Source organism: Rattus norvegicus, chromosome 14 (genome assembly GCF_021556685.1).
Source record: "Rattus norvegicus strain SHRSP/BbbUtx chromosome 14, alternate assembly SHRSP_T2T, whole genome shotgun sequence".
Classification (NCBI taxonomy): domain Eukaryota; kingdom Metazoa; phylum Chordata; class Mammalia; order Rodentia; family Muridae; genus Rattus; species Rattus norvegicus.
Window position 1 is genome coordinate 10,823 of NC_141547.1, and position 144,179 is coordinate 155,001.

Sequence of the window (144,179 nt, forward strand, 5' to 3'; positions counted from 1 at the left end):
CGGCTCTTTATTGATTGATCAGAAACCAACTGGGGGGGTTGGGGATTTAGCTCAGTGGTAGAGCGCTTGCCTAGCAAGCGCAAGGCCCTGGGTTCGGTCCCCAGCTCCAAAGAGAAAAAAAAAAAAGAAACCAACTGGAGACAAGGACCCCCCACTGTGCACACCCGCATTCCCGAGGATGGGGCCGGATTAAGTCAAGCATTAGCATTCTTTTCCACACTTTTTTATTCCATCCTCTAACACTCGTAACCTGCATTTACCAACCTTAAAACTAACCTTAGAGCCAAAAACTCTTCCTCAGAGCTTTCGTAACCTCAGACCTCACGCAAACCTTAAACTTAACCCTTTCTTCCCATCTGGTTGTTCATCGTGAGACACGGGAGGTCGATAACCAGGATCTCTTACGGTACAGGGAGTTTCTTTAGGTTGTCAAATCCTTCAGAGACCTGAGAGTAGATTTTACCTGAGTAGGCAGGAGTATAACTCACAGGCCTACGTATCAATTAAAGGCAGAGATTGACCGGTTACCCGGATGCCCACCTGACTGGGATCCTGTGGTGTTGATGGCTTCACTGGGGACCAAGGTCCCACCGCAAGGTCAGCCTTGGCTACCAAGCCTGGCAACCCTGACCTTCCTGTTGGAGAAACTCGGGAGACCGACCTGACTTTGTCTTAAGCAACACAAGGCCTGTCCTGTGCCCCATTTGTCCACGGTTTAGGCAGGGTCCTGGCAGTGGGTAAGGCATTGGGGCAGAAATGCCCAGTGGTCAGTGCACCCCAGTCCAGGTGCACAGGTCATTGATTCCACATCTTGGAGGCCTTGAAGGGGTCACTGCTAAGATTTGGGGGTCTCTGTCAAGGTGAGTTTAATCATCTTAAGTGCCATTCTCAGCAGGTTCTCTGACAGCTTTGGGATGAGTAACAACCAAGAGAATCTGAGTTAAACAACCTTTGTCTGTTTTTAGTTATCTGCTCTAAACTGTCCCTGTGTGTTAAAATAAAATAAATACCTTTTAAAGAGCAAAGACAGAGCATAACCATAATTTTTGGAAGACAAAAACTAAGTTCTAACAAGAGAAAACAATGTAACGCCTTCACAATTAATTCCAAGTGGGTTACTATTATGTCACAAAGTTTGACTGTCGGCCACCAAGCGAGGTCCGTTGTTTTTGCTTTTGTTTTTTTTCTGACTCATAACAGAGATGGCTGCCAGCCATGTGGCTCCCCTTAAGTCAGTGGTGAAACTATGACTCCTCCTTCTTTTTTTTTTTTTTAATTAACTTGAGTATTTCTTATATACATTTCGAGTGTTATTCCCTTTCCCGGTTTCCGGGCAAACATCCCCCTCCCCCCTCCCCTTCCTTATGGGTGTTCCCGTCCCAACCCTCCCCCCATTGCCGCCCTCCCCCCATAGACTAGTTCACTGGGGGTTCAGTCTTAGCAGGACCCAGGGCTTCCCCTTCCACTGGTGCTCTTACTAGGATATTCATTGCTACCTATGAGGTCAGAGTCCAGGGTCAGTCCATGTATAGTCTTTAGGTAGTGGCTTAGTCCCTGGAAGCTCTGGTTGCTTGGCATTGTTGTACTTTTGGGGTCTCGAGCCCCTTCAAGCTCTTCCAGTTCTTTCTCTGATTCCTTCAACAGGGGACCTATTCTCAGTTCAGTGGTTTGCTGCTGGCATTCGCCTCTGTATTTGCTGTATTCTGGCTGTGTCTCTCAGGAGCGATCTACATCCGGCTCCTGTCGGTCTGCACTTCTTTGCTTCATCCATCTTGTCTAATTGGGTGGCTGTATATGTATGGGCCACATGTGGGGCAGGCTCTGAATGGGTGTTCCTTCAGTCTCTGTTTTAATCTTTGCCTCTCCCTTCCCTGCCAAGGGTATTCTTTTTCCTCATTTAAAGAAGGAGTGAAGCATTCACATTTTGATCATCCGTCTTGAGTTTCGTTTGTTCTAGGGATCTAGGGTAATTCAAGCATTTGGGCTAATAGCCACTTATCAATGAGTGCATACCATGTATGTCTTTCTGTGATTGGGTTAGCTCACTCAGGATGATATTTTCCAGTTCCATCCATTTGCCTACGAATTTCATAAACTCGTTGTTTTTGATAGCTGAGTAATATTCCATTGTGTAGATGTACCACATTTTCTGTATCCATTCCTCTGTTGAAGGGCATCTCGGTTCTTTCCATTTTCTGGCTATTATAAATAAGGCTGCGATGAACATAGTGGAGCACGTGTCTCTTTTATATGTTGAGGCATCTTTTGGGTATATGCCCAAGAGAGGTATAGCTGGATCCTCAGGCAGTTCAATGTCCAATTTTCTGAGGAACCTCCAGACTGATTTCCAGAATGGTTTTACCAGTCTGCAATCCCACCAACAATGGAGGAGTGTTCCTCTTTCTCCACATCCTCGCCAGCATCTGCTGTCACCTGAGTTTTTGATCTTAGCCATTCTCACTGGTGTGAGGTGAAATCTCAGGGTTGTTTTGATTTGCATTTCCCTTATGACTAAAGATGTTGAACATTTCTTTAGGTGTTTCTCAGCCATTCGGCATTCCTCAGCTGTGCATTCTTTGTTTAGCTCTGAACCCCATTTTTTAATAGGGTTATTTGTTTCCCTGCGGTCTAACTTCTTGAGTTCTTTGTATATTTTGGATATAAGGCCTCTATCTGTTATAGGATTGGTAAAGATCTTTTCCCAATCTGTTGGTTGTCGTTTTGTCCTAACCACAGTGTCCTTTGCCTTACAGAAGCTTAGCAGTTTTATGAGATCCCATTTGTTGATTCTTGATCTTAGAGCATAAGCCATTGGTGTTTTGTTCAGGAAATTTTTTCCAGTGCCTATGTGTTCCAGATGCTTCCCTAGTTTTTCTTCTATTAGTTTGAGTGTGTCTGGTTTGATGTGGAGGTCCTTGATCCACTTGGACTTAAGCTTTGTACAGGGTGATGAGCATGGATCGATCTGCATTCTTCTACATGTTGCCCTCCAGTTGAACCAGCACCATTTGCTGAAAATGCTATCTTTTTTCCATTGGATGGTTTTGGCTCCTTTGTCAAAAATCAAGTGACCATAGGTGTGTGGGTTCATTTCTGGGTCTTCAATTCTATTCCATTGGTCTATCTGTCTGTCTCTGTACCAATACCATGCAGTTTTTATCACTATTGCTCTGTAATACTGCTTGAGTTCAGGGATAGTGATTCCCCCTGAAGTCCTTTTATTGTTGAGGATAGCTTTAGCTATCCTGGGTTTTTTGTTATTCCAGATGAATTTGCAAATTGTTCTGTCTAACTCTTTGAAGAATTGGATTGGTATTTTGATGGGGATTGCATTGAATCTGTAGATTGCTTTTGGTAAAATGGCCATTTTTACTATATTAATCCTGCCAATCCATGAGCATGGGAGATCTTTCCATCTTCTGAGGTCTTCTTCAATTTCTTTCCTCAGTGTCTTGAAGTTCTTATTGTACAGATCTTTTACTTGCTTGGTTAAAGTCACACCGAGGTACTTTATATTATTTGGGTCTATTATGAAGGGTGTCGTTTCCCTAATTTCTTTCTCGGCTTGTTTCTCTTTTGTATAGAGGAAGGCAACTGATTTATTTGAGTTAATTTTATACCCAGCCACTTTGCTGAAGTTGTTTATCAGCTTTAGTAGTTCTCTGGTGGAACTTTTGGGATCACTTAAAGATACTATCATGTCATCTGCAAATAGTGATATTTTGACCTCTTCTTTTCCGATCTGTATCCCCTTGATCTCCTTTTGTTGTCTGATTGCTCTGGCTAGAACTTCAAGAACTATATTGAATAAGTAGGGAGAGAGTGGGCAGCCTTGTCTAGTCCCTGATTTTAGTGGGATTGCTTCAAGTTTCTCTCCATTTAGTTTAATGTTAGCAACTGGTTTGCTGTATATGGCTTTTACTATGTTTAGGTATGGGCCTTGAATTCCTATTCTTTCCAGGACTTTTATCATGAAGGGGTGTTGAATTTTGTCAAATGCTTTCTCAGCATCTAATGAAATGATCATGTGGTTTTGTTCTTTCAGTTTGTTTATATAATGGATCACGTTGATGGTTTTCCGTATATTAAACCATCCCTGCATGCCTGGGATGAAGCCTACTTGATCATGGTGGATGATTGTTTTGATGTGCTCTTGAATTCGGTTTGCCAGAATTTTATTGAGTATTTTTGCGTCGATATTCATAAGGGAAATTGGTCTGAAGTTCTCTTTCTTTGTTGTGTCTTTGTGTGGTTTAGGTATAAGAGTAATTGTGGCTTCGTAGAAGGAATTCGGTAGTGCTCCATCTGTTTCAATTTTGTGGAATAGTTTGGATAATATTGGTATGAGGTCTTCTATGAAGGTTTGATAGAATTCTGCACTAAACCCGTCTGGACCTGGGCTCTTTTTGGTTGGGAGACCTTTAATGACTGCTTCTATTTCCTTAGGAGTTATGGGGTTGTTTAACTGGTTTATCTGTTCCTGATTTAACTTCGATACCTGGTATCTGTCTAGGAAATTGTCCATTTCCTGAAGATTTTCAAATTTTGTTGAATATAGGTTTTTATAGTAAGATCTGATGATTTTTTGAATTTCCTCTGAATCTGTAGTTATGTCTCCCTTTTCATTTCTGATTTTGTTAATTTGGACGCACTCTCTGTGTCCTCTCGTTAGTCTGGCTAAGGGTTTATCTATCTTGTTGATTTTCTCAAAGAACCAACTTTTATTTCTGTTGATTCTTTCTATGGTCCTTTTTGTTTCTACTTGGTTGATTTCAGCTCTGAGTTTGATTATTTCCTGCCTTCTACTCCTCCTGGGTGTATTTGCTTCTTTTTGTTCTAGAGCTTTTAGGTGTGCTGTCAAGCTGCTGACATATGCTCTTTCCTGTTTCTTTCTGCAGGCACTCAGCGCTATGAGTTTTCCTCTTAGCACAGCTTTCATTGTGTCCCATAAGTTTGGGTATGTTGTATCTTCATTTTCATTAAATTCTAAAAAGTTTTTAATTTCTTTCTTTATTTCTTCCTTGACCAGGTTATCATTGAGTAGAGCATTGTTCAATTTCCACGTATATGTGGGCATTCTTCCCTTATTGTTATTGAAGACCAGTTTTAGGCCGTGGTGGTCCGATAGCACGCATGGGATTATTTCTATCTTTCTGTACCTGTTGAGGCCCGTTTTTTGACCAATTATATGGTCAATTTTGGAGAAAGTACCATGAGGAGCTGAGAAGAAGGTATATCCTTTTGCTTTAGGATAGAATGTTCTATAAATATCCGTTAAGTCCATTTGGCTCATGACTTCTCTTAGTCTGTCGACATCACTGTTTAATTTCTGTTTCCATGATCTGTCCATTGATGAGAGTGGTGTGTTGAAATCTCCCACTATTATTGTGTGAGGTGCAATGTGTGTTTTGAGATTTAGTAAGGTTTCTTTTACGTATGTAGGTGCCCTTGTATTTGGGGCATAGATATTTAGGATTGAGAGTTCATCTTGGTGGATTTTTCCTTTGATGAATATGAAGTGTCCTTCCTTGTCTTTTTTGATGACTTTTAGTTGAAAATTGATTTTATTTGATATTAGAATGGCTACTTCAGCTTGCTTCTTCTGACCATTTGCTTGGAAAGTTGTTTTCCAGCCTTTCACTCTGAGGTAGTGTCTGTCTTTGTCTCTGAGGTGTGTTTCCTGTAGGCAGCAGAATGCAGGGTCCTCGTTGCGTATCCAGTTTGTTAATCTATGTCTTTTTATTGGGGAGTTGAGGCCATTGATATTGAGAGATATTAAGGAATAGTGATTATTGCTTCCCTTTATATTCATATTTGGATGTGAGGTTATGTTTGTGTGCTTTCATTCTCTTTGTTTTGTTGCCAAGACGATTAGTTTCTTGCTTCTTCTAGGGTATAGCTTGCCTCCTTATGTTGGGCTTTACTATTTATTATCCTTTGTAGTGCTGGATTTGTAGAAAGATATTGTGTAAATTTGGTTTTGTCATGGAATATCTTGGTTTCTCCATCAATGTTAATTGAGAGTTTTGCTGGATACAGTAACCTGGGCTGGCATTTGTGTTCTCTTAGGGTCTGTATGACATCAGTCCAGGATCTTCTGGCCTTCATAGTTTCTGGCAAGAAGTCTGGTGTGATTCTGATAGGTCTCCCTTTATATGTTACTTGACCTTTTTCCCTTACTGCTTTTAATATTCTTTCTTTATTTTGTGCGTTTGGTGTTTTGACAATTATGTGACGGGAGGTGTTTCTTTTCTGGTCCAATCTATTTGGAGTTCTGTAGGCTTCTTGTATGTCTATGGGTATCTCTTTTTTTAGGTTAGGGAAGTTTTCTTCTATGATTTTGTTGAAGATATTTACTGGTCCTTTGAGCTGGGAGTCTTCACTCTCTTCTATACCTATTATCCTTAGGTTTGATCTTCTCATTGAGTCCTGGATTTCCTGTATGTTTTGGACCAGTAGCTTTTTCCGCTTTACATTATCTTTCACAGTTGAGTCAATGATTTCTATGGAATCTTCTGCTCCTGAGATTCTCTCTTCCATCTCTTGTATTCTGTTGGTGAAGCTTGTATCTACAGCTCCTTGTCTCTTCTTTTGGTTTTCTATATCCAGGGTTGTTTCCATGTGTTCTTTCTTGATTGCTTCTATTTCCATTTTTAATTCCTTCAACTGTTTGATTGTGTTTTCCTGGAATTCTTTCAGGGATTTTTGTGTCTCCTCTCTATGGGCTTCTACTTGTTTATTTATGTTTTCCTGGAATTCTTTCAGGGATTTTTGTGTCTCCTCTCTATGGGCTTCTACTTGTTTATTTATGTTTTCCTGGAATTCTTTCAGAGATTTTTGCGATTCTTTCAGGCATTTTTGCGATTCCTCTCTGTAGGCTTCTACTTGTTCTCTAAGGGAGTTCTTCATGTCTTTCTTGAAGTCCTCCAGCATCATGATCAAATATGATTTTGAAAATAGATCTTGCTTTTCTGGTGTGTTTGGATATTCCATGTTTGTTTTGATGGGAGAATTGGGCTCCGATGGTGCCATGTAGTCTTGGTTTCTGTTGCTTGGGTTCCTGCGCTTGCCTCTCGCCATCAGATTATCTCTAGTGTTACTTTGTTCTGCTATTTCTGACAGTGGCTAGACTGTCCTATAAGCCTGTGTGTCAGGAGTGCTGTAGACCTGTTTTCTTCTCTTTCAGTCAGTTATGGGGACAGAGTGTTCTGCTTTCGGGCGTGTAGTTTTTCCTCTCTACAGGTCTTCAGCTGTTCCTGTGGGCCTGTGTCTTGAGTTCACCAGGCAGCTTTCTTGCAGCAGAAAATTTGGTCTTACCTGTGGTCCTGAGGCTCAAGTTCGCTCGTGGGGTGCTGCCCACGGGCTCTCTGCAGCGGCAGCAACCAGGAAGACCTGTGCCGCCCCTTCCGGGAGCTTCAGTGCACCAGGGTTCCAGATGGTCTTTGGCTTTTTCCTCTGGCGTCCGAGATGTGTGTGCAGAGAGCAGTCTCTTCTGGTTTCCCAGGCTTGTCTGCCTCTCTGAAAGTTTAGTTAGCTCTCCCTCCCACGGGATTTGGGTGCAGAGAACTGTTTATCGGGTCTGTTTCTTTCAGGTTCCGGCGGTGTCTCAGGCAGGGGTCCTGCCGCTCCTGGGCCCTCCCCCACGGGAGCCCAGAGGCCTTATACAGTTTCCTCTTGGGCCAGGGATGTGGGCAGGGGTGAGCAGAGTTGGTGGTCTCTTCCGCTCGACTCCTCCTTCTTTATCCCATAGTCAAGATGGCAACAAGACATGTATCGTTTAGACCATTCCTCCTGCCAGCCTGGGTGTAGCTGTCCGTGCAAGGTCTGAGACAAACCCAATTGGATAAACGTCTCAGCAGACACCTGGCAATCGAGGTTTAAACCCAAAAGTGTCCATTTTCTAGTCTTAGCTGCACATAAGCCTGGGGCTGTACAGTTGGAAATGAGGGTAGCCTGGGGTCAAACATCTTGCCACGGACTCCTGAATGCTGACTCCTGGGATTACAGCCATGAAAACCACCATGCACAGCTCAAAAATGGAGTCCTGAATTTACATTTGTGGGTTTGCACATTTTCTTCTGCTTTTTTTGTTTGTTTGTTGTTTGTTGTTTGTTGGGACAGAGTTTCTCTGTGTAGTCCTGGCTGTCCTGGAACTCTCTCTGTAGACCAAGCTTGCCTGGAATTCACAGAGATCCTCTTGCCTCTGCCTCCCAAGTGCTGAGATTAAAGGCGTGAGCCACCACCACCTGGACTCTTTTTGAGGCTTTATTCCACCTCCTTAGAAACTCTCACATTCCATGCATTTACTGTTTTGATTTCTATATATTCTTAGTAATTATCCTTTTCCTCCCAAGCAATATCATTCTTCATAATTTTATCTTCTGAGTTCTACTTGGTCCAACGTTAGTATAGCGACTTCAGAATTCTATTGGTTAAGGTATGCACCATAAACATTCTTGTAGACAGTACAAAGTTTATTATTATTTTTAACCAGTTGAATACTCGCTGTCTTTTAATTGTGTGTTTAAACAATTCCTGATTAATGTATTTTTATGTGTTGGATATTAAAATCTGTGGCATTTCTAGTTATAAATTGGACATTTTTATTATTCACTTCATCATTACAGTTGAATTATTACTCATTCCTTGTTATTTTCTTTGAAAAGCATTTTGTTAACATTTAATGAATTTCCCTACATTAGACTTCAAGCCACCAAGAACCAGTGACTTAGGATTTCATTGCTGTGAAGCAATCCATGACCAAGGCAATTCTTACAAAGGTGAACATTTAACTGGGGCTGCCTTCAGTTTTAGATAATGTTCAGTCCATTATCATCTTAGCAGGAAGCATGGCAGCTGCAGGCAGACACGGTGCTGGAGAAAGAGCTGAGAGTCCTTGATCTGAAGGCAGCCAGGAAGTGATGTCTTCCGCCCTGGGCGGAGCTTAAGCATAAGACGTCACAGCCCAGCTCTACAGTGACACACGTCCTCCAACAAGGCCAGACCTATGTCCCGGGTCAGCTCTACTCTGACTTCCCAGGAGGCTCCAGTGCTGTCCGTGCAGTAAAGGACCTCATGGTTCTAAAATCCCAGGTCTTCCTTGACCTGGAGGGCATGTTGTGTTCATATGAAAGCGCATCACAATTATGTTTAATACTTCTAGTTGTCCCAGTGTTTACAGTGTACGCTTTTAATGAATCAGAGTCTACCTTCAAATTACATGCACTATGAAGACCTTAGCATAATAAATTATCAATTTTCCTTCCTAACTTTGTGGTGGTTATTAGTGTTAGCACCTGTTTTACCTCTGTATATTCTATAAACACATAGACTATTGATACTATTTTTACCACTGCCAATTTTCTTTTAGAGAATGTTAAAATAGAAATTATTTAAACATTCATTTATTTGATTCTAGTATGTTTTCTGCACAGTATAGTCCAGGTTTCTCTCTGGTATCATAGTCTTTCCTGCCTGAAAAATATTTTATCATGATCCACTGATAGAGTACATAGATGATGTGTACTCGACATTTGTTTGCCTATACAAGTCTTTATTCTCTTTACTTTACTTTGTATGTACAGTTACGGATTCGTAGTTTCTTTCTTCCCGTAAGCCATGTTAAAGATACCTTCAAGCTACTACAAGTTCTGGTATGACAATGACTATAATTTTTATCTTTTCTTTCTGCATTAATGTTGCTATTATTTCTCTGGTTACCTGGTATAGAAACTGATGCATATGACCTGTCTAGATTTGATGAGGAAAACAGCAGTCATTCTGCACATTCCGAGTTTTAAGCGTCTAAGATAAAATCAGAAGTTCTGAGACTTTTACAAGAGCAGGGAGCATGGTTGCCAGGAGCAGAGAGCACAGTGGTCAGGACGGCTGCCTGAAAGGCCAAGTGGGCTAACAGTAGGGAGTACTAGATTTCTGCCGAGTGCACAAAATTAGAGCCCCTAGGAAAGTTTTATAGCTTCTGTGTACACGCAGCCATCAATGTGGAGCGACTTGTGTACACATCTGAGCCACAACATCCAGGACAATGGCCTCTGACAAACCTGCCTTTCTAAACTGCATGAGGTTTCTTATCATTCAAGTCTAACACAAGAAGAAAAATGGGAGGTTCCAACTCGAACACAAGCAACCCAGGCATGGTTTGGACATTTTTATGAGACAGACCTTGAGTTGATTCAAATGTGAGTGCAGAGCACCCTCCATTAAGTCATCTCACCCCAACTTAGCCACAGAGTTCATACAGTCTTCCACATTAAAAATCCACTAACTACAAAATGCTTCTAGCACAATTACTGAGAATATGACCACGGTTCCTGTCAGCTACGATCTATTTTTTTCTTTTGCTTTTGAAACAGAAATGGATTCCAAGAAGTTGGTGGGAATCTATTAAAATAATTAATAAAGCTGCAGTCTACTATGTGCAGAGAGAGGATGGTTAAGTGCCTGACACAGTAATTCACAAGCAAGAAAGGGCATTGTTATTTCTATTTAAAATAAACAGTGCACCAGGGGGTTGCCTTCAGGGCCATTTGCCTTAAGTGTTCTTTTGTAACAAACCTCTTAGGGCAGCCTAAATGCCAAGACCCTGATGTAGCCATGTTCACAGTCTAGATGGCCACTCTCCCATTGTCAAAACCCCAGGTGCGCTTGAGACTCAGGTAAACGATGATTGGTTCTCATTAAACTTGACAATCCCTTATCAAAAGCTGGACTAAGCTTGGCCACTGGAGCCTGGAAGGGATGGGTATCTCCAGTAGACCTGTTGGGAGGGTTTTATTCATTTAGGTGCATTAAAAAGTCCGAGACGGAAAACAGCTTCTCTAAAGCCATCCTTGTCAAGCTTGGATGCCGTCCTCTTGGTGCATAGCTCTGGACAAAACCCATCCAGAGCCAAGCACAGGGAGAAGACTGACTCCTGGTTCATAATAAAATCAGGGATATCAGGGAGCTCCTGTTGGGCCTCGCCCTTTCTCAGGACTCCTAGGGATTTTGGCGAGCATCATCATTTACAGTCATTTAATTAGGGTTATTCTCCCATAGGATCATTTCACCTGATAACAGAGCTCCTACCTATGGCCCTAGGTGTCCTTGGTAATCAAGTGAACAATTGTAATGATGGTAGGAGAACTATTCTACACCAATTGTTAATCCTGAGATTGGCCAGTAAAAACATTTTGAGTCAAATTTAAAGAAATCTTTAAATACTAAATATTGACCAAGGGAGAGACATTGCTCAGGATCATTTCCTGTAATTTCCAGCTGAGAATGGCCTCAAGCCATGCGCTGCAGGGGTTTATAAGGACAAACCTATAGGACACTTATTTTCCCATGGGACTTTGTTGTTTTCTAAAAACTACAGCTTTCAGCTTTCCAGGAAGTTACCTGGTCCCTGGACAGGTGAGGCATACGGGTTAATTTTGGGAATTACACAACCTTGATCTGTTGTCATCATACTCTCTTCACCTCTATCCATTGTTCCTCTAGTAAGCAGTGTGTATTATAAATGAGGTATTGCATATATATATATATATATATACCTTCTTATATTAAACTGACAAGATGATTTCTATTTTTATTTGGAAAACACTGGATTTTCCCAAATTTGTAAGGTTCTACACTAATATGTTAGTTCGATAACATGTATGTAAACCCTTCTGTTTAGGGAAAAAATAAGACAAGGCTGACTCATTACAGCAGCCTATTTTGGTAAGTTCAACTTCTCATTCTTACAAGGCTCTGTGGCCTGAGTTGGAGCCTGGTTCTCTCAATTATAACACGTGGTGACTTTCCAGATCTAGCAAAAATGTTTTAAAAATCCATAACTTACAAAGCAACAAGGGGGAATGGAAGCAGGGGGCACTTATTTAGGAAGAAATAACAACCTTTGAGTAAGGTAGAAGAAAAATTTAAGATGTTGCTGGGATTTCCAACCGCTTAAAAACCACACAATCCAGTTGTTAGAATCATAAGCTCTATGCCTAGATCGGGCAGGTACAACAGGACACTAACTTATTCCCCAGCTACGAGACCCCCTTCCTACTTGCGGTTTCTCCTGGCCACAGGGTTCTGGTCCACCGAGCTTCCTCCCCCTGCGTCCTCTCTCCTTCCCTTCCGTCATCATCGCCCCTTACCTGCCCCCACTCACACCCCGCCTTTCCCCTCCACTGCCCAATCACAGACTCCGGCCTTTAACGTCCAGTCCCGGGGAGGAGGCAGAATTAACATCAGAATGTGAACAGCTTCAGGCCAACCCACAACAGGACTGAACCGGGGAGTTGGAAAGGAGAGGGCAGTGCATGGGCAATTACTGGATGCAAGAGAGGATGGGAGAGGACGTCCTGGGGCTGAGAGGAGAGAGAGTCCAGAGGGAGAAAGAAGGATTGAGCCAGTGAGGAATGTCAGGGCCTGCGGGCTCCTTGTGGACACGGCAGACAGGGGAGGCAGCCCCGTGTGGGTGGAAAACATCAACAGGAAGCAGAAAAGACCCTTCCAGATGGCTCCAAGGGCCTTGAACGCCACAGCAAACTCTCGGGATTTCTATCTGTAATTCGTTCTGAGCCCGGGAGCGCCACGATTTGTTCTGTCTTTCCTAGGAGAGGTCCTGGGAATAGAAGGAAATCATAAAAATTAAGTAATTAAATTAAAAATTTAAAAATAATTGGAGAGGGAAAGAAAGTTAGGTTTAGCTTTTATATAAAGGAAAAGCCATCACTACTGCAGAAAAGAGAATCTGAATGAAAAGGTTGCCATACACGCATGTGGTATGACGTGCCTACATGTCTAGAGCTTGGACGTTAAGGCAGAAGAGTGGAGAGTTTGAGACCAGCCTGAGCTACACATGGAGAGCTTGTCTCAAAAATAAAACAGAAAGAGCAGAAAAGAGAAGAAGGAGACAAGAGAGGGAAGAAAAAGGATGGGAGGGAAGGGGGCTGCTTTCAAGTGGGGGTAGCTCTTATAAATTAATGGTTGGAATTCATTGTAAACAGTGCCAACGTCTACAGAAAGGGTAAGAACAGGACAGCTAAATAACGATTGGGGATTTGAAAGTAAAAAAGCAATTTGACTTGTGTTTGACCTCACGTACTTCTGTATCAGGCTGGCTCTGCTGTTTTACAAGCAACAGTAACTAATGCTTGTAAAGTACAGAATATGTTTTGGAAAGCAAAATACTTTTCTAATGCTTCAGACTCATAAACGTAATTCAGGGAACACATAATTTGACTGTCCTGTTAGTTCCTTGTTGGGAGACATGCGGCTCAATCATTGAGAAAACAATCTGACTGTCTAGGTCTTTGGAGAAGGCTGGCTTAGGGGCTAAGGCTGACAATGCAGAAGCAGCAGATGGGTCCCTGGTCAAGGCTTAGGCTGTGCAGATAGTTCCATGTTTATTCCTAAAAATACACTTCCAGAAAGCTATGTGAGGCCTGGCAACATGGCTCAGAGGGGATAAAAAAGCTTTTACCACATAAACCTAAAGACCTGAGTGCAAGTCCCAGAGCTCATGCAAAGGTAAACAGAACCAATTCCACAAAGTTACCCTGATCTTCACACATGGGCCATAACATGTATGTGCCCTCACATTCACCATACACTGTACACACAACAAAATTAATAATTTTTGTCAAAAACTTTAAAAATAAATGTGATATGAAAACCATATTTTATAACATTGGATCTTATACAAAGTGCACTCAGATAATAACATTAGTGTGGCAATCTCTTTGCATGTTATTTAGAGTAATGCACAATATGATGTGAGTGGTATAATCTGTTGTTCGTATGAGAAAAGTGAAGCTCTCAGAAGACGAATGGAGGAGTGACAAACCAGCATCGGAGGAGTGAACAGAAGAGCCTGAGAAGAAGGGGCTATGAACATGAGAGATGAGAAGCAGAGCTAGGCTCACCTAATGGACAGGAAGTGAGGGCTGCAGAAGCTCAGGGAAGTGGGACCAAGGTGGATGTGGAAGGCAACCTGAGCAATGTAGGTGTCCCCTGCAAAGCTGTGTGAGTTCTGGGCCATGAGCAGCTTAGGAACAGAAAAGCCCTCAGCACAGTTTTGTGCTGTCTTTCTCAGTCTCACACATAAGATGCAAACCATCCCTTTGTCTGTATCCAGTCTGTGTACGTCACCCACCCATGTGTTGCTCCATCACGGTCTCTGTCTCAAATCTACTGTCACTGTAGCTCTGTGTTCAGATAACCCTTCCACAGAAGCCCATTGCTCCCACAGTGCTGTGTTCTCTGGCCACCTTTATCTTACTATGGAGTGGCATTGCCATCCCACATCATCACAGGAAGAGCAGTGCATGTAATATTTTAAGGGTAAAACAGCTGATTTGTGTTACTTTTACTGTAGCATACAGTTAAACATTGGTGTTAACCTGTTGTTGTATTTAATTTATAGGCTAAAGTTTATCATCAACATCCATGTACAGAAAAACAGCACGCATAGGGCTTGGTGCTTTTCCACTGGAGTCCCACCATGCATTTCCCATGGATAAGGAATTGCTGTTGCTACTGAAGGACAGAGCACAGTACAAAAATACATACTGAACGCACTTGCCAGGATTAACATGTTAATGCACATACCCAGTCCAAAGGAGAACATGGAAGTCACCATTTAATCAAAGCCTCCTTAGTAAATGTGTTTTCCACATGATGACACCCGTGCTGCCACAGTACCAAGAACCAGGCATAGGCCTGCAAGGTTTAAGAGAAAACGCATACTCTGATCATTTGTGTTATGAAAATGCCAAAACTTTTACTGAGGTTCACAGAAGATATACCCCAAGCCCACCAGTGAGAGCACAATGGAGAAACAAGTTTACATTCTCAGCAGGAAAACTGAAACTGAAACTCAGCGCTTTCTTCAAAAGATCTCAGTGCCCAGGGGTTAACCAGCCACGGCCAAACAGAAAGGCCAGGACCTTCCTGTGTTAGGAACAAAAGCTTCCACTGCACCGGACAGGCTCAGCAGGGGCAACCACTGATGGGGCCCAGGAGGGTCCGACATCCACAAATGTACAATTTTCAGCCAACTAAAGCTTAAGTACAAAAACATTTTTATTTAAAGCAGTTTTACATGGGAATATTTCTACTATGACATAATCCCTGTAAAGCATGGAATGTGAGTCCTGACACACAGAGCTAAGTAAGGGGTAATAATTTTTAATGTTAATTAAGTGTATTATGTAAGTGCCTGCCTCAGGAATCAGAGTAAAGAGTATAATTACTCCTCTTGGTGGCCCAAGGTCATCATAATAAATATTAATTGCTTAATGAGGCTCTGAGCACAAGGACATCTTGGAAGTGGCCAGGAATTCTGGGGTTGTTGGCTCCTGCACAGCTCCAGTGTGAGAGCTGCCTAATGGTGGGACTGGCAGTCAGCTGATTACCACTCGCTCTATCAAGCTGCCGGTTCTCATGGCTGTCAATGTGCCTGTACTGGCCGTTTCTCACCTCACAATTTCCTACCACCAAGAATCTCAGAGCTGGGACACTGAGCCAATTAAATATTGGGAAAACATGCAAACAAGGACCGGACTATTTAACCTACCTCAACCCATTTCCCGATTGTTCAGAAACCTTGAAGTTTCCAGAGTGAAGTCTGTGAGGGTTTCCAGGTGCGATGCTGCATAGCTATAAGAACAGCAATCAAGAAGCTGAGGCAAGGGGTTGGGGATTTAGCTCAGTGGTAGAGCGCTTGCTTAGCAAGCGCAAGGTCCTGGGTTCAGTCCCCAGCTCCGAAAAAGAAAAAAAAAAAGAAAAAAAAAGAAAAAAGGAAGAAGCTGAGGTAGGAGGATTGTGAGCTTGAGGCCAGCCTGAGCTACATAGTGATACTCTGTCTCAAAAAATAAAATAAAGAACAGGTAAGAGGTCCACCTGTCTCAGAACTTTCCCATGCCCTCAGTTTGAGCCCAGGAAAACCTAACCAAGAAGGTCCCCAAGATCAAATGGGTGGTGTCTTAGTTGGGGTTTCTCCTGTCGTGAAGAGACACCATGGCCATAGGAACTCTTATAAAGGAAGATACTTAGTTAGGGCTGGCTTACAGCTCATAGGTTTAGTCCATTATCATCATGGTGGGAAGCACAGTGGCACGCAGGCAGACAGGTGCTGGAGAGGTGGCCGGGATTTCTACATCTGGACTGACAGGCACCAAGAAGAGAAACGGAGCAACTCGGCTTGGCTTGAGCATCTGAACTCTCAAAGCTACAGTGACAAACTTCCTCCAAAACGGTCACACCGAACAGTGCCACTCCTTATGGGCCTACGAGAGCCATTTTCACTCAGACCTCACAGGTAGGAAGAACATGTGTGTGATTGACAGCCAGGGTCCAGGTAGTGCGGTGGAGGGAGGCGTGGCATGGCGTGGAGAATGTGCAGACTGAGTGTTTCGGGGCAGGTATGACTTCAAGACTAGAAATACTTTAAGTAAAGTTTGCTCAAATGCCCACACGTCTTTTCCTTTGTCCCTATCTTTTAGAATGCAGAAATGACATTTAATCAGGATTCTAGGGGAATTAAAACCCCACACTGCCGAGCTGAACTTGTGGTAGATGCTTGCTAGCCAATCCTTTTCCTCTTATTCTTTCAGCCACACCCTTTAATCGCATTTTCTGAGAAAAAATTTATGCGTTTGGTTCTTCTGATTGTCACACAGGTGCAGGCAGGGAGGAGGAAGGGCCCTGGTGGCTGCCAGTGGAGACCAGGATGTTACTGACGACAGGAATGCCGTGTGTCCTGGTCATTTCTGTTCCTCCTGAGGATGTTATTTTAAATAAAACTCTTCCTCATGACTGAAGGAGATTTCCACAGTAGCACATAGACCAGCAGCCGGTGTATCAGTGACCTGTCATGGCTTCGCTCTGAACACAGATACAGGGGAGTCACAGACTGTGGATGTGGAGAAGGGACTGTCTGGGTAGTAGGTGTGAGAATCGCAGTCTCTTGTTCCACTGGAACTCTACTTCTATTTTTCTTCCAGAGAAGTGAATGACTCATCCCCACTGTCTCATTGCCTCTTTGTTGAGGTTTAACTTTTTCCTGTTGACCCTGCATTCCTAGAGAAGTCTATTTTCCAGTCTCACCTTGTGTCCAGGACACAAGTGGAAGACAGTGCTGAGGGCGCCCCCTGGTGGCTTCTACTGAACGGATTTCATATAACGAGATGATGAAAGACTAATTCTAAGAAAGGTGCTGTATTGTGTACAGTAAATTTCTTTTATACAAATGTTCATGTGTGGTGCTTATTTTATTAGAAAAACTTTATAATAGTTTTATAAATATTTAAATTTAATAATTATATTATATTATATGTAAATAAATTTTAAAAATAAAAGATTTAAAATAAAAATTAAATTTAAAAAAGTTTTCACGGTCTTTAATTTTAAAAGAAAGATTGTTTCTGGGTGAGTGAGTCTTTGAAGCACACTTCAGAAGCCTATTCCCAATGTGATCAGAACTCTAGCTGGAGGACAGGATGCGCAAACTTGCCCAGCTACATGCATTTTACATGACTTTGCCATTGGTAAGCCATTGAGCTGATGTGCACCAGGGCAGAGTAAAATCGATAGGGGTGACTGGAATTTCCCCTCTGCCCTCTGAAGGTTGGCTGGAATAAAATGTCTAAGATAAATTAAAAGGGAGAAAAGTGTGAAACTGCATTAGTGTCCTTAAGTACATCCCAACGTGATTCAGAAGCTTTTGGGCCCCACTCTAAGGGAAGTGAAATACAGGAAATGTCAGAAAACAGCCTGCTGGGTTTTCTCTTGTTGAGATTTTTAGTTTTGTAAACAAATATGTTGGGCATTTTCTTGATTAATTATTGATGTGAGAAAGCCCAACGAATTGAGGTCAATGTGACCCTTGGGCAGGTAGTCCTGGGTCGTATGAAAAAATAAGCTGAGCCAACCATGGGGAGCAAGCAAGTAAACAGCATTCCTCTGTGGTCTCTGCTATGATTCCTGCTTCCAGGTTCCCGCTTGTCAGTGTTCCTGCCCTGATTTCCCTTCATGATAGACCATAAATTGTGAGACAAAATAAACAAAACCCTCAAGATGATGTTGATCATGATGTTTATCACAGCATAGAAAACAAATTAGAACAAACAGTAAAATCCATTTAGGGAAAACCAAAGGCTTGAATATACAATAGTTGGGACATGTATTTGCTCCGCAAATTTGGTGGGGAATACTGTGTCCAGTCTTTGAAAACATACCCCCTGAGGGCTGGCTCCATTACTTCATGTGATGCAAATCTAACAGAAGGCTGAGGTCAGTTAGAGGGCACTGTGTATGTCTTCTAGATCTTTTTTTTTTTTGATTTATTTATTTATTTTGTGTATGAGCACACTGTCGCTGGCTTCAGACACACCAGAAGAGGGCATCAGATCCCATTACAGATGGTTGTGAGCCACCATGTGGTTTCTGGGAATTGAACTCAGGACCTCTGGAAGAGCAGTCAGTACTCTTAACCACTGAGCCATCTCTCCAGCCCTGTCTTCTAGATCTCAATTGCTAAATCACAACCTGTATTTTTTTAACAGCATCTGTTGTTTGTGATAGTCTGTACCAGGTAATGTGATACAATTTTAAAACAAGGATTCCTTTCTTCACTAAGAGAAGCAGTTATGGGGCTGGACAGATGGCTCAGTGGTTAGGAGTATAGACTGCCACTGAAAAGGACCAAGGCCTGGTTTTGTTAGGAGCGATGCCCTGAAAACCCTCCATTATTGATGTTAATAGTATAGTTAGAGTTAAGTATGACTGGGTTCATGGAAAATCCCCAGCCAGCTTCAGAAGACTAATACAAATCTGATGGTCAGGATTAATAATGATAGGATAAAGTTGTGACCTTGCTGAGAAATACATCTGACCTCAAGATGCCCAATGTGATGACCTGTAACCTTTCTGAAAAACCAACATCCTGCTGACCAATAGATATGACAAACCTGTGACCTTTCTAACATCCTGTTAACGTCAGCCAATTGCCTGACCACAAAAGGGCAGTGTCCTTGGCCTGCAAAAATGTTTCACACTTCCCCCCTCATTCTGTTACCCCTGCTATGGTATAAATTCAGCCTTGGGGACAAATAAAATTGTTGCCTTGATCAGACTCTTGTCTTGGTGTCCTTCTTCGCGACTCTTGTCCCCCATTCTCTTCCAGGTACCCTCTGCACCCTCGTTGACATGGTTCCAAGAACCCACATCGGAAGGTTCACAACTGCTTATAACTCCAGCTCCAGGGTACCAGACACTTCTAGTCTCAGGGGCCTCCATACTCCCACACACATACTAAAAATAAGGAAATAATTTAAAAAAGAAAATGCAGTTGTCAGCTTGCCTTAATATTGCATTTTATATAATTTTTGTTTTTTTAAACAAGATAAAAAGATGGGTTGAATATTAGCAAAGTTAAAAGTCAGCAAGACCAAGTGAAAGGGTATCATTGAAATCAACTCAATATCCTAATTGCTAGACTTGTCTTAGTCTCAATCTCTCATTATTGCTAATGGTGTGAAAAAAAATACTTTACCAGTGCACAGTTACTGTTGTCCCCTATTCTGTATAGGCTCTATAATAACAGTAACACCAGTGACAGAAATACTAATATTTATTTGGTGTCTGTTAGGTGACAGGGCCTGCACAGTTTTACATGTTTCGCCCCTAATTTTGCACCAATCCTGAAAGATATGTGCTATTTAGTCAGTTTTGCATATGAAGGTTCTAGGATGCTGCCTAGCACTCCATTGGTCTGGGACTCAGAAAGGAAACTGAGTCCCTCAATACTGAACGCTAAGTGTTGTATTGTTTACTGCTTAACCTGTCTTGAGGCTGCTAGGAGTAATAAACTGACGTTTGTTACATGAAACTTTAGTCTAAATATCTAAACAAGCACTTAGCATATTTTCTTATGCCAACATGAATTTAAACATTTCCCCACAGTGAAAGATGACACAAACACGGATAGTACATGGCACACACATGTGAAGAAAAGATTCTCTCATGTTGCAGGTCACCACCAGTGCAGCCCGGGGTTTCACACACCCCAGCCTCAGGGACAAACCTTAAAAAACAGACATCTGCAGACAAAGGAAGCAGCTAATGCTGACTTCATGTGGAAGCACATGTGATTAATCAACCCAAAAGGATAGGCATAAAATTTCATTCTGTGAACTTTTATAAAGGAAAGTGAACTAAGTAAGTACTGCCTGGGAGTTAGTGCCGTGCAGAGCACTTGGGCTTCTCTATGATTCTGCCTCCTTCTCAGTCCTTCAGAGCCAACAGCTGCCTCCATTACATGAAGACGCTCAAAGGAGTTTCCTTTGAGATTTCAACACATACCTTAGAAAAGACCTTGGTAGACATTTTAATGTTACTTTATTTTTAAGATACACATATATAAATGCAGTCAAGCAGTTAAGAAACTGACCAAAGTAACACTGCTGTTCCTGAATTGCAGTTATACAGAGCCCAGCCTTCCTACCACTTTATGGTGAGGGAGGACCTTTTATTTATTATTCTTATAAAATATACATAATATGAAGGCTCTCATTTTTATCTTTTTTAGTTGATAGTTGAGTGGCATTAAGTACATTCACAGTTGTATGGAATTACGATTCCCATCCATCACCAGAATTCTTTTACCATTTCAAACTGAAATGCTATACCCAAAAATATTCTCACTTCTCCCTCTCATAGCTCTTGGCAACCACTATGCTACTTTCCATTGCTACCAATTTGATGCCTCTAGGCTTTTTATACAAATAAAATGGAATATTTGTCTCTTGGCAACTGGGTTATTTCCTTTTGTGTAAAATCCTTGGGGCATCTATGTTCTGGCATGTGCTACAGCTTTTTGTCTGAAAGATCCAACTGCATACAGTGTGTGCATGCATCTCTTGGCCGAATGCTGACGTTGTATATTGTTCCTCAGGTAACATCCATCTTGTTTTTGAAGTCAGGTCTCTCACTTGAGATCAGTAATTTAGGCTAGGCTGTCTTGACAACAAATCCTAGGGCTCCACCTGTCTCCGCCTCACCAGAGCTGGGATTCCTGGCAGAACATCATATGCTGGACCAGTGTTTTGGAGCTTTGTTTTGTCTTAGTTTTCATTTGTTTATTAGAGGGCTACTGACTTTTGTATGCCATTTTTGTATTCTGCCATTTTGTTGAAAGTATTTATTCATTCTGTAGGTTTCCTGGTGGAGTCTTCAGAGTCTTTGATGTATAGAATTATAGCATCTGTAAATAGGGATAATTTGACTTCTTCCTTTCTTTTATTTGCTTTATATTGTTCTAAGATTTTTCAGTACCATCTTGAATAAGAGTCAGGAAAGCAGGAACCTTTGCTTTCTCCATTTAATATAAAGTCTCCAGTATGCATTCTTTTACGGTTTTAAAAACTACTATAACATGCAAAGGCTTTACCACATTGATCACATTCATAGGGTTTCTCACCAGTATGTGTTTTTTTATGGTTTTGAAGACTATTGTGTCAGGCAAAGGCTTTACCACATTGATTACATCCATAGGGCTTTTCTCTAGTATGTTTTCTTTTATGGTTTTGAAAATTACTATGATATGCAAAGGCTTTACTACACAGATTACATTCATAGGGCTTCTATCCAGTATGTGCTCTTTTATGGGTTTTGAGATAACTATGACGTGAAAAGGCTCTGTCACATCGATTACATTTGTAGGGTTTCTCTCTACTATGTGTCCTTTTATATATTTGGAGACTATTGTGATGTACAAAGGATTCACCATATTGAATACCTTTACAGGGTTTCTCTCCAGTAGGACTTCTTTCATGCCTGGAAAGATAATTGGAATATGTCAAAGCTTTATCACATTCATTATACTGATGAATCTTTTTATCTATAGGAATTAATTTTACAATTCAGTCTAGTTGTGAAGAGGAATCAGATCTTAAGATTTTATCACTTTGTTTACACTCATGGTTCCCACCTCATTATGGGTTGTTTTGCTTCTTTGAAATGGTAGGAGCATTTTTTACATGGCTCACATCTGTAGTGTCCTTTTTCTCTGAGGCTTTTTACATATTTAAAAAATTGGAAGAACTCAGAGCCTTACCACACTGAGTGCATTCATAAATTTCTTATTTTCCTATAGTGCAAAATACACTACATTTGTGTATAGAATTTACAATGGAAACTGGCCAGAGAAAATTTTCCACATTCCTAGTACTCAGGGATTTTCTTCTGTGCCAGTTTGTGGATATATTCCCATTGAAAATGGAAAACTAATTATTAACTTGTATCACACTGAGGAATTCTACTCCAATGGGAAATATCTTCTAATAGTTCTAGCAGAGACAGAGGTACACTGCTCCTTTCAATAGTCCTGTGCTCACATGGCTTGTATCCATTGTGATGCATGATATACCTATTAAAAAACATTCTTGACTCTCATAAACTGCCCCTCTCACTAACTTTAGCACTGTTACTACAGGTATATGAGCAACACCAACTTTACGATGGAATATTTACTTATTAGAGGGTTTTGGACATATTCACCTATTCAATGTTTATATCTTTTGCAATATGTGAGTATTATAAGACTAAATAGATTGTCATGTCTACAGGGTAGCTGCAATGTGGCTAGTAAGTGGTAATTTCTTATGAGGCATTGTTTCCTTGCCTTTTTTCTCAGAGGAATGCCTTGCAAACACAAATCAGACACCTAACACTGAGGTTCATGGAGTTTTGAGAATTTAATAATCATCCATACACTTAAAGAAGTGTTACATATACTTCTGTTTTCCTTTAAAATGTCCAGACACATTAAAAATTCTTCAGAAGCATATTCATACCAACTTACACATGAAAATTACCTTGCATGTCTTCTAGAACTTTGACAATGTTCTTCAATTTTATGGTCTTTCCAGTTATAGCCTAAAATACAGTGGTATGAATTATTATTGGAAATTAGGGAAAATGTAACTTACTATCTTCACTGAACCTGATTTATTCACCTCATTCTTCCTCGTTCTCAATTGAAATTACAGAAGAACACAGTAACAAAGAAACAGTTGTTCTCTTATTTGAAAAACTGAAAGAAAATGCAGTGTCTCACCTACAGCAGTGAGGTTCCTGTTGGTCTCCAGCATCACATCTTTGTAGAGATTCTTCTGTGAAGGATCCAGCAAAGCCCATTCTTCTTGAGTGAAGTTCACATGCACATCACCATAGATCACAGCATCCTAAAGTATCCCACACATGTGTATGACAGAAACCATGGAGCTCTGCTAGTTCCTCCACTTATTTCTTGACCCAGAGGTGCTAATGTAAGTCATCTCAGAAGTAAACTGAATAATGAGGTTCACCTCTGTCATTGCCTCACTCTTTGAATAGGAAATATAGCCTTGCAAGAGAAATGCAGAGAGAGAGAGAGAGAGAGAGAGAGAGAGAGAGAGAGAGAGAGAGAGAGAGAAGAAGAAGAAGAGGAGGAGGAGGAGGAGGAGGAGGAGGAGGAGGAGGGGGGGGGGGGGGGAGGGGAGGGAGAGTGAGGGAGCCAGAGCGAGGGAGATTGATTCTGCCTTTAATCCTAGCATTCAGGAGTCAGAGGCAGGTGACCTGCCCTAACCCTCACCCTCTGACCCTGACCCCAAACCCGACCCTTGATTCCTGACTCCTGACCCTGATCCTAATGCTAGCCCTTGACCCTAACCCATAAACCATGACCCTGACCCTACTCGAAGCTGACAGGAGCCTGGGGTATCGCTATTCCCTGAGAGGCTCTACCCCCACTTAGCCAATACACATGTGGATTCTCTCAGCCAATCTTTGGACTGAGCATGTGAACCCCAATGGTTAGGGAAAGGACTAAATGGGCTGAAGGTTTTTCGACCCCGTATCTCCCAGGGACTGAATCACCAAAGAGCACACAAGGGGGATCCATGGCTTCTGCTGCATATGTAGCCGCGGATAGACCTATCTCACAGCAATGGGAGGTAAGGGAGGCCTGATGACCCAGGATAGGGGGATGCTAGAGGAGTGAGGGGGAGAGTGGGGGAGTGGGGGAGAGGGTGGAGCACTCTCATAGAGGCAAAGGGGAGTGGGGAAGGGGGATGAGATGGGGGAGAGGTAACTGGGAAGGGTGGGCATCACATGACTCATACGAAAAGGTGACCTGTCTCTTTAAGAATCCAGAGCTTCTCACGTACACCACCTCACCACCGTTCTCTTGGATTCGTCATAAACCAAGACTGGCGTCTATGTCACAGACGAGTCCAGCATTCGACTTCCCGTTCTTTAAATCCCTCACTCAGTGTCTCAGCCGGCGGTCCCTCGGGTTCGAACTCCTGAAGTGAGAATGAGCGGCGTCCATTTCCTCTGCCAATTCTCAGCGCTGTTTATTCACTGCCTTGGCCGTAAGCTGTGTAGACTTCCGGTTTCTTTAAACCTTTCTGCGCGAATGTGCATTGACTCAGCGTCTCATTTTCGCTTTCATCCACTGTTTAAGTCCCTTCCGGTGTTTGAATCCCTCCGTTACCGTTTACGGTGGATCATTCTTTTCTGTGATTGGTTGAGGTTGACCCTAAACTTATCCCATATTTGGTCACGTGGATGATCTCACGTCACTGTTTCTAACATTTTCATTTCGTGTGACGTCACTAACCTCCGATGAGTAATGTTTCCCGCTGTGCCCTCCTTTCCCGTCCTATACAGCATTGAACACTCAGAAGCCATGGCGACCTTTCACCCCATTGCCAACATGGCGGAGACCGTTCACTCTCCTGCAATCGGACTCATGGCCGACGTTCGACAACATCCCTTGGGTCGCAGCCATTGATGACACCTGCCAGGGAATTATCCTTAATCCATGGTGGATCCTGTCCGCAGTCACATGTCTGACTCGACTGTGAGTATGGCCAATGCCACGAGAAAAATCAATAATCGATACCGTTCGGTCTGGGTTTGTCATTATTATTTATTATTATCATCATCATCATCATGTTTGCTTTCATCATCATCATCATCATTATTATTATTATTATTACATTTGCCATTGTTATTATTATCAGGTTTGCCTCCATTATTATTATTATTATTATTATTATTATTATTACGTTTGCCTCCATCATTATTATTATCAACAGTTTTGCCTTCGCCATTATTATTAATAGTAGTAGTAGTATTGTTATTACATTTGCCTTCGTCATTATCATTATTATCATCAGGTTTGCCTCTATTATTATTATTATTATTATTATTATTATTACATTTCCCTTCGTCATTGTTTGCTGTCAGCTCACTGTGTTTTTCTCTAAAACTCACATGAAAAATATTCAGATTCTCAAAATTCAAGCATTGCCTGTGAGCTGACGTCACCCGGGATCGGTGACAATGGCGTCGCAGTTTAGACTTTAGCGATTTATTTACATTTATGTCAACGTCTCGTGCATTGGGGCCCTGGGTCACACACAACCCCGACACAGGGGATGCAGAGCAGAGGCAGAAGCCACTGCATGCAGCTGCGAGCTGTATAACCCTTCTGTAGACGTGAACGTGCTTTACCTCAGTTTCCATTTTCATGAGATACCCTAAGATCGTTATTCCCACGGCACCAGGAACAACTGAGGCAAAGCTAAACAAAGAAATACAACCAAACAAAGGCTTCCTCTCAAAATAGTCACACAACAAATCACCCCTCTTCCTATTCTCAAAATAAACTCGCCATTAGCAGGAGAGCGCGAGAGCCACTTCCACAGTAGCAGGGCACAGCAGAACAGTTTAAGGTCAAGCGAGGGAAACATTTCCTTCTCAAGGCATTGCAGCCCCTGCTTGCGCCTGTCACCTGTCCTTCCTTGACCCCGCCTGGGAGCCACTTCTATGTGTCTCCACAATTTCCTCCTTTTTCTTTTGTTTTAAAAGAAACACTTTCCATAACATAGCTCAATGCCCTCCTAGGGGTTCAATCATGCAAAAGTAAAGCAACAGAATACATAATGCACACAACATTATGGCAAAACTAACTCCTCCCAAGCTATGGAAAATACCTTGAAGCCAAGCTTTGGGATCTAATCCTGTCAACTGCTCAGCCAATAACTTAGCTATTTCCTCAGGTGTAGAATCCTCAGGCTGTTTACCAAAAGACGTTGGAACATCATATTTCAAGGCATTAATTACTTTTGTAGCACTATCGTTACCTTCTAAATAGGCTTGAATTAACTTCCAATCATGTTCTGCATCATTATACATATATTCAGTAACACAAAAAGTAGAATTCCAGTCATCTCTTAAATCCACATATTTTTCAATAGATAGCATCTTTCAAACCAACCATTCTACTGTTTGTTTTAAAACGCCTACTTGATGTTGAAGTCTAGTATCAATTTTAGTTTGCTCGATCCATAACTCACGTGCATGTTTATGCCAGTCCTCAACGAAATACTTTGTCTGAATCGAGGTTTTTAATGCTATGCTGGAAACTGCTGCCAAAGTAGCAACAGTAAAGGCCTAAAATAGTAGCTACGATGACTCTAATAATTTTTTCACTTCTCTTCAGCAGATTATTAAAAAACTCAATAATCACATGATTAAGAGGATCTTGAGACCAATGACTTCCCAAATTAACAGGCATCCATACACATAATTTTTGCTGAATAATCATAATAGAATCTTGATTCATAATAAACTGAATAGAGGAATTAATACATGGATACAAATGACAGTTAATACAAGCAAATCAATCAGTAAAATTAAATCTATGAAAAACAAACATGGCTTAGGAATACAAGCAGTAACCTTTTCTTTCTTAAATGTGGTAAAATTATACTGAGAGGCAGATTAAGCAGTCCCAGCAAAGTTTCCATTAGCAAGCACACCTTCTTTTAGTGCAGCGGCCGTCTTCCACAAATGAGTTTGAAACCCAGTAGGATCTTCCACAGAGGCCGGTTGATTATCAGCAGTGTCACCATCTCCCCAGCAAGGATCCATTAAGGCCTTCATTCTCCTCTCCTCTCATCCTGGTGACATTAAACATATCACAAGTGGTAACAGTCCATTCTGAACATGTATTAATAAATTGGCCATAAAACCCCAATTTATCCATTTATCCTGAATAATTTTTCCAAACGTGCCAAGGCAATTTTTCCAAATGAATGGGTGAAAATTTAAGCCTATATAAGTAAATTGAGCACAAACAGGATATACTGGCTCCCTAACAATGTAATGTTATTCCAGTTTTGGTTTATAGCCCAAGCTGTCAATCGCTGCAAATGAGTCCTGGAGCCTGTAACTTTTACTCCTGGTAATAGCCAATTTTGAAAGCCCATTTGGAGGCACGGTCTCTGTCCTAAACACAAAGGCATCTTTGACCCAGCATAAGTAAAATTATACAAAGCCCCTTTATGCTTATTCAAATAAGTCAAATTATTCCAAGGAGATGATAAAATGCTTGCAGTGGTGTATAAAACCACATCTATTTCCCCTGAGTAGCAGGCTCAAATAATGGTGGATTAGGAATAGAAGACCAATAACTCACATTGACCTCAGCAGACCATACCATGAGTAAAGCACACATTGCTAAAAACAAATGCTTTGCAGTAAAGGATTTTCCCGTACGAGACAACACATTTTTTGTCCTTCAGAGGTTAATCGCTTCACCTGACCTCACGTAGGTAATGGTGTTGCCACTGCACGTATCCTTCTCCATTGTCGTTTATCAACCTTAAGAGAAGCCATGGCCTCAGTAACAGAGGACACCTTCTTCATCTCTGAGGATCTCCATCAGGAGAAAATGTAGCTGGTTTAATTGGATTCCTGCCAGGGTAGGGTGTGGTTCTCATCAGTCCATGCTTGGATCCATCTCCTGGGTACCCAGAATTGTCTCCCATCCTGTAACAAAACAAAACCCTATCCCCTACCTAAATACAGTAATGTCCCTTCCTGCCATTCAGCATCTCGGACAGTTTTTATCCATACTGGCTGTCCCATGCCTTCAGGGGGAAGTTCAATAAAGTGTCTGTCTGCTCTGATAAAACTTCACCTTGTCGTAAATTAAGAAAATTAATAACAAATAATGCTTGTGTCAATATAGTTCTGCGATTAGTCTGCAAACTCCGTTCAGGCTGTGTAATGTCATCTCTTTTCCTCCTTTTTAATTTTATAATTTGTTGTTTCAGGGTATGGTGAACTCTTTCAACAAAAGCTTGTCCTTGTGGATTGTATTCTGTACCAGTAATATGTACAATATGATATCGTTGACAAAATTGTTTAAATGTATAAGAAATATATGCTGGTCTGTTATCAGTTTTCATTTTAGAGGGCAGTCCCATAACAGCAAAAGTTTCCAATAGATGTTGTATAACATAAGCAGTGCGTTCTCCAGGCGATGGCGTGGCCCATACAAATTATGAAAAAGCATCTGTGCTTACATGTTTATATGAAAGGCGACCAAACTCAGAAATATGGGTTGCATCCATTTTCCACAATTCATTAGGTTGCCTTCCTCTGGGATTAGTGCCAGACGGAATACATCTTCTATGTAAAGGCTTACGAATAGGACAATTAGCAAAACTTCATTTGGCTTGAGAATAGGGAAGTTTATATTTAATATTTAATTGGCATGATTATGACTATGTCCTTCTTCTGGGGTAGCAAATGCCACTAATTGATCTACCATATGATTGTCGAATGTTAAAGGTCCTGGCAATTTTGAATGTGATCTAATATGTGTAATAAATATTCTAGAGTTTTGTAATAACAATAGTCCTTTAATATGCGAAAATAATGTATTTTATATAGGCTTAGATGTAGAAACAACAGTAATCATAACATTGTATACTACTCCTACAACATAAGCAGAATCAGCTCTAATATTTACATCATGAGTAAAATCCTGCAATACATTAATTACTGCTAATAATTCATTTTGTTGTACTGACCCAAAAGAAGATTCCTGTACCCAAAATTTATCTTTGGTACAATAAGCACTCTTTGTCTTACAGCCATCAGTAAACACAGTAACAGTAGATGGTAATGGGTCAACAGAAATTAGTGTATTATCACAGATTTCTGATTTCTAAAGCAACCCCACAATTTACTATGGGGAAAATGAAATTCACTATTTCTAGTATAGGAAATCATGGTTAATTGAGAAACTTCAGACACCTGCGTTAAATATTCAACTTTATCTTTACTCAATGGGAAAATAATAGCAGCACAATCACATCCCGACAGTGTAACAGCTCTTTGTCTGCCTTGTTGAATAATTAATAATTAAAGAAATTTGTTCCTCATAAGTTGTTAATGTTTTGCTAACTGTATGTTTAGTATACATCCATTCTACAGGCAACTCATCTTGAGCTAAAATGCCGGTATAATATTCAAGTCTTTGAAATATATAATTTAATAACTCTATCTGGATCAATACGTGCCAAAAATGCATCTTTCCATTTTCAGAAAAGATATCCTTGCATGGCTTCATATAAGCACTAATGTCTCCCATTCCCTTTGTGGGTAACGATGCTGTCTTGCCGTCCTCATTAGCATCCGCACAGCAGGCATTTTCAGCAGTCGTCCTCCCGCGTCCTCTCCGACCACTGTTCTGTCCAATGTTAATTTTAGTGTAGATAAAAACTCTATATATGGTTCATGTAAAGTTACCGCCTTTTTCAACCGCCCAATGTCATCCTTTATGATAAGTCGGTTGGGCCGCACCGTGACCCGTGCAGTCCTAATTATGGAAAAGAGAGAAAGCAGGTGATTCGTCATCGTCGCCCGAGTCTGTGGTTAACGTGTCGTCCTCAGGAAAGGATGCAGGAAAAGCTGCTTCAAGGAGCGGTGAAACTTTAACTTTCGCTGCCGTCCTGATGAAGACGCAGCTTCCCGTTCTCCGCTCGCCGTCGCCCTGGCTTCATTCGCGGCCTTGGGCACAGCGACCATCACAGCCCGAGCGGACCGGAAACCGTGGACCTCGCTGCCCCGACTCAGCCTCTTCTGCCTTAGCCTTCGCGTTGACCCCGACGTCAGGATCTATGCAGCCCTTGGGGGACCCAGGATGATTCTCTCCTCTGAATGAGCTCCCCGCCACGTTAACTAATGGGTGGGAAGAGACGCTTCCAATCAGGTCATTTTATTTCCCATCTTCCTCTCCCTTTAGGAAACATTTCACCTCTGACCTCCCAAAAGCAATACACGAAGACGGAGTTTCTGGTGGGGATGAAATCTGCCTCCACCCTGGAATTAACCCCGGACGAGGAAAATACAAAGGTCACGACGTCATCGTTCATGGCATCGTCATCAGTCGCCTGCGGGTCCCAGTGAGGGGCAAGGAAATCTCACTTCCTCCATCATACATCATCGTCAGGAAAACCTGTTTGAACTGGCTGTGCAGTCATTGCGGAGTCTATCAATCCCAAAGTAAGCCGATGCCATCATCCTCCTAGATCATCACTCCTTTGGGTCACGAGTTTCAATGCTGTCACTCCCCTGCACCACAGGGTTCAATTGGTTGCTATTTTAGGGGTGAAATTAGTGGTAAAGAAAACACAACTCACAGGCACCGCATTGGAGCGATGGGAAGATGGATACGAGGACAGACGGATGCGAGAACGGACGAATGCAAGGACGGACAGACAGGTGTGAGGAGAGACAGATGTGAGGACAGATTTCTGTTGTCTCCGGCATCGGTGACGTTGTTCTCTGTTTACTTTGATGTCAGCGGGCGGGGCTTCGCCTCTCCCGGGTCTGCGGGTGCAGCATGAAGTGACGTTGGACTCTGTGAAAGGCTGTTTTTAGCATTAGTGAGGCAGCCCTGTCACTTTCTCCCTCCGTTTGTTTATGTTGCGGATGACGTGGGATGACGCGAATGATGTGGGATGACATCAGAGGCAAGGTTTTTTTACGCTGAGTCACACCCGCGTCCTCCACACAACGCAATCATGGTGGACAGCGCCGTCAGTCATGGCGGACTGTGTTTGTCTGTATTCCTGCATTCCATCACAAGGATTCCATTCAGGATTTTCCATCAGGGGTCGAAATGGAAATAGTTGTGAAATTGTGATTCGTTGTTGAGTCTCAGGGTGGCTCAGTGACCAGGGCGATGATGACGCCATAGAATGCGGCTGTAATGATGACACCATAGGATGTGGCAGCACTGACGGTGCTGTGAATGTGGCCCATGACGATGACGCCATAGGATACGGCCCACGCTCTGGTTTATTTTGTGGATATTTGAGGAGTGCGGGTGTCTGCTTGTCCCTGAAATCCCGGTGGATTCCATACTGATGCTGTCTCTGATGGGTTTTATTGTTTTGTTTTATTGTTGTTGTTGTGAGAGTCACAGTTCTGTTTCCTGTCGACTTTGTTTACCCAACTTCAGCATTAAGAAAATTCCCACAGTGCTCACATTTCCCAGCTCTTCCGAACATGGGCTCTCACCACCGGGCTATCTTTCCACTCCATCAGTGCCTGTCATGAGGCCCCACGTTTCATCTCTGACGTTGTTAACGTGAGACTTTGTGACTTCCGGTCGGGTTAGCTACGGGAGAACCAGGTCTTCTCTTTCTCTTTGAATTGCTTGTTTATAATTCATTGATTTCACTCCTAGGGGTGATTATTTCCTGCTGTCTCCTCCTGTTGGGTGCATTTGCTTTCCTTTGTCCTAGAGCCTTTGGGTGCACTGTGAGGTCAACAGCATGCCATCATGTGTGCTGTGCAGTCACTGGCATGACGTCAGGTGTGTAGTGATGTCGCTGATATGAGGTCACCGGTCGTTAGACGTCACGCATTTCTTTATGAGAGAAGCTCTGGTTGCTATAAACCATCTTTTCTTTCAGCACCGCCTCCCTTGTGTCCGGCGGGGTTCCTTGTCAGGAGCATCTCGGCGCCTGCGTCTGCGGGAATGGAGTCTGGTGTGGCACAGCTGCTCAGTGTGTGCTGTGCCTTCGGTTCCGTTCAGTTCTCGAAGGCTTTAATTTCTTTATTCCACTTGGACCAGGTTGTTGTTACCAAGGGTGGCTTAGCCCAGCGTTCGCGGCTTCCGGTCGCTTAGCAACGCACGTTCGTGACTACCGGTTGCTCAGCCCCACGCGCTCGCAGGCTTCCGGTTCATGACGTTGTCCGAGTCCAGCTTCAGACCACGTCACACGCAAAGGTTGTGGATCCGATCACTCGCGAGGGTCGTTCTGATGTCTCTGTTTCTGTTGAGAATTCCTTTGTGGCCTCTGATCAGTTTTCCAGAAGGTTCCACGAGGGGCTGAGAAAAGCGTGCCTGTTCCGTGGGTTTGGTGAAAATTTCGACAGGTGACTTCTCAGGTCCGTGTGAGCCATGACCTGTCAGTTCCGTCGTTAATTCATTATTAATTAATTAAATTAATTATTTACTAATTTATTATTAATCTCTTTGATTATTTGCTTATTTATTATTAATTGCTGTGATTAACTCATTATTTGCTTATCATCAATTTATTAATTATTAACTTCTGTGATTAATTATTCATTTATCATTACTTTATTGTCAATTTCTGTGATTATTTATTTATTTATTTATTTATAATTTTCTATCCACCCTCTCTGTGAAGTGGTTTCCTGTGTGTGACGATGACGGGGTCAGTTTGCTCCTCTGTTCTCTGAGCCCGCGTCTCTATTGGGGGATTTAATTGATATTGAGAGATAATAGCGACGAATGATTGTTAGTTCCTGTTATTTAAGTGGTGTGTGTGTGTGTGTGTGTGTGTGTATGTGTGTGTGTGTGCATGTGTGAGTAGAAGTGTGTGCGTGTCTGTGTGAGTGGGAGTGAGTGGGTGTGTCTGTGCGCATGTGTGTCTGTGAGAGTGTGCGTGTGTGAGTGTGCATGTGTGTCTGAGTGTGTGTGTCTGTGTGTGTGCGTGTGCGAGTGTGTGTGTGAGTATGTGTCCGTGTGTGCATGTGCACGTGTGTGTCTGTGTGTGTGAGTGTGTGTGCACATGTGCAAGTGTGTGCGTGCGTGCATGCGTGTGTGTGAGTGTGCGAGTGTGTGTGTGCGCATGTGTGCATGTGCGTGCGTGCATGCGTGTGCGTGTGTGTGTGTGTGTGTGTGTGTGTTTCTCTTCCTGTGCTTTGAATGGTATGAACTTACTTATTTCTTGTGTTTTCTGAGTGTGTTTAGCCTCACGGAGTTGGGCTTTCCGACCTGTATCATCTGAGTGCAGAGAGATTGTTTACCTTTGTTTTGCTCACAGAAGATCTGGTTTTATCCGGTTACAGTGATTGACAGTTCCACTGGGTAATCGCAGTCTGTGCTGAGTCTGCCCAGGCCGCCCTGGCTTTCCGTGCCTTTGCTGAGAACTCAGGTGAAATTCCGGTCTGGTCTCGACTGGTTTTTTCCTAGGCCGTTTCCCCTTGCAGCTTTTATTTCTCACGTCACACTTTTAGCGTTTTGATTCTTTTGTGGCAGGAGGATTTTCTTTCTGCTCTGTTTGGGGTTCCATGGGCTTCTCTTCCTCGAGGTTAGGGATTTTTTTTTTTCCCTATGATTTTGATGAGGATGTTTCATTGCTCTTCACGTTAGGGATCTCCTCCTCCTCTCCCTTCCCCTCCCCCTCCCACTCCCCTCCTCCTGTCCCTCCCCCTCCCCCTCCCCTCCCCCTGTCCATCCCCCTCCCCTCCCCCTTTTTAAATGGTTTTAGGTTTTGGTTTCTTCAAAGTGCCCCAAATTTTCTGAACATTTTGTGGTACAAACTTTTCAGGTTTAGGTTTTTCTTTGTCCAATGGATCCGTTTCTTCTATTTATCATATTATACCTAGGGTTCTCGCTCCCATCTATTGTATTCTGTTCATGATTTCTGCGTCTGTGACTCCTCTTCCCTTTCCTATGTTTTCTGTCTAAATGGATTCATTTACTTTATGTTTCCTTTATTATTTCTATTTCCATTTTCAGTTTTTGGACAATTTTGTTCATGTCCTTTCCCAGTTTTATTGTATTTTCCTGTATTATTTTACATTATTAATTTTCTCTAAAAATATCCTTTACCTTTTTGAATGTGTTTTACTTTATTGTAATACTTTAAGGAATTTATTAATTTCCTCTTCAAATGCTTCTATCATATTATTTACATTTTTGTTGGATATTTTATTTGTTTACGTTTGAAATGTTATATCCTTTCCCCCTCTTCCATGTCCCCCTCCACTTGCTTCTATAAAGTTGCTCCCACTCCCACCTCAACTCCATGGCCTAGTGTTGGAGTTTTTCATATATTATCCTTTGTAGGCCTGGATTTGTGTGAAGATATTGTGTAAATTTGGTTTTGTCATGGAATATCTTGGTTTCTCCATCTATGTTAATTGAGAGTTTTGCAGGATACAGTAACCTGGGCTGGCATTTGTGTTCTCTTAGGGTCTGTATGACATCTGTCCAGGATCTTCTGGCTTTCATAGTCTCTGGTGAGAAGTCTGGTGTGATTCTGATAGGTCTGCCTTTATCTGTTACTTGACTTTTTCCCTTACTGCTTTTAATATTCTTTCTTAGTTTCATGTTTTGGCATTCTGACTATTATGTGATGGGAGGAGTTTCTCTTCTGGTCCAATCTATTTGGAGTTCTGTAGGTTTCTTGTATGTTTATGGGCATCTCTTTCCTTAGATTAGGGAAGTTTTCTTCCACATTTTGTTGAAGATATTTACTGGGAGTCTTCACTCTCTTCTATACCTATTATCCTTAGGTTTGATCTTCTCATTGTGTCCTGGATGTTTTAGGTTAGGAGCTGTTATCTTTGACACTTGTGTCGATGTTTTCTATGGTATCTTCTGTCCCTGAGATTCTCTCTTCTATCTCTTGTATTCTGTTGGTGATTCTCGCATCCATGACTTCTGATGTCTTCCCTAGGTTTTCTGACTCCAAGGTGTCTCCCTCTGTGCTTTCTTTATTGTTTCTCTTTCCATTTCTATATCCTGGATGTTTTTTGTTCAATTTTGTCACCTGTTTGTTTTCCTGTAACTCTTTAAGCAGTTCGACCTGTTCTGCAATTTTTAAGGGAATTATGTATATCCTCTTAAAGTCCTCCATCATCATCATGAGATGTGAATCCGAATCCAAATCCAAATCTTGCTTTTCCAGTTTGTTGTGGTATCCGACTCTTGCTGTGCTGGGAGACCTGTGCTCTGGTGATGCCAAGTAGTCCTGGCTTCTGTGGCTTAGGTTCCTGCACTTGCCTCTTGCCATCTGGTAATCTCTGGTGTTCATTTGTCTTCCAGACTCTGACTGGAGCTCCCTCTGGGGCTGTGAGCTCAGGAGGGAGAGCACTCCTGGGAGACCAGCTCTCTCCAGGCAGGTTTAGGGCCTGGATGGCTGTGGGATATAGCCTCAGCCCTGGACACAGATAGAGACCGGAAGGCACTTGTATAATTTTTATAAGATTGATGATCCTCCTCATGAAGGCAGGGATCGCTGTGGGCCAGACAGTGGGGTCATGCACAGCTCGCCAGTGATGCCTCCCAGCTATGGCGATTTAAACATTATTTTAAATCTGTTGAGAAGAGAGACTGCAGAAGTTATCTATGCCTTATAGATTTTTTCTGGCTGCCACTCATTCTCTATGGAGCCTTTAGGGTTGGGCGTCTATGTCACTCTTGTCCGGTTGTGACGGTGAGACTTTAGCTATATCTGACATTAGTAGGAGACACAGCTCTGAACTGTTTGTCCTCCTGCCTGTTACAATGTTTCTACAAATGTTCATCAGAAAAGTTTTTATAAAATCAGATAAAAGTAAGTTAATTTTCCAGTGATCAGTAATCAGTTATATAAGAACAAAAAACGAGTAAGAACTGTGCACAAAACTGTAACATAATTTTTAAATGCATTTGTAAGGCACTGTTAGAGTTCACATATAATGGTAAATAAAAAACTCATCAAAAATAAATGATATGCTCCAAAGTGGCTAAAAAGCATAGTCAACCATTTGTTTCCCCTGTCTATTATATTTCCTTAGAGTATAGTTTGTTTGAGAACAACATAAGGAAGTTGTCAATTGAATTTCTGGATATTTCATTCTGCCATCATCAACATAACAGCGTGTCTAAAAGTAATAAACTGTGCATCTGGATTCATCAAAAAGAAGATTGCTTGGTATAAATAAAAAACTATAATATTTAATTTGGTACTATAGTAAAACACATGCAAAATTCTAAAATACTTCTTACATAGAGATTATTTTATGATTGTTTTTACAAAAAGTATGAAGAGTTTACATAATATGAAGTTTAAAAATAATATTAACTTCATGATATATATATATGTATATATGTATACACACATATATACACACAAAGAAGGGGGAAAGTTCAAAAAATAAAGAGGCATTGAAAATGTAAACTGCTGTTGATGTTTAAAATATACAGATATTAATATGTATATGAAAAATGACATTATTCATATTTAACAAAATGTAAAGCTAATTATTTTAATAAAATACATGTGATTTAATAAATTAAACAAGGTGTATTTGTTAAGTATGATGTTTTTTCCAGTAATTAAAACTTTTATTAAATTTTCATATTATAATTTTATAATTTAAGGTTCTTAGAAAAATTTGTGTTTAACTCATGTTCTTCAGCTATCAATACACATTACATTTGATATTATGTCACTTCATGTTATGGTGAATTTTTGTGGCAGACTGCAGGGATAATATGTTCTAGTGAATTTATCAAATCTAAGATTTACAAGTTATTTATAAATGGAAAAGTACTTATAAATGCAAATATATGAATACATTTTAATGTATTGTATAGCTTACTTTTATGCTTTTGTGTAATTTTTATATTGTGAAAATTTATTATGTATACTATGTATGTCATAAGTATGTGTACATTGTATTTGTTTCTTCATCCAGATACAGCAAGGTAGCCCTGTTCTCTGTATCTTTGGCAGTCACTGGGAAGTCGTGGACCTCATCAGCGAATCCTCAAGGACATGTGATGATACTGTTCTCATCATCAAGATGGCCCTGAACCTATCATGGACGAGGCAGTTTATTACTATAGATGAAAAACCACTGGATTGGATTTTCCCTTTGCTTTGCAATTTTTGCCCTGGAATAGAAGACAGTCTTAATAAGAACATAAGCAGTGCTGCTTTTGTCCCCCACGGATTCTCTTCTCACTCATGGAGTAGATTAATTACTTCCTCACAGAGCAGATCACGGTGGAATCCTCCTCCATTTCTCTTTGTTTCAAATAACAAAGACTCTTTTGCAGGCAGGCAGCACTTATATTTTCAAGTTGGACGTATCTTTTCAGCTAGCAAATCCTCAACATCACGACCCTGGACAATTCCTATGTTCAAAACTTTGGGTATTTATCATTCAACTGCTTCATGCAATAACCCGTTATCTAGTCATTCTGAGTGTTTTAGTCATTGTGAGACCTCGATCCCACCCAAAGCTTGTATGTCATCTAGCTTTCCCTGGAGAACTGGACTCCAGTACCAAAGTGGAAAACTTGCGGGATCAGGTAGATACCGGACTGATCTTTCAGGTGCTATAACTGGATTTCACACAATATCAATTAATTTCATTGGATCTTTGATTCCACTTCCAAAGCAAATAGATGGATTCCAAATCAGTTCTGAGATACATTCTCTTTATCCTCAAATTAAACCTCGTATATTTTCTTCTCCTGATCAGTGTGTCATTGGATCGTGGCTGGGAGTTTCTCCTGATATTAGATCTGGGGCACAGGCACAGGCTGCGCCATATGAAACTGAAACAGTGATATGGAGCCCATTTAATAAAGAATTTGATCAAACGAAAATTTATTATATTGTGGAAAAAGTTACTATTGGTGCAGAGGAAGAAAGTTATGATGTAAATCTATGGTCCCCTTTATTAGTTAGTGAAATCGAGTTAAAGTGTCCCATGCTCAGTGACTGTGGGTATCAGTACTCTTCAGCAACACCTACGGTGAATACATTGTTCAGTGGAGCTTGGTACTCAGCGAAATCCCAAATCACCTCTACAGAACCAGATGGAAAAACGATGTCTCCTGTATCTAAGACAAATCTGTTATCCTATACAATTACTATTCCTTTCTCTAAGCCTCTACCTACAAACAATCCTTTTCTGTCTTGGGCTTATTATAAACCAAATAAGATCATAGAATCAAGCCACCTGTGTACAATTAGCCTACTGAATACACATGAGGCCAGTGTAATAAAACAAAAATGGTTTGAAGTTATAACATGGCCTTTGTTCTATTCTAATATTGTTAAACCTCTCACTTATTCTAAAATGAATTTCAAGCGACAATGGATACAAAGCGATTCAGACATACCACAGCTTTGGACGTTTTCAAAAGTCAAGCCAAGGAAGTATTTGGATACCTTTAAAGCTGATAAAGCAAGGCTGTGGTTGCAGATTAAGAATAAAGAAACAGAATTCCAGAAACATCCCAAATTTCCGTTTGAGAGTCCCAGAATTGAGAGCAGAGAAGGTAAAATAAAATATTGGATGAAGGCAAGAGGAGGTGCAATTATATCATTGGACCAAACAGAAACTTGTACAATTGTACCACAGAACCGACCTGATCCTAGTGCAGTCGGATGTTGCTCTAATTCTTATCACACATTGCTGAGGATGCAACGAGATGTTAAGACTTTTACTTATCTTGAAATTGATATGGCCAGACCATTGGGCAGCCCCACTGGAAATACTGAACATTCAGAAAAGTCTATACCATTTACCGTTAGGTCTCGGATGCACGCCGAGGGTGTGAAAATCACACACTGGACAAAGTCACACACTGAAGAAAAGGTTTGGTTCCCTGTGCAATCAAGAGGGGCCCAGCATCCATGTGACTCTCAAGTGAATCATTACTTGTCTGAGCTGCAAGATGAAAAAATACGACCTTGGTATCGACCACAAGTCAATACAGTCAAAACTGTGATTAACACAGAGTTTCCAATGCTGCCTTCCTGGATCAAACAGGAAGGTGACCAATCAGGACTCTGGACTCAAAGCCAAGACGATTTTGCTAAATATTGGTTTCAAATTCGAATTAAAATGATCTCACAAGGGGCACAGCCAGTATCTCAAACAGAACACAAATGGGCAATGTTGGAAACTGAAACAGATAGACTCTGGGACCCACCTGTGGTTGACAAATTAAGAAACTGGATCCATCATGGCGTTGATACAGTGAAGACCTTAAATGATTTAGATGTTCATAAAATTAAACCACAGGTACACAAAGAGGCCAGGACATTAATAAAATGGAGGCAGACTGACTTGCTCAAAATAAAAACCCAGGCACCATATGAAGCTGACATAGCCATGTCATGGAATCATGATGGAAAACTATTAGTCCACAACTGGAAGGACTTTTTGGAAGACAGAGACACAACATGGATAAATTCTCAGCTCCAAGAACTGAATGACTGGGCACCACCTAAAATCGATAGATTCTCAAGGTGGACAAAGACAGACACACCACTCTCAAGCCTCTTGATCTCGTCTGAAATGGACACATTTGTGCAGTCAGCCGTAAGTAAATCCTCAAACATAAATCTCCTGATAGATTCTATAATTTATGCTATGCTATTGTGGACCAAAAAGAAACCAGCATCGAAGTCAAAATGTACTCATACTATACTGATTTTGTGGATGTCAACAAAAATGTTACCAGGAAGTCTCTGCACGCAAACCCTACGGGATAAGTACGTGCCATGGCTCCAGGATGAGTCTCAAGAAACAAATAACTGGATGATTTCTGAATCTGATTTAACGTCCTTGTGGCCTAAAACTCACTATCCAGAAATAAACTCAGTACCGTTTAAGGGTGAAACATTTACAATATGGGACCCAGAGGAATACCCTACACCAAATCTATGGAGAGAGATTGAAGCAGAGATAACCACTGAACTGACCCACACTGAGTCACCACTAGGAACTTCATGTGCATTTCAAGTTCCCAACATGACAGTTTTTAACCAGGCTGACCCTCCGCCAAGAATTCGTCCGCTGAGGGAGGACTATGATGAAATAACAACGTGGCTCTCATACAAAACACAACCAGTAAATCCGTGGACTCCACCAGGTAGGAATTTAGCCTCGGCTCCTCACTATGAAACGTCAGTGAACAATCTCTTCTCAGAGACAAAATATGATACAGATATTCCATGGTTTCACACTGAGTTTTTTACAGAAACCTCACTGACGGGGGCTGAAACTGTTTCAGGAGTGGGCGTGAATGACGCTGAAACTGTAAATATGTGGACACAGACTACGGATGCTTTGGAAAAATTACGGACGAAGGATAAAATCCAAATACCCACTTCCTTCACAGAGGGGAGAATGGATAGTTTCACACCATGGATTCAGATGGAGTCTCCAACATATGATAAATGGACACTCCGTGTATCCGATAAAATCACTTTATTGACTCAAGCTATGCATCCAACAGGATATCAATGGACAGAAAGCATAGCTCCCACTGCCTCAGTTTGGCTGAAAGGCAATCCTCTGTTAGTAAATCTGTGGCTACAGAAAATATCTGACAGGGCTCTATTGCCATGGCCCCAGGCCGAATACCTACCATTAAACCTGCAACCTCCAGCTGTGACTTACACAATCATACCACACCTATTTCAAGCTGAATATGCACCAATCAGTCTGTGGAGAAAACCCACGTCCGATGTCATCATCATGCCATGGAATCAGCCTGAATTATTCAATCAGAAAACATATCTTGAATCTAATACCAGAGTCCTGCCGTGGCCGGAGCCCGAACAGATACCTGAGCACTTATGGCTCCTACCAATAAGTGATACCTTTATATCACAGTGGCCATGGCACGAATCTTCTAAAATAAATATGGCATCAGCAGTAAACCCTGATGCATTGATAATGTCTATACCACGATGGCCAGAGAAGCACACACCTGAGGTGAATCTAAGGTCACTACTTGTATCTGACAGAAAGGCAGCAGCTTCGTTATGGAGTGAATATTCAGCAGGAAATGCGCTTGTATCACCTATGGATGACAGAGTCACATCTTGGTCCCAGTTTCAGGCCCTGCCAGCCTACACACAGGCGTGGACTGTATTTGATATGATGATGCAATCACATACCCACAATAAGTGTACATTAATAAACCAATGGCCACACATTTTCTCTGGTGCAATGACATCACCATGGTGCTTGGATGATTTTCAAGCAACAAGTATGTGGAGACAACCTGTGTCTGATGAATTTGTGCTATCAAGGACACCGGTTTCATCTCCAGAAGTAAATCCGTGGGGCTCTGTGATGTCTGATGCAATCACAGTCTCGTGCTCTGGATCCGAATATTTGCTAGTAGACAGGGGGACACTCCTCAGATATAATACAATTGCACCTGCATGGCTACAGCAGAGACTCCCACTGGATTTAAGAATGTCCCCCATATCTGATATAATCACGCCACATTGGTTACAGAAAGAATCTACAGATGGAAATCTAAGGCCGTGGAGTGTGTCTGATGCAGTGACACCGACTTGGACCCAGATAGAATCTCCAATATGGGGTCTGTGGGCGCTGCCACCTCCTAATCCAGGGCCTCCAAATGCATTTCCAACAAGAAATCTATTGCCAAACTACTCAGCTGACAAAATCACACAACCGTGGGATCGCACTGAAATTCCATGGATACATCATGCATCCATCACTATTCCGCCATTACGTCAGACTGAGTTTCGAGCTGAAAACCTTTGGACATCGCCTTTGTCTGACACAGTGGCACCATTATCAACCCATGTGGGTTCTTTGCCACTATACCTGAGGACACTGTTACCGTCTAACTTTATCACTGCACTGTGGACCCTCCCAGAACCTTTGCCATCGAAACTATGGACATCATCTGTATTAAATGGACTCAGACTGTCCTTGCCCCAGACTGAATCTAAAAACATAAATGCACAGGCACTGTTTGAGGCTGACCCATTAATCCTGCCATGGACTCAGTTCAAGCACAAAACACTCACTCCATGGACAGCGAAAGCAGATGATATGTTATCACAATGGATGGCGTCTGAAGTTCTTTCTGTACAATCTCAGATTCGATCTGCATATGATCCAGATCAGAGCCATCTCCAAATTCCAGCCATCAAACATTGGATGCATGCAGTGCCTGACCACGCTTTCTTAAGAAACCAAGCTTCTTCACCTGCAATGTATTTCTGGAAAAAACACGGCATTGATACATTTATGGAGTGGGCCACTTCACAATTCACAAACACAAGGCGCCCGACAGAGACTCTATCTACCATACTCAACCATGATGAAATTTCAACAACAGATTCTTGGACAAATTTTGAAACAAATACTGTCTCACAAATGTCCCAAGCTAATTCCAGGATCCTCAATCTCTGGACACACAGTTTTGCCCACTGGATGCAGTCTAATTTTGATGGAGTTACTCCATGGGCTCAAACACTATGGGCTGTAGAAAGTCCAACTATTCATATGCGTAGTACAGAACCATTGTGGAAATTGGCTCATATCAAGGTAATAAGATCTTGGAAACAATCCACGACAGAAATGGCCTTACAAGTGATAACAAAAAAGTCCACTACAGTATATTCCTTCACAAAATTTATATTAGATAATGCCTTTATTTTTGATCATACAGTCAGTCCAATAGGAAGTCGACAGACACAGACTGAAGATGATGAAGCGATATGGACACAATCCAAGTCCCTTAAAAAATATATTCAGACAAATCCTTACTCTAAAATACTCACAAAATGGGGACAGGGTGAATTTTCAGAAGACATTATTTGGGCAGAACCTGAAGCTGGCAAAGCTATGGTTTGGCAACAGAGCAAATCTAAATCTTTTATTCCAAGGATAGGAGAGACAGTTAATGTAGTAAAAGCAAGGGCAGAAACTGAATCCTCAGTCAAAACTTATTTTGCAAAATTAGTACCCAATTCATTGAGTGCACAGATACAAGCAAACTTCCTAGCAATGAATGCTGATGCACAACCTATACATGATAAATTTGTATTGGGGACAAATGCTAACTATCCATTAACAAAAAGTTGGAGAGAGGAAGGAAATAGAGCAGTCAACACCAAGGGAATCTCTGAAAATCAACCTGCAACAGAAATTGTCAACTTGTGCACAGACATGGTGTATCCAACATTCAATTCTTTGTTACAAAGAGAGAATGTAGCAACTGTATGGTCACGAGTTGAACCTCAACAAATAAAATTTCCATGGCAGAAGACAAAATTGCCAAACATAATACACTGGACACAGAGTGACTCATTATCAATATATCCATGCATGAATAATAAATTATCTAAACTCATGCCTTGGACCCTTGTTCAATATATACCAGAATATCACTTAGCAGATTCAAAAGCAATACCTTGGAGTGAGACTGAGCCTTTTCTAGCACATATATGGAAAGAGACCACATTTTCAAAAGTCATATATTGGACTCAAACTGAATCCCTGTCAGTAACCCAGTCAACACAGGATTCAGTAGTCACACCATGGATCCAGAGGGGATTTCCGCAAGAAGATATGTGGGTAGGTTATACTGCTCCTAAAATCAATCAATTGATTCAGGAGGACTATGAGTTAGAAAGTTCTCCAACAGTGACTCTATCCTCAATAGTTTTTACTTGGACACACCCTGAACATATACCATTAGTTCCATGGACAGAGTCCATGGAGCTTAGATACACAACAATAAACAAAGGGGTGTGGCCTTCATATAGTCCTATTATATTGGCCCATCCTGAATCCCCAGAAGTATTTATGCCAACAAACTCTGTTTCTGAAACTTTCACACCACTCAAATGGAACGACTTCCCAATAAAATATCACTGGGCACAGCCTTTACCTGATAAACTTATACCACTGACCAGGGTTTTATACATACCAGAAAACCTTTGGACAGAAGTCGTATATTCTACATTTGTACACATGACAAAGTTTATATCTTCATCAGAAATTATTCCTATACAGCCTACTTATTATGCAGTCACACCATGGGCTAAAGATAAGGTTTCAGAAATAATTACCTGCACATTGTCTGATTATCATGCATGCATATCATGGAACCAAAGTATGTATGTAAATTCCATAATAACAGAGGCTTCTAGTTCTGTACTTAAAAAGGCCCTCCAAACTCAGTCTTCTTTAGATTTTTTGGCACCAATAATAACCACCAAATTTACAATGTGGAGACCAAGTGAACTGCCATTATTGGAAGCTGAGTTGAAGCCCATAGCTTCCATAATTGTTGAATGGACCCAAGCTGAGGTTTCACAAAACTTAATAGCAGAAACTTCAAAAACAACCGACACATCTCTGAACTCCATTATATTTCCACCTATACTGTTTTATATGAAGGCAGAAACTGAGAAAGGAACATTTTTAACAGTGACTGAAAGTGAAGCTAAGAAAATTTTGACAGTGTCTAATATTAATACTTTAATAATTTCAGTGCATGCTCCAACTTATGTTATCCAACATTCAACACAAATTAGGTGGACATCTCTTTTGTGGGCACCTACAGAAACCCTAGACAGAAATACATGGTCTTTTTCTGAAGTGGGATCACCCTTATCCTGGAAGGTGCCTATTCCTTTAGCAGCTAGTTATGAGCTTCACCACAACCCAAAACATTGGTTTAAAACTCAAGATGAAAGAATAAAACCATGGACTCAGTCAGACTTTCAGATAATCGATGTTTCCACTCTACCGATGACTAACAAAGTAGAGTCCCATGATCGACATATAGTGGGTATGCATTCTGCTACTGATATATTTGATGCCTGGTCCCAGTCTAAAACAGAAAGTGTAAGATTCTGGAATATTTCAAAAGACAGTACATCAAGGCCATGGTTCCAAATCGAAGCTGGCATAGACAATAATCAGATGCCGCTGAAATCTACCGCAGTGAAAGTATGGCCTCAGGCTGAATCAGAAGTGTTTCGACCCTGGACCCAGAATGTATTTAATATCCCACTGTCACAGGATGAAATAGAACCAGAAACATACTTGAACATGTCCAACATTAATGCTTGGTTCCAGTTTCAAAAAATTTCAACAAGACAAAGAACTAAATTTGCCCATGAAACTGTTACTCCATGGATTTGGCCAGAATGGCAAATCACTCATTCCTGGAATGAACATGAGATAAAGGTACCAAAAACTGGGTCACATTTTAGAACAGATACATCCCAAATATTCTTAACCTATTCAAAGTCTGATGAGATTAAACTTTGGACTCAACCTGAATCGCAGCTTGTTAGGAGGTGGACTGAAGATACCATAGTCACACTTTGGTCCCTGACTAAAAATGATGCAATTAAGCCATGGTTAGGACTGGAGTATGAAACAACACAAGCTGTGGCACAGCTAAGTGATGGTGTAATCGATCCTTCCGTTCAGTGTGAGGCTTCTACTGAAACGCTACCAGTGATTTCCTGGATTCCTTTTGATGCAGTACCATACTCAGTACAGACTCAGATGGAGTCTACATTTCAATCCCCGACTCAAATCCACGCAATTAGGCAATGGTCACAACCAGAATATGAAACTACAAAATATTTGACACATTCTAATGTTGGTGTGGCCTACCCTTGGGTTCAGCATGAGGGCTCTACTAAGACTCTAGAGATCATTCCCTGGACTCGTTCTGATACACTAATATACCCATTACAGACTCAAATCGACTATGAATTTCAGTCCCCGACTCAAGCCTATTCAATTAGGCAATGGTCATACCCGAAATATGAAATTACAAAATATTTGGCACATCCTAATGTTCCTATAATCAAACCTTGGATTCAGCATGAGGACTCTACCAAAACTCAAGGAATCATTCCCTGGACTCATTCTGATATGGTAATATCATACCCATTACAGACTCAAATGGACTCTACATTTCAGTCCCTGACTCAAATTTATGCAGCTAAGCAATGGTCACAACCGAAATATGAAACTACAGAATCTTGGAGACAGCCAGGTGTTGGTATGGCCTACCCTTGGATTACGCATCAAGGTTCTACTGAAACTCTAGAAATCTTTTCATGGGCTCCTTCCAATACAGTGATATCCTCACTACAGACTCAGATAGATTCCACACTTCATTATCTACCTCAAAATTATGCCATCAGACAATGGTCACAACCAGATTACAAAACTACAAGATCAACACAAACTAATGGTCACGAAATCAGCCCTTTGATTCAGCCTCAAGGTTCCACTGCAACCCTAAAAATAGTTTTCTGGACTCACTCCGATACACTATCATACTCAATACAGACTCTAATGGATTCATTTAGGTTTTGGAACCAGTTTCAACCAAAAACACCCCAAATTTGGGCCCCAACTGCAGAACAAGCTAGAGAAACACCAGTTTTGACTGGAATTGGTACAGTAACATCACCCTTTCACTTTCAAGGTAATACAAGTAGTCTTATGTTACTCATTTCTATTCTAAAACTTGATAATATAGGTAGGTGAATTCCATGAGATTGACAAAGACTGAGTTTCTGGAAACAGACTGCTATACCATAGTTGAAAAATAAGAGCCAACCATCTGTAAATACAAATTACCCTGAAATCTACCACGAGACTCAACTATCGAGGTCATAGTCCATGGTAGGCTTTAAATCTCCAGGGTCGAGCTACAGAAATACACGAACACAGACTACCACAGGCCCTTTTAGAATTTCAGGTATTTGTTCTCCAAATTACTCTAAAATTGTTACCTATCTACAGATGCACCTTAATACCAAATGTGTTAAACCCTGGACTCAGTTTGAAACTTTAATATTCAGATTTTTAGCCCTACTTTATATCTCCAATGGTCAAGCTACTTATTATCTATCAGAGTGGATAACCCACAGCTAAAAACAAGACAGATCTAGAACTCTGTGTAAAACTGGTTTTATCTCATTTTTTTCAAGTACAAAATTGATCTAATAAGTGGGTCCAAACTTGAATCAGATAAATTAAGGTCCAGCCTTTATGTTTTAAAATTGATGCAATATCCATATTTATTCCTTTTGAGCTTGAGATTTGTGGGGAAATCATACTAATAAGTTACTGGGCATTCATGTTTTTATTGCCAGTACAAGTATCACCTTATCAACGCAGATAAGTGCTATACAAGGCAAAAATAGCAGTGACTCATTGTAACCTAGCAAGCTTACTAATAATCTCATATCTATATCAAACTGATTTTGGAGAGAATTCTTCGTGAAAGCTTTTGTAGCAAATAAGAAATCATCGATATAAAAAACAAAAACACAAAAAAAAAACCAAAAAACAAAACAAAACAAAAAAACTCTGATGTCCTGTGTGGCTCTTTTAACTTTTTACTTTTAGCCTTTTTTTCTTTTTTATTTACAGTACTCTCCATCTCCATGGACACCCTACTCACACAGCGAAAACATATCTTTTTTTTTCTTTTTTTTCGGAGCTGGGGACTGAACCCAGGGCCTTGCGCTTGCTAGGCAAGTGCTCTACCACTGAGCTAAATCCCCAACCCGAAAACATATCTTCTTGAACTGATTCTCTGTTTTCTAATTACTCATCCTCATTTTCTTCCATCCTGAAGTCTCCTTTCCTTTCTGGTTTTCAAATACTTCTGATACGTTGCTCTAGGAACTAAGGCTCTCAAACTTATTGAGCATCCTGTTGTCTTAAATTTTTATTTCTCGACCCTTTTCCAGAGACGCTTTCAAGGGAGAAACCTACCCTGATGCCTCCACCTCAACTTGGCCCTCAAGATAAGCACTTAATGGAACCACTGTCTTTTAAGGAATCGATACTTAATGTTTCCTTGTCGGGATGTCACCTTAGTATGGTATGGAAAGATAATCTTCAAGCTCTATGGCTCTACAAAACAGCAGTTCTTTCTCATGAAACCACAGGCAAGCTTTCTGATAAACAGATATTGGAATTGCATTGTTTAGATGAGATGACATTATCCTAAATTATGAATAAAATTTCTGAGGTCAGATATATAATCTTTTTATCAATAAAAATCTTATTTTTCGTGGGCATTTTTTTTTTTGGTTCTTTTTTTCGGAGCTGGGGACCGAACCCAGGGCCTTGCGCTTCCTAGGTAAGCGCTCTACCACTGAGCTAAATCCCCAGCCCCCAAAAATCTTATTTTTCATGTTAGTCACTGTCTATTGTATATAGTTCTTTCTTTTCTGGGGGCAAAGGCCGTAATTGACAATGAATACTAGGAAAACTGTTTATAAATTATTTAGAAGCGATTTCTTCCAAAATTATTGTAAGCGATGTATGTTAGTAAATTAGTGATTGTTCATACATAACTTCACAATAATCACAACTTCACCACCACTGAATATGAGGAGTTCTCTATATTTTCCGTACCAGACATGGTTCTTTCATGTTCAACAAGACTTAAATTCAGATGGAGAGTTATAGGTTGTGGCCATATGTGCACGAAAGTGTGATAGTATTTCAAAACCACTTAGTGCTTTGGACTGGAATATTATTTCACTTGAGAAGCAGATAAGCAGAATTGAAAATATTTAGGGAGGGACAGAGTTTCTCTTCATATAATGAAAATTGGAATAACTTAGTAACAAATGTCCTGTATTTAGTCAAAGTTAAAGATGTCAGATCCGCAAACATTTTTCTTAAGCATAAAACTAAAATAGAAATGTTTCAAGAAGAAAGAACACTAACTCAAACTTTATGCGGGTTCCTTCTAGAATGTGGTTTACGCCCTGGCCTTGTCCCCCACTGTCCCAACTGCTGGGAAGCTGAAATAGGTGAATTTCCTTGGATGGTTTCTGTGCAACTTTCTTACTCCCACTTCTGTGCAGGCTCCATACTTAATGAAAAGTGGATCCTTACGTCTGCTCGATGTGCCAATTTTGTGTAAGTCTGAATAAAACTTTTCAAGGTGGTTCCATATCACATGTGGATGTTAACTGAGATAGTTAATGAATATCTTCCTTTGAAATGCAGCTTCTTCAATATTCATATTATTTCTTATTTAAATCTGATATATCAACTCATTCTAAGTGATACATTTTTTCATTTCATATGACAGTATTCCTCAAAAAATAGATGAGAACAATTTTTAGACTTTGGCCATGACATGTATGACATTCTGTTGTATTTGATTTACTTCATGCTTTTGCCAAAATTATTGTTTATTTTGAAGATGCATTTAATATCCTAATGATATATTTGTGGGTTATGAAAATATATCCCAATTTTATATTGTTTTTACCTATAAGAATATGGAAAGTGCTAACTTCAAATCAAAAGTTCCTCTATTTTTATCGGTTATAATTGAGACATTGTTGGCCTTACAGCCAACAATATACATTCATTGTAATTAACTTAATTTCAAGTATATGGCAGAAATAATTACTGAAATTTAGTAATATAATATTTTTTGCATCATTGTAAGATTTACTTTTAGATTCTGATGTTGAGTCCTATAATGAACTTTTATGATCAACAATGCATTATATACCTACTAGAGGTAATGTAAATAATTATAGCAAGAGTGCATTCTGTGTTCAAAAGCTAGTTATCCTGTAGTATCAATCAAGAGGCAGAATCAGGAAGATTGTGGCCAATATGGGTTATCGCTTATGCAAGCAACTTAGTAAGGTAACTAGATTGATTAGACCTTAAACCAATACCTATTTCTTCCAAAATAAAATTAGATAATTTGGTATAATATTTTACTGTCCACTTGCATTTCATGTGACCTCTAAGATTTTTTTATATTAAAATGTAAAATTATATCTCTTGATGTATTTTTCTCCAGAAAACGGTCAGAAGCTCTGGCTTTAGTCCAAGTGGGGCTGGTTGATCTTCAGGACGCTACACAGGGTGAAATCGTAGGGATTCACCGTTCCATGCCATATTTAGGTTCCAGTGGACCATTGGGACCTGGCCTGCTCTTGTTGAAGGAGCCCCTACAGTTTCAACCTTGGGTGCTTCCTATTTGCTTGGTGGAGAGTCTGGATCAGGAGAGACATATCCAGCTGTATGACTGCTGGTTACCCAGTTGGTCCCTTATGAGGGGTAAGTCATGATGAACACAGTAGGTTAATTCAGTAGATTTTTCCTAAGATAAATTGAGGTTTTATCTTTTTATTTTCATAATATTTCTCCTTCTGTATGACAATAACACACACACACACACACACACACACACACACACACACACACACAAACCTTTCTGATTTCTTTCAGGAAGTCCTGGTATCCTGCAAAAAAGGCACCTGAGCATCATGCAAATCAGCCCTTGTGACAAATTTTGGCCTCAACTGAATGAGTTCACTTTCTGTGTAGAAGCCAAGAAAGCTATGGGGGAATCTGGCTGCAAGGTGACAAATTGATGAACCACGGACGGCAGGGATAAAAAGAAGTACAATTTAGTAACAGATATGATCTATTCTCATCCTTCAGTTTGTCGAATAATACTGTGTTGTCTATTTTTATAGGGTGATCTTGGGGCACCTTTGGTCTGTCATCTGCAACATAAAGACACGTGGGTGCAGATGGGGATTTTAATTCACTTTGATGAACAGTGCAAAAAGCCCTATGTCTTCAGCCACGTTAGTCCTTTCATTTCCTGGCTCCAGAGAGTCACACAGCCCAGCCACGCCCCCTGGTCCAATCAAGAACCTGTGACTATTTCAGTTTCTAATTCCGTGACAGTCTTTACCAATAGAAAAGTCTCAAAATTTACAGCTTCAGTTGAATCTACTCCACACTTCATCTCTCTGTCAGAGCCTCAGGGTAAGGCCCAAAAATATCATTGTAAGGGATCTAAGAAAAATTGAGAAAATAGAAATATAAAAAAGGGAAAGCAAAAGTTGCGTCCACAGGAGGTCTGTTATTCTTGTTTGCCTCATATTCCTGTGTGTGTGTGTGTGTGTGTGTGTGTGTGTGCGCATGTGCACATGCACAGGCAAAGGCACTTTACAATTATCACACTACTCAGCTTTCGTGATGTTACAATTTATATGTAACTGGCTATTCTTACTATAATCACAATAGATGAGTACTTTGAGGCCTAGAAAAGTAAATAATTTCTTACATTCTTAGAAGCCAAAGTGCAGAACTGACTTTGGCAGTTTAATTTCTAGAAGACTTCTTTCTATTAGTGTATCAATTTTATATTTAGGTGTTAAAATTATTTTCAAAATAAATGCCTGGTTTTATTGTTAGGTAATACTGACTCTGTAGGTCCCCATACAGAAACAACTCTGCAATGTGTGTCTGTGATTGCCATATTTTCCTCTTTAGTTTTTGGAAGCAAATCACCATATCACTAATAGATATTTTACATGAATTTCTTCTGAAATGTCCACTAATGCTACATATAATCAAGGTTATAATGTTACATATGCTTCTGCAATTATATTGAAAAAATATTTTTCAAACGAGTGAAGGTTCTTTATTTATTTGCAGAAATACAAAGCTAAAAACTTTTCATAGAAAGGTGAATAAAATGCATACCAGTAATGAGAGTCATGCTTCCATTTTTCCCTTTATTTCCTCGCTTTTTTATGAACAGACAAATTATCTTCCCCAATTTGTATACGTATATTAATCAGCCATGGTTAGACAGTGAATAAAGTTTGATTTATTTTATTTAACATGAGTACTTTGCAATATTCAATCTTGAAATTTCTTACTAAGCATTTCATAGCTACTACAAGTTGTTAAAATTAGTAAGCTTAGTCTCCGATACTTTGGAGTCTATGGTCTTATATCCAAGATCATCATTCATTTTATATACGTTAAAATGAAGCTCTCTTATTTACTACCCACACAAATAGTTACAAAAGTCTAAAGTAGTATTTACATAACTTTGGAAGAGGAAAAGAATATACTATATACAATGGTTTCCAATATTTTCCCCAGTGAGATAGGAAAAATAAGAAGATAATTTTTAAGGAAAAAAACATATTCATAAAGATTAAAGAAGCTTTCATTTCAAAATAAAATTTAACAATGCCAGGTTTTTTTACTACTTAGATTAGGAATTAAAAAGTTTAAAAGTGGGATCAAGTTATATTTACACCATATTTATCCTGCATTTATAATTTTGTTTTTTTTTAACCCAGCTTTAGGGGATCATATTTCTCTGCAATATACGATGCCATGGCAGGCTCTGATCTCCAGCTGTGGCAATCAGATCTGCAGTGGCTCCATGATTAATAGCTACTGGGTTCTCACCGCTGCCCACTGTGTCAGGCACATGTAAGTTTATGTCACATATTTTCTCATATTTTATATTACTTGTATTTTGTTAAGATTATTTTGGGCAAGGTGCCTATAACTGTTTAATCTTTTCTATTTTTCTCACGTGTGTGTGTGTGTATGTGTGTGTGTGTGTGTGTGTATAAATGATTTGATGTCTGATTGTTTATGAACTCTGACCTCATGTATAGTTTTCATTCCTCTACAAAGAAACAAATAAACCCAGTTTAAGGAGGTAAACATAGTTTGTAAAGTTTACAGTTTCCTGTAAAACTCATTGTTATCGATATCCACTTACGCCTAGGAATCCCAAAGACACTGTTGTGATACTGGGCTTTCGGAATCCTGGGACAACTCTGAAAATTGTTAAGGTGACTTCTATTTTACTGAATGAAGAATTCCGGTTATCAAATCAGGGTGTGAGAAATGACCTAGCTCTTGTGAGAATTCAAGAAGGCCAGGGTTCTGTTCCCATAGTGGCGCCTTTGGGCAATATTAGGAATCTAAACACCTCAGAATGCTGGCTGTCTGGACCTCAGATTGTCAACCCAGGTTAGTAGCACAACTCTCATTTTACTTATTAGTTGTTATATTTTCTTTTAACTAAGGAACATACTATTAATATGACACTTAAGGAAGAATTGTAACTGTAATTGTTAAGGTACCTAGTAAAAATATCTTTAAATTTGTGTAAATTGGAAACCTACCCTAAGATATATTTTTGCTTGTAATGTTAATAAGGTATTATTATCTTACAATAATAAGGTAAATAGGATGGGTATAGCATGCTGAAAGGGACCGGATATAGATCTCTCCTGAGAGTCACAGCCAGAGCATGTCCAATACAGAGGTCAATGCCAACAGCAAACCATTGAACTGAGAACAGGACCCCCTTGGGAGGAATGAGAGAAAGGACTGAAAGTGCTGAAGGAGCTTGCAACCCCATAAGAACGACAATGCCAATAAAACAGAGCTTTCAGGGACAAAACCACTACCCAAAGACTATACATGGACTGACCCAGGGCTCCAGCTGCGTATGTAGCAGAGAATAGCCTTATTGGGCAACAAAGGAAAGAGAAGCCCTTGGTCCTGCCAAGGTTGGACCCCCAGTGTAGGGGATGTCGGGGGACAGGAAGGTGGGGTGGATGGGGAGGGGAACACCCTTATAGAAGAAGGGGGGATGGGATAGGGGGATTATGGACAGGAAGCTGGAAAAGGGAATAATATTTGAAGTGTAAATAAAAATATTCAATAAAAGAAAGAAAAAATAATAGGTTTTAATTTTATCTCAAATCTGTCTTTTTTTTTCTTTTTTTTTTTTTTCGGAGCTGGGAACCGAACCCAGGGCCTTGCACTTGCTAGGCAAGTGCTCTACCACTGAGCTAAATCCCCAACCCCAAATCTGTCTTTTCAATAGCATTTATATACATGACATTTTTCCTTTTTTCTTTCATTGGATATGTTTTTATTGAGGCCTGTTTTGTGATCGATTATATGGTCATTTTGGAGAAGGTACCATGAGGTGCTGAGAAGAAGGTATATCCTTTTGTTTTAAGATGAAATGTTCTATAAATATCTGTTAAATCCATTTGGTTCAGAACTTCTCTTAGTTTCTCTATGTCTCTGCTTAATTTCTGTTTCCGTGATCTGTCCAGTGATGAGAGTGGGGTATTGAAATCTCCCACTATTATTGTGTGAGGTGCAGTGTGTGCTTTGAGCTTTAGTAAGGTTTTTTTTATGTATGTAGGTGCCCTTGTATTTAGATATTCAGTATTGAGAGTTCATATTGGTGGATTTTTCCTTTGATGAATATGAAGTGTCTTTCCTTATCTTTTTTAATGACTCTTGTTTGAAAGTCAATTTTATTTGATATTAGAATGTCTACTCCAGCTTTTTTCTTTGGACCATTTGCTTAGAAAATTGTTTTCCAGCCATTTACTCTGAGGTAGTGTCTGTCTTTGTCTCTGAGGTGTGTTTCCTGTAGGCAGCAAAATGCTGGGTCCTCATTGCGTATCCAGTTTGTTAGTCTATGTCTTGTTATTGGGGAATTGAATCCATTGATGTTAAGAGATATTAAGGAATAGTGATTGTTGTTTCCTGTTATTTTCATATTTGGATGTGGAATTATGTTTGTCTGTCTCTCTTCTTTTGGTTTCGTTGCACAGAGATTATTTTCTTGCTTTTTCTAGGGTGTAGTTTCCCTCCTTGTGTTGAAGTTTTCCATCTATTATCCTTGGTAGGGCTAGATTTGTAGAAAGATATTGTGTAAATTTGGTTTTGTCATGGAATATCTTGGTTTCTCCATCTATGTTAATTGAGAGTTTTGCTGGGTATAGTAGCCTGGGCTGGCATTTGTGTTCCCTTAGGGTCTGTATGACATCTGCCTGGATCTTCTGGCTTTCATAGTCTCTGATGAGCAGTCTGGGTAATTCTGATAGGTTTGCCTTTATTTGTTAGTTGACCTTTGGACCAGAAAAGAAATTCCTCCCATCACATAGTCAAAACACCAAATGCACAAAACAAAGAAAAAATATTGAAAGCAATGCGGGAAAATAGTTGTCTCCTCTGAGTTCTCAGGATTGTCTCACTTCTGAGGGTTCAGCTCTCTCCCCCCATAGGATTTGGGTGCAGGGAGCTGTGTGACCAGTTCAGTTCAGTTCTGGACATTGGAAGAAACCAGCATATATTCCTCTCCACTGCTCATATATTCCTGTATCCAGAGGGCACTATGCAGGTTCCTCTTGGGCCAGGGATGTAAGCAGAAGTTTTAGTCTCCCTTGAGGTCTCAGGATTGTCCACACTTCCAGGAATACATGAAATTTTTATCTCATCTATTTTCCTAGGGGATATACTTGAAAACCCAGAAGTTCTACAGATACAATTGATGGGAGCTTCCAACTGTGCCTATCTCTACCCAGACATAGGGGGTTCTACTGTTTGCTATGCTTCACAGGCCAGGGGACCTGAAATAAATATGGTAAGTAGACCAGATTTAATTTTTGTTTTTTATTTTATATCATAAATATATGGAATTTATTTCTTGTTCAGATATAAAGAACGTATATTTTACTTAATCAAAGGACAATAGTTATTTTTAAATATTTCAGTTCAATGCAATGTATTATTATCTACATACATAAAGGAATAAATTTTATTCAACTAAGTTAAACAGAAATTTCCAAAATATGTGATCTTATGTACAATATATTATTTATTATTTGTCTGTGTTTGTATTAAATCTAGCCATTTCATCTTCTTCCTTCTCATATTTCATTTATCCCATCAAATCTTGAACTCTGTCCTTTTAGAAAGTATCGAATTCATCCATTTATTGCTCCCCTGGATTTACAGTCATGAAAATTACACATGGGTCTCTCAGTTCAACCATTTCAACTTCACCTTTGAAAACTCAGTCATGTAGTATAATCCGTGTTGAGTCCGGTATTTGGGAGTTGTATTTGAGATAAGAAAGATTCATTTCTTTCCATGCTGTTCACTTTTTAAATGATGCTAATATAATTTCTGAGTTTTGAGAATAAATGATCTCTTTGGATAGCAACTAACATGTCTTTCTTTGTTTTATTTTACAGGAGTCAGTGAGTCCTGGAAGCACTGTTATGTGCAGGCCGATATCTGGCAATGGCAAATGGATACAAATAGGTCTCACCAGTCTCAAACATTTAGCTACTATAGTGAGCCCACACTTTTCCTGGATCTTGTCATCCACAGCAAAGGCAGGTTATCCCTTAAACCCGGATTTCAATCCTTGGGTAGAAAACCCGAAATCCTCTAGTCTTGTTAGACGTCCAACCACACCGCTATTTTACTTTGGAATGACTCTTGCAGTGATGAGGATGTTTATTTTGTAGTTAATTAAATACATTATGCAAGTCTGTTGAACTGTAAATAGGAAATCAGGAAAAAAAATCAATGAAATACTGTTATTCTCTGTAGCTTCTCCTTACATATTGTTTTAATAAACAGGATTTTCCTCAACATTGGCTACTTTATATTTCTACTTGAGTTATGTACACTCTTTGGAATCTCAGGGTTGTTTTGATTTGCATTTCCCTGATGACTAAGGATGTTAAGCATTTCTTTAGGTGATTCTCAGCCATTCAGTATTCCTCAGCTGAGAATATTTTGTTTAGGTCTGTACCCCAATTTTTAATAGGGTTATTTGTCTCCCTGCAGTCTAACTTCTTGAGTTCTTTGTATATATTGAATATTAGCCCTCTCTCAGATGTAGGATTGGCAAAGATCTTTCCCCAATCTGTTGGTTGCCATTTTATCCTAACAGCAGTGTCCTTTGCCTTACAGAAGCTTTGCAGTTTTCTGAGGTCCCATTTGTTGATTCTTGATCTTAGAGCATAAGCCATTGGTGTTTTGTTCAGGAAATTTTCCCTAGTGCCCATGTGTTCGAGATGCTTCCCCACATTTTCTTCCATTACTTTGAGTGTATCTGGTTTGATGTGGAGGTCCTTGATCCACTTGGGCTTAAGCTTTGTACAGGGTGATAAGCATGGATCGATCTGCATTCTTCTACATGTTGCCCTCCAGTTGAACCAGCACCATTTGCTGAAAATGCTATTTTTTTCCCATTGGATGATTTTGGCTCCTTTGTCAAAAATCAAGTAACCATAGGTGTGTGGGTTCATTTCTGGGTCTTCAATTCTATTCCACTCTTCTATCTGTCTGTCTCTGTACCAATACCATGCAGTTTTTATCACTATTGCTCTGTAATACTGCTTGAAGTCACAGATGGTGATTCTTCCTGAATAATTCTATTTTTTTTCTCTTTTTTTCGGAGCTGGGGACTGAACCCAGGGCCTTGCGCTTGCTAGGCAAGTGCTCTACCACTGAGCTAAATCCCCAACCCCAATTCTATTATTTTTAAAATATTTTTTATTTTTATTTGTTTGAATAAGTATATACATGTGTACAATCTTGGGTCGCACATGGCATTACAAAGGCAATGGATTCCATTGACGATACTCTCAATTGTGGGATGCATAACAGATAATGAGAACCAACTGTAAATCATATGCAAGAACAGTGAACATTCTAACCACTGTGCTGCTTGGATCCCCTGTCTCATAATGACTTGTGCATATTGAAATGTCCACATAAGAACTGGTGTCCATGAAGATGAGAGTACTGAATGTCTTAACACGCAGAGATTATAGGTATTTATAAGTAACTGTGAGGGCAGGAAAAGAGCAGCAAGCAATCTTAAGCACTGTATTATCATTCTCTATTTTCTAACTTTTAATGTTAAACAATTCCAAAATCATATTTAATATGAAAAATATACAATGGTTTGGTTTAGCATCATTTTATTCTTTAAAAGCCAGTGAAATTTACCTCATAGTGAAATGTGCTACTTAACATCAAATGTGTATTTTCTCCTCTTCCTGGCTATACATTCTTGTTCATATGTAAGAAATAATTCATTATCATTTAAATTGGAATAAATAAAATGTTTATTCTACAAACAATATTGTTTTTAACAAATGGACCTCAAGACCAGCACATACGCCAAGGTAGAAGTACTGTCTCCCACCCTTCAGTACAATGACAACAAGAAATGTAGAAACTCATACTATGGGCCTTCAGAAGAGTTTTCATCGCAGGTCATAGTCAATGTTTCCCTCTGTCCAGAACCCTAACAGGCATCACTTCAGCATCAGTGTGGAGACTCTCAATACCCCCTCAATGCTACAGTAGAGTTCACATCCCATCTTGCAGACCATGTCTTATCTCTTCTGAAGGAAAAACACAGTGTTTTATTGCTGTGGTCCCTGGGTGGGGCCCCAAGGACAGCAAAGGAAATTTCCATGCCATTTTAGTAGTGCAAGAGCCTGTGTCCCCTGCAAATCAAATGACACAGGACAGAGAAACCTAGCAAATTAGTGAGCCTAAGACTGGGCCAAGAACAGGGAAGCAAATGCTTCCTCTTATCCGCGTGAGAGTGGTCTCAGATGCTGGCAGCTTGGCACCTCCTCCTGTGAACAGGAGATGCTTGATGACTGCAGAGTCCAGGTATCTTTCTCATCGATTCAAAGGCTACATAAAATGCTGGCTTCTGTAAAATACGTTAGATTTGGACCTCGATGCTGGTCTCCTGAATCTCTTTCCTGGGTTTGTGACTCTACACCCTTCACCCATTACTGGATCCAGATTCTCGCAGCTGGTATCATGAAGATGAGCCATTGAGAAGTGCAAAGTCAGTGAACCTCTCCAATATGGGTGACAGCCCCCCTCAGATGGAGCTCAGAGTTCTCAGAGGGGGACTCTGGAAATCAGGCTGATGAATGTTTCTACTAAACAACGTAATCTCATTGATGGTAAAAATATGGTGAGGTCACACGCCTCTGCCCTTGGCTTCTGGAGAAGCACGTTTGAGATAAGATGTTTGGGAGACAGAGAGCTCCCAGGCCAAGAGAAAGGAGTTTGAAGATGAACTCCCACCCTGTTTTTCTTTGTTGCAGCATCAGTGCTCGGCTACCTCAGAGGTCTACACTCTGGCAGCTTGAGACCCATTCCACTAGAATTGATAGATTAAAGCCAGAGATGAGCTGTTCCTTGCCACAGGTAAATTATACCATAGACAAGGGAGAAGCCTTGCAGCAGCCAGACAATCTTGTAGATAAAAAATATTAGGTCCAATGAGGGAAGTCGTTATCCTGTTTTACATAACCTCCCAGCTTATGGCTCTGATGAAAAGGTAGAATATTCTACCCCTTTACACTCCCAGCCTGTCTGGAAAAATTCTCAGAGGCCTGGGTTCCCAAAAGCACCAACATCCACTGGCCTGCCCCATCTTGTAGCAGCCACTTGGCCAAACATGGCTCATCCTTCTGCTCTCCTCCTTGGGGAGGGTCAAAAATGCTTCCCTTGTATGAGGAGATGCTAAATTCTGGACCTGTAAGGATGACAGGGATAGCGTTTCCATACATGCTTTACCAATATTCTTTACATCAGCAGGTCTATGAAACTCCCTTCCTACAGCTAAATTTTTCATTGTTGATAACCAAAAAACCTACAATACAACTTTTGAACTCACGAGAATAGATTCCTCAGCCAAGGTCCTTGTCATTTTTCCCAACTTAGTAGCCCATTCCTATCCTGACCCTGCCCTCAGTTTCAATTTAATTATACAAATACTTATAACTGTTAAATATTTTAAATATATAAATTAATTATCAATTATCTTATCATACTCTTTAATATAATCATATATACACTTTTAATTAACTATTAAAATAAGGCTTATTTTTCTTCCTATGCATATGTTTCATATATTTGACATTCAGTTTTCTCTATGTACTTGGAGATATACATACATACATACATACATACATACATACATACAAACAAACTTGGGTCCAACTCTCATTTAAAGAAATATATATCTACTACAACCACAAAAATTTAAACAACAAACATATGTCTCTCCATCTGGACTGCTGACCTCAGTAGGATTTAAATGACCCCAGGCTTTCAACCTACAATGTGTCTTCACCATTGTAAGAGGACCACCTGATGTAAAGCAGTGACACAAACCTTCTTATTCACAATGAACAATGTTCATTCTTGTACCTTAAGGCCAACAAGGCAATCGTATCTCCCAAATATTTTAAATATAAATTTTGTACGATGTTTAAAAATCCGAAATTATATTCCTTATGACATACTGTATAAATTATTTAAGTATAATTTAAAAGATACTGTATATAATAAAATTTAAACTATAAAAATCCATTTAAGTTAACAAATTATAACAATATATTAATTGCCTATAGATTACTATTGCATGGGGTTCAATGTATAATTTGAACTTTAGCAAAGTTTATTTTACAAATTTGGATTTCCTTGCATTCTGGGCATAAATATTCAAAATTCAGACATCATCATGGTGGAATCTTCCTTTGATGTACTTTTCTACCTCTTTCGATTACTTTTGATTGAAAGACTCCTTTATTGGACATTAGAATGACAACTCCAGGTTCTTTCTTAGGTCCATTTGCTTGGAAAGACTTTTTCCAACCCTTCACTCTAAGGAAGTCCCTCTCTGTGTCTGTGAAGCATGTTTCTTGTACACAGCACCATAATGGATCTGACTAACATATCCAGTCTGTTATCCTATTTTTTATTGGTAAATTGAGCCCACTGATATTGGGAAATATTAATAACCAATGATTATTAGTTCCAATTATTTTAATATTGGAGGTATTACTCTCCTTTCTCTGTCTCTAACTCTTTGTCTCTCTGTATCTCTCTCTCTCTCTCTCTCTCTCTCTCTGTGTGTGTGTGTGTGTGTGTGTGTGTGTCTTTTATTTTTGCTGGAAGATGATATTTTTGTGTGTTTTTGTGGGTGTAGAATTTCTCTTCTAGTATTCTCTGTAGGGCTAGAGTAGTATAAAGATATTTTGTAAATTTGGTTTTGTCATGGAATATCTTGGTTTCTCCATCTATGTTAATTGAGAGTTTTGCAGGATACAGTAACCTGGGCTGGCATTTGTGTTCTCTTACGGTCTGTATGACATCTGTCCAGGATCTTCTGGCTTTCATAGTCTTTGGCGAGAAGTCTGGTATAAATCTGATAGGTCTGCCTTTGACCTTTCCTTGACCTTTTCCCCTTAATGCTTTTAATATTCTTTCTTTGTGTTGTGCATTTGGTGTTTTGACTATTACGTGACAGGAGAAGTTTCTCTTCTGGTTCAATCTATTTGAAGTTCTGTAGGCTTCTTGTATGTTTACAGGCATCTCTTTCTTTAGGTTAGGGAAGTTTTCTTCTATGATTTTGTTGAAGATATTTACTGGCTGTTTAAGAGAAGCCAATGAAATAGGGACCATCAAACCTCAGATCTCCTATTACAGCAAGTACTGGATATCCTAACACACCCAAAGAATAAGATTATGTTCTTAAACCTTATCTCATGAAAGTTATGAATAGGCCTTTAAAGTGGATATTAATAATTCTTTTAAAATATAGGAAAACAATCAAACATGTAGAGGCCCTTAAAGAAGAAACAAATCTTTTAAAGAAACACTGGAAATTACAAACAAACCGCCAAAGGAATGAATAAAACAGTCCAAGACATACATATGGAAATAGAAAAAATAAAGAAAACACATGTGGTGGCAACCCTACATATGGAAAAACCCAAGAAAGAGAACAGGAACTGCAAATGAAAGCATCACCAACAGAATACAAGAGATATGAGAGAAAATGTCAAGTGCAGAAGATGCAATAGCAGAAATTGTGCCAAATGAAAGTGCCAAATGAAAAAGTTTCTAACTCAAAATATCTAAGAAATTAGGGACTCTATGAATAGACCACCCTAAGAATAAAAGGAATTGAAGATACTGAAGATTCCCAGTACAATGAGCTAGAAAACATCTTCAACAAAATCATAGAAGAAAACTGCCCTAACCTGAAGAAAGAGATGCCCATAAACATACAAGAACCTTACAAAGCATGAAATAGAATTGACAAGAAATGGAAATATTTTTGCCACATAATAACTGAAACACTAAATATACAGAGAATGTTAAAAGCTGTAAGAGTAAAAAGGCACAGAAACATGTTCTTGTGCTTGCCTTTCACCATTGGGATGTCTCTCCTGGTGGCTGGCCTGGGTGTGTCTTGGATGTAATCAGGCCTCCTGGGGTGCAGGCAACCTGTGTGGACTTGATGAGGTGCATCCATCAGTGACTGCTGCAGAAGTAGTTGTTGAGCAGAAGAGGAGGAAGCTCTGACAGAGAGGGGCATGGCCTATGATTACTGGACTTGCTAGGGTCCTACCAGATGGCAGGGTTGGTGGGGTCTCACCCCGTGTCTTGAATTAGAGCCAACCTCCTGGGATGTTGTAGAATTGTGGGGTGCTGTGCACTGCATCAATCCACGATTGCAGGTGGATATGCAGAATAAAAGGAGGGGAGAATCATCTTATTTTAAGCAGTATATTATTAACTTGTAGTGACAAATCATACGACTTGCAAATTTCATTAATCCGGATAACTCAGACTTAGGAATTATTGTTGTTATCCTCTTAAAATTTTGTTTAAAAGTTCTTTTTTCTAAATTAATTAACACTACAGAAAACTGGTATAAACCAATTTTTCCAAAAATGACAAATCCTATTCTTACGTTATTTTACATCATTCTTGCATCACGTAAACATGTTATATTTTGTTAGTCATTCTACTTTTATTGCTGGATTCTTACTAGTTCTCACTAGCTGAATATGTGTATCTTTTATCTTCTAGGTTATAATTATCAAAAATTCTATATATACTCTAAAAGGAGTTTTGAACTCTGATCTCATGTCTCTTGTCTTGCTGAAGCTTGTCAGCATCCTTTGTCTAAGTTCATATTATTCTAATTATTTTGTTTCATGAATTTTCTCTTCTATTTATTTTTTATTATTTACATTTTAAATGCTGCCCCCTTTCCTGGTTTCCCTTCCAGAAACATGCTATCTAATCCCTTCTCCCCTGCCTCTATGCTCCCTCACCCACCCACCCACTTTTTCTGACTTCCCCACACCCCCAACATTCCCCTACACTGCGGCATCGATTTTTTTAGAGAACCAAGGGCCTCTCCTTCCATTAATTCCTGACAAGGCCCACACTCTGCTCATATATGACTGGAACAATAGCTCGATCACTGTGTACACTTGGGATGGTGGTTTAGTCCCTGAGAGCTCTGGGGAGCTCTGGTTGGTTGGTACTGTTGTTCTTTTTTTTTTTCTTTTTTTCGGAGCTGGGGACCGAACCCAGGGCCTTGTGCTTGCTAGGCAAGCGCTCTACCACTGAGCTAAATCCCCAACCCCAGGTATTGTTCTTATGAGGTGGCAAACCCCTTCATCTCCTTCAATCCTTTCTCTAACTCCTTCATTGGGGACCCTGTTCATAGTTCAATGTTCATCCTCCTCTGTATTTGTCAGGCTCTGGCTGAGCTTCTCAGGACACAGCTATATCGGACTCCTGCCAGCAATATTGTCTGGGTTTGGTGTCTGTTTATAGGCTGGGTCCCCAGGTGGCGCAGTCTCTGGGTGACCTTTCCTTCAGTCTCTGCTCCAAACTTTGTCACTGTATTTCCTTCTGTGACCTCCCTTCAAAAAGGACTGAGGCATCCACATTTTGTCGTTCCTTCTTCTTGAGTTTCATATGAACTGTGAATTTATTTCTTATATATTCCAAGCTTTTGGTCTAATATCAGCATATCATTGAGTGCACACAATGTGGGTCCTTTGTAACTGGATAATATTTTCTAGTTCCATCATTTGCCTATGAATTTCATAAAGTCATTGTTTTTGATAGCTGAGTAATATTCCATTGTGTAGATGTACCACATTTTCTGTATCGATTTCTCTGTTGAAGGGCATCTGGGTTCTTTCCAGCTTCTGGATATTATAAATAAGGCTGCGATGAACATAGTGGAGCACGTGTCTTTGTTATATGTTGGGGCTTCTTTTGGGTATATGCCTAAGAGAGGTATAGCTGGATCCTCAGGTAGTTCAATGTCCAATTTTCTGAGGAACCTCCAGACTGATTTCCAGAATGGTTGTGCCAGTCTACAATCCCACCAACAATGGAGGAGTGTTCCTCTTTCTCCACATCCTCGCCAGCATCTGCTGTCACCTGAGTTTTTGATCTTAGCCATTCTGACTGGTGTGAGGTGGAATCTCAGGGTTGTTTTGGTTTTGATTTCCCTGATGAGTAAGGTTGTTTCTTTAGATGCTTCTCAGCCATTCTATATTCCTCAGTGGAGACTTCATTGTTTAGATCTGTAGCCCAATTTTAAAAGTGTTATTTAAATCTCTGCTGATCTGCTTTTCTGCACCACAAACGTAATGGTTGTTTCTAACCAAAGCTGTCTTACTCTTAGAATAGTTTTGCTACTCAGGATCCACAAACTATTTAGAGTAGTCATGGAAACATAAGAATGTTTAGTGTTCCTTCTCAGAACTGAGCAGCCATTAACATTTTCTCATCCTGAGAGACAGCTTTCAGAGCCTTGAGACTTCTGGAGGACCGGTTTAAACAGCTGGCAGCTCCAGAAAGAACGTCAGCACTACTGGATGGTGTGTCAAACGTGCTCATCTAAACCGATGGTGCCCTTGATATACAGCAGTCACTCCGAACGCTGTGATTTTTATCATCAGGTAAGTGGTTCTGAGTGTCTCTTTAAAAGGGGGGCGATTCCCACAATTATGTAATATGATGTGGAGCATCATGCATTTGTATATGTAAATTGTCATATAATTACATATGGTCTAGGAAATAAAATAGCTAAATCATGACTCAGTAATCCAAACCAATGTGGTATCTTTCATTTTATATGTTAAAGCCATTTCACATCCTCATAAATTTTGTTTTAAAATATTTTTACCACTTTTTCATATATTGTGATTACATGCCACTCCCTTAATTTCTCTAGATCCTCCCTACTTCTGTAGCTTTTGGTGCTGCACTTTCACTGGGAGAATACAAGTAACAGAAAACTGACTGTTTTGGTTTTTGGAACACACAGTTCGGTTGCATACGGTCATTTAATAGTTTGTAGACAATTCTGGCACATTTTAGTTTTACTTTTATGAAGTATACTCACTCTCTGAACATTGCCTGGTTTCCACCTTTATACTATTCATCTCTATGAATTTCATTCTACCATATGTCTCTCATGTGTGAATGTTTATAATACCTGTTCGTTTGTGATTTTTCTCCTTCCACTTTTGTACTGAAGATCGCATGTAGTATTCATGTTCTGGGACAGCTGCGGTTCTTCAGCACCACTCTCTCCCTAATGGTGTCTAGGAGGTGCTGCAAAGCAGGCTAAATGGATGAAGTGGAGCTGGGACCAGATCAGGTCTATAGGATTCCAGTCGGGCTGGGAGTGAGTGGCAGGAGAAGACCTTCTCCAAGGATTTTAATGAAACAGCTTTTTAAAGACAAACTTAAGTTGTGTGCATAGCTTTATTCATGGTGAGTTTGTATGTACACATTTTATCTGGGGTCAACCAGGACTGTATATGAACTTGGAAAGTGGGAATGTTTTCCAGGTAGAGGAATCCACAAACAAGTTCAGAGAAGTTGAAGCCCTGGTGGTAAAGGGATCCTCCACTTTAGATTGAGCTCAGAGATGCTCTCTGGACATGGTGGACTGTGACCTTAATTAACAGGGTTTCCCAAGCATCTCACATATTAAATAGCATTTCAAAATCTCCTTCTTCAGATTTGAATTGCTTTCAGCCATAAATGAATATATTTCAACCAAGTATGAATATATTTGCTTATTGTGAGTAGCACCATGAACATTGCTTCATGAACATCTATTTAAGGTGTTCCTTGAATTCTTTTTGTAATAGACTCTAAAACTGAAATAATAGATAACATTGGAATACCACATTTTAGAATTTGAGAGATGACTTGGTTTCTCCACTGTCTACTCCATGGGAAATACACAAAGATTTTTAACTATCTCACATCTTTCTTGAAGTAGTGTGTTTTTCTTCTTAGACAAATGTAATTTGCACAGGAAGGTTTTATTCAAGCAGAGATAAAGTGGCAAATAAGCAAATATTTTATATTTTTTCACAAATTTCTGTCATTTGTGATTCTTATTTTTATAGGACTAGAAATGGCCAATGTTGGCCAATGCTGTATTTAAAATAAAATTCATCTGTTTGTTGGAAATATTTCTGTGTAAATAAAAATTCATCCAATATGAGGAGAGCTAGTGAGCACTGCATTTAATGATGAATTTTCCTGACATGGATTGTTTGTTATACCTCAATAACCTAGTAAATTAAAGTATGTGATTTTACTGTATTAGTCGTTGTTCATATTGGAGATCACACCTTTGGGAATATTTTTGCAATTTCATGAATATTTCTTATTGAAATACTAAATTTCATTCATCCTGTCACTAAGTTGTCCCTTCAACATTTCCACCTCCTTCCAGATTTACCCAGAATCTATACAGAATCATACCCATTCTACCTGTCACTCGAATAGAAACAGAAATATAAAGTAATAAGATGCATTTAAAAAATGGAATAGGGTGAAGAAACCTAGAAGTTATAAGATTGGTGAGAATTTTCTGTGTGTTACACATTCTGCCTCACAGTAATTTTTTGTTTTTGCAGTTGCTTTATTTCTTCCAGTGATTCCCATCTCAACATTCATTACTACTAAGAACATTCTTGACTCATCTTTCAAATGTATAAATTCACGTATAACGTGCAGAGGTAAGATCCAAAGAGGGACCTCTAGAGTCACCTTAAAATTTGACCTTCAGGTAAAACATATCCAGTTGACCAGATAGAGACACGGAAAACCCCTTACCAAGAGAAACATCTTTATTTTGTCTCGTGTGGCAGCAATCTTCATTCCCCTTCACTCTTCCACAAAGCTCCCTTTTCTATATATCTTAGTTAGGGTTTCCGTTTCTGTGACGAAACACCATGACCATGGCAGCTCTTATAAGGACAACATCTACTTGGGAGTGGCTTACACTTTCAGAGTTTCAGGTGATAGTGGCTTTAAGCTATCATCATGGCAGAAAGCATGGCACCAAAACAGTGTCCAGGCAGGCATGGTATTGTAAAAGAAGCTGAGACTTCTCCATCCTTATCCAAGGCATTCAGGAGAAGAGAATGTCTCATGGGCAGCTATGGAGAGGGGCTGCCGTCACAGTAATGCACTTCCTCAAATAAGGCTATAGGTCCTAATAATGCTACTTCCTGGGTCAAGCATATTCAAACCACTATAGTGGGTATGAAGGAGAAAATGTTTCTGGTCAACAAAATATAGTTTTTAGGGTCTCTGAAGAATTCTAACCATGCAGCCATGGACGAAGTCTATTCTTCTAGTGACTGGAAGAATTCGGTTTTCCCCTTCTTGCAGAACCACACTGAAGAGATTTTTTGGGAAATAATTTTTTGGTGTCGCTTTACATTTTCACTTGTTATAGAAACCAGGGTCCAATTCACACTTGGCAATGGCTATATCATTGATCAAGGTTCCTCAAATCCATTTTTAATAGATCTTCCCGATTATGTTCAGGATCCTGATTTTACTTATAAGATTTCATAGTTTTCTGTTAAATAATCTCATTATTTGTAACAAATTTACAAGTAAGAATGTCAGGGTTGGGGATTTAGCTCAGTGGTAGAGCGCTTGCCTAGCAAGTGCAAGGCCCTGGGTTCGGTCCCCAGCTCCGAAAAAAAGAAAAAGAAAAAAAATGAATGTCAGTGCCTACCAAAGCTAGTACAGCTATACTTAAGTTACTCATTTGTGTTTATCTATCAATTTTAAAATCATATATCTATGTGTAGATATATAAATGAATCACACATATTTCATTGATACATTTGAGTTCACTACCTCTTCTTTGAGAAGAATAGGGATCAGTCCCAAGTACCTGCATAATGGCTCACCAAGAGCTGTAATTTCATTCTAAGATTCTAGCACTCTCTTTTGGACTCTACAGGAACCAGGATTACAAGAAGTATGCAGATAGGTATAGATGCAGGCAAAACATCAAATAATAATTGTAATTGTTTTATTTTTGTTTTACTTATTACAGATGTGTGTGTCTGTTGGGGGGTATGTGTGTGTGTGGGTGCCATGTCCTTAAGGACAGAAGAGGCACTGTCTCCACTGCAAGAGGTTGGGAACTGCCTCAGGATGATGTTGAGAAGCAAACTTTGATAATTTGCTGGAACAGCAAATGGTCTTGTCCATTGAGCAGTCTCCAATCCACTGATATCGACTGAAAAAGGAAAAAAATCTTTTTTATATTCTTGGTTATAGTAATTAAAAGAATAACATGTTTGTAGAAATGTTAAATGCAACTTTTAGACAGAAGAAACAAAGTATGACTAACTAGAGCTCTCTAACAATAACTTATCCTGTGTCTTTTCTTTTACTCCTTGTGCCTTGTTGATTCTGCACTTCTATGACCCCATCTACAGTTCTGCTGAAGCGAAGGAGTGGATTTTCAGATTGGCAAGCCTTCTGTGCAGCTTTATGGTCTGGGGATTTGGTATAAGCTTAGCTACTAGTAGATACTGGCGTCTGTGGGAATTCAACAACAAGGCTTTACAACTTGTATACATTGGCCTGTGGGAAGCTTACTACTATCAAGAAGTCAACAAATCAGGTTCAATAACCAGAGTGCCAGTGCACAGCGCTATGAACTCCAGTTGGACCATTTCACTTGAAATTGAGTATGCACGGGGCCTGATATTATTAGCTAATTTTATGCAGCCCATAGTCCTTATTTTCAGTTCTGTAGCTATTATGGTGTGCTGGATTAGAGCCCCATATCCCGATTTCATGATGCTGTGCTACAACACTTCTGTCTTGTTTCTGGTTCTAAACATCATTTGCACAGTTTTGGCAGTGAGCTGGAACCATGTGGTGGACCTTTATGGAGAAAGCACACTTGATTTCCCACCAACGTTTCCTGTTGGGAAAGATGATCTGCTCAGAAAGCAGAAAACCCATGTGTTCCCACTGGGGATGCTGACGGCTGTGCTCTCAGCAATCAGCATCATTATGTTGTTATATGAGATGTGGTTAATTAGACCAAAGACCAGAGTTAAGCCTGTGGCTGCCATGAAACAACCTCATCAGAAGACCTGAGCTGAGGGGTCTGTCCCAGCAGTAATTGCCAGAAGACTCCTGGGAGAGTCTACATAAACCTACTCCAGTTATATACTCATTTAAAATAAAACATTCACTTGATTATCCTGATGCTGATGTCATCTAACCATAGTCTCCTATACTCTGCAAATGCACTCTGGTATATGAAGGTCTTCCTTCCTAGAAATCTATAGGCCAAGATTATGTAAACAAATATTTTTGACAAACATGCAAAGAGTTCATACAGAGTCAAAGTTACATAGGTTCATATGATCTATCTCCAGGATGAAAGGATGTTAATATGCCACCTTATACCAAACAGGAAAGCAACCATGGGGAAACTACCACAAGAAAGCAATGTGGGGTCCTTGTAGTTAACAGTCTCTGAGCTTTGTCACCTCTGCTTAGGTTGGTAATTGGAGGATAAGGAGTCCACACTATAAATGGAACTAAATTGGTAGCATCCATGGGCCTCAGCCACTAGGAGGAACTAGAGCCCTTACAAACCCCTACTGTGAACAAGCCAACTCTGGGCCTACAGATACAGATATCCTCTCACAAACTATATACTTTTCTATTGAGAAATACTGAGCTGAATAAAAACTTTACTCATATGGGTGGAGGCTATGCTGCAGTAAGTGGATTATGAGAACAACTGGTTGTCAAATAAAACCACACACTATCTTCTTGTTCCATGTTGTAAACCTCTTTGTGCTGAAACAATACCAAGTCTATAGTATAAATTTGTAAAGATGGGCAGGGTTTTAGTAAATTTTATTTAAAATATTTTGCAGTAGGTCTAGATCAGTCATTGGTTTTTTTTTTCTTATACAGCAGCCAGGAGACAGTTCAGCACCCAGGGTCATTGACAGGATGTGTGTATATAAGAAAAAAAAAAACACGGCTAATTTAGGTGGAAGTACACTATGAGTGGATAGCTTCTGTGCTCTGTGAAACATGGGAGACTCCATTCATTAGCTGGATTTCTCCTTCTCTGACCTCGTCTGGGGAAATCACCCACATTCATCTCTGCCAAAGGAACATCTCATCAGCTCAGTTTGATTGCAGCAATGATATCCTTTCTCCTGATAAATACTTTTCAGTCAGCTACAAGATTCCTGAAATGCTCCCCTTTGCTAATGAGGCATTCCAGGTACCATAATCCCCTTAGCTGATGACCATTAGCCATCTTGGCTGTTCTTACCCTATGTGTCCAAAACCGAATAGGTCTTGAATCACCATAACTGTTATGGACTCTATATTCAAAAGCAGAAAAAGTCCATATTGAATCCAAGCTACATAGATTCACATGACCTGCCCACCGCCATCTACCCCCCCTTACCACCTCCACCCCAAATTCCCCTGCTCTGGGGGGTCCAACCTTGGCAGGGCCAAGGGCTTACCCTTCCACTGGTGCCCCAACAAGGCTATTCTCTGCTACATACACAGGAGCCAGGGGTCAGTCCATTCATAGTCTTTCGATAGTGGTTTAGTCCCTGGAAGCTCTGGTTGGTTGGCATTGTTGTTCTTATGGGGTTGCAAGCCTCTTCAGCTCTTTTAGTCCTTTCTCTTAATTCCTCCAACGGGGGTCGTGTTCTCTGTTCAGTGGTTTGAAGCTAGCTTTGACCTCTGTATTGGACATGCTCTGGATGTTCCTGTCAGCATGCACTTCTTAATTTCATCCGTCTTATCTAGTTTTGGTGGCTGTATATTTATGGGCCACATGTAGGGCAGGCTCTGAATGGCCGTTCCTTCAGTCTCTGCTCTAAACTTTGATCCAATCATTCTTATTTAAAGATTTTCTCTCAAATCTGTCCTCTATCATGTGAGACACCTGATGGGTTTGACAGACAAAGGAGAGCAAAACAAAGTAAATTAGGAGACTATTACCAAGAGGGACTACTGCTATTCATCTCATAATCTTTTAGTTTTGGTACAACTTCCTAAAATTTTTACTAAGATATAAACCCTATCTAAAGATATTTCTCGTTCTTCCAGATTTGTAAGTATACTGGACATGATTAAAATTTTGTATCAAATAGTTAACTCAAAACTAGTAACATTTGGGTTAATAACTAAACATTTGCATTAAAGAAATATATGGCTCACTGCCATCTGCTCAGGATCTTCTGACTTTCATATTTCTGATAGGAAGACTGGTATAAGTCTTACAGGTCTGCCATTTTATGTTACTTGACCTTTTTCCCTTACTGCTTTTAATATTCTTTCTTTGTTTTGTGCATTTGGTGTTTAGAATATTATATGATGGGAGGAATTTCTTTTCTGGTCCAATCTATTTGGAGTTCTGTAGGCTTCTTGTATGTTCTCTTTCTTTAGGTTAGGGAAATTTTCTTCTATGATTTTGTTGAAGATATTTACTGTTCCTTTGAGCTGGGAGTCTTCACTCTCTTCTATATCTATTATCCTTAGGTTTGATCTTCTCATTGTGTCCTGGATTTCCTGGATGTTTTGGGCTAGGAGCTTTTTGCATTTTACATTACCTTTGACAGTTGTACCGATGTTTTCTATGGTATCTCCTGCCCCTGAGAATCTCTCTTCTATCTCTTGTATTCTTTTGGTGATGCTTGTGTCTATGGCTCCATGTCCCTTCCTTAGGTTTTCAATATCCAGGATTATCTCCCTTTGTGCTTTCTTTATTGTTTCTATTTCCATTTTTAAATCCTGGATGCTTTTGTTCAATTCCTTCACCTGTTTGGTTGTGTTTTCCTGCAATTCTTTCTGGGATTTTTGTGTTTCCTCTTTAAGGGCTTCTACTTGTTTACTTGTGTTTTCCTGCATTTCTCTAAGGGAGTTCTTTAGGTCCTTCTTAGAGTCCTCCACCATCATAAAATGTGATTTTAAATTTAAATCTTACTTTTCTGGTTCGTTTGGATATCCACTATTTTCTTTGGTGGGAGAACTGGGTTCTGATATGCCAAGTAGTCTTGGTTTCTGTTGCTTAGGTTCCTGTGCTTGGCTCTAGCCATTGGGTGTCTCTGGTGTTTGCTTGTCTTCCTGTTTCTGAGAGTGACTTGACTCTGCTATAGGCCTCTGTGTCAGCACTCCTATAGAACTGTTTTCCTGTTTCCTTTCAGTCTTTTCTGAGAACAGGTGCTCTGATTTCAGGTGTGTCGGGCTCCTGGTGACTGCCTTCCAGCTCTAGGCCCGGGCAGGAATCAAAGGGTCCTGACCCTGATTGCTTCTAGGTCCTTGCACCCAGCGGGCACAGTTGGCACTAGGCGATTCCCTCCTGGGTTTAGACTGTGAACAGAGGGCATTCTCCTCTGGCTTCTCAAGAGTATCCACACTTCTGAGGTTCCAGCTCTCTCCCCCATGGGATTTGGGTGCAGGAAGCTGTTTGTCCGGTTCTGTTCAGTCCTGGGCACAGACCAGAACCGCAGGTACCAGTGGCTGTCTGTTCCTACATCCCTGTGTCCAGAGGCACTGTGCAGTTTCCCCTTGGACCAGGGATGTGCGCCGAGGTGTGCAGAAGTGGCAGTCTGTCCTGCGGTCTCAGGATGTCTGCACTTCTGGGTGTTCAGCTCTCTTCCCCACGGGATTTGGGTCCATTTTTTTTAAATTGGGTATTTCTTATTTACATTTCACATGTTATTCCCTTTCTCGGTTTCCTGTTCATCAGTCCTCTAACCCCTCACCCTCACCTTCTATAATGGTGTTCCCCTTCTCATGCTCGAATTACCCAAGATGCAATGCACAGACCACATGAAACTCAAGAAGGATAACCAAATTACTGATGCTTCACTCCTTCTTGTAAAGGGGAACAAAAATGTCCATAGGAGGGGATAGGGTGGCAAAGTTTAGAGGAGAGACTGAAGGAATGGCCATTCAGAGCCTGCCCTACATCTTTGTTTCTTAAACTGTAAATGGGGGGGGGGGTGGTGGTTAGAGTAAGAATAACCACGGTATACAAATGCGTGATAAACTTCCCCTGACTCTGTGCATAGGAGCTGCTAGGCCGGATATAGACAGCAGTGATTGTGCCATAAAACAGTAACTACCAGCAGGTGGGATCCACAGGTTCCAGGAGCTTTACCCCAGGTTAGAGCTGGCCTTAACCTGTAATCTTTCTCCATTTAAAAATTGTTTTTAGAAAAAAAGAACATGAAGGTAAAGAATGGCTAATCAAAATATCAGCCATTTATCATTCAATCAATAATACTTTAAAAACAACTGTAAGTACGTCACTACAAACATTTACAAGATGTGTGTATTGCCAATATTAATACAAAACACTCCATGGAAGATATTATGACCAAGAAAAAAACTTAAGTCAAACCACTTATACTACTCTTGGAGTATTTGAGAAATTAATAGTAAATGATATATTTTCCATTGGATGCTATTACTTTGCAGATGATATAACTGCAAATATATGCAAACAGAAGAAACTTGTTCTCAAGTTAATATCTGAATTTGCTGAAGAACAGAGGACACATTTCTGAAGAATGGAAGTCAAGTCTTTGACTTCTAATGCCAGAAATTGACCCCACATGGCACCTCACACTTTGATAACTGTAACTATACAAACATCTCTTGAATATTTCTATTGATTCATCCTCATAGTTATCCACATGTGTGGCTAAAAATGAGATCTGATCAAATATGATCTATTAAAACAAAGGTGATAGTTGTCATTCTCAAAAAAATATAAATGTTCAGTGAATCAATACCACTATACATATTTAAGAATCTTTAGAGCCAGAGAGTAGCTGAGCACAGAGAATATATAAGCAAATTCTGTAAGACAAGAAGCGAATGAGAGGCAATGAAACACTCACATTTAGAAGGGGTGGGAGATGACAGTCAACGGCCTAAAGAGAATTAGGGAAGGGAAAGGGACAAAAGTAAGAATAAAGGAACTGGTACCACAGGATCTTAAGAACAGAAGAGAAAGATAAAAACCATCTTAGAAGGCAAAGTGTGTTGTGAAACTAAAATCACAACTTAAAACTTTATCTAAAGCATGAAGAATGCACACCAGGACTACACACCCAGATAAGGGTTCTATGATGTCACAATATTTGGAAGCAAAACTTGCCCTTCAAAGCATGGGGTCTGAAACCTGTAGAGCTTCTAAACCCACCCTGCTGGGTTTGATTGACATCCTGTCAGTCGAGACTCTCCTAGATAAAACATGAAGCTTTTAATTGAGTGTTTCCTCATTCTGCTCCCAGGACCCAAGCCTTGTAACATTGTGTTTAAAAAATTTAGAACAAAGGGGCTGGAGAGATGGCTCAGTGGTTAAGAGCACTGACTGCTCTTCCAGAGGTCCTGAGTTCAATTCCCAGCAACCACATGGTGGCTCACAACCATCTGTAATGGGATCTGATGCCCTCTTCTGGTGTGTCTGAGGACAGCAACACAGTACTCATGTAAAATAAATAAACTTAAAAAAAACTAGAACAAATGGCTAAAATGACGCTGACATGTGCCTCCCATGTGATGCCTTGAGCATTCATCAGGAATTCAGCAAGTGTTATATTCCTGTCTGTCTTGTGAATATATCATCTCACTTTTGAGTACCTCCTAAAACACATTAGTAAGCAGAACAAGAAAAAACCTTCAAGGACTTTGACTACTATTGATGAGAGGCTTTATAATTGATTCAATATAGTTAGACATTACTGGTTTGTTTAGATTTCCTACTTTGAGAATCTATCTTGAGGTAGGTGTGTGTGTGTGTGTGTGTGTGTGTGTGTGTGTGTGTGTGTGAGAGAGAGAGAGAGAGAGAGAGAGAGAGAGAGAGAGAGAAAGAACATACCTTGGAGACAATTTAAAACTTGTATCTATAAATTTGTTTCAGTATGTTTAATGAATAAATGCATTATAACCTCAAGTATTTAACATGGCTTATTCTGTGCTTATGTAAAGAACATTGCATAGGTGATGTTTGTTCTTCCACCTCTGCATGAACCTCTGGGAACCTGTGTCAGATATAATGTATGCTCCTGTGACATTTGTAGATGGCATAAAATCCAAAGCTGCTTTCCAAGATTTGTACAGATTGTACAGTTATATAAAGTAACTACAGGGCTAGAGAGATGGTTCAATGAACATTGGAGCTTGATGAAAAGAGTGATGGCTTGAGTTAAATCCCCAGAACCCTCCAGGTAGAAGTCAACTCCTTCAAGTTGTCCTCTGACCTCCACATGTGCATGCCACACACATACATTCTAATGAACAAACAAATAATTAAATAAATAGTAAAACACATAGGTTATTTTCATCCATATTTCTGATTCTACTGAACATCTTTGTTTGGTGTTAGAAGTTATTTAAAAATTTAGCAAACCTTTCCTGTTTCCCATCCTTATTAATGAATAGCATTGTTTCATTTACTTGGAACCTAGTACATTTCAATAGTGAGTATGCTAAATTAGACTCCATGAGTTTGGGATCTTGTCACTTGTACCTTTATAAATTTTTCAAGGATTGATGCCTGTTCTAGTTAGGTTTTTATTGCTGTGATAAACACCATAACACAACAACTTAATGAGGAAAGAGCTTTTTTAGCTTATTTTATAGTTCATCACTGAGGGCAATCCAGAACTCTAGGCATGAATCTGGAGATAAGAAATGAAGTAGAGGCCATGAAGAATTGTTTCTTTCTAGCTTCCTCCCCAGGCTTTGTTCACCTTGCTGTCTTTTACAACAGAACCTACCCAGAGGTGGTGCCACCTACAGTGAGCCGGGCCTTACCTAACAGTGATCAAAAAACTGTTCTATGAACTTTCCCACAATCTGGTGGGAATATTTTCCAAATTAAGGCTTCCTCTTTACCTTTTCCCAAATGATTCTAACTTGTGTCAAACTGGTAGTTTCGGTCAGTTTTTAAGCAAGACAATACTGGTCAGGGACATTCAAGAGCCATTGGCTGATTCAAGATTCCCTTTCTGATGAACATCGAAAGTACTATAGGGATTTTTCTCATCATTTTGAAGAATTTTTGACACAATATCTCAGCAACTTTTGTTTGTTTTGTTTTGATTTTGAGGCAAGGCCTCACCCCGTAGTGATGGCTGGCCTCACTACTGGTTCTGGAGACCAGGCTGGCTTTGCATTCACAGAGATTTGCTTGCCTATGGCTCCCAAGCTCTGGAATTAAAGGCATGTACCACACCTGGCTTCAGCTACTCATTATACAAATCCAGTGGGATGCACAGCATTATCTCTCCGTATTCTATAGTAAGTCACAGTCTCAGCAAGATCAATCTGTCAGAAGTTATCACAGGATAAAAAGATAACTTTCCTCTCCCAAGATAATGTTCATTTAATTGGTGAACCAATTAATATTAATTTAATTGTTTTACCTAGTAACAGCAGAATGCTGTTTAAAAAATATTTTTCTTGTTTTTAAGGCGATTAAAGAGTATGCAATTGTATACTTTATCCATACCATCACAGATGTTTATAGTTTGTTCCTGTAACTATTAATGTGCTCTGCCCACCATCACAGAATCAAAAATTAAACCTAATTGTTACCAGACATTTAAACTTCTACTTGAACACCTATTTTTAAAACATTAAATGCTAGTGTGTTTTTGCATTTCTTAAACCAGCTGAACATTATTTCAAAATTTACGTTTGTGTTACTAAAAGATACTTTTCCAGAGCATAGGCTAAGTCAATTAGTTAAAATATTTTACTTGCAAAGAGAATTATTACATAACAATTTAATTACCAAATGACACCGTATATATGTGTGTGGTATTTATTACCCAAATTATAAAAAGGTTAAGATAGATAAAATAGATTCCCTTTTAATGTCATTTTAAGTGAAAATATTGTGTATTTATTCAAACTATGTATTTTATTGATTTCCCTGACACATACGCAGTTTTCTACATTTTAATCACAAGTTTGAAAAGCGATTTGTCTGTATTTTTAATTGCTTCCTTCACTTGTAGTGAACTACTATGAAAATTTTCAGTGGTGGGAAAGGCAAATTGGATAAAGATTTGCGTTGTCATAATATAATGTTTCTTCACCAGAATAAATGAATTCTGTAGTACGACATTCATTCCACAACTGAAGAATCTCCAGATTCTATTCTCTGGTCCACATCTTAACCAACTTCTTATCTCTGCTTCTGCTTTCAAGTTACTTTATTTTTAAATTTTACTTCTACAGAAGTATTAAGCCAACTCTGTAAGCTCATGTTTTCTGTTCATTTTATTGAGCAAGCATATTTTTATAACTCTCTGCCTGCCGCATATGGACAGTAAAGAAGATGGGCTGGTTTGGAGACAAGTTAACAAAAACTTCCCAGAAAAATTTTATTTGGACCTCATGAATGAATATGAGTTGAATAGATCAGGCAAGCTAGACATAAAATTCTCTTTATGTAAAAAGAAGGACACATGAAAAGGTTCCAGGTGTAGGGGAAGCCTAAGACCTTAATGTAGGCAAAAAATGATACACTTTAGGGAGCAAGGGAAAGAGACTTCTTGTGAGAGATGAAATCATTAAGATTTCAGAGCAATAAGAAAAAGTTCAAGGACATGAGATATCTGTTCTGACATAGAAAAGTATTCCCAAAATTAAAACATTACCTATTTGTCAAATAAGACAAGTGTGCAGACAGTGAAACCAAGAGGAAAGCAGATGAAATGAGCCCACTGGATTTGCTCTTTTGGTCATTCAGAAAAGGTTGTGGAACTTCGCACTAGAGAGCTGAGTTGGAAAGAAATGGAGGAGATGGGTGACATCAGGGAATGCAATACTTAAAATTCAAAATGAGGAAGGAATAAAAGTTTAGGATAATAACTGACATAAATTAAATAAATGAGTCATGGGATAAGTCTCATGGCATCTCATTCTGACAAATGCACAATAACAAAAAAAGGAAATATAAAATAGATAGGCTGTGTTAGAAAAGTTACAGGGGTTAAATAATTTTCTTAAAATGATGCTGATTAAAGAATGGCAATATTGAGGAGCACATTTCAGTCCATTTGAAGCCACAATGAGTGTCCTGTGCTCCTAGTTTAACAAATGGTCTGTGGAGTTTCTTGCTGAAACAATGACAGCAGGAAACACTCTACAGCTAGGGTGGATCATGGTTCAGTTATGGCCATGTGCAGCTGGAGGCATCTTTGAGATACCCAGGTAAATATTAAGAGAATTATTACTTGAACTTTAGAGGAAATGTTTGTACTAGAGAGATAAATTGTGACATAGCAACATGCATGTGGATGGAAGCAGATGAAGAAAGAAAGGAAGAAACATGGAGACGGACACTTTTTTTTTTTTGTTTCTTTTTTTCGGAGCTGGGGACTGAACCCAGGGCCTTGCGCTTCCTAGGCAAGCGCTCTACCACTGAGCTAAATCCCCAACACCGGAGACGGACACTTTTAAGGACTCGATTAATTTGTCACAATGGCTAACTAAACAGAAAGACTGACAAGGAAAAAATAACAAACTAAAGAAACCCAGGGAAGCTCTAAATCACAGTTGAAGTATAAACTCTGGTGCAAAAAAAGTTGTTCGTAAATACAAGAAAAGCCCTAGTTATCCACTCAGATGCTTTTCATACAGAACTTTTTCTGCTGATGACTGTCCCTTCATGCACAGGCGCTGTGACATCAGCAATCTAGAGCCCAGTGACAGAGGAAGTAACAGGGTTGCAGCTCCATCTGCCTCTTCAGGCTCAGAGAGCAAACTGAGGCCCCGAGGCACCTCGATTTTGACACCTAGGCTCACACTCAAGTCTCCTGTGCCCCTGTATCTTCTCCTTTCTCCTTCTTTGTTCTAGTCTATTAGCAAGCTCCCACACGGTAAAGCAGATAGACAGAATATCTGAAACCATGAATGTTTCTCCATTAGGATTACCTGCCTTGAAAGTTTTCCCAGGACTTGCTTCATAAGTCTAGACACACAACCTGTATGTGTCTTCTTAACCCTACTTCTGTCTGTCAATCTTTATTTGTTCAAACCTCAATTTAAATGCCACCTTTAATTTCACTTATAAAAAGATGTTTCTGGAAACTCTGGGGGCCTTTGTTTCAATATTAGCTATAAAGCTTAAGTACAATCTACATGTTTTTCTGACTTTCATCACCTATTCTATAAATAGATCACCTATAAATCTTTTCAGAATAGATACCCTGTCTTATGTACTTTTTTAGTAAAGTAATGAACATATGTGTTAAAAGCATTCAGCAATAATCAAAATCTTTTGGAACATCAGATACTAGTAAAATTACCGAGAGAGAGAGAGAGAGAGAGAGAGAGAGAGAGAGAGAGAGAGAGAGAGAAGAAAAGTTCTCTTTTATATAGTCAGAATGTTGAAAATTTGGGAGAAAGTTCCTAAAAAGGCTATCACTATTCTCATAGAAACCAAAGGATTAAAAAATGTATTGTTATAATGAATTACTAAGGCCACACAGTTAACAAGTCTACACTAAAACCAGAAATACAATATTTCCGTTTCCAAATCTAGAACAAATTTCTGTCTTTCCTAAATGAAGTAGGTTAACTCAGCACCAAACAGCCTGAGCACAATAAATCATCAGTAAACAAATGCTCATTCAGAGGTACAGAGAAAGTGACCTTTTATCTCCTCTTGCAAAACTAGACAATATAACACAAGAAAGAAAACAGACTTTTTTTTTTGAATCTTGCAGGGTAAGAACTCAAGAATGGTTTTTAAGCACCTACTGGGAAAGTTTTTCAAATCATTTAAGAGAAAAGATTCCTCTCTGTTGGGGATTTTCGTGTCTAAGGAGTCTAGTGTCTCTCTTTAAAGAATGTACTCGAGAACAGTCTTAGAAATGCAAAATTTTTATATAGCCTAAATCATCTGAACTATACCTTCTGCAGAACACTGGGGAAAAGCCTATTTGCCGTCACTTGCCACTGAAAGCACATAAAAAAACCCATAAAATTGTCACACTTGAGCCCAATAATAAATAAGAGATAGAGGTAACAATGTCAGACAACTCTTGTGAGAAACACAAAGTATCATCCTGACTGTTCTCTGCAATCCAGCCAGTAGTTCCTTTACTGAATAAGGAATCATCAGGCTAACAAAGACTCATTACACAGAAATTAACCAAAATTAAAGAATTCCCCCTCCCAGTTTGCACAGTCACCCCACTCCTGTCCCTCATATCCTGGGTAGAATGTCTGAATTCTTCACCTTGGCATGGACAAGATGAGACCGTGGCTTTATGTGGAACTGAGCTGCCCAGAATTATTTCAGATTTCCCTCTTCCCTATTGTGACTTCAAGGTCTCCTGACTTTTCCTTCTGAAACTGCTATGGTGACTGTGCCCTAGTGTCTGTCTCTTGTCAGTACAGTGTGAGAAAGTGAGGAAACCACTGAGCACTGAACCACCTCCCCACACTTCCCTTTTTCTCTTCCTCAGCTGCCACTCTGATGAAATTTTAGCATTCTCTGAGCTGCAAATTCCTTCTTGAAAATAAACCTGTGGGCTTGTTTATATTTAAATTGTGGTTAGGGTATCCATTTACAAAGAAGACAATATACAAAAGTTTAACATAGTGCCTAGACCTTTTATGTCTCCATTCCCAACGATGAGCTCAGTATTCCAATTTTATTCCTGAAATATCTAGATAAAATATCTCCTATTTTATCTACTCTTTCTTTGGACATTTGATCCCACTGGGGGACTCTGGAGTATGTGAAAAATCGTCTAGCCCATGGGCTGGAAAGCTCAGTGATACCAAGCAGTAGTTCCTGGTACTCAAAATGAGAGAAACTTCTAAAGAAAATGGAGCCTTAACACTAACATGCTCATGACCATCTGGTCTCAAACAGCATTCGCTGTCCAGTGAGAACAGAGGAAGCACAGTAGAGGCCACAGGTGAATCTTTCTGAGGTGACCCTTTCTTATTCAAGCTCATGAGGCAGATACCAATGCCAAAGACCTGGAAAGAAGAGTCTATTTTGTCAGTTTTTCTTTTCTAACTTTTTTTCTTTTGGTGTCTCTATTGGACCTAGGTTTTGTTCATTTTTTATTAAAGTTTTAGCATAGCAAGGGAATGATTTATTCATTCTTACATTTTGAGACCTATGTGTCTCATTCGTTCCACTTTATCATCCCTCCTACACCCCCATCCCTCATTTCCAAAGCCACAAGCTGCTGACCAACTTCCTTTCCCGCTTGTATACTTACATCATGTTACCAATTCTCCCTTCTTTCCCTGTCCTTTAAGAAAATGTTCTCTCTCAGGATCTCCTTTCTAGTTTCATGTCTATGCAGTGTGTGTGTGTGTGTGTGTGTGTGTGTGTGTGTGTGTGTGTGCGTGCGTGCATGTGTGCGCGCTCGTGTGAGAGAGACAGAGACAGAGACAGAGGAGAAATTATGCATATGAGACAAAACAGAATTTGTGTCTGATATCACTTAGCAGGATGATTCCTGGTTCTAACCCCATTTCTACATTGCTGAAATCTTATTTCAAGTAAAATTCTCCTGTGTGTATGTGCCACACTAATACTGCTTGCTCATCTGTTGGTGGAATCTAAGCTGGTTCTATTTCATAGCTATTTTTAAAGGTGTAGCAAGAGACAAACTAACAAAATGTGTAAGTATCCGGCATGATACCTAAAATTCTTCTGACATATGCCTAAGAGATGTATGCTTGGGTCATGGAGTAGTTCTAGTTTCAGTTTCTGAGAATGTTCCATAACAACTTCCGTAGTGTCTGTGCTAGTTTACAATAGCACCACAGCATTGGTGGTCATGTTTTATGATAGCCATTCTGATTGGGGCAAAATGGAATCACAAAACAATTTCTAACTGGTCATTCCCCAGGACTCAGCTGTGAAACACTGTTTCAACTATCATTGCTCAATTTTTTTTAACTAAAGAAAAAAGCTTTAATAAAACTGTAAGAATGAGGGTATTTTAAAAATGGTGACAAGTAGGGAATCTTTTGTCATGTGGAGGCATTTACTTGACAAAGGTGATTACCGATGGCTACCTGTCCACTTCTCTTTATTTTAACTCAAATTATTTTATTTTATTACATTCCAGTTGTTGCCCCCATTTTGTCTCCCCACATTTCCTCATCCCATTGCCTCCAAGAGGGTGGGTGCTCTCTCCACCAGAATCCCCTTCCCTGGGACCTCAAGTCTTCTCTCACTGAGACCAGACCAGGCAGACCTCTTCTACACATGTGCCTGGCATGCTATGTGCACTCCTGATTGATGGCTCAGTCTCTGGGAGCTCGCTAGAGTCTGGGTCGAATGAGACTGCTGGTCTTCATGTGGGCTCACTCTCCCTTTCAGCTTCTTCAACCATAGGGGTCCCTGACATCAGTCCAACGGTTGGGTGTAAGTATTTTATGTCTTCTTTTAAGAACTTTCTCTTCAGCTCACTAACTTGATTCCTGATTGCATAGTTGGAAGGTTAGTGTTTAATTTTGTAGTTCCTTAAATATGCTATGTATCATTCTTTGTATAATAACAAGGCTTTAGGCTTGGAGCTCATTAACTCTTCTTGAGCCAGAGAGAAAGAAAAAGGATAAAGGGAAAGCCATGTGTACACGCGCCCCCCCCCCACACACTCAGTTTGGCCTGACCATTGGTTTCATCAATTTCACAAGTGCACATGCACACTTATATACATTTGGTGGATGAAGCAGAGTCTCGACAGCCACACTTTTTTTTAGCTTCTTAGACAAAGAGTTCTTTATAAAATTACACAAAAGGGAGTTTACAGGAGAATGTTGATAGTAAGCTCAAAGCAGTGTTCCATTCTATAAACTCATTATAAGTTCAAAGAAACAGTTCCACATAACCTTGCTCTATCATAGTGCACACCTGTGGCCTCATGCTTGGACCTGACATATAATGAATGTTTTCCCTTGACCACAGATCTGTTCTAAGCATTTTTTCTTCTTAGTACAATTTATGAAAGCTCAGAAAGGGCTTTGGAGAGATTCCCCTCACTTTCCTGCCAGGGTGTATTGTCTGATGCAGGTGGCAGGTTATTACTATGTTGAATTCCTTCAGCAATGCTACAACTTCACAAGACACCTTCCACCTTCCCTCATGAATCGCCCACCCTCCACCTCCACACACTAACAGGACCATGCATTAGGAGTACTGGCATGGGAAATTCCCCAGTAGTGATTAATTTCGACTAAATATTTTCTAGGACTGAGAGAACGGAAAACAATGTAATCAAGGTAGCCTCTCCTGGTTCACAAGGCAGAGGCACTGAACTTACTTGTCTGATGGCTGCCACCATCACTCTTTAAATACAGCTAATAGTTCTTTTTCCCAAGGGTATAACAGCCTTTACCATATGGCTCCATCCTTAGCTTCTCTTGCATCACTGTCTACCCCCCACCCCCCAACCCCTACCACATATGTCTGTGAACTTGTGTCCATGTTAGTTAGGACACAACGTTTCTTGGAGACTGCTCACTTGCTTACTGACTGGAGAGAGGAGCCATTTATAGTTTCAAGACATAAAAAATGCATGAGCTTCTGCTCGTGATGGCCAAAAAGTTGCCTTTATAATCTTTGAAGAGGATTCCCACCAAACCAGCTGTGTACTCACTAGGAGGTGCACAGGGCCCCTTACCCTTGTCTGTTTGCTGCCCATATCTTCAACCATATTTTTGCAGGGTCCCAGATATTGTATGTATGGCACTTAGAGACATTTCCTTTTTTTATTTGATCCAAATCCCTTCCATGGTGTGCCCTTCTCCTTCTCTGGTGCTTTTGCCTAGCACCTGTTGTCATGTTATATTGTTTTCTTTTACAAATCTAAGAGTCAGTGTGTGTGGATTTCACCTCCTCTCTCTCTGTTTTTCACTGCCTCCCTTGCATGCATTTCCATACAATTCATTCATGCCTCACTTTGTGTTTCAGACTCTAGGTGTCTGTGAGCCACCATTTTTTCTGGATGGATCCACATGGTTGTACTTAAGACTCTCCATTGCAAAGAGCCCTGAAGAAGCTAACAGTGGTATGCTTTCCTTGTCACAACAAAGATGGGGATGTCCACATTACTGAAAACAATTCCCCATGCATACTATTTTCACTGATTTGTCTCATATACTTCAACCTGTAACATAACAGGTTAAAGGCAGAAGTATATATAAAAATACATCAGTGAAAGACATGCAAAATTGGAACATGTAATAGAAAAAAAATCCACTCTTCTAAGTGTATTTTTAAAAATAATTATCTTTCCTAAAACAGTATTCCTATAATAGGTTACTGAAATCTCTTAAATGAAGTACTTTTTAAGGTTCTATTTCTAATAAAAAGCTAATAAATCTTGATAGAGACAAACCATAATTAGGAATTTACCCTAATTCTTAAAGCCATAGAGAGACTAAAACCTTAGCAAGACTTGAGGGGAAATGTAAGAATGAGTTTTGGGTACAGGTCAGGGTTCTGGCCAAAGGCCCAGGTACACAAGAAGAAGCTTAGGGGGATTCTCCTTAGGGGGTTTCCAGCAAGGGGTTTCCTCACAACCCTGGAGTTTCCCTTCTTTTGTAAGCCAAATGAAGATCTTCTGCATGGACACTGATGACTACACTCCAATTCTCATTCCCATTGGGTATCAGGTTCCTAGAGAACTGCTGTTGAGGTTCCTCATTATATAATCACCAAGGACACATGTGACCGACTCTCTCCAAATCCAGAGAATGGAGACTTCAGCATTCCTCACTCTCCACCTGCTGCTGGGGGCTTCTTTTGCTCTGACCCTGAACTTTAACGGTGAGTACAGGTCTTGAGGAAAGGTCTTTTATAAGAAGAGCACCTAGGAAGTCCACCCAGCCAGACCTTTCCAGCTGGGCTACCCACATCCCCCAACTCCTTTGAGCCCTGCACCTCCTGCTTCCCTTCTACCACCTGCCCTGGATCCCCATGGGAGGAGATTCAAGCCAGACATCAGCCTTTTGCTTCCTCCAGGCTCCTACTCCTGGTGAGGTAGTTTGGCATTGCAGTGTCAAGGCCTGGCCTAGAAGAGACCCACTACATGTCTGTTGGCTACGTGGGTGACACAGAGTTTGTGCATTTCAACAATGAGGCAGTGAACCCGAGGTTTGAACCCCAGGTGCCCTGGATAGAACAGATAGGACAGAAGTACTGCGATAACCAGACATGCATTGCCAAAGTCACAGAACGGCAGATTAGAGTACACTTTCAGAAATGGAGGCTACTACAACCAGAGCCAGAGCAGTGAGTGACTCTGAGCCCAGGTGGTTGCCAAGCCTCTTCCATATCCCCGCATCACCAAGTTCAGCCCAAGGCTATGAGACCACAGAGAGTATTGACCCAGAAGGGCTGAGGGGACTACGAGCTGTTTATGGTTCTCAGTTTAGGTCCAAATCTGGTTGGGGGGGTAGGGAGGATGAAAGGGCCAAGCAGGTGGGACTAACTTATGGGGCAGGGCCAGGTTCTCACACCATCCAAAGGATGACTGGCTACTACATTGGACCAGATGGACACCTACTTCACGCACACCGTCAGTTTGTATATGATGGACAAGATTACCTTACTCTGAATGAAGATCTGAGCACCTGGACTGCGGCAGATATGGCAGCTGAGATCACCCATAGGGAGTGGAAGGCAACCAATGCAGCTGAGTTCTGGAGGTCCACTTGGAGGGCCCTTGCATACCTTGGAGAACTCTTTAAATACCTGACAATGGGAAATGGAGACTCTACTGCACGCAGGTGCAAGGGGTAAAGAAGTAACTCCTCCAGGTGAACTGGAGCTCATGTCTCCTGAGAAGGGAGAAAAAATGAGACCATCTAGAATTCTCTATATCTGTCTCAGTTTCTGTCTCTGACTCTTTATCTCTGACTCTGTGTCTCTGTCTGCCTTACTATCTCTGTCTCATCTCTCTCTCTGTGTCTATCCTCTCCCCCACCCCTCTCTCTCTCTCTCTCTCTCTCTCTCTCTCTCTCTCTCTCTCTCACACACACACACACACACACACACACACACACACACACACCCCAGGAGAAGGAAAAATGATCCTGGGTTTTTGGTCCAATATCAGAGGATGACTCTCCAGAGGGCTCACTCTTCTCTCCAAGTCTCAGTTCAGAATCTATCTCAACAGGAGAAAAGATCCCTAAACTTGCCATTCCCTTCACTGCTGTAGTCCATGGTCTCTCTAAGGTTAGATTCTCTGGCCACACTCAATGGTATGGCACAGCTGCAGTGATGTAGAGTTTCTTGGCCTCACTCAGGACAAGATTTGTATTCGTCCTGGTAACTCAGAGTCCCCTACCCTAGGTTAGTTCACCTCAATTCTAGAACTTTTCAAGCAATCTATTATTGCAGATGCCTGAGTACAGTTGCTGTGTAGGTCTGTGCATATCCCCACCCTATTCCCTAGACTATTCCCAAAATGATTACAAGATTCTCATGAAAAAATGTAAATGCAAAATTTCCAACTCTTCCTCAGACCACCCCCACCCCAGACCTGAAGGTGACATCAACCTTGAGGTGCTGGGCCCTGGGCTTCTACCCTTCTGACATCACCCTGATCTGACAAAGAGATGGAGAGGACCAGACCCAGGACATGGATGTAATTGAGACTAGACTGCAGGGGATGGAATCTTCCAGAAGTGGGCAGCTGTGGTGGTGCCTTTGTGGAAGGAGCAGAATTACAGATGCCTTGTGGACCATGAGGAGCTGCATGGACCCCTCACCCTGAGATGGAGTAGGTAGGAAGTGGGCACATACGGTTTCTCTAACATGTGGTTAGAGAAAGTAGAAGTCCTTCTGGAGACCTTGAGCAGGGTTCAAGGCTGAGATCTGGGGTCAGGGTGCTACATTTTTTCATTTCTTTCCAAGTAAACCTCCTCAGTGTTTCATTCCCATCATAGTAGTTACTGTTGGCCTGGTTTTCCTGGGAGCTCCTGTGGCTACTCTTGTCACGTGGAAGAAGCGCTCAGGTGGTGAAAGGGGTAGCCTGAGCTTTCTTTCCAACTGAGGAACTCCAAGCCCCAGATTAGTTTTCTCTGCCTCCTTGTTGGGAAGGGGTATGGCCCATTATTCCCAAAGGCACAATTCTGAATGTCATAACCACAAATATTTAAATCTTAAAAGATCAGAATCCCCAAAATACAAATTTTAAATGTATCTAAAACTATAAGCTAAATTTAAGGGGATATTTACACACACACACACACACACACACACACACACACACACAACTAAAGAAAGAAGAAAAGAAGAAAGAAAGGAAGGAAGAAATGAAGGAAGGAAGAGAAAGAAAGCATGATAGAACAGGGGCCTCTGTGTGAACACAGACACACTAACAAAAGTCACACTGATGTAGCATTGTGAAGAGTAAATCATATTCACAAAGGCCTAGGTACAGACAAAATGTGTAAGTATATATTCCCAAGGTTGTCGGTTATGTGCGGGGAGCACTGCACTTGCAGTTGTCTGAAATACTGGGACAGACAATATAAGTCTTCTGGGAAGGTTAATAAAAATCCATAGTGGAGTGCCACCAATATCCATTCATCAAAAACCACAAGATCTTGATAAATTTTATCTACACACATGGAAACACACAAAAAGGACATCTCCAGTTATTAAGGACATTTCAGTCTTTCATATTGTACCATGCTCACAAAGCTCACACTGTGACACATCTTCATGGACTCAATTTTGCCAAATATATAAACCTACTTAGAGCCCTCATAAAAACCTTTACGTAATTTGAACCTCCGTTGTTAGAAATGATCTAAGAATGAAATAAACAACACTTTTTATACAATGTTGAGGATTGTTTTATTCTTGTTTTCTTTTTATTTATTCACTTTACACACCAATTGCATCCCCCCAGTTCCTCTTCTCCCAGTCTGACCCTTGCAAATCTGTCCTGCATTAACCCCCTCCCCTTCTCAGAGAAGGGGAAACCCTCCTTGGGTAAACTCCAACCCGGGACATCCAGCCACAGCAGTACTAAGCACATCCTCTCCCACTGAGGCCCAACCAGACACTACAGTTAGGGGATGGGGATCTATGGCAAGCAACAGAGTTAGAGACAGCCCCAACTCCAACTAAAACAACTAAACTTTATGTGTGTGGGGGTGGGGGGGGTAATGCAGGGTTAGATCAGGGATGATTCATAAATTCAGTCCATAGAACTGGTGGGATTTAGTGATTGTCAATTATATTTTGAAGGATTACATCACGATTGATAGGAGTCCATGTAAGAAAGCTGTAAAGTATGGATGGGGCAGACAGAATGTTCTTCCCACAAAGTGGCCTTCTAAAAAGAATTGCATAAACGATGATTAATAAATATACTTCAAAGTAAGGGCATGAAGAAAATATCCTGGCATGTGCACATTATCTCTGTAGGGAAGGCAAAGGCCTGGGAGGAATATTCTTGTCTTTTCACATGGTCAAAGATAATACAGTATAACACTAGGTGTACTAGGTGTACTCCTTCACTGTACTTTATTTGCTTAGGCTAATGGCAAACACCACATCATGCTTTGCTTACTTTAAAAATAAAAACGACAAAGGAGAGGATGACTTTAGCTGAAATGTCCAACATTAGGGAGAAGGAACCTGAAGAGACAGCCTCCAGTAGATAGACAGGGCTCCCAGAGGAGGGATGGGGCCACCCACCTACCTTCAAAAGTTTTGACCTGTTGCTATAAAATTATAAAAAATGCTGTCTTTTACCCTGCACTAGGTCTGGCACTGCAGTGCCCCAAGATATCTGGTAGATATCTTTAGTAGAGCTTCTCACCCGCTCTGCTCCATCCCATATCACATTGCCAATGGCCTCTCTCTGCTCCTGGCAGCAGTCTCTCTACCCATCTAGTTCTCAAGACAGGTTTCCACCATGGCAGAAATATACATTCCAATTCTGTGGCAGCCATGGCACATTCTCTTGAACTTAAATTGCCACATGAAAGAACACACAACACCTCTGATCCAACTGATAAGATATAATTGCCCACCTAGTCTTACAAAGCCTTGTACACATCCATCCCTTAAGAATATTCATAACAATCTGTAAATGAGCAGAGAGGAATCTTAACATCAGCCTCCATGTTCTCTCTGCTCCTTCTTCCTCCCTCTTCCTGTTCCAGTCTCCTCCTCTTCCCTCAAACTTTTCTCTTACCCATCCTTCCTTCTTGTCCAATGACAGGCCTCATTCTATCTTATACCTGCCTTCACCTGTATGATGTCATCCTACATATATATCCTCAAGGCAAAACTGGAAAGGTATACTACAGGCAATGCCAAAAGCAAAACAAAACAAAACTCACAAATGACTTCTGGTGATGTTCACGGAGAGGTATGTTTGCTAGATCAGTAGCTGCCTACCATTTACCAAGATAGGTGGTTCATCTTTCCAAGTAAGGATGCCCCTTACTCCATGTGTGGCATTGCTGCCTCCTCTCTATGCTGTTCACACTGATAACATCCAGGCTAGAAACTGCTTCACAGACTTCTGATTTCTTTGTCATATTCAGATGTTCTTACTCCAGCTCTCAAGATCTGCTTGCTTTCACCTCACTGTGCTTTTCCCAGGAATAAGCAAAGTCAGGGTATTGCTCAGAAGCCTTTGTGGCTACTTAACGAGAAAACACAACCTCAACCTGGGAATATGTGATTTCTCTCTAGCACTGAAGACTTTCTTGGCCTTCTAGAGACTTTCCAGACCCTCGTGTGACCTCTGCAGAAATGTGTATTTGATATCTTTTCCCCTTAAATCCATAGGAATTAGGACAAAATTATAACACATTACACAGTTGTTGTGTGGACTATTTGGCACTGCTTGTGCTTTGGATGAGGAATCCATGTTCATAGAGAAAATGAGTAGATACAGTGTGTAGCGCCCACCTTGTCCAGCAAGGAAGACGTAACACCGTCGGATCCTTGTCAACAGCCTTTATTGCAGGACACCTTCATTGCTGATACCGGGACCACGAGCGGCAAATTCGCTCACCTTATATACACAACAGTATGCTAATAATCTCTTAGGGATTGGTGGGGCACGGGTCACCCCATTATCACCCCACTACTTGTCCTCCAGGGATTGGCGGAGAACGAATCACCCCACCAGCATGGTACCGCCCCCTCATTAGCATATTACCGGCCAACTGACACCAGGTGCAAAACCTGCGCATGCGAAGTACTATTGTTCACCACAGGAGGGCACCGGATCATACAGCTGCCCTGATGAGGGGACAAGCCTGCGCATTCAGACGGGGCTGGCTGTCGGTGCCATCTTTGTTTTGCCGCGCCACTCCCTACAACAGTGCAAAGAGAAACCCCAAAATGCTAAAGTAAACTTACATCTGCCCAGAGATTTAACTTTACTATTGATTCTCCTTGCTTTTCCAATGCATTTGTACATATTTAAAAATATTAAGTAGAAAGGGATTTGCATGCATTGATGGATGCATTTAACATTTTTCCATCAAATTTGGATGAATGTATCTGAGGTAGAAGTGAGACCGAGCTGGGTTATAAGATTTTAGGCACCCACCACAGCACCTTGCATATCAACCTCAACTACTGATGATCCTCCGCTATCTTATTGTCCATTCCATGTCATCACTGAACACAAACCATAATTACAGCCATCTTGAAGTGGTAAACATTATCTGGAGGCTTTTTTTTTCCAGTCAGTTTTAGTTTTATTCTTCAGTCGTTCGAAGGTTTAAGTTTTTACCCAGCCTTATGTTTACAATCACATTAGTAGATTCATGCTTTTGCTCTGCTTAGAACAAAAGGGACAACTGGTCAACCTCATACTTTTTTTAAAAATTATATATACATATAATTTACATATACATATATATTAATTTCTTTAATTACAAAAAGTCTGCAGGCAGTGTTAATATGTGACTTTTAACAAAAGGACAACTGGTCGATCTCATTTTTGAACTACAAAAAGTAAAAAGAAGAAAAGTCCAATGGGACAATTGGTTGACCGTATGTATGTATGTATGTATGTATGTATGTATGTATATATATACACACATATATAAATATAAAATACATAATATATAACAATTAAACAATATATAATATATAATACAGAATACAATATATAATATACATTTAAAAAAGAAAGAGTCCAGAGCACGCTGCCCATCAACCAATCACCCGTGACCCTGGTGATGTCACCCGCAACCCCTGCCAGCCCGGCGGTCAATCCTTCCAGGACGAAAGTCTTCGCTGTGACCTACCCCGCCCTGGTGCCAATCAACAAACCGGGCCCCGCCCACCGAGGGTCCCGGGAGAGACACTGACTGCAGGCCATGGAAACGTTGAACTCTTTATTCAAAAATTACAGACGACGGTTCTGCGCACAGTGGGGTGCGAGGTCACGTGGGGTCACAGGATGTCATGGGAGTGTCGAGGTTGTCCTCAGTCGATTGAACTCACCGCCGCCGAGGAGGTAGTCCTCAGTTGCGTGATCCTGTGTGACCCCGGGCAGGGTGCACAGTATGTCCCACGACCCTGCCCACGCACGTCACAGCGGATCTAGGGTGTCATCTGCGAAGTCGTAGGGATCCGGGGAGCTGGGCGGGGACTCAGACCTGGGGGAGGGGCTGGGATGAGGGGCGGGGCCGTGGTGGACCTGGGCACTGACAGGCAGAAAGGGACATGACCAAGGGAAACTGGGCGGAGCTAGAGCCAATGTGCAAGGCCATAATGAGGGGAAGGATCAGAGGTGACAGAGGGGTGTGGTTGGGAATAAGGGGTGTGTCTAATGTGACGTAGGTACTGACAGGTAGGGTGGGATGTGGGAGGAAAGTGGGCATTGCTTAGACCAGGGGCAGGGAGAGCAGTGACTGACCGCCTTCCCACCGCAATGGCTCCTCAAGGGTCAGGAGACCCCTCCCCTGGCAAGTCATGGTCCACAATGAGAGGCGTGGTCTCCCAGCCCTGCCCCCCCACTCACCCCTCCTCCCACGCGTCATCATCCTGTGCCTCCTCAGCAAGCAGGAAGTCGTACTCCGCTGCAGCGAACCTATCCCAGTCGGAGAGGGTGGGGTCGGCATCCGGGGCCTGGGAGAATGGGCAAGGCCTAAGGGTGACCCCTGAGCAAACCCTGTTCACCCCAGCTCCTTCCCACAATCAGGGACTCATGACCACGCCCTTCTAGCACCGCCCACTACCTGCGGTCCGGCCTGCATCAGCCCAGCCCACCATTCAAGTCAGCTCTGCCCCTTCCCCGAAGCTCCTCCTAGCAGGAGACCCCGCACAACAGTGCCACACCCATGCTCAGGCCATGCCCACGCTTGTCCCTCCCACAGGGAGCCCTGCCCTCCCCAATACCCCGCCCACCCCAGGCCTTGCCCACAGGAAGCCCCGCCCACCCTCACAGGCCCCGCTGGCTCCCGCCGTTCGTGCTCCAGGAATTTGTCAGCATTGAAAAAGGCATCAAAGAACTCGCCCGCCAGGCCGCAGCGCTTCAGGTCGCCCAGCGTGATCTGGCCTGGGGTGGGGCAGGGATTACATGGAGTCATGTGGTATCACAGAGGTTCACATGGGTCACATGGAGGTCACAGGGGGGTAACCTGGGCGTCACATGGGGTCACACAGGCGTCATAGGCACCACACTGGGGTCACAGAGTCACACAGGGGAAGCAGGGGGCGGGGCTGGGCTCACCAGGGCAGCGTGGCTGCACCAAGTCAAGGGCCTGCCGGGTGAGGTCAGCGAAGGGCGGAGGCTCCGCCCCCCGGGCTGCCAGGTTCTGCGCCTGTTCCTCGTAGAAGAAGCTGAGCTCTGGGGCGGAAAGGACGCCGTCCCCATCCAGGTCCATGCAGCGGAACCAGTACTCAGTGCTGTGGGGAGGACCAGGGGGGTCAGGGAGGTCACAACGGGGGTTAGAGGCGGGGTTGGCATCAGGGTCCAGCTGGTGTCATAAGGAAGGGGAGGGGTCAAGACTACAGTATTGGACAGGGCAGAGGGCGTGGCCACACCAGTGTAAGCAATGACATCACAGGCCACAACAGGGCGTGGTCAGGGGTCGTTGTGAGTGGAGCCAACAGAGCTCAGGGTTGTGGCTATGGCTCAGGACAGAGGGGCATGGCTTGTGAAGTCACAGGATGCCCCGGCCCTGACCCACACCAGTCCTGCCCACCCCTGGGCCCGCCCAACGTTGGCTCCACCTAGCCCAGCCTACCTGGTGGGCGTGGTCTTGTCCTCCTCCGACAGCAGGAACCACACGAAGTCCGCGAGCCCCATCTTCCCACCCTCGGGGGATGGCCGTGCTCTACGGAGGTGGGGCCATCAGCGATGACATGACAGCCCCAGGTCATGGCCAATGATGTCACATCCACCCTGAGCCCCGCCACATGCAGGGGTCATACCGGGTCACTGCGCCTGAGAAGATCCTGTCGATCATCCTAGAGGAGATGGCTGGGGGGCGGGGCTGAGGTTGGGGATGGCCGCGCACACCCAATAGACTTTCAATCAATGACCTGCCCACCTATACAGCCCCGCCCATCACAGATGCATTCATCCTTTCAAGCCCCGCCCATGATGCTAGTCCCTGTCCCTAAGAAGTGCACAGCTGAGGCCCAGCCCACAACAGGATATATCACCCCTAAAGCCCCACCCACAGTCCTAGGCCATGCCCCATTCACTCACACCAAAGGCTCTAGACACAAGGCCCCTCCCACTCAAGGCAATTCCCAAGTGAGGCCCCACCCACCTGTGGCCCCAACCCAGTGCCTGGCCCCACACCTCACCGCCATCCGCATGCCGCCGGAGGTCGTGCCTATCAATCAGGCCGTCGCCATCAGCATCCAGGGCCTGAAATTTGCTGACAATGACGCAAAAGTGGGGATAGGAGAAGAATGATGGTGTGGCACGGCCGGGGTTGGGTTCCGCCTCCAGCTGGGACACGGCCTAGGGGATGGAGGAGGGGTGAGGACACGCCTACCACAAAGCCACACCTACACATGGCAAATATCAGAGGCCACACCCAAGAGCAAAGAAACATCTCAGGTCATACCCAACATCAAACCACATCCACAAGGAATCACAACCACATGAGACCAAGAGATTCAGAAGCCCCGCCCACCAGAAAGCCACACAGACAAGCCCAACACAGAGAAAGGAGCACAAGGTCCGCCCACCACAGTCACGTGCACAATGGACCATACCCCCGCATAGTCAGGAACTTTTCAAGCCACCCCAGAACAGAGCAAAGAGCAGAGTAGACCACACCCACTCGAGGACCACACACAGCGTGCCACGCCTACTTGCCACATCCACAGAACATGCACAGAAAAGGCTTGGCCAGCAAGAAGCCCCGCAATCCACAAAGCAACGCCCATTGGAAAACCATACCCACCATAAGCCACGCCCAATGCATAGCTAAGCACGAGATAAGCCACACCCACCAGGGCTCCACCCATCTCATGAAAGGCAAGGACAAACCCACAGAAGCCGCACCTATAATGCACCATACACAGCAGGAGCCAGGATCCTTAAAAGCTTCGCCCACCAGAAAGCCCACATCACACAACGACAAGTTTACGCTCACCGCAGGCAACAACAAAGAACCCCATCCACCTAAGCATCATCCACAGGTGACGGGCAAGTAGAGGCCCGCCTCCATGAAGACCACGACCTAGCGTGCAGGCCATGCCAACTTGCCACACACACAAAAGCCCCGCCCAACGGCAGGAAGCTCCACCCAGGACAGAAAGCCCCATTACTAGCAGAAAGTCAACATCAGACCCACCAAGACCCCGCCCACCTGCAGAAAGCCCCACCCACCTGCAGGAAGCAGCTTCGTCTAATCTCCTGGCAAGAGATCCGCCCAGACCAAGACCGGTTCACAGCGTAGAACACACGCTGTGTCACCTGTGGGCGGGGCCAGTGTCACAGCCAGGATGGAGCCAAGAGGGAGGGGCGGGGTTACAGAGAACTTGAACCAGGGCCCAGCAGGGTTAACAGGGCCTGAGTGGGCAGAATCCGGGAGGGCGTGGCCATCGTGGATAGAAGCCACAGGGCAATAGGAGCGTGTCCTCACCGTGGTGACATAATCCCGGCGGAGCGGCTCTGCCTCCCGCAGGAAGCTCAGGCCAGGATGTGAGTCCGCAACATCCTGGAGAAGGGTGGGGACAGATGGTGCAGGACATTCACAGGGAGGGGCCTGAACCATGGGGCAGAGCCTGGATGAAGGGGGTGTGACCAAAACCCAAAAGACACTTGAGTGTTTGAGTTAGGGGCGTGACCTCTGTGTGAGTGACCAGGACATGGCTTAGGGCCAAGGCATGGCCCAGCCCAGTGGGTGTGGTCAACATAAAATCACACCCTGGGAGAACCGGGACAAAACCAGGAAACAGAAAATGTGGGTCCGGATCCCCAGCAGTGGGTGTGTCCAACGCTCCCCACCCCTGTCCCCAGTCCTGCCTACCTGCACGAGGGGTGCAAGGTCCTCTGGGCTGAGGCCACCGTCCCCTGGTCCACCAAGGAGGCGTTCGAAGCGGGCTGCTTCGTCATGGCAGGTCAGCAGGATCCTGGGGACAGGGCTGGGACCTTACAACCCTGGCCACACCCTGCCCGGTCCGACCACGCCCAGCAACCATGGTGCCCTTCCCCATGTAAACCATTTGGTTTTCAGCTGGCAGCATGGCTATAACATCACTGCAGCCCTAAACATGCCCCGCCCTTATATGTGATGTCATCAATTATCCACCTCCCGTCCGAACCACCCCACATACAATCATTCCATCCTTCCCTGATGTAACCTAATTCTGTCAAGGGGCATGACTGTGACGTGACCATCACCCTGGTCCCGCCCATTGACCCACCCTCCGCTGCACTCACGGCTTCCACAGGCCTATGATGTCACGTGCGCTCACAAAGCCGCCCTGTGCTCCACCTCCTGCAGCAAGGAACAGTGGGGCCTTCCAGTAGAGTGGGCAGCAGCAGGCCTGGGGGTGTGGCCACCAGAAGTATAAGCAGATCCACGGAGAGTGTGGGCAGGGTAGCAAGTCGGGTATAGGAGTGAACAAAATCAGTAATTAGGATCTGTGGGTGTGACCAGGCCCACAACCGGGAAAGGGAATAACATTTGAAATGTAAATAAGAAATACCCGATTTAATAAAGATGAAAAAAAAAAAGACTGGATCTTGTAACATGTAACAGCTCTAAAACTGTGGTAGAGACTATGCCACATGAAGTGGTGTAATATTAGCTATAGTTAAGAAACTTCATATAACTGACCTATCAATTTAATTTGCGACAGGCATCGTAAAGATTCACATCAAAGTGAAAAGATGGTAAAAATGTAGACCTATAGTGAATGATATATAAACTCACGCGCTTAGCCACAGAAAATATATATTTTTTTGAAATTCAAAAAAAAAAGCTCCACCCACTGTAGTCTCCATCTCTACACAAAAACCAGTGACTGTCATTCTCAGTTCTACAGCCCAGCCCACCACAGTCCCAAACCCGCCCAAACACCTCAGGTTCCACCTCCGTGCCTAACCCCGCCCACTTGGCCCGTAACCAAGCTCCAAACCAACAAAGATCACTGACCATAGCTCAGTGCTGGCCCCGCCCATCACCGGCTCCAGCCCTAACCACACAGCAAATCCCCGCCCTATGCCCAAAACCCACCCCTAGGCCACCATTTCTCCCCAACCAGATTACAGGGCATTTCCCGGCCACTCTGCCAGCCACGCTCACTCCCTCACCTCACCTACCTCAAAGCCCCTCTTACAACCCCAGGCTCCGCCCCGCCCAAAGCCCCGCCCACCGCCATCGTAGTGCTAATGTCCACAACTTTGGCTAACACCCACGGCCCCTCCCACACTGCCAACCTTGCACTACCAGGGCCCCGCACACCTTGGCAACAACGCCCATATCCTGCAGCCCCGCCCTCCCGCTCGGCAGCCTGGCGAATGCGCGCTCCACATCCGCGATTACGTCGTCCACATCGGGTCCCTGTCCCGGGCGCCCGCGCGGGAAGTAGAAGGCGGGAATTCCTCGGCCTGGGAGTGGGGCCTTCGGCCCAGGCTCCTCTCCTCTGGGAGGGACCTGGGGGCGGGGTCAGAGGGGTCCGCGTGGTCACCGGGAGTCATTCACCAATATCTGATACGCCCCCAGGAACGTCACTCACCGCTCTGTGCCTGTTCCTTTTTCGTGAGGCGGAAAATTTAGTAATGGCGGTGGAAGAGGCAATGGCGGCGGGGTTGGGGGTCACCGCGGGGTCGGGCGGAGCAATTTTGGCTGGAGCAGCAATGGCTTTGGTGGCGGAATCGAGGGCCGTGGCGGGGTTGGGGGTCACTGTGTGGTCGAGGATCACCGCAGGTCCTTGGATGCGCCGCAGTCCTGCTCGCAGTGCGCGTTGTGTGCCGGGATCGCTGAGCCAGCGCAGGAAGAGCTCGTCAACCTTCATCTGCAGGCAAGGCCGGAGCGGCGACGGCGGCGGCTTCCGGGGCGCCATGGCGAACGCGGGGTCCGCACCAGGACGAATGGACTCACGCTTCCCCGGCTTCAAAACGCCCGCCGCTGACACGGGGCCCGGGACTTCCGTCGAGGAGTGATGGCGTTACTGGCGCGACTGCGGGATTCAAGAACACGGGGCAATACCGGCGCGGCGTGGAGGCGTCACAGAGTGCGACGGGAAAAATCAGGAAGACAGGAGTGAAACGTCTTCAACGGCGGCGGCGGTGGCTTCTGGGGATGGAGGACCTTGGGGAGAGGTCGGAACCGGGACAGACGGACGTACTCGGGAACCGGCGATGGACGCGCCCGATGCTCCCCCTGCGGGGGACGCTTAGCTAGGCACTCCCGGCTAGGAATGATGGCGTCGCGGGGATCAGGAAGAACAGATTTCTGTGGAAACAAGGGCAGAGCTGAGAGATCCGGGCGTGGCCTGATATCACCGCGCGACCTCAGCGAACAGGAAGAGCGGGAGGATGCGGGCGCAGCCTGAGGACGTCATGGCGCGACCACAGGAAACAGGCCGAGTCACAGAACCGGACTTGGGTAACTGGAGCCTTTGCGGCTTGAGGACGTCACAGCCGCTGCGACAAGGCCACGGAGAACCGTATGAAACCTGAGCGGACCGATGCGGCGCGGCGTGATGGTGTCACGAAGCGCTACAATGACACCACGACCCGGACACCATTAAAGACTGACGCGCTCCGGGCACCGGCGCCCCGCGATGGTGTCACCGGGAGCGACGGAATAGCGGCGGTCCTGAAGGACTTGGGCAGCGGCTTTCAAAGTGGTGATCCGGATTCTTGATAATGGCGTCACGGATTCTTGATAATGGCGTCACAGTTGCAGCGATAGAGGGGACCGGAAGCAGACGTGCAGTGACGTCTTCTGAGGTTCTTCCGACAGCCTGGCAGAAGTGTATGTTATTGATGCGCAGTGGCGGTGCTTTGTGATCCAGCGCGTTTCAGTCATTGTGACTGGACGGGACAGAGGCTGTGAGTCTAGCTCTTGCCCTGCCCACTCTGATTCAATTGCTCCTAAATGATGAAAGCAGTGGGCGGGTCTGCCTGCGTGACCGACGGGGAATTATGACCTCAAATGCACACTGGGGCATATTCACCGGGGACATGAAGTCCCTGGGACTCAGGTCATTGTCACCCTCGTTTGCATAAAATCTGCATATTTGCTTGTCTCTGATGAGCGCTCAGTGTACAGATTCTGCAAATCTGAGGTTGCCTGGCCTGACTAGGAAGCCCTGCTTTGCAAGCTGACTGACAGGTAATGTCATCTCGCCTTAGGTCTCACTACCTGTCATCTCCCTGCCTTGACTTTCTGACCTGTCACAGGGATAGGAAGTAACCTCGGTCCGTTGTGATTACGTCATTAACCCCGCCCTCAGTGTGGACCCTAAATGGCAGGTGAGGGGTTGGGCTTTCAGGGTCACTGGCAGGAGTGGGTGTGGCCTGGCCATAGCGTCATCGCCTAAGGGGTTCAAGGCTGAGGTCACAGGGGGCCCCTCCACCTCCTCCCTAACGATGTTACTTCCTGTTCTCACAGATTCCCTGATTACTGTACTCCATGGTGGCCCCTGTCTACTGGGGAGGGGCATTGATTCTAGCGCAGCCACACCTGTGGGCTCTTTGGAATGAACCTGAGATAAGTTCTCCCATCTCTGGCTGCCTCCGGTGACCTTGACCCCAGACTTTTGCTTCCTAGGTCAATACCTTGCTGACCTTTTTATTAAACTAACCACATCCTTAAATTAAATAGCGGTGTTGCCACTCAGTCACCCACCCAGTCACTGACACATGGAGTCTATGGGTTCTGTGTGTCTGGTTTCGTGCTGGTCTTTGATGCACATGGACTTGGAGGACATGGAGCTATTTTGCCATCTGACTTGCAACTATCTAATCAGCACCATTTGTTGACGATGCACTCGGGTATGGAAGACACCTCAAATTAAAAGATGGGCCTACCTCGGGGACCTCAATTGCGCAAGATGGTTTAGTTACCCTGGCCTTTTGTTTGTTTGGTTTTGTTTTTCCCTGTGTGATTGAGTATTGCAATGTCTGTAAGTTTGTGTTGGAATTTCGGCAGGGATTGTTTTAAATCTGATGGCAGCTCGGAGACTGTGCTTTTATTATGTTAGGTCTACACATTCTTTAGCGTGACAGGTCTTTCAGTCTTCTAACATCGTATTCAGTTTCTTTCCCCTAACACTGGCGTCCTTGTCATGCGAGGCAGTCGCTGGCTTTTCAGTTTCTCCTGCGTATAGTACACGAGGCTAGCGAGCCGTGTTTTGTCTCCCTACTCTCAGTCCCTTTCTTGTCTGTGTATAGGAAGGTCATGGGTTTGTTTATTTTCTGTTGGTTGTGTACACAGCAACTTTGCTCACAGTGTTCATCTGCTGCAAGAGCAGTCTGTGGGGTTTTTTGACTGACTTGTGTGCAATCACATCACCTGAAATAAAAATGACTTCTTCCTTTGTGGTTTTTATTCCCCTGATCTCCTTCAGTTGTTTTATTGCTGGTTAAACATTAAAATTCTGTGTTCAGAAAATACGGAGAGAACAGCAACCTTGTCCCATTTCTGAGTCAGTGGATTTGTGTTGAGTTTTTCACGATCAATTCCAGGATTGGCGATGGTCAGGTGTCATTAGGCAGCTTGGTCTTTTGCGTCATCAATGACCCCGAGAATTTAACCCTAACACGATGTTGGGCGTCGTCAGAGAATTGCTTTACCCTCTAACGAGATCATTCCTTCCTTGTCCTTCATTTATTTTGTTCACTGCACCTGCACTCAGGCTGGGCCACCCAGGCCTCTGACATGAAGAGGGGGGGGAGGTGCCACCCTCGTCAATCATAGCCCGGCCCCACCCCAATGACCATGACCACGACCACAGTAGAGACAGCATTTATGTCAGAGATGGAGGATGGGAGCCAGGCAGGACCTGCCCATCAGGGCCACAGGGGCGGGTATTCCTGTCCGTGATGTCAATTGGTCCCAGCGGAGGCGGGATTCCCTGTGAGAGCTGTCAATCATTGTGGGATGGTGAGATTTCCTGTCTGACATAACTGAGCCAACGACGTCACGGGGAGCGGTGGGCGTGGTCTAGGGCCGCAGCAGGTCCTTCCTCAGCGTCTGCCGGGAGGGGGCGGGACCGACAGGGTCAGAGGTCGCCCAGGAGCAGTGGGTGGGGCTAGGGTGAGGAGAACCTCTGACCCCCTAGCCCCCCTCCCTCCATGACCTCTGACCTCCGAGTTGACACGCTCGTCATCAGATACGCGGTCCCGGATCCCGGGGATGGGGGGGAGGAGGCGGCGTGAGAGCGCGAGTCTGCGGGTCCGGTTGTGGGGTCAGGGAGCAGAGTCACGCGCAGTGGACAGCATTCCCCTGCCTCAGCCCCTCACTCCCGGTCATACCCTCCCCCCGCCTCACCTCCTGCAGGCCGCCCCCAGTGCCAGCGCACACAGCAGGGCTGCACAGCTCGACGCCGCCAACACCAGGGCCCGCGGCGGGGTTGTGGCCTCCGAGCCTGTGAGGGAGGGAAGGGGGCGGGGGTCACAGAACCAGAAGTCCCACCTCAGAAGTGGACGGGCGGGGTCGGAAGGCAAAACCAGAAATCCCGCCCACAAAGAACCGAAAGTGATTGTAAGCCCCGCCCCTTCATTAGCACAAGTGGAAGTGTGTGGGTGGTGCTCCACATTTTGATGTTAATGGGGGGGGTCAGATCATCAAGCAGGAAGTGGGCGTGACCCCGGTGTTGTCACCGAGCTCCAGGGCGGGGCTCCAGTCGCTCCACCGATCACTGCGTGTGTCCCCTGCACGAACTCTGACCCAGAGGCGGCCACGGGGGGCGGGGCTGGGGAAGGCGAAGGCGTTGTCCTCGCGCCCTGCGATAACCACCTGGGGGTGGGGTCCGGGGTGGGCAGGGCCATGAGAGGGCAAGGGATTCCTTCAGGCTCAAACTGGGGTTGCGGACTCACTGGGGGTTGGTGGGGTCACTCAGGGGTCCCGGGGTCACCTGGGGGTGGCGGGGTCACATGGGGGCTGCGGGGTCAGACTGGGGTGGCCCTACCTTCTGGGCAATGCTGCTGGGCTCCGCCTTCTGAGTGGAGGAAGAAAGGGGTGGGCAGGACTGGATGAGAGAAAGCCACACCCATGGGGATATGGCCACACCCACAACACACAAGCACCGCCCACCGGAAGCTTTACCCGCTTGGCCCAGGGCTCCGCCCCAATCGCAAGGCCCCACCCACCAAGGTCATGCTCACTCCAAGCCCCGCCCCCTACAATGCCACCACCATTTCCACAGGCCTTGCCCACCTTCCACTCGATCTCAAAGCGGAAATCCTGTTCCGTCATAGGCGCCCAGGTAGGGGGCGGAGCCCAGGTGATGGTGCAGTGGGAGAAGTTACAGGAGGCAGAGACGTTATCTGGGGGACCCAGGCGCTCTGTACAGGGCGGGATGGGAGGCGGGGTCGGTGAGGGCGGGCACAGTCACTGGGGTGTCAGTGAAGCCCTGCCAACTTCCTGTCAATCAAAGCCAAGTCCCACCCACTATCTGCCTCAGTGCCACCCACTTCATAGTTTCTAAGCCAAATAATTGCCCACCTCCTATCAATCAAACACGGGCACTGATCACTTCCTATCTCAGCCCCGCCTACTTGTCTTTTTTTTTTCTTTTCTTTTTTTTCGGAGCTGGGGACCGAACCCAAGGCCTTGCAAGCGCTCTACCACTGAGCTAAATCCCCAACCCCCGGCCTACTTGTCTTGAATCCACCCTTAGGTGGCGCTCAAAATCAAGCGTCTCTCCTGTCCAAGCCCCGCCCTCCCAAAAAGTCACACCCACTCCACAGGCCACGCCCACTTCTTAATCTATGCCCCACCCCTCAGCTGTTGCTCAACTGACACATCATTGCTGAATAGTCACAGAGCCTGGCCCATTCCTAGCACTGAATCCTAAGCCTTGCCCCTGACCTGTCAATCACAGCCAAGCCCCGCCCCTTCACTCAGCACTCACAGCCCCAGCCCAGCCCATGCAGCGCCATCCAGGCCCAGTTGCTCTCCTGCCACTCAATTGCAAGCTCCGCCCACGCTCATCAATAAGCTCATAGGCCCTGCTCTGACCAGTTAGGAGCCCACCTCTTCTAAGCCCTTTCCTGTCCCACACAGGCCCCGCCCCTCACCAATGCCCTTGGTGTTGACCACGGCATCCAGGAACCGCACCAGCCCCGTCCGGCTCTGCCCAGTGACGACGATGTATGCGAGGCGGGGCAGATGTGTGAGATCATCAGCCTGGCAACGCGTGGGTGGGGTTCCGGGGGCAGCGGAGCAGCTGGCGACCTCATGACCACTGTGGGCAGGTCAGGTTTCAGACATCAACTACGTAGCTAGCCCCGCCCACTGATGACATCATCATTGACATCACATGGCTCCACCCGCCATCTACATCTGGTCCCCTGGCTCACGTGGCGTTGAGCACGCGCAGTGAGTATCTGATGTCATCGGGTGCAGCCGGCCCCACCGCCCAATAACAGCACAGGAAGTGGGCAGCAAGGATCTCACAGGTCAGGTTCTCTGCCCCGGAGCCTGGGGCACCTGCAGGGGCAAGATGACTGCTGTGAGGGTGTGGTGACATCATCGGTGACGTCACAAGCGAAGTAATGGATGACATCGTCCAAAACAGGCAGTGACATCATAGATGACATCATTAGTCACACCACTGTGACATCATAGGCGACATCATCGATCACATCGTGAGTTACGAGGCGAGGTGAGTGATGTCATCGATGAGGTTGTCCCAGAGAAGCAGTAATGTTATTGCCCATGACATCATCTGTGCCTGGGACCGTAGTGACCACACAGTGACTGGGGAATGGGGCGAGGTGATGTTATCGATGATGTCATGGTCAGATTTGCGATGATGTACAATGTCATTGGCGATGTTATGCCCATGTTGCCTTATGGCAGCCATCTTGAGCACAGTGATGTCATCGATGACATCATCAGTCACATCATCATGCCTAGGATGTTGACCTCATCGATGACATCACCCTGGGGCATTGACGACATGCTTGTTCCTCGGCAATGACCTTACCACACGTCCATGTCTTGGAGCCATTCACCCAATGCCACCCACCCCGCCCCTACCCAATGACGCCATCCTGCCCCTGCCCGGGCCCTGCCCCTGCCTTGCTGCCTGCACCTTCATTCTCGAAGCGCAGAGTCTGATGGACTTGGGCATGGCCTTTGTCCCCCGCAACCTCCAGGTCGACCCCGCGGTGTAACTCCATTGGCTGAAACCGGCAGCGGCAGCCCCGGGACTGAGGGTGTCCAGGGTGGGAAGAGAGGTCATGAGACAGGAAGTGATGTCATCACCACAGGAAGTGGAATCGCGGGCAGACATCCTGACGTCCTGGCCGCCAGGGTTTCCAGGTCTCAACCCCTGCTCACCCGCACTCTGCGCCGGATCCCTGCCTCCTGGTCAATCACCGTGCACGACATCACTGCCCCATCATGGCCGCCACAGGCCCAGCTCAGTGTCCAGGTCCCGGGGTCGAAGGTCAGGTTGTGGAAGTGGGCGAGGCCCAGGTTAGGGGGCGTGGACGGGTCTGTGGGGCCTGGGGAAGGTGGGACCCCAGTGTGACCCACGTGTGACCCCCATGTGACCCCGATAACCCTATGTGAACCTGATGACCTGGCCCTCCACTGCCCGTCTCTCACCCTGAGTAGCAGCAGCAAGTCCGCAGCAGCAGAGCAGGGCGAGGAGCTGAGGCAGGGGAATGATGCTCATGGCCCAACTGCAAACAGAGCGGTGGTGGGGGCAGAGATTGGGGCGGGGTCAGCGGTCTCACCCGCCTGTCACTCACACGCCTGGGCGTGGCCTGGCAGCGGCATGGACCAGGGCCCCCAGTCCCGGAAAATTTTACTTTGCTATCCTGGCTATTCTCCTGCCTCAGCTCCGACCCTGACTCACAGATTCCCCCACCCTGGGGTGGGATGGGAGGCGGGGTCGGGGTAGCGCTCTTCCCTGCGCCCCGACACAGTCTCAGTGCTTGCCCGGCCGAGCCCCAGCCCCGGCCCGGCCGAGCCCCAGCCCCGGCCCGGCCGAGCCCCTGCTGCTTCCTCTTTTCTTTCCCTGCTTCCTCCTGCGCCCGCCGCCGGGGTCCTGTGGAGTGGGGGGAAGGGTGGGGCCCGTGGGGTCTCCCTGGCCGGGCGCCGGGAGGGGGAGAGGGGTCGCGGTCGGAGACAGGCCCCTGCCTCAGCTCCCCACAGCGGAGCTATCACTTTCAGTCATCCCCCTGCCTCATGTCTTCCCTCATCTTCACTCCCAGCCATGCCCCTGCCTCAGCTCAGGGAACTCTGCTGACCCTGACCTGCCAGGATGCCCTGCGGCGACCCCGAGTGACCCCCCCCACCCTGCCCATACCAGTCACCAGGACCCCACGCACACAGTGGGTCTGTTCTGGGCTGACAACGACCCTGGGGCTTGGCCCTGACCTCTGACCTTTCCCGGCGACCTAGAAGCAGGGCCCTGACCTGGGACCTCACCCCTGCCCCTGAGGGGGGGGAGAACACAGAGGGAGCACACAGTAGGTCCTCAGGTGCTGCCCTCCCCTAACTCCGCCCCTCACTCCCGGGGTCCCCGGCCCCCACCCACTGTCTGCCCTGCCCAGGGCTGGGTGTGATCCCTGCACATAGTAGGGCAGCGGACGTCATCACGAGGTGCGGCTGAGCAGGGCGGGGTGGGTCTGGGCTGGGGTCACTCACCTGAGGCAGGGGGATGCCTGAGATGGCCTGGGCAGCGTCCTGTGTCCCTTGCTCCCACTTCCTCATCTTTGGGTTGGGAAACCCCTGAGGCAGGGCGGGGCGCGCAGTGGGGCCACAGGGGCGGAGTGTCGTTACCGACGTCCAGGCTGTGGGGCCGCTTCGCTCCTCACCACCCTGCACACAGTGGGGCCACACACAGACCTTGCTGCCCAGTGACAGGTACGAGGTGGGCGGGGCCTGTGCTGACTGATGCTGACATCATCGGAACCCAAGTGAGTGCAGGCAGTGTAGCCCCGCCCGTTGTGACGTCATCTGCGCATAGTGGGGCCTCACAGTCCCTCACAGTCATATGGGCTCTGAGGTCGGTGTCAGTCAGCCTTGGCCCTGCCCACGTCACACCTGTCAATCTCACGAAGGCTCCGCCCACAGCACGCATCAGCCGCTCATGCGCCGCCCACTTCCTGTCTGGCCCCAGCTGACCACACCCACCTTCAGGCCCAAACCGTAGCCAAACCCACAGGGTGGCCTGGACCTTGCGCATTACTGATGCCCCGCCCACAAGGCTCAGGTCCAGGGAGGCTTTCTGTCACTCATACTAAACTCCACCTACCACTCAGGCTCCACCCCCTGTTCCCGCCCCGGGCCTCTGACATCATCCTAGCCCGGACCACGGCCCAAGTCAATCACCTCAAGTCCTGCTTAAGGCACAGCTGTCAATCAACTCAGGTCACGCCCACATCTTAGGCTCCGCCCCAAACGCATCACATCACCCCCTCTGGCTCAGCCCTCGCTGTGCCCGCCCACTTCCGCTCCGGCTCCGCCCACGCGCGTGTATAAGGCGTGGCATCCCAATGAGCTGGGCACTGTGCCCGGGCGCCACTGTCAATCGCGCCGACCCTAGAACTCGCGACCCCGCCGAGGCCCCGCCCCTATCATGCGAGCTGTGACCTGGGCCATCGTGGCCATGCTCCTGCCGCGGGTCTTGGGGGCGATTCCGACGAGGACGCCACGGACAGGGGGCGTCGGTGAGAGCGGACGGGGCGGGGTAGGTCTGGGGTGGCGCGGCGGGCGGGGTGAGGGGGACAAGATGGCAGCAGTGTTGGGGCCAAGAGTAGGGGGCGCGGTTAGAGTGGTGCGGGCGGGGTTAGAGAGTCCAAGATGGCCTCAGGGGTGTGGCCTTGCAGAAGCCAACTTAACTAGGGGGAAAAATGGCGACTTGGGCGGGGCTGAGGAGGAGGCTTGGGTAGGAGCAGCAGTGAAAATCCAAGATAGCGGCGGGGGCGGGGTCAGAACGTGAAAGAAATCTATAAAGGCTGGAAATCCAAGATGGAGACAGGGTTAGGGCTTGGCAGGGGCTGGGCTAGATTGGTGTGGGTGGGATTAGAAAGTCGAAGGGTGGGACTGCAAGAAAGCAGCTGGGTTGGAGCCGCAGTGACAATTCAAGATGGGGGCGGGGACGCCGCGTGTGCGGGTTAGATCAGGAAATATGGTGATGAGAACAGAGCCACAAGAAAACGAGATGGTGGCGGGTATCCAGCACAACAATGAGGGCAGAAGGAGCCAAGATGGTTGGCGACAAAATGTTCTCGGGGTCGCCAGGAACCTCAACAGTGCACCACTCTGCAGCAGCGTAATCCTTTGCAAATCCCCGCCCCTCGGTGCATATTCATGATGATCGCGGTTTTCACTCCGAACTAGGCAAATGAGCATCCCTCCTGCAATAAATATATAAATGAGGGTTGAATCAGCAAGTTGAAGATATGCAAATGAGCCAAGCTGCATAATAAATACGTAAACCAGCTCTGGCTCCCGGGTCAGCACCATGCAAGTGAGTGCTGGATCTCTCATGTTTATGTGAATGAGCTCTATTTACTGATGGATCTGCAAGTGAGCCCTGTCCACCTCATGAATATGCAAATTATTTCTATGCATCATAGATGTGCAAATGATTGCTTTACCTGACATCATGCACACTCAACCTCCACTCATTAATATGTGAATGAATAAGGATTCCAGTCTCCTGGAATGCAAATGAGCTTCTTGTCCTTCATGAATATGCAAATAGGACCAGGTTTTATGATTGGCAGGAGTGAATAAGCCCCGCCCCTCTGATTTCACCACCTCGGCCCTGCCCCCAGGTGACACCCTCTCTGTTGCCATTGTTTGCCATGACCTGGAGAGCGTGGAAGTCACGTGGGGCCCGGGCTCTGCCCACCATGGGCTGTCAGCCAATCTCAGCCTGGAGTTCCGGTGAGGAGCAGGGAGAGAAGGGGCGGAGCCAGGGCCGCTTCCTATTTTCAAATTCTGCCCATGATGCCATTTCCTGTTTCCTTTCCCATGGTTTCGTATTCCCCTTGCCTATTCCTCACTGTCAGTTCCGCTCCAAACTCTGCCCCTTCACTTCCTGTTTTCTCAGTTCCATTTGTACCTATTCCTCACTGTCAGTTCTGCCCCAAACTCTGCCCCTTCACTTCCTGTTTTCTCAGTTCCATTTGTACCCTTGCCTGTGATGCCACTTGTTGTATCGTTTTCCTCATTTCCTGTTCCAGGCCTCCTCTTCACTCCAAGACCCTCCCTAGCACTTCCTCTTCCCCAGTTTCCCTCCCTCTGGGTCCCGTGATGTCACCTCCTGTTTCCTGTTCCCTCAAGTCCCCGCCCCCACCTGTCCAATACTCTCAGGCCCCTTCCTGAAAACCAGGACCTCCCCAGCACTTCCTGTTCATTTCCCATGGCTGTGACATTACTTCCTATACCGGACTTGCAGGTATGGAAACCAGGTCCCCCAGCCCTGCCCACACTACTTTCTGTTGGACAGCGTCAGAGCAGGCTGTGTCCTCCCCATGGGGAAGGGGCTTCTGGAGGTGGTGCTGCGTGAGGGAGGCGGAGCCAAGCTGTTCTCCCGGAAGAAGAAGGCATCGGCCTGGCGTGAGTGCCCTGGGGGCGGGGCCTGGACAGGTACTGGGCGGGGCCTGAGGTATAGTGGGAGGGGCCTGACTGATGGGTGGGTCCCAATCTGAATGCGTTTCAGAGAAAAAGTGGGCGTGGCTTGAGCAAAAAAAAAAGACTGTGGTTGTGATGGTCGTGGCCAGATCAGGATGAGGCGTGGCTTAAAGAGGAAATTGTTTACTCGTCAGAAAGGGGGCGTGGTTCAGTTATTAGAAGATGAGGTAGGTCAAGGTGGGCAGAATCTATTGTATAGCGGGCGGGGCCTAAACCAGGAGTGGGTGTTTCTGAACGAAGTAAGTGTGGATTTTGCAAATTGAATGATGTGGGCAACTTTTGTGGAGGGTCAGGTGTGAATATGGGTGCAGTTTAACCTGGAAGTGAGTATGTCAGACAGGAAGTAGGTATGTTTTGACCTTTTAGAGGATGGGAGGGCCTTGGTTGGCTGGGACAAATAAGAATATGGGTAGAGCCCTAACGGGAAGTGACTATCTTGTAACAGGAAGTGAGGTCATGTGACAGGAAGTGGGTGTGTCCTCTCCATTTGCACTGTGTGTGTGTGTGTGTGTGTGTGTGTGTGTGTGTGTGTGTGTGGGGTCTTGGTGGTCAAGCCTAGTCTGGCCCCAGGAGTGACTCGGTGAACCAGATGTGACCGTGACCCGGAAGTGGCTCTATCTTTACTTCACCCTCTGTTCTCACCCCATCCTCCCCGCAGTGAGGCCCCGCCCTCCATGGAACGTCACCCTGAGCTGGGTAGGGGACACTGTTGCTGTTTCCTGCCCCTCCCACTCTTACCCTGGGCTGGAATATGAGGTGCAGCACAGAGATGACTTCGACCCTGAATGGCAGGCGAGCAGTGGGGCCCGGGCGTGGGGTCTGTGTCAAGGGCAGGGTCTGTGCTGAGGGCGTGGCCCTCCAATGAACTGCCATCTTGTTCTGCCTCCTGGACACTCATGAACCTTACTGTGACCTTTTACCCCCCTCTATCCCCACAGTCGACCTCTGCACCATTCTGCAACCTGACAGTGGGCGGGCTGGACCCTGGGCGCTGCTACGACTTCCGGGTGCGGGCGACGCCCCAGGATTTCTACTATGGCCCCGAGGCGCGGCCCAGCAAGTGGACAGGCGTGGCCAGCCTGCAGGGAGTGGGACCCACAGGTGAAGACTGGGCGATGTGGGGTCCCAAGGTTGGATGATGACATCATGGTTTCTACACTGATGGACAGCCGGGTGGGCGGGGCTCGGGCGTGAGGTCTTGGTGTTGGTTGACGCTCCAGTCATATCCAACAGGAAGCAGGCAGGGCCTGGCAATGATGTCATCGCTCTGGGGACTCCGGGGACAGATGGGAGTGGCTGGGGCATGAAGGTGATGTCATTATCACAAAAGTTTGACAGCCAGTAGGCAGGGCTTATTGATGTCACGGAGGTCAAGCAAGGGGCAGGGCCTGGCGATGATGTCACAGGCTCTTAAATGCCGGCCGCATGGTTGGGTGGGGTTTAGCAATGATATCACTGTAATCGAATGGAGATGACTGAAGAGCGGGTGTGTTGAGGGTCGGCATCTTTCTCACGCGGCTCTGCCCCCTCCCTACCAGGCTCCTGCACTGGCCCCACCCTCCCGAGGACCCCCGGGACCCCCACCCCACCTCTCGCCCTGGCCTGTGGCCTTGCGGTGGCCCTGCTCACCCTGGTGCTGCTCCTGGCCCTGCTGCGGATGCGCAGGTGAGAGGTCAGGGGTCAGAGGTCACAGGGATGGGACACGGATCATGGGGTCACGGCCCGGGTCCGAGGGGTCTGTGTGGCCTTTTGACTCACCTGTGATCCCTGACCCCGCCCCGATACTAGGGTGAAGGAAGCCCTGCTGCCTGGTGTCCCCGACCCCCGCGGCTCCTTCCCTGGCCTCTTCGAGAAACATCATGGGAACTTCCAGGTACCGGGTTTGGGGATCAGGGGTTGCAGGGTCAATGGATGCCTCCCGGGGTTAGGGGAGGCCTTGCCCACCTCCACCAACAGCCAGCGGTTTTGGCCCCGCCCACTTGCTGTTTAGGTCCTGCCCCTTTTCCTCACCAGTCTCCCAGACCTGGCCACTCCCTTCCATTCCCACTTCCTGTCTATGCCCCACCCATTTCCTATAGCGGCCTGCTTACCTCATGTTTAGGTCCCATCCACTTCTGTGGAGTCCAAGTTTCCTCCACCTATTTCCTGTAGAAGCCCCGCCCATCATGTGCACTCCCTCTCTTAGCCCCACCCACTTTCTGTCCCGGACCCATAGGCTTGGATCGCAGATTCTCAGGCTGCTGTCCCTACGGTCCCAGAGCAGGACAAAGATGATGATGTCATCCGGCCTCAGACCAAGGGGGTGGAAACTCAGGAGGATGATGATGTCATTGCCCCGGGGTCCCCATGCCTTGGGGGAGGGGCCCTGATGTCGGTGGGCGGGGCCTCGTTCCTGATGGGAGACAGCGGCTACACCACCCTGTGACAACCCTGTGTTGACCCCTGCCTGGACCCTCGTTGCTGTCACTTATGCCCCGCTTCATTTGCATAAATATGAATTTGTTAATCTGGACTTGTTCTTCATTTGCATAATCTGTCTTGAGCGTGCACGTGGCCAGTGGAGGAGGGTCTGGGGGCATTGCCCTACTTGATTGGTTGGGTCCCGGGGAACTTGTCACAGCCGGCCGGTAGCAAATGCACAACGCCTGACCTCCGGCATCAAAGTCCCCACCGTAAAATCAGTCACAGAAATGGAAGACGTCCGACGTTCACAGGCTTCTGCTTTGGAGATTCATGAAACTATAACCCCTGTGTTTTCAAAAACAAACGTCACATCCTGTCCCCCAAACTCACAGGACGAACTGCACTGCCCTAAGCGCCATTGTGAGAGAAAACTGCACCAAAACCAGACCCAGCCCGGCAATCTCCAGACTCTGCACCTCCATGTCCGCTGTCAAAGCCTCTTCCCATCTCCAGCTCCTCTCTGCTTTGGTCACCACAGCACAATTCTCTCTCTTGGGCATGTTTTATACCCAGAAATAGGTTCTCCCGAAAACGTGTGCCATGGCTTCTGGCTTCTCACAGTCTCAGGGTCTTCAAGGCAACCTCAGTGTCATTTAACATTGCAGCTTCCTGTTAGTGTCTCAGTTCCACACATGATCCTCTCCGCTCCTCAAAGGGCTGAGCCGGGGCACTTTTCCCTCTCCTCCCTCTACAGCACGCGAAGTTCTCGGTGACTCCACCCTCCTGCTGAACCCGTTCTTTCTGCTCACCCCACTCCTGCACCAAGGCTTCACTTCTCATGCACTCACTTCATGGTGCAAAGTCAGCTATCCTGCCTGACACCTTCAGGCCTTCGAAAACAACACCACACCCGGATGATTCTCACACATGTCCACATCCAGCTGCACGGCAAGGTCTAACCTTGGCTATCTCTGGGACACAGCTTATCTCTCAGAAAACAGTTACCAGAAGATTTGACCTCAGTGATGCTGGTTTCTTCATCATTGCTAATTTTTTAACTACAGCTAAACAGCATCAGTTGCTTCAGTTGTCCCTTCTATATTTGCTCCTAAAGCCAGATCCGCATGGACAAAGCTGCTGAGTTCTGCTGCTTGATAAGGGCTGGAACATGGCCCCTTCTTTATATTATCACCAGATTTCTATTGTCTAAGCTTGGCTGTTGTGGAATTTGCTCTGTAGATTACATTGAACTCGAGATCTGCATGGCTCTGTTTCCTGAATGCTGGGATAAAAGTTGTGTAACACTTTGACAAAACCTAAGATTCACTTTACATAAAACTTGTTCTGTACCAGGATGATGTGAATCAGAAATCTGCTTGACTCTCATCTCCTTGGACTGAAGGCCTGTACCACATCAGAATAGTAATCATAATCCATCACTTGCAATTTGACATATAATTTTATCTCCTTATGTCCACATGAAAATAATAACCAGGTAATAATATTGCCTAACATGATACACTTTTCCTGTACAACTGCAAATCCATTAGTTTCGCTGGATAGAATCATGCCCTAACACCACCATTCCTTTAATATCATTGAGTACCATATTTCTACTAGGATGGCCCTTAATGCATGTGCAAATCCAAAGTCTAAAAATCAACATTCCTCAAACAAAAACACAATCAGGCCTATCATAGCAATATTTTAGTCTGGGGTTCCAACTTCTATCTTTGAATTTCCATTGCTAAGAAGAGACACACTGACCAAGGCAACTCCCATAACGACAAGTAGCTTACAGTTTCAAATGTTTAGTCCATTAGCATCATAGCAGGAAGCATGGCAGCATAATGCTGGAGAAGGAGCTGAGAGTTCTGCATCTTCATGAGAAGGAAGCCAGGAAGAGACTGTCTTCCAGCCAAGTAGTATTCTGGGCTATTTTGTACCGACCAGAGGTCGAAAGACAGCCACAATAGTAATTCACTTCCTTCAGAAAGATATGAACTCCCACAAGTTACACCTCCTAATAGTGCCATTTCTTAGACAAGCATATTCAAATCACCGGTTTATTTCTACTATGAATTATTTCATGCATTTAAATATGATTATGACTTGCAAAGGCTTTACCAAATTGATTATATTGATAAGGTTTCTCTCTTGTATGTGTTCTTTTATGTGTTCAGAGACTACAGTTGCATGTAAATGATTTTCAAACTTGAGTGCATTCACAAGATTTTTGTCTAGTTTGTATTCTTTTATGACTTTGGAGACCATAGTGATATGCACGGGCTTTTTCACATTTAGTACATTCAAGGTTTCTCTAAAGTGTGTGTTCCTTTAAGAATTTGGATAGTACAGTGACATGCAAAGGCTTTACTACATTCACTACGATCATTGAGCTCTCCACTATGTTGTGCTCATTAATGTGTTTGGAGATGACCATGATATGCAAAGGCTTCATCACATTGATTACTTTAGTAAAGCTTCTATTTAGCACATTTTCTTTTGTGTATTCAGAGATGACTGTGTCCTGGAAAGGCTTTACTTCATTCGATACATACATACTGTTTCTCTATAGCATGTGTTCTTTTATATATGTGGAGATCACTGTGGCATGCAAGGGCTTAATGAACTGACTACATTCATAGGGTTACCCTCTTGAATATCTTCTATTATGTAGTTGGAGATGACTGTGAATTGCCAAGGTTTTATCACACTGATTATGTTAATAATGATTCACTTCAGTGTGATTTCTTTTGTGTATTTCTAAAGAATTATGATATGCAAAGGCTTTACCACATTGGTAGTATTCATGTGGTTTTTCCTTTGTATATTATCTTTTATGTTGCTGTACATAATTTTGACTTGCAAATGCTTGCATTCATAAGGTTTCTCTATGTGTTCGTTTTTCCCCCATTTTTCTTGTTTACTTTTTAAATTTACATTTCATGTGTTATTCTCTTTCCTGGTTTACCAGACATAAGCCCCCATCACCTACCTATCCCCTTCTTCTATAATGGTGTTCTCCTCTCCATTCACCTCACCTACTGCTCCCCAACATTTCCTTACACTGGGGGTCTAACCTTGGCATCACTAAGGGCTTCTCCTTCCATTGGTGCCCAACAAGGCTATTATTCACTGCTTTATATGCAGTTGGAGCCCTGGGTCAGTTCATGTATAGTCTTTCAGTAGTGGTTTAGTCCCTGGAAGCTCTGGTTGGTTGGCATTGTTGTTCTTATGGGGTTGTAGGCATCTTCAGCTCTTTCAGTCCTTTCTCTAATTCCTCCAACTGGGGTCCTGTTCTCAGTTCAGTGGTTTACTGCTAGCATTCACCTCTGTATTCGATATGCGCTGGCTATGTCTCTCAGGCAACATCTATATCCAGTTTCTGTCAGCATGCACTTCTTGGCATCATCAATCTTATCTAGTTTGGGTGGCTCTCTCTATATATATGGGTTGTATACCCATGTGGGGGCAGGCTCTGAATGGCCATTCCTTCAGTTGCTGCTCCAAACTTGCCTCCATATCCCCTCCTGTGGATATTTTTGTTCTCCTTTTAAGAGGAGTGGAAGCATACGCACTTTGGTGATCCTGCTTCTTGAGCTTCATGTGGTCTCCAGATTGTATCTTGGGTAATTTGAGCTTTTGGGCTAATATCCACTTATCAGTGAGAGCATAGCATGTGTGATTTTCTGTGATTGGATTACCTCACTCAGGAAGATATTTTCTAGTTCAATCCATTTGCCTATGAATTTCATAAAGTCATTGTTTTTGATAGCGGAATAGTATTCCATTGTGTGGATGTGCCACATTTTCTGTATCCACTCCTCTGTTGAAGGGCATCTGGGTTCTTTCCAGCTTCTGGCTATTATAAATAAGGCTACTATTAACATAGTGGAACATGTATTTTTGTTGTATGTTGGAGCATCTTTGGGGTATATGCCCAGGAGAAGTATAGCTGGGTCCTTAGGTAGTGCAATGTTCAATTTTCTGAGGAACCTCCGGACTGATTTCCACAGTGGTTATACCAATTTGCAATCCCACCAACAATGGAGGAGTGTTCCTCTCTCTCTACATCCTCACCAGCATCTGCTGTCCCTGAGTTTTTGATCTTTGCCATTCTGACTGGTGTGAGGTGGAATCTCAGGGTTGTTTTGATTTGCATTTCCCCAGTGACTAAGGATGTTGAACATTTCTTTAGGTGCTTCTCAGCCATTCGATATTCCTCAGCTGAGAATTTTCTCTTTAGCCCTGTCATTTCTTAGGGTTATTTGACTCTCTGGCATCTACCTGCTTGAGTTCTTTGTATATTTTGGATATTAGTCCTCTATCAAATGTAGGACTGGTAAAGATCTTTTCCCAATATGTTGGTTGCTATTTTGTCCCAATGACAGTGTCCTTTGCCTTACAGAAGCTTTGCAGTTTTATGAGTATAAAATTTGTTGATTCTTGATCTTAGAGTATAAACCATTGATGTTTTGTTCAGGAAAATTCTCCAATGTCCATGTGTTCAAGACTCTTCTATTAGTTTGAGTGTATCTGGTTTTATGTGGAGGTCCTTTATGCATTTGGACTTAAGCTTTGTGCAGGGCAATAAGAATGGATCATTTGCATTGTTCTATATGTTGACCTCCAGTTGAATCAGCACCATTTGTTGAAAATGTCTTTTTTCCGTTGGATAGTTTTAGCAACTCTGTCAAAGATCAAGTGACTATAGGTGTGTGGGTTCATTTCTGGGTCTTCAATTCTATACCACTGATCTATCTGCCTGTCTCTGTACAAATACCATACAGTTTTTATCACTATTGCTCTGTAATACTGCTTGAGGTCAGGGATGGTGATTCCCCGCAGAAGTTCTTTTATCATTGAGAGTAGTTTTCTCTATCCTGGGTTTTTGTTATTCCAAATGAATTTCCAAATTGCTCTTTCGATGTCTATGAAGAGTTGAGTTTTATGGGGATTGCATTGAATTTGTAGATTGCTTTTGGCAAAATGGCCATTTTTATTGTATTAATCCTGCCAATCCATGAGCATGGGAGATCTTTCCATCTTCTGAGATCATCTTTGATTTCTTTCTTCAGAGACTTGAAGGTCTTATCATACAGATGTTTCACTTGCTTCATTAGAGTCACACCAAGGTGTTTTATATTATTTGGGACTATTGTGAAGGAGGTCATTTCCCTAATATCTTTCTTAGCCTGTTTGTCCTTTGTGTAGAGAAAGGCTACAGATTTGTTTGAGTTAATTTTATACTCAGTCACTTTGCTGAAGTTGTTTATCAGGCTTAGTAGTTCTCTGGTGGAACTCTTGGGGTCACTTAAGTATACTATCATATCATCTGCAAATAGTGATATTTTGACTTTTTTCTTTCCAATTTGTATCCCTTTGACCTTCTTTGGTTGTCTGCTCTGGCTAGGACTTCGAGTACTATGTTGAAAAGGTAGGGTGAGAGTGGGCAGCCTTTTCTACTCCCTGATTTTAGTGGGATTGTTTCAAGTTTCTTTCCATTTAGTTTAATGTTAGCTACTGGTTTGCTGTATATGGCTTTTAGTGTGTTTAAGTATGGGCCTTGAATTCCTGATCTTCCCAGGACTTTTATCATGAAGGGTTGTTGAATTTTTACAAATGCTTTCTCAGCATCTAATGAAATGATCATGTAATTTTTTTCCTTTGAGTTTGTTTACATAGTGGATTACATTGATGGATTTCTGTATATTAAATCATCCCTGCATCCCTGAAGCCTACTTGATTATGATGGATGATCGTTTTGATGTATTCTTGGATTTGGTTTGCAAGAATTTTATGGAGTATTTTTGTGTCAGTATTCATAAGGGAAATTGGTCTGAAGTTCTCTTTCTTTGTTGGGTCTTTGTGTGATTTAGGTATAAGAGTAATTGTGGCTCCATAGAATTGTGTAGTGTTTCGTCTGTTTCTATTTTGTGGAATAGTTTGGACAGTATGAGGTCTTCTTTGAAGGTCTGATAGACTTCTACACTTAACCCATCTGGCCTGGGATCTTTTTGGTTGTGAGATTTTTAATGATTGCTTCTATTTCTTTAGGAGTTATGGAAGTGTTAGATGGTTTATCTGTTCCTGAATTAACCTTGGTACGTTGTATTTTTCTAGAAAATTGTCCATTTCCTCCAGATTTTCCAGTTTTGTTGAATATTGGCTTTTGTAGTAGGACCTGATGATTTTTTGAATTTCCTCAGTTTGTGTTGTTATGACTCCCTTTTCATTTCTGATTTTGTTTATTTGCATACTGTCTCTGTGCCCTCTGGTTAGTCTGGCTAAAGGTTTGTCTATCTTGTTGATTTTCTCAAAGAATCAGCTCTTGGTTTTGTTAATTCTTTGTATAGTCATTTTGTTTCTACTTTGTTGATTTCAGCCCTGAGTTTGATTATTTCCTGCCTTCTACTCCTCTTGGTTGAATTTGCTTCTTTTTGTTCTAGAGCTTTCAGGTGTGCTGTCAAGCTGCTAATGTATGCTATCTCCTGTTTCTTTTTGCAGGCACTCAGAGCTCTGAATTTTCCTCTTAGCATTGCTTTCATTGTGTCCCATAAGTTTGGGTATGTTGTGCCTTCATTTTCATTAAATTCTAAAAAGTCCTTAATTTCTTTGTTTCTTCCTGACCAAGTTATCATTGAGTATAGTGTTGTTCAACTTCTATGTGTATATGAGCTTTCTGTTGTTTTTGTTGTTATTGAAGACCAGCCTTAGTCCATGGTGATTTGATAGGATGCATGTGATTATTTCTCTCTTCTTGTATCTTTTGAGACCTGTTTTGTGGTCGATTATATGGTCAGTTTTGGAGAAGGTACCATGAGGTGCTCAGAAGAAGGTATATTCTTTTGTTTTAGAATGGAATGTTCTATAAATATCTGTTAAGTCCATTTGGTTTGTCTCTCTATATCTCTGTTTAATTCCTGTTCCCATGATCTGTCCATTGGTGAGAATGGGGTGTTGAAATCTCCTACTATTATTGTGTGAGGTGCAATGTGTGCTTTGAGTTTCAGTAAGGTTTCTTTTATGAATATGGGTGCCCTCGCATTTGGAGCATAGATATTTAGGATTGAGAGTTCATCTTGGTGAATTTTTCCTTTTATGAATATGAAGGGTCCTTTATTATCTTTTTTGATAACTTTTGATTGAAAGTAAATTTTATTCGATATTAGAATGGCTACTCCAGCTTGTTTCTTTGTACTATTTGCTTGGAAAGTTGTTTTCCAATCTTTTACTCCCAGGTAGTGTTTGTCATTTTCTCTGAGGTATGTTTCCTGTGTGCAGCAAAATGCTGGGTCGTTTTTACATATGCAGTCTTTTTCTATGTCTTTTTATTGGTGAATTGAGTCCATTGTTGTTAAGAGATATTAAGGAATAGTGATTGTTGTTAGAGGTGGAGTTATGTTTGTGTGTCTCTCTTCTTTTGGTTTCATTGCAAGGAGATTATCTTCTTGATTTTTCTAGGGTGTAGTTTCCCTCTTTATGTTGGAGTTTTCCATCTATTATCCTTTGTAGGGCTGGATTTGTAGAAAGATACTGTGTAAATTTGGTTTTGTCATGGAATATCTTGGTTTCTCCATCTATATTAATTGAGAGTTTGCTGGATGTAGTAGCCTGGGCTGGCATTTGTGGTCTCTTTGGGTCTGTATGACATCTGTCCAGGATCTTCTGGCTTTCACAGTCTTTGGTGAGAAGTCTGGTGTAATTCTGATAGGTCTGCCTTTGTATGTTATTTGACCTTTTCCCCTTACTGCTTTTAATATTCTTTCTTAGTTTTGTGTTTTGGCATTCTGACTATTATGTGATAGGGAGAATTTCTTTTCTGGTCCAATCTATTTGGAGTTCCCTAGGCTTCTTGTATGTTTATAGGCATCTCTTTCTTTAGGTAGGGAAGTTTTCTTCTATAATTTTGTTGAAGATATTTACTGGCCCTCTAAGTTGGGAATCTTTACTTTCTTCTATACCTATTATCCTTAGGTTTGATCTCATTGTGTCCTGTATTTCCTGTATGTTTTGGATTAGGAGCTTTTTGCATTTTACATTATCCTTGATGGTTGTGTCAATGTTTTCTATGGCATCTTCTATCCCTGAGATTCTCTCCTCTATTTCCTGTATTCTGTTGGTGATGCTTGCATTTATATCTCCTGATCTCTTCCCTAAGTTTTCTATCTCCAGGGTTGTCTCCCTTAGTGCTTTCTTTATTGTTTCTATTTCCATTTTTAGATCTTGGATTGTTTTGTTTAATTCCTTTGCCTGTTTGGTTGTGTTTTCCTGTAATTCTTTAAGGGATTTTTGTGTTTCCTCTTTAAGGGCTTCTACTTGTTTCGTTGTGTTGTCCTGTATTTTTTAAAGGGAGTTATTTCTGTCCTTCTTAAAGTCCTCCATTATCATCATAAAATGTGACTTTAATTCTATCTTGCTTTTCCAGTGTGTTTGTATATCCATTATTTTCTTTGGTGGGAGAACTTGACTCATCTTGGTTTCTGTTGCTTAGGTTCCTGCACTTGTCTCTCGCCATCAGGTTGTCTCTGGTGTTAGCTTGTCTTGCTGTCTCTGACAGTGGCTAGACCCTCCTGTAGGCCTGTGTGTCACACTTCTGTAGACCTGTTTTCTTTCAGCTGCATCTGGGAACAGAGAGCTCTGCTCTTAGGTGTGTAGGTGCTCCTGATGACTGTCTTTCAGCTCTCAGTGCAGGCAGAAACCTGAAGGGTGCTCAGGTCCCTGTGCTCAGGAGGCACAGATGGTACTAGGTGATTTCCTCTTGGGTCAGGAATGTGGGCAGAAAGTAGTCTCCTCTGAGTTCTCAGGAGTGCCTGTACTTCTGAGGGCCCAGCTCTCTCCCTCCATGGGATTTCCAGATTTTTTTTCATAATTACAAATATGGGTGAATTAAAGTCTTGACCTTTGATTGAATTATAAACTACAGCTAATGGAACATGTGTGTGTGTGTGTGTGTGTGTGTGTGTGTGTGTGTGTGTTTCTTTTGCAATATTAGAGCATAACCATAATTTTGGAAAGCAAATCTCAATTTTCAACAGAATAAACAATTCATTCTCACTAAAATCAATACCAAGTGAATTATGTTCTTGTTACAAAGTTTGTGCCAGTTTTTATGTATGAATTCATCATAGTGCAGCTTTTAATACCTTATTATAGAGACATGGTTTTAAATACTAAGTTTTATAATTCTGGTTTCTAGAACAAATTACATAAAATAGTATCTTAATTTAGAGGTACCTTTAGAGAATTGTTTCCCTGGGTTGGCTCATGCCACATGTTGTTGTTTAGAATGACTCCAACAGTGAATTACCAGTTTTAAGCTAACATTCTGGATATTACAATTTTTAATCATACCCAATAATTTATAAGCCAGTACTCTATAATCAAGACATGCAGAGCATATTTATACTTTTAAACCAGCCAGAAGCAAACATGAACTGGCTACACACATTTACTTATTTAATCCAGACAAAATTTTCTCACTGTTTCTTGTTGTAATTTTAAGAGAGAAGCACCTTGTCACCTGCTGAAGCCAGTAAACACAATTGCAGAGATTTCTCTAGGAAAAAACAGCCATTAGCTTCCTTACCATAGGAGCTGGGAAGCTGCTGGCTCCTTTAAGAGCAGCTTGTGCAGACAATCTACCTCTAGCAGGGCTTCTCCAGCTGAGGTAGACTCCCAGCTACAGGTGCCGGGGCAACTTAACAGTTTTTGTTGTGCGAATTGAGACTGCTTTTTCTTTTCTGAACAAGTTAAAACTAAATCAAGGGGTGGGTAGCCAGCAGATAACATCTTAACCATTTTCTCTTTTCAACATGAAACAGTAATAATCAAGCCAAGAAACGGTGAGTGTCCAAAACATCCTTAATTAAAAGCCCACAAAGAAAAAAAATATCTACCAGGACCTTTTGAGGTCCATGAACTGTGTAATGACCTGTTAACTGTATTCAAATTTTTTTCCAAGTTAGTATATATACCATTCTTTGCTCCGGCAGCCATGTTCAGTGTGTACATGAGTTAAGAGATTCTCCAAATTTTGTTCTTTAAACCCTGCTCCTCTCACTTGTAACAGTCCTTTGAGACTGCTAATGAATGCTTTGCCCTGTCCCATTTACTACAATCTCCCTAGGTGAATGAGTGTTGGGTAAGACACCATGCTCAACCTAGCCTGTCTGACTGTTTGCTTTCTATTTTACTTTTGATGGGTACAGTCCTTACAGCAGCAAGCAAAAAATGAGGCCCACAAAAAACCAAAATTTCCTAGCAGCCCCAAAGTGAGAACTGGATAATATTCATGGACTTACCTTTTACCCCACAGTCGATTTCTTTTAGTTTCATTTTCCCAGAACACTGTGATCAATGCAGCAATTCTCATTGAGGTCCTCTGTACTCAGGTCCCTGTTCAGGAGCTACCTGTGGCCTTCCAGCAGCTCTAGGTTGAGCAGGGATCGCCTAAGGGGAGAGGAACTGTAATTGGGTGAGATGGGACGAAAGAATCATGGAGCCAAGACAACTGTGCTGATGAAGACTCAAAGTTTATTTCTGTAGCTCCAGCTTATAAGCACTTCAGCAAACAAAGCTCTTCTTGAGAAAGTTTTTATACATATTAAACATAAATGCGTGTTCCTTTGCCTGCACACACTGATCTCTCACCTTGGCTACACAGACTGCTCTCATGGGGGTACTCTGGCTCCCAACAACAACAACAACAACAACAACAACAACAAAAAAACCACTAAGAGACGAAATGAATACCCTGTAGGTCTGATTTTTTTTAATGTGTAATAGTGATACTATTGACTCAGTGAGAACATCAAGAATAATTGGCCACCATTTTAGCTTGTACAATGTGAGTTATATTGTACACATGGCCTATGCTTTATTTATGATATAATTACCAAAGAGGAGCACCGAGTCCCATGATTGCTTCCACCTTATGAGTATCTCTCAGTGAAACTTAGAACCACCAAAGAAGTAGTGATTTTCTGTTCTGTGTGAACTGGGCCCCATAGTAAAGATATTCCTCATCAGGGCATTCCAGGCTCTACTTTCCTTGGGGCAGGAAAGAAGATGTTGATACAATGAAAAAGAGGACTAGGAAGGCAGATGAGAGAAAATATAGAAGCTGATTTCACATAGCAGAACAAATCCCTTTCCTTAACCCTGAGCTTAACCCTAACCCTAATATTTCTTCTTAGTGTAATAGGGATTCTATTGACTCAGTGGGACCATCAAAAATAATGGTGGCGGGGTTGGGGATTTAGCTCAGTGGTAGAGCGCTTGCCTAGCAAGCGCAAGGCCCTGGGTTTGGTCCCCAGCTCCGAAAAAAAAAGAAAAAAAAAATAATGGTGGCTACCTTAACCCTAACCCTGCGCCTAAACCTGAAACTTACCCTAAACTTCTAACTCTATCCTAACCTTCACTCCTAAATTTCCTAGCCACCTAACCCTAATCCTAACAACTCCCATCCGATCCTAAACATGGCCCTCTAATCCCCTAACTGTAACTCTAATGCTGCTTACTGAAGGGGATATTTCTTTTCTTTTTCTTTCTTTCTTTTTTTTTTATTAACTTGAGTATTTCTTATATACATTTCGAGTGTTATTCCCTTTCCCGGTTTCCGGGCAAACATCCCCCTCCCCCCTCCCCTTTCTTATCGGTGTTCCCCTCCCAACCCTCCCCCCATTGCCGCCCTCCCCCCAACAATCTAGTTCACTGGGGGTTCAGTCTTAGCAGGACCCAGGGCTTCCCCTGAAGGGGATATTTCTTAATTATACCTTTTGAAGTGAGAAATTCTTGCTTAATCTTGATTGTTTGAGATGTTAAGATCCACCTTTAATCTAGGCAATAGATTCTTTGACAATATACATACATAAAGGCCATTAAATAGGATAGTTCTTTCGTTTTATCTACTTGCCCTACATTTTTTGGCAAGATAATTTGTTTATTTGTTTTTTAAAATTGGCATTAGTAAGTACTTATATCTACAGAATTCTGGTAAGTACTGAAGATCTGCTGAGATATCCAGCAACATGAACTCAATGAGTCATTAATTTTTCTCCTTTCCCTTGGCCAACAACTGTTTTTGGCCAGGTGGATAAGGCCAACAACTGTTTTGGGTCAGGTAGATCACTGTCTGTGAGACATTCTTTTAAATCTCCTTTCTATATACATAGATCCATTCTCTCTATGAGATGAGGTATATTTATCTAGAGAACCTGTACTAATAGAACTGTTGTTTTTCTCCACTGTGCCATTGAGGAAGATTTGCTGGCTAACAATTGTGCTCCACAGTGTTTGTCATCTGTTTCCAGTTTTTCTCCTTGTGTTGTTTCATACCTATCATCTGGTGAAAGGGAGCTGCAGATTCCCTGGGACAAGTATGAAGATGCAAAACAAAATTATTGTTTTCTAGAAAAAAAACCCTCTTTAATATCGATAGACTCGGCACCCTTCTACTTGTGGATCAGATTGATACCTCTGCTGCACCTGAGTAATGTGCTATGCAAGCTATTCACCTTGATTACAGAAGGAAGCTAAGTGCTTCGAGGAAAGCTCAGGCAAGGTCTGAAGTCATGTCCTAGGGACTGAAGGATCATTGTTCACAAATGGAAGGAGCAAGCAGCTGAATAGCCTGAGCTGGAATTATGGGACCTCCCCCAGGGCTGGGTTGGGCAAGAGTCCTCTAGGTCAGGCACAAATGCTAATGGGTGAAAACCACTTATCTGGAAAAGGTCTGGGTCTGGATTGGAAGCACACTTTAAACTTGACGAGTACTCACTCACTGGCCAAGGCCTCCAGGTGGTCCTGCCAATCAGATGAGGAGGAGGGTTCCTCTGAGTGCCTTGCTACACATTCATTTTTGGCTGTGTAGGCTCAAATGCTCTTCCTTGTTCTGCTTTGAGCACTGCTGTTGGGTGCTGCAGGGGACCTCAAGTAAACTCCAAAGTGAAGACATGGTGAGCACAGGGTCACTGCACACAATGGGAAGGACCAGGCAGCTGAGCAGTGGGGGCTGTGGTGGTTGGTCCTTTATGGGGCTGGATGGGAAGCATCAGCCAGATCTAGCGACCTGTGAGGTCTCTTTTCAAGCTCCTTGTTTACTAGATCAGAAGGTGACCTCTGAATAACTTCATTATCATGGCTGAATCTGCCCAAATCATTTGGACCATTGACTTGCTTGTAGACACATCATGTGTGGTTTGTTTGACTCTGTAGCCCATGTGGCCAAATCCTTTGCCTTTCATAGTATACATTAAGAAGACAGGTATCAATCTTATAGGTCTGATTTTATATGTTACTTGTTTGTGGTTTTTCTTTTTGTTGTTTTTTCTGTTGCAGTTTTTCATGTTTCTTTCCTTTACATGTTTAATGTTTTGATTATTATGTGGCAAAGGGACATTTTTTTGTCCAATCTATTTGGCATTTTGGATGCTTCTTGTACCTTAATAGGCATCTTCTTCTTTACTTTAGGGAAAATTTCATTTATTGTTTCATTGAGAATATTTTCTAGACTTTGAGCTGGTATTCTCCTTCTTCTATTGCAATCAATTGTAGTTTTTGCCTTCTCATATGTTGTGGAATTCCTGGTTGTTTAGTGACAGGAAACTTTTAGAATCCACATTTTTAGCTGATGTATTCACTTTTTAAAATTAATCCTTTTTTTATCATTATTAACTTGGGTGTTTCTTATTTACATTTCGAATGTTATTCCCTTTCCCAGTTTCCAGACAAACATCCCCCTAACTCCCCCCCTCCCCTCCCCATTCTCCCCCCATTACTGCACTCTCCCCAACAATCATGTTCACTGGGGATTCAGTCTTAGCAGGACCAAGGACCAAGGGCTTCCCCTTCCACTGGTGCTCTTACAAGGCTATTCATTGCTACCTATGAGGTTGGAGCCCAGGGTCAGTCCATGTATAGTCTTTGAGTAGTGGCTTAGTCCCTGGAATCTCTGGTTAATTGGCATTGTTGTTCATATGGGGTCTCAAGCCCCTTCAAGCTCTTCGAGTTCTTTCTCTGATTCCTTAAACAGGGGTCCCATTCTCAGTTTAGTGTTTGCTGCTGGCATTTGCCTATGTATTTGCCATATTCTGGCTGTGTCTCTCAGGAGAGATCTACATCCGGTTCCTGTCAGCCTGCACTTCTTTGCTTCATCCATCTTATCTAGTTTGGTGGCTGTATATGTATGGGCCACAGGTGGAGCAGGCTTTGAATGGACATTCCTTCAGCCTCTGTTCTAAACTTTGCCTCCCTATTCCCTCCCAAGGGTATGCTTTTTCCCCTTTTAAAGGAGTGAAGCATTTGCATTTTGGTCATCCTTCTTGAGTTTCATGTGTTCTCTGCATCTAGGGTAATTTGAGCATTTGGGCTAATAGCCACTTATCAATGAGTGCATACCATGTGTGTTTTTCTGTGATTGGGTCACCTCACTCAGGATGAGATTTTCCAGTTCCATCCATTTGCCTATGAATTTCATAAAGTCATTGTTTTTGATAGCTGACTAGTATTCCATGGTGTAGATGTACCACATTTTCTGTATCTATTCCTCTGTTGAACGGCATCTGGGTTCTTTCCAGCTTCTGGCTATTATAAATAAGGCTGCTATGAACATAGTGGAACTTGTGTCTTTGTTGTATGTTGGAACACTTTTGGGTATATGCCCAGGAGAGATATAGCTGGGTCCTCAGGTAGTGCAATGTCCAATTTTCTGAGGAACCTCCAGACTGATTTCCAGAATGGTTGTACCAGTCTGCAATCCCACCAACAATGGAGTGTTTCTCTTTCTCCACACCCTCGCCAGCATCTGCTGTCACCTGAGTTTTTGATCTTAGCCATTCTCACTGGTGTGAGGTGGAATCTCAGGGTTGTTTTGATTTGCATTTCCCTTATGACTAACGATGTTGAACATTTCTTTAGGTGTTTCTCAGCCATTCAGCATTCCTTAGCTGTGAATCCTTTGTTTAGCTCTGAACCCCATTTTGTAATAGGGTTATTTGTCTCCCTGCAGTCTAACTTCTTGTGTTCTTTGTATATTTTGGATATAAGCCCTCTATCAGTTATAGGATTCATAAAGATCTTTTCCCAATCTATTAGTTGCCCTTTTGTCCTAACAACAGCGCCCTTTGCCTTATAGAAGCTTTGCAGTTTTATGAGATCCCATTTGTTGATTCTTGCTCTTAGAGCATAAGCCATTGATGTTTTGTTCAGGAAATTTTCTCCAGTGCCCATGTGTTCGAGATTCTTCCCTAGTTTTTCTTCTATTAGTTTAAGTGTATCTGGTTTGATGTGGAGGTCCTTGATCCACTTGGATGTAAGCTTTGTACAGGGTGATAAGCATGGATCGATCTGCATTCTTCTACATGCTGACCTCCAGTTGAACCAAACCATTTGCTGAAAATGCTATCTTTTTTCCATTGGATGGTTTTGGCTCCTTTGTCAAAAATCAAGTGACCATAGGTGTGTGGGTTCATTTCTGGGTCTTCAATTCTATTCCACTGGTCTGTCTGTCTCTGTACCAATACCATGCAGTTTTTATCACTATTGCTCTGTAATACTGCTTGAATTCAGGAATAGTGATTCCCCCTGAAGTCCTTTTATTGTTGAGGATAGTTTGAGCTATCCTGGGTTTTTTGTTATTCCAGATGAATTTGCAAATTGTTCTGTCTAACTCTCTGAAGAATTGGATTGGTACTTTGATGGGGATTGCACTGAATCTGTAGATCGCTTTTGGTAAAATGGCCATTTTTACTATATTAATCCTGCCAATCCATGAGCGTGGGAGATTTTTCCATCTTCTGAGGGAGGGGGAGGGGTTGGGGAATGTTGGCCCAGAAACCGGGAAAGGGAATAACAATCGAAATATAAATAAGAAACACCCAAGTTAATAAAGATGAGAAATAAATAAATAAATCAAAGCTTAATATGAGAAAAAAAAAGAAAAGAAATGAGATGGCAAGTCTGCCACAACAGAACAAAAAGTATTTCATATACTGAAGATGAGTGTTTTCAGGGTCTAGCATTTCTGCAGCTGCAGCTCCACGCATACTCCATTTATTCCTCAAGCAACTCAGCACCACCCTGTTCTGAAGACTGTTCTTGCCTCTGGTCCCTCTGCATCACATCTGTCAGATCTTGGCTCTTTACCTATTGCTAGACACATCTTTGCAAATTATCACCTTCTAAGAAAGGAGGTTTCTTGTAATTCAGTCTGAAGTAGAGTCCGCCATTTCTTTCCTACTCTATGTTGTTTTCTCCTCTGCATTTTCCATGTAAAATTGTCTTGCTTATGGATATATTGATTTATTTATACCCTACTTTTAAAATTCTGTAGGATAAAACTCCGTAGTCAAAGGAATCTTTTTTACTTGAATTACTATTGTGTTTCTAACATATTTAACAATCATAATTGTTCATCGAACATTTGTGAAATGAAGGAAAAAGAATTGTCAAAGAAGACCAAAGGGTCCAATTTTAACTTTGGAAAATAATTTTGGGTGTGATGTATGGCCACTTTGGGGACTGACATTTATTTTATTGGACAGTAATTCCAAAAACCTTATGGTGTATTGTATGCGTTGTGGGAGTATTTTTTTGTTTGTGTTTTTTTTTTTCAGAAAATGATGTTTCTTTCTTTCTGTTTTTGACATTATCCCATATGTAAAAGACAATTTTTGGCCATATTATTGTATTTACTGATGACATGGGAGAAATAATATGAAGAATTTAATAGTTTTCCTGATGATAATAGACTATTGTTGTGAGGTTAATGCTCCTGGGAGTTTCCACTTTATGAAAAGTAAACTTGAATGCCTAAGTTTAGGAGTTGAAGAAAGAGATTTTGTCTCTCTCCTTTATTTCTTTCAAGTTTGCCACGTCCCTTATTATAAACTTAGAGGTTTATGCAATGAATGAGATAATAGTCAGTATTTGGGTCTACTTTATGTCTTCCAAACATGATGATTCATTAATATTAATTCAGAAGTTCTTTCAGAATTAAAAGAACAATGTGTTCCCCAATGGACCAAATCTCTGTAATAAAATCTGTCTCTTATCAGAAAAAAAAGTTCCCTCTGTCTCTTTACAGTATTTAGTGTCAAATTGAAAATAGCAAAATAAAAAAACAACAGTTTGCAATCTCTGTAGGTTTTGCACACAGTTAACTATCAGCTCTTTTTCTTTTGAATTACTAGATATTCAGAATTTATCCAACATTTCTTCAATATATTTTCAATATTCATAGTTGGTCATTAAAAATGGACAGAGTGAAATGTCAATCAGTTGGTGTACATAAAATAAGCTAATTGAAATATTAATGTACTAATTTAAAACATAAAAGAAATAGATAAAACTATTATCAGTATATTCTTTTTTTTTAAAGAAGAATGGAACTTAATCTTTATTTACAGGACACAACAGGGTACGAAATTCCACATAGAAATAAACTCAGAGGACAGCTTCATAAAGTATGTACAGTTTATAACTGTTCAAGTATAGTTTCTTTTGTAAAAAGTGCTACAATAACAAACCCATTTAAAAAGAGTTCTTAGTAGAGAAACAGTAAGACAAATGTATGAGAACACAGCATAGCACAGCCCATACCTAACAACTTTGTGCTTTGGCTGGACATTAGAAGTTAAAGGTCCCGGGAGCTCCATCCTGAACTTGGAAGGCGAAGCCTTCAGAGGTAGTTTCTGGCACCACATTTTGATCTTCCTCTTCCTCCACTGAGAAGTACTTCTCGGTTAGGTTCAACGAGGCCTTGTATACAGACTCGTTCTCATGGCTCTGTAGTGCTTCAATTTTATCCAAGCCTACACACTCTTCAATCATTATACTGAGTTTTTCTGTCTCACCTAGTTTCTCTGCAGCCTGAAAGATATTTGAAATGGCATCAAGAATAACCTGAATAATTTTGGTATCTTTTGCACTCAAGAGGTTCATCAAAGGTTCTATTATTCTACAATGAACCAGATACACAATCTGTTCAACAGTTCCGCAGCTGGTATAATTGGTTATAACCCATGCAGCTTCCTTCTGTGTCTTAAAGTCTGCCTTAGAGAGGACACCAACAAGAAACAGAACGAGGCCATGATTCACCATTTGCTGTATCTGGTCCTGGCGCCTGGCGGTAATGTTCGACATTGTCCATGTGGCCTCCTTCTGAATATTAGTTTTGGGGTTTGTTAGCAGACTAGGAAAGCCTGCATCAATCACTTTCTGAGTCTATTCATCTGTTCCGGTGACAATATTCCCTATGGCTCTCAGTGCCGGCGTCACAATGGGCAGTTCAGTAGCTCCTAGAAGCTTCACAAGTTGGGGAACAACTCCCTTCTTCACAACCATCTCAATGTGCTCAGTTGGCCCATCAGTCAGGTGGGTAATGTCCCAGCAGGAGTCTGCTAATACTTCTGGATCGTTGTGGTGTAGGAGTCGAACTAGAGTAGGAAGGATCTGCTCAGCAGCATCTAATGGGGTGCAGGATTCTTGTTTCGACAGAGGTTTGAAAGTGTCCAGGTAAGATTCCGTAAGTAACCACATGCCAAGGATGACAGATCAGGAACTGCAAGAAGTGCCAACAGTGGGTCAATTGCACCATGTTTGATAACTAAGTCTCGGAAAACTGAGCCATCACCTGCAATCTTTCCAAGAGCCCACACAGCTTGCTCGCTGATGTGAGCATGGGGAGATGCCGAGAGAGAAATAAATGCTGGGACAGCACCTCCGTCCACCACAGCCTTGGTCTGTTCAGATGTTCCAGAAGCAATGTTGGTGAGCGCCCAAGCAGATTCAAACTGAGTGGGACTACAATCCATTTTGCCCAAGAAGGACACAAATTTTGGGATCAAACCAGCCCGGATGATGTTGTCTATAGGAGGCTGCTTCTCTCTAGAAAGCAGTTTCCGAGCAGCTTGAGTAGCTTGGAGCTGGCTTTCCAAATTGTTACTGTTTATACCTTTAACAATGTCCTCAACAGACCAATTTACAGTACCCTGGTTGTTTTGGTTTTCCTGTAGTGGAGACGTAGCTTCATCAGGGAATGAGCTGACGTTCCTCCTTTTCAGCATCTGGTCATCTTTTTTAGCTTTCCTAAGTTCCACATTAACCTCTATTCGGCGAGGCCACATTTCTGTCCTGTCTTTCCCCTTGTTCTTGAATCTGTTAAGCCGGGCAGGTGTTGAGTTAGCATTCTCGTTGGTGCTGCAGGAACAAGGAGGAAGGAAAGCTGCGTAGCGGGTTCAGACTTCCACGAAAGTCGGTGCAGGGCTCTCAAGCTGCGGGTTGGCGGCTGTCGAAACATCCACTAGCCCTCAACCCTCAGACTTTGTGCTATCAGTATGTTTTAATTTTTTTCCAGATGCCATCCTCTGTGTGCAGTGCAGATTGTTGTCCTGGATTCAGAAGATTCTGGAAGGAGGGAATGGCAGCCTGCTGTTTTGTTTGTAGCCCCTGCCCTGAAAATGCAAGTTCTAATGAGACAAGTGAGTGTTTGCTGCTCTGATAAATTCTGAAGATATATATTCCTCTTGTGCCCCAATGGGATTATAAAGTCAATTAACAGGCAACTGAAAATATAAAATATATTACTTTTCTAACTTACTAGTTGTAGATATAAAAATAATTAACAAATCTTGCCAAAATAAAAAAAAACATTATCTCTTTTGTGTTGTTGTAAAATTTTATTGAAATGCTGTCTTTTATCTCCACTAGACCCAGCACTGCATTGTCCCCAAATATCTGCTAGATATCTTGCCAGAAACACACATCCCAACTCTGTGGTGGCCCAGTTTCTCTGCTGCCACACACTCTCCCAAACTCAATTCTCCACAAGAAAGAACACACAACATTATAACCTCTGATCCAATAGATAAGATATAATTGCCCACCTAAACATACAAAGCCTTGTACACATCCATCCTTTAAGAATATTCATAACAACCTATAGCTACACAGAGTGGAATCTTAAGGTCAGCCTCCATGTTCTCTCCATGGCTCTCTTCCAGTCTCCTCCCATTCCAGTCTCCTCCTCTTCCCTCAAACTTTTTTCCCCACCCATCCTTCCTTCTCGTCCAATGACAGGCATCTTTCTATTTTGTACTTGCCTTCACCTGCATAATGAATGTTATCATCCCACATTTTACTCTTTTTGTCTAATTAAAAAAAAAAACCTTTTCTCAAAAAAAAAAAAACCAAAAAACAAAACAAAGAATAAAAAAAAACCCAAAAAACCTTTTCTCTCAAATATAAGCCAGGTACAACTATTATCACTTTGTAATTAAAAGTAAAAATATGTAGCAGAGTTTGCTCTTGTTGGGCACCAATGGCCAGAGAAGCCCTGAGTCCTGTCAGGGTTCAACCACCCTCCCCGACATGCCCCCCACCAGTGTAGGGAGATATTAGGAGAGGAAGGGGTAGGTTGATGGGTGGTGAATACACTCACAGAAGAAGGGAGAAGGATGGAATGGGGGGTTATGGAGGAAAATCTGGAAAGGTGATAACATTTGAAATGTAAATAAATTTAAAATGGGAAAAAAGAAGAAGGGATCAAGCTAAAGTATTTCTTAGTGGAAAGTATCTTCAGAGGTTTTATTTCTGTCTATGCTAATATTCATGCATCTCATGAATAATAGTCAGAACATTTGTTTGTTTATTGCCAGTTCAAGATACATCTGAGGGATTATTTCTTTAATGATTTCTACTTTTCAAATATTAATACTATATTACCTCTCAGTATCTACCTTCTTCTTATCACTTATGACAGGAATCACCTAAATCCAATAATGCTATTGTTACTTTTACATGAATAGATGCTTATAAATATATATACATACACGAAGCCCATGTGTTCAATTTAGTGTTTTTTCTATGTCAATAACGTTGAGATAGTGAATTCTTGAGTGCCTATTACAGGTATTGTTCCAGTAAAGTCAGAGTCTCAAGGTGTCATTGGGAACAAATTCATAAGACAGTTAATGATCTCAGAAAACCCTGAGCATTGGGTTTTGTGTTTAAAAAAATATACCCAACAACATTGTAGTTTATAAAGGTATCTTCTCTGAATTCAATAATCTACTTGATATTAACATGTAATCAAAAATGGTTTTTTAAATCTTTGCTTTTTGATAACATCAAAATGATATAATCAACAAAGTTAAATATACAAAGAAATAATTTCTAGGTTTTATTTTCCCTTATATCTTTATGAACTTTATGAACTAAGAACAATGTTGTGCATCAGTGTTCTTCAAATTTCATTGTCAGCATCAAAGACAGCATTACAATGCTTGTTTTAACAGCCTTACTTGAAATAAGTTGCCAATAAAATTTCTAAAGCAATACTAACTAAACTTTTCTTTGGATGTCAGATATGGATCAGTCTGTGGATTGTCCAGAATACCAGTATGCCAACACAGAATAGAACAAATGCATTCAGAAAGGTGTGATCTTTCTAAGCTATGAAGACCCCTTGGGGATAGCTCTTGCCTTAATCGCATTCTGTTTCTCTGTATTCACAGCAGTGGTACTTTGGGTCTTTGTGAAGTACCATGACACTCCTATTGTAAAGGCCAATAACAGAATCCTCAGCTACCTATTAATCGTGTCACTCATGTTCTGTTTTCTGTGCTCCTTTTTCTTCATTGGCTATCCTAACAGAGCAACCTGTATCTTACAGCAAATCACATTTGGAATTGTCTTTACTGTGGCTATTTCCACAGTTCTGGCCAAAACAATCACTGTGGTTCTGGCTTTCAAAGTCACAGACCCAGGAAGACGATTAAGAAACTTTTTGGTATCGGGGACACCCAACTACATTATCCCCATATGTTCCCTACTGCAATGTATTCTGTGTGTAATCTGGCTAGCAGTTTCTCCTCCCTTTGTCAATATTGATGAACACTCTGAGCATGGCCACATCATCATTGTGTGTAACAAGGGCTCCGTTACTGCATTCTACTGTGTCCTGGGATACTTGGCCTGCCTGGCCCTTGGAAGCTTCACTACAGCTTTCTTGGCAAAGAACCTGCCTGACACATTCAACGAAGCCAAGTTGTTGACCTTCAGCATGCTAGTGTTCTGCGCTGTCTGGGTCACCTTCCTCCCTGTCTACCATAGCACTAAGGGCACGGTCATGGTTGCTGTGGAGATCTCCATCTTGGCATCCAGTGCAGGGATGCTGGGATGTATCTTTGCACCCAAAGTACCTCATTTTAATGAAACCAGACAGAAATTTGATTCACAAAATCATGGAGAAATCATATTTCTGAGCAAATATATCAGGAATTCTGTCAAATATAAAGTTGATACATACACCCCAAATATTTAGTTACAGAGCATGTATCTAGTTTTAGAATCATTCACGCTGATTCCTCTAGTTTTGTGTAGAAGTACCATATCTACTGATCTTGCATACATTGTCCATAAAATCTTGCAATCATTCATTTGCTTAGTATCCCCTGGGAGAACTAAAATTTTCGAATAATTAGTACAATTTTATTCGTCATTTTGCTTTCATGGAGATTTCCCCCTGGTAACTTCAAATAAATTTGATAAGGCAGTTGAATCTATAACCTTGTATAGAAAGTGAGTTCTAGGACAGACAGGGATTATACATAGAAACAAACTAACTAAAAATCAACAAAGATGAAATCAGAACACATTTTCTGATTTCCAGTAGGAGCACATACGACAGAATACTGTCTGTTTTTGCAGCTCCTCTTCAAGCTATTGGCCGGTAGTCTAAGGTGGAAATATCCTTTTTCTGCTCCCCAAAACAAACATATTTTATCCAACAATGGACACCTGTGGATAAATTAGGAAATAGTTGGAAGTTACTGAGAAGGAGGGTGACCCATAGTAATACAAGCAGTCTCAACTAACCTGGCAACCAAGATCTCTCAGACACTGAGCCACTAACTAGGCAGCATACACATATGCAACATAGGACTGCCTGGTTTGGCCTCGATGAGAGAAAACACACCTAACCCCTGAGAGACTTGAGGCCCAAGGAATTGGGGGTTGCAGAGGTGACGATTGCCTCTTGGAGATGAGACAGGAGGTAGGGGATGAGAAAGAGTCAGGGAGAAGACTGGGAAGGGAATAATGACTAGTCTGTAAAAAATATTAAAGAATAAAAAAACCGGGGAGGATGGGAAGGGGAACACCCATAGAGAAGGGGAGGGGGAGGAGTCAGGGGGATGTTGGCCTGGAAACCTGGAAAGGGAATAACAATTGAAATGTAAATAAGAAATACCCAAGTTAATAAAGATGAAAAAAAAAAGAATAAAAAAAACCCCAAAACTATAAAGTAGGCTTGTGGATATGTCAACATGCTATTATATTGTAGTTATGGAAAGGATTGGTAAAACTCATGATAATGGTATGTACCTAATTTTTTTCAGAGACTGTCCTCGGTTTGCAGGTATGATTGAGGTCCTAGACTCACAAAATTCTAAAAGGTTGGAATGGGGGCCAGATGATTTCATTATTCTGCTTCCTAGAAAATGAATTTTCCAAAAAGAAAATTGAGTATTTGCAGCTGCACTAAATCCTTCACATTCAATTCTCCTCCTACAATGGGATGCTGAATGGGTGTATAATGCATCAGCATTAAAAATTTAATTCCCTAAGTTAGTCTTCATGAAAGTGTGATCATTAACAATATCTCTTTGAGGAACATGTTTTGCTTTAACATCCACATTTCACTCATTGAAAATTCATGGAAGATGGCATTTTCACAAAGAAAGATTTGATATTTAAACTGTGGCTTAGGGAATTCTACACAAATTTATTATAATGACTGATCTCCTCTAATATTACATTTATATTATATTCCCATCTTGAATTTGAATAATATTTACTTATTCTTTTTATTATTCAGTATGTGTCCCTATATATTTTCTGGTCACCATTTAAGTGGAGGAGCCAGTAGAGAACAGAAAATGTCAAAAGGTCAACTGGACTGTACTTGTTTGGTGCTGGAAATCAAGATTCAAGAACTCTGTTAGATTAATGAAGAGGATAAATGATTAATTGTAACATTGAAAGTTCTGGGTAAGGAAGCGACTAAAGAATTTATTCATGAACTAGACACTCCCGTTTCAAAAAGAACCAAAAAAAAAAAAAGAAATCAGATATTCAGCATGGACAGTACATACCCTGCACAGCTGACTCAAATACCCAGGCCCATAAAAAGATTAACTAGTAATTGCATTTTATATAAAAAAAATAATAAATGAAACCCTGGAAGCACATCAAATATTCCAAGATTCAGTGCAATTGCAATAATGTTTCTCTTATTTCCTTTTTTTTTTGGTACAATTTTTAACTTTATTTAATCTTTTTTTTAAACTCCTGATTTTATCCCCTCCTCAGTCCACCCTTTAAATGTTCCATATCTGATACATTCTGACCCTTCTCCTCTAGGATGTTCCCACCCCACCCCCATCCTGCACCAGACCTTCCCATTCCCCGTGGGCTCCAGCCTCTTGAGGGTTAGATGCATCAGCTCTGACTGAGTCAGACCCAGCAGTCCTCTGCTGTATATGTGTTGGGGGGCCTCACATCAGGTGGCTATGCTGCATGGTTGGTGGTCCGGTGTCTGAAAGATCTCCAGGTCTAGGATAATTGAGATTGGTCATTCTCCTACAGGCACACCCACCTCCTCAGCTTCCTTATTCACTAATTCAACAACATGAGTCAGTAGCTTCTGTTCAATGTGTGGGTGTAAATACCCCACTCTCACTAATGGACAGGCCACTGAAACAGAAGACACAGTGAAACTAATAGAGGTTCTGTACCAAATGGATTTAACAGATATCTACAGAACATTTCATCCTAAAACAAAAGAATGCACTTTCTTTTCAGCATTTCATGGTTCCCTTTCCAAAATAGACCATATAATTGGTCACAAAACAATCTTCAACCGATAAAAGAAGATTGAAATAATCCCATGCATCCTATCAAACCACTATGGCCTAAAGCTGGTCCTCAATAACAGAAAATACAACAGAAAACATACATATATGTGAAGACTAAATAACTCTCTACTCAATGATAATTTTGTTAGAGAGGAAATAAAGAAATTAAACATGTCCTGGAGTTTAATGAACATATTGACACTTCATACCCAAACTTATTGGACACAATGAAAGCAGTGTTAAGAGGAAAATTAATAGCACTAAGTGCACTGGTAAAGAAACTGGAGAGATCTTACACTAGCAACTTAATAGCACACCTGAGAGCTCTAGAACAAAAAGAAGAAGCAAACACACCCAAGAGGAGTAGATGGTAGGAAATAGTCAAACTCAGGCCTGAAATCAACTAAATAGAAACAAAGAGAACAATGCAAAGAATCAGCAAAACCAAAAGCTTGTTCTTTAAGAAAATCAACAAGATAGATAAACCCCTAGCCAAAGTAACTAAAGGGCTCCAAATTAACAAAATCAGTGAGGAAAAGGAGATGTAAGCACAGAAACAGAGGAATTTAAAAAATAATCATCAGATCCTACTTCAAAAGCCTCTACTGGAAAGTCTAGATGAAATAGATGGTTTTCTAGATAAATACGGCATATCAAACTTGACTCTAGAGCAGGTAAACGTTCTAAACAGGCCCATATCCCAAAAATAAATAGAAGTTATTAAAAACATCTGGACCTCAAATTTTAGTAGGATTATTTGATTCTCTGTAGTGTAACTTCTTGAGTTCTTTGTATAAATTAGATATTAGTCCTCTTTTGGATGTAGTATTTTTTTTCTTTCTTTTTTTTTCGGAGCTGAGAACCGAACCCAGGGCCTTGCGCTTACTAGGCAAGAGCTCTACCACTGAGCTAAATCCCCAACCCCTGGATGTAGTATTGGTAAAGATGATTTCCCAATCTGTTGTTTGCTCCTTTGCCATATTAACAGTGTTCTTTGCCTTACAGAAGCTTTTCAATTTTATGAGGTTCCATATGTCAATTCTTGATTTAGAGCATAAGCCTTGTGTTCTGTTCAGGAGATTTCCCCTGAGTATATGCTGTGAGGATATGCTGAAGCACACATTTTGAAATTTGCCATTTTAAATGTATTAATATAGAGAATCACTGTTTATTGTAACAGAAATTGAATGTCATTTTTTTTACAAAGTAAATATTCTTAAATTTAATATTTTAGTACAAAATACACGGCATAATTAAAGCACCCCTGAATAAAAATAAAAATAAAAATAAAAATGTAGAAGATATCACTATACCTGTTTCCAGAAAGCTACTTAACAAAATGACCCAACCAGGATAATACTGGCATAAACATGCTCTTACATATATGGAATAAAAGTCTTCTACTGAAAAACTCAATTATGGTCTAGAAATTTAAGAAGCAATGATTTATAGAACTGTTGTGATATGCCTGTGCAACAGAAGAAGAGATACACTGGAACATAAAAACTCGCGTAAGATAGACCTTATATATCTATTTCATTGTAGCTCCCAGAATATGGAGTGATAACATGTAGAATATATGAGAGTATAATTAATATCCAAATGAATAAAATGCTCACAAATTCCTGTGACAAAAGCATAAACTAGAAGTTGTATAATGATATAAGCAACATCAGAATGCCTGAAAGGGACTCTTCTATGTCTTTCATCTGTATTGAGCCTAATACAATATAGTATCCTAAGTATAGGACATTATACGTCATAATGACACCACTGATGAAAAGGAACTTGTAAGATGAGTCAACGAATAGATTTCTCTTTTCATTCAGCTTTCTGCCTTCTAATATTAAAGTAAGTAAAATAAATTAAACAAAAAAACCCAAACGAATATTTTAAATAGGAATAAGTGAGAAAATATTATCTGTACTGTTTGAAAGTGGAAAAATATTAATGTTAAAAATCAAAGCATAGACCCGCGGATCCCGGCCCCCAGCAGCTCTCTGCTCCCAGACCCCGTGAGAGAGAGAGAGACCTTACCGCCTGGTCAGGTGGGCACTCCTGAGGCTGCAGAGCGGAAGAGACCACCAACACTGCCCACCCCTGCCCACATCCCTGGCCCAAGAGGAAACTGTATAAGGCCTCTGGGCTCCCGTGGGGGAGGGCCCAGGAGCAGCAGGACCCCTGCCAGAGACACCGCCGGAACCTGAAGGAAACAGACCGGATAAACAGTTCTCTGCACCCAAATCCCGTGGGAGGGAGAGCTAAACCTTCAGAGAGGGAGACAAGCCTGGGAAACCAGAAGAGACTGCTCTCTGCACACACATCTCGGACGCCAGAGGAAAAAGCCAAAGACCATCTGGAACCCTGGTGCACTGAAGCTCCTGGAAACGGCGGCACAGGTCTTCCTGGTTGCTGCAGCTGCAGAGAGCCCGTGGGCAGCACCCCACTAGCGAACTTGAGCCTCGGGACCACAGGTAAGACCAAATTTTCTGCTGCAAGAAAGCTGCCTGGTGAACTCAAGACACAGGCCCACAGGAACAGCTGAAGACCTGTAGAGAGGAAAAACTACACGCCCGAAAGCAGAACACTCTGTCCCCATAACTGGCTGAAAGAGAGGAAAACAGGTCTACAGCACTCCTGACACACAGGCTTATAGGACAGTCTAGCCACTGTCAGAAATAGCAGAACAAAGTAACACTAGAGATAATCTGATGGCAAGAGGCAAGCGCAGGAACCCAAGCAACAGAAACCAAGACTACATGGCACCATCGGAGCCCAATTCTCCCATCAAAACAAACATGGAATATCCAAACACACCAGAAAAGCAAGATCTAGTTTCAAAATCATTTTTGATCATGATGCTGGAGGACTTCAAGAAAGACGTGAAGAACTCCCTTAGAGAACAAGTAGAAGCCTACAGAGAGGAATCGCAAAAATGCCTGAAAGAATTCCAGGAAAACATAAATAAACAAGTAGAAGCCCATAGAGAGGAGACACAAAAATCCCTGAAAGAATTCCAGGAAAACATAAATAAACAAGTAGAAGCCCATAGAGAGGAGACACAAAAATCCCTGAAAGAATTCCAGGAAAACATAAATAAACAAGTAGAAGCCCATAGAGAGGAGACACAAAAATCCCTGAAAGAATTCCAGGAAAACACAATCAAACAGTTGAAGGAATTAAAAATGGAAATAGAAGCAATCAAGAAAGAACACATGGAAACAACCCTGGATATAGAAAACCAAAAGAAGAGACAAGGAACTGTAGATACAAGCTTCACCAACAGAATACAAGAGATGGAAGAGAGAATCTCAGGAGCAGAAGATTCCATAGAAATCATTGACTCAACTGTCAAAGATAATGTAAAGTGGAAAAAGCTACTGGTCCAAAACATACAGGAAATCCAGGACTCAATGAGAAGATCAAACCTAAGGATAATAGGAATAGAAGAGAGTGAAGACTCCCAGCTCAAAGGACCAGTAAATATCTTCAACAAAATCATAGAAGAAAACTTCCCTAACCTAAAAAAAGAGATACCCATAGACATACAAGAAGCCTACAGAACTCCAAATAGATTGGACAAGAAAAGAAACACCTCCCGTCACATAATTGTCAAAACACCAAACGCACAAAATAAAGAAAGAATATTAAAAGCAGTAAGGGAAAAAGGTCAAGTAACATATAAAGGCAGACCTATCAGAATCACACCAGACTTCTCGCCAGAAACTATGAAGGCCAGAAGATCCTGGACTGATGTCATACAGACCCTAAGAGAACACAAATGCCAGCCCAGGTTACTGTATCCAGCAAAACTCTCAATTAACATAGATAGAGAAACCAAGATATTCCATGACAAAACCAAATTTACACAATATCTTTCCACAAATCCAGCACTACAAAGGATAATAAATGGTAAAGCCCAACATAAGGAGGCAAGCTATACCCTAGAAGAAGCAAGAAACTAATCGTCTTGGCAACAAAACAAAGAGAATGAAAGCACACAAACATAACCTCACATCCAAATATAAATATAACGGGAAGCAATAATTACTATTCCTTAATATCTCTCAATATCAATGGCCTCAACTCCCCAATAAAAAGACATAGATTAACAAACTGGATACACAACGAGGACCCTGCATTCTGCTGCCTACAGGAAACACACCTCAGAGACAAAGACAGACACTACCTCAGAGTGAAAGGCTGGAAAACAACTTTCCAAGCAAATGGTCAGAAGAAGCAAGCTGGAGTAGCCATTCTAATATCAAATAAAATCAATTTCCAACTAAAAGTCTCAAAAAAGATAAGGAAGGACACTTCATATTCATCAAAGGAAAAATCCACCAAGATGAACTCTCAATCCTAAATATCTATGCCCCAAATACAAGGGCACCTACATATGTAAAAGAAACCTTACTAAAGCTCAAAACACACATTGCACCTCACACAATAATAGTGGGAGATTTCAACACACCACTCTCATCAATGGACAGATCATGGAAACAGAAATTAAACAGTGATGTCGACAGACTAAGAGAAGTCATGAGCCAAATGGACTTAACGGATATTTATAGAACATTCTATCCTAAAGCAAAAGGATATACCTTCTTCTCAGCTCCTCATGGTACTTTCTCCAAAATTGACCATATAATTGGTCAAAAAACGGGCCTCAACAGGTACAGAAAGATAGAAATAATCCCATGCGTGCTATCGGACCACCACGGCCTAAAACTGGTCTTCAATAACAATAAGGGAAGAATGCCCACATATACGTGGAAATTGAACAATGCTCTACTCAATGATAACCTGGTCAAGGAAGAAATAAAGAAAGAAATTAAAAACTTTTTAGAATTTAATGAAAATGAAGGTACAACATACCCAAACTTATGGGACACAATGAAAGCTGTGCTAAGAGGAAAACTCATAGCGCTGAGTGCCTGCAGAAAGAAACAGGAATGAGCATATGTCAGCAGCTTGACAGCACACCTAAAAGCTCTAGAACAAAAAGAAGCAAATACACCCAGGAGGAGTAGAAGGCAGGAAATAATCAAACTCAGAGCTGAAATCAACCAAGTAGAAACAAAAAGGACTATAGAAAGAATCAACAGAACCAAAAGTTGGTTCTTTGAGAAAATCAACAAGATAGATAAACCCTTAGCCAGACTAACGAGAGGACACAGAGAGTGCGTCCAAATTAACAAAATCAGAAATGAAAAGGGAGACATAACTACAGATTCAGAGGAAATTCAAAAAATCATCAGATCTTACTATAAAAACCTATATTCAACAAAACTTGAAAATCTTCAGGAAATGGACAATTTCCTAGACAGATAGCAGGTACCGAAGTTAAATCAGGAACAGATAAACCAGTTAAACAACCCCATAACTCCTAAGGAAATAGAAGCAGTCATTAAAGGTCTCCCAACCAAAAAGAGCCCAGGTCCAGATGGGTTTAGTGCAGAATTCTATCAAACCTTCATAGAAGACCTCATACCAATATTATCCAAACTATTCCACAAAATTGAAACAGATGGAGCACTACCGAATTCCTTCTACGAAACCACAATTACTCTTATACCTAAACCACACAAGACACAACAAAGAAAGAGAACTTCAGACCAATTTCCCTTATGAATATCGACGCAAAAATACTCAATAAAATTCTGGCAAACCGAATTCAAGAGCACATCAAAACAATCATCCACCATGATCAAGTAGGCTTCATCCCAGGCATGCAGGGATGGTTTAATATACGGAAAACCATCAACGTGATCCATTATATAAACAAACTGAAAGAACAGAACCACATGATCATTTCATTAGATGCTGAGAAAGCATTTGACAAAATTCAACACCCCTTCATGATAAAAGTCCTGGAAAGAATAGGAATTCAAGGCCCATACCTAAACATAGTAAAAGCCATATACAGCAAACCAGTTGCTAACATTAAACTAAATGGAGAGAAACTTGAAGCAATCCCACTAAAATCAGGGACTAGACAAGGCTGCCCACTCTCTCCCTACTTATTTAATATAGTTCTTGAAGTTCTAGCCAGAGCAATCAGACAACAAAAGGAGATCAAGGGGATACAGATCGGAAAAGAAGCGGTCAAAATATCACTATTTGCAGATGACATGATAGTATATTTAAGTGATCCCAAAAGTTCCACCAGAGAACTACTAAAGCTGATAAACAACTTCAGCAAAGTGGCTGGGTATAAAATTAACTCAAATGAATCAGTTGCCTTCCTCTATACAAAAGAGAAACAAGCCGAGAAAGAAATTAGGGAAACGACACCCTTAATAATAGACCCAAATAATATAAAGTACCTCGGTGTGACTTTAACCAAGCAAGTAAAAGATCTGTACAATAAGAACTTCAAGACACTGAGGAAAGAAATTGAAGAAGACCTCAGAAGATGGAAAGATCTCCCATGCTCATGGATTGGCAGGATTAATATAGTAAAAATGGCCATTTTACCAAAAGCAATCTACAGATTCAATGCAATCGCCATCAAAATACCAATCCAATTCTTCAAAGAGTTAGACAGAACAATTTGCAAATTCATCTGGAATAACAAAAAACCCAGGATAGCTAAAGCTATCCTCAACAATAAAAGGACTTCAGGGGGAATCACTATCCCTGAACTCAAGCAGTATTACAGAGCAATAGTGATAAAAACTGCATGGTATTGGTACAGAGACAGACAGATAGACCAATGGAATAGAATTGAAGACCCAAAAATGAACCCACACACCTATGGTCACTTGATATTTGACAAAGGAGCCAAAACCATCCAATGGAAAAAAGATAGCATTTTCAGCAAATGGTGCTGGTTCAACTGGAGGGCAACATGTAGAAGAATGCAGATCGATCCATGCTTATCACCCTGTACAAAGCTTAAGTCCAAGTGGATCAAGGACCTCCACATCAAACCAGACACACTCAAACTAATAGAAGAAAAACTAGGGAAGCATCTGGAACACATGGGCACTGGAAAAAATTTCCTGAACAAAACACCAATGGCTTATGCTCTAAGATCAAGAATCGACAAATGGGATCTCATAAAACTGCAAAGCTTCTGTAAGGCAAAGGACACTGTGGTTAGGACAAAATGGCAACCTACAGATTGGGAAAAGATCTTTACCAATCCTACAACAGATAGAGGCCTTATATCCAAAATATACAAAGAACTCAAGAAGTTAGACCGCAGGGAAACAAATAACCCTATTAAAAAATGGGGTTCAGAGCTAAACAAAGAATTCACAGCTGAGGAATGCCGAATGGCTGAGAAACACCTAAAGAAATGTTCAACATCTTTAGTCATAAGGGAAATGCAAATCAAAACAACCCTGAGATTTCACCTCACACCAGTGAGAATGGCTAAGATCAAAAACTCAGGTGACAGCAGATGCTGGCGAGGATGTGGAGAAAGAGGAACACTCCTCCATTGTTGGTGGGATTGCAGACTGGTAAAACCATTCTGGAAATCAGTCTGGAGGTTCCTCAGAAAATTGGACATTGAACTGCCTGAGGATCCAGCTATACCTCTCTTGGGCATATACCCAAAAGATGCCTCAACATATAAAAGAGACACGTGCTCCACTATGTTCATCGCAGTCTTATTTATAATAGCCAGAAAATGGAAAGAACCCAGATGCCCTTCAACAGAGGAATGGATACAGAAAATGTGGTATATCTACACAATGGAATATTACTCAGCTATCAAAAACAACGAGTTTATGAAATTCGTAGGCAAATGGTTGGAAATGGAAAATATCATCCTGAGTGAGCTAACCCAATCACAGAAAGACATACATGGTATGCACTCATTGATAAGTGGCTATTAGCCCAAATGCTTGAATTACCCTAGATCCCTAGAACAAACGAAACTCAAGACGGATGATCAAAATGTGAATGCTTCACTCCTTCTTTAAATGAGGAAAAAGAATACCCTTGGCAGGGAAGGGAGAGGCAAAGATTAAAACAGAGACTGAAGGAACACCCATTCAGAGCCTGCCCCACATGTGGCCCATACATATAGAGCCACCCAATTAGACAAGATGGATGAAGCAAAGAAGTGCAGACGGACAGGAGCCGGATGTAGATTGCTCCTGAGAGACACAGCCAGAATACAGCAAATACAGAGGCGAATGCCAGCAGCAAACCACTGAACTGAGAATAGGACCCCCGTTGAAGGAATCAGAGAAAGAACTGGAAGAGCTTGAAGGGGCTCAAGTCCCCATATGTACAACAATGCCAAGCAACCAGAGCTTCCAGGGACTAAGCCACTACCTAAAGACTATACATGGACTGACCCTGGACTCTGACCCCATAGGTAGCAATGAATATCCTAGTAAGAGCACCAGTGGAAGGGGAAGCCCTGGGTCCTGCTAAGACTGAACCCCCAGTGAACTAGACTATGGGGGGAGGGCGGCAATGGCGGGAGGGTTGGGAGGGGAACACCCATAAGGAAGGGGAGGGGGGAGGGGGATGTTTGCCCGGAAACCGGGAAAGGGAATAACACTTGAAATGTATATAAGAAATACTCAAGTTAATAAAAAAAAATCAAAGCATATCTTGTTTTGGTTCTTGGTCATGAGATTGAAAGAACATGAAAAACATTCAGCATTCTCTGCCCATTTACAGTCACCATATTCATTATTCACAATGAGATTTACAAATTACTAATGTAATTATGGCATGTCTATAATAAATTTAAATACTTTTCTTTCTCTCTTTCTCTCT

The 144,179-nt window shown here is 42.5% G+C and overlaps 5 protein-coding genes, 2 long non-coding RNA genes and 2 pseudogenes across 29 annotated transcripts; 5 read left to right on the plus strand and 4 right to left on the minus strand.

Moving 5' to 3' along the window:
• Positions 1-21,767: 21,767 nt before the first annotated feature.
• LOC148001170 (uncharacterized) lies at positions 21,768-24,200 on the minus strand. The gene is made up of 3 exons (XR_015636835.1): positions 23,117-24,200; positions 22,875-22,935; positions 21,768-21,834 (listed from the first exon to the last, which is right to left on the minus strand). It is a non-coding gene; the product is annotated as an uncharacterized LOC148001170 (long non-coding RNA).
• A 50-nt stretch (positions 24,201-24,250) lies between these two features.
• Positions 24,251-56,288, plus strand: Tmprss9l1 (transmembrane serine protease 9 like 1). Of its 2 annotated transcripts, none has more exon segments than NM_001447027.1 (14): positions 24,251-24,413; positions 24,712-24,904; positions 30,149-30,408; positions 35,953-36,089; positions 36,856-46,420; positions 47,697-47,897; positions 48,714-48,882; positions 49,790-50,049; positions 50,221-50,354; positions 50,472-50,769; positions 52,104-52,239; positions 52,544-52,791; positions 55,083-55,216; positions 55,830-56,288. In NM_001447027.1, coding segments are annotated over 14 exon segments (12,072 nt in total). In that variant the 5' UTR covers positions 24,251-24,355; the 3' UTR covers positions 56,109-56,288.
• A 7,926-nt stretch (positions 56,289-64,214) lies between these two features.
• On the plus strand, positions 64,215-69,592 carry LOC146679310 (uncharacterized). Of its 2 annotated transcripts, NM_001447028.1 has the most exon segments (4): positions 64,229-64,415; positions 65,068-65,235; positions 66,399-66,500; positions 68,229-69,592. In NM_001447028.1, coding segments are annotated over 2 exon segments (702 nt in total). In that variant the 5' UTR covers positions 64,229-64,415; positions 65,068-65,235; positions 66,399-66,471; the 3' UTR covers positions 68,902-69,592.
• Positions 69,593-90,521: 20,929 nt separating this feature from the next.
• Positions 90,522-98,259, minus strand: Ppp2r3b (protein phosphatase 2, regulatory subunit B'', beta). 7 transcript variants are annotated; one of them, NM_001446707.1, is given in 13 exon segments: positions 90,522-91,455; positions 91,821-91,927; positions 92,245-92,357; positions 92,532-92,707; positions 93,049-93,138; positions 93,236-93,284; positions 93,617-93,776; positions 94,653-94,739; positions 94,909-94,983; positions 95,296-95,398; positions 95,709-95,815; positions 96,736-96,927; positions 97,010-98,259. In NM_001446707.1, coding segments are annotated over 13 exon segments (1,653 nt in total). In that variant the 5' UTR covers positions 97,337-98,259; the 3' UTR covers positions 90,522-91,388.
• LOC100365289 (rCG57257-like) lies at positions 97,543-99,831 on the plus strand. Its single transcript, NR_131072.1, is given in 3 exon segments — positions 97,543-98,330; positions 98,634-98,753; positions 98,893-99,831. It is a non-coding gene; the product is annotated as an rCG57257-like (long non-coding RNA).
• On the minus strand, positions 99,808-105,178 carry Csf2ra (colony stimulating factor 2 receptor subunit alpha). Of its 9 annotated transcripts, none has more exons than NM_001037660.2 (12): positions 105,109-105,158; positions 104,062-104,138; positions 103,792-103,958; positions 103,544-103,661; positions 102,807-102,936; positions 102,525-102,691; positions 101,662-101,789; positions 101,414-101,443; positions 101,106-101,241; positions 100,774-100,870; positions 100,590-100,671; positions 99,808-100,476 (listed from the first exon to the last, which is right to left on the minus strand). In NM_001037660.2, exons 2-12 carry the CDS (start codon positions 104,129-104,131, stop codon positions 100,447-100,449), a joined length of 1,155 nt encoding a protein of 384 aa, NP_001032749.1. In that variant the 5' UTR covers positions 104,132-104,138; positions 105,109-105,158; the 3' UTR covers positions 99,808-100,446. The 9 variants fall into 9 exon arrangements, 6 of the variants coding, with proteins under 6 accessions (NP_001032749.1, XP_087440401.1, XP_087440405.1 ...); XM_087584275.1 differs by having other exon boundaries at positions 100,092-100,476; positions 101,414-101,473; positions 105,109-105,178; XR_015636804.1 differs by having other exon boundaries at positions 100,233-100,476; positions 101,106-101,197; positions 105,109-105,178.
• Positions 105,179-105,945: 767 nt separating this feature from the next.
• On the plus strand, positions 105,946-110,620 carry Crlf2 (cytokine receptor-like factor 2). 7 transcript variants are annotated; one of them, NM_134465.2, is given in 8 exon segments: positions 105,946-106,133; positions 107,247-107,358; positions 107,873-108,033; positions 108,767-108,900; positions 109,047-109,209; positions 109,647-109,773; positions 109,897-109,981; positions 110,324-110,620. In NM_134465.2, coding segments are annotated over 8 exon segments (1,083 nt in total). In that variant the 5' UTR covers positions 105,946-106,042; the 3' UTR covers positions 110,534-110,620.
• Kpna1-ps2 (karyopherin subunit alpha 1, pseudogene 2) lies at positions 106,348-129,752 on the minus strand (annotated as a pseudogene).
• Positions 129,869-132,776, plus strand: Vom2r-ps123 (vomeronasal 2 receptor, pseudogene 123; annotated as a pseudogene).

What these genes read in the sequence shown, in the direction of transcription:
- Ppp2r3b (XM_087584335.1), bottom strand. Translation starts at nt 97,336, where the DNA reads ATGGCGCCCCGGAAGCCGCCGCCGTCGCCGCTCCGGCCTTGCCTGCAG. An exon ending in GCCGGGATTATGTCACCACG is followed by an intron (nt 94,740 to 94,908) that starts GTGAGGACACGC and finishes CCCCGCCCACAG; the next exon opens with GTGACACAGCGTGTGTTCTA. An exon ending in GATGACGCGTGGGAGGAGGG is followed by an intron (nt 91,456 to 91,820) that starts GTGAGTGGGGGG and finishes CCCCTCCCCCAG; the next exon opens with GTCTGAGTCCCCGCCCAGCT.
- LOC146679310 (XM_087582146.1), top strand. Translation starts at nt 66,472, where the DNA reads ATGTATAAATTCACGTATAACGTGCAGAG. An exon ending in TTCACGTATAACGTGCAGAG is followed by an intron (nt 66,501 to 68,228) that starts GTAAGATCCAAA and finishes CCCCATCTACAG; the next exon opens with TTCTGCTGAAGCGAAGGAGT.
- Csf2ra (XM_087584275.1), bottom strand. Translation starts at nt 104,131, where the DNA reads ATGAGCATCATTCCCCTGCCTCAGCTCCTCGCCCTGCTCTGCTGCTGC. An exon ending in ACTTGCTGCTGCTACTCAGG is followed by an intron (nt 103,959 to 104,061) that starts GTGAGAGACGGG and finishes CACCTTCCCCAG; the next exon opens with GCCCCACAGACCCGTCCACG. An exon ending in GCTTTGAGATCGAGTGGAAG is followed by an intron (nt 101,474 to 101,661) that starts GTGGGCAAGGCC and finishes TCTCTCATCCAG; the next exon opens with TCCTGCCCACCCCTTTCTTC.
- Tmprss9l1 (XM_087582109.1), top strand. Translation starts at nt 24,356, where the DNA reads ATGAGCGGCGTCCATTTCCTCTGCCAATTCTCAGCGCTGTTTATTCAC. An exon ending in TCCTATGTTCAAAACTTTGG is followed by an intron (nt 37,316 to 47,696) that starts GTATTTATCATT and finishes ACCCTTTTCCAG; the next exon opens with AGACGCTTTCAAGGGAGAAA. An exon ending in TGGGGGAATCTGGCTGCAAG is followed by an intron (nt 50,355 to 50,471) that starts GTGACAAATTGA and finishes CTATTTTTATAG; the next exon opens with GGTGATCTTGGGGCACCTTT.
- Crlf2 (XM_087582212.1), top strand. Translation starts at nt 106,043, where the DNA reads ATGCGAGCTGTGACCTGGGCCATCGTGGCCATGCTCCTGCCGCGGGTC. An exon ending in AATCTCAGCCTGGAGTTCCG is followed by an intron (nt 107,359 to 107,923) that starts GTGAGGAGCAGG and finishes TCTGTTGGACAG; the next exon opens with CGTCAGAGCAGGCTGTGTCC. An exon ending in GCAGGGAGTGGGACCCACAG is followed by an intron (nt 109,210 to 109,646) that starts GTGAAGACTGGG and finishes CCTCCCTACCAG; the next exon opens with GCTCCTGCACTGGCCCCACC.